This window comes from Boleophthalmus pectinirostris, unplaced genomic scaffold (genome assembly GCF_026225935.1).
Source record: "Boleophthalmus pectinirostris isolate CB_2022bp ecotype Guang Dong unplaced genomic scaffold, ASM2622593v1 HiC_scaffold_2, whole genome shotgun sequence".
NCBI lineage: Eukaryota > Metazoa > Chordata > Actinopteri > Gobiiformes > Gobiidae > Boleophthalmus > Boleophthalmus pectinirostris.
In genome coordinates, this window is record NW_026571152.1 from 30566460 (window position 1) to 30710638 (window position 144179).

Below are 144179 nucleotides of genomic sequence, written 5' to 3' on the forward strand. Positions count from 1 at the left end.
TATGAAAATATTAAACTACAGCAAACAGTGTAGAATTCTTCTTTTCTTGCAGTGCTGTTATCTTATCCGGTAAAGCCAAACCCATCTGAGCCATCTTTTAAAAGCCTTTTGTTCATCCTCCCACCATGTACTCTCACTTCACAACAGCGCAGTGGACGCTCTGTATTTTTCAGATGAGAACCCCTTCACTGGGCCAGTTCACAGGCCCCGGTCCACTCTCAGGCCATCTCCACTCAAAACATGGCCTACTCTTTCCTGAACCTGAGCAGACAGTGAGAAAATTCCACTGTGAGAACTCCATAGTGTAGTGAGAGGAACTACTTAGCACTGTGCTGCCCATTTGGAGCGGGGATAGTAGGGGCCAGTGTGACGGGGACTTAGTATTCTAGTCTGGCATCAAAGGCTGTGGTGAAAGTAGGAGACCAAGCTCTGACTCTACATTTTAACCCCTTACTGCAATTTCAGTTGATTTTCCCTAAAGAAAGCCTGACTAAATCTACCTGAAAAAACTGAAAACAATTTTTGAAACATGAAAATCCGATTTCAAATACCACCTAGATTTTTATGGAAAAAGTCGTTGGTAGGTATCAAATACATTATGTTGAACCATTATTGTCCCTCGAAAATTCACATTTAAACACATTTCTGGACATAATTTTTTGATGTTACATGTTACAAATTGAAGCATAAGTTTCATTCATCCATTCATCACAGCATTGACAAATGAGAGTGTGTGTGTATATATATATGTGGAATGTCAGACTTTTTAAGTACAGCAACCAGGCAACCCATATCACTTTCTCATCAAAATCCAAGCAGTGAAGTAAACATGTGTCATGACGTACCTGAGCATTCCCATACTGAAAATTGATCCATTCATAAACAATGACAGATGGGTGAAGTGTCTTGCCCAAGGACATCATTGTAGTATGCATGTTTTCAAATGAACATAAAAAACAGAACCAGTTTCTTCAATAAAAAAAAAAAAATCTTGATAGTATGGGACAAAGAAACATTGGCTGTGTGAATCTATGTGACATTACAGAAACAACTAATCAATCCGGACAAAAGCCATTGCATAATAATCAGTTTATTTATTATTTATTTATATATTTATCTATTAATTATTATCCAATTGCCTCATTTAAAGGTGTACTGTGTAACTTTTCTTTTCTGGTTGGGAGTCTGCAGCCTGCATGAAGGCTGTATTGTCTCCAAATGGAGAAATTTGTCATGAACATCAGAAGCAGAATGAAAATAGACTTCATCCATACAAAAAGGTACAGATCCTAATCTGTCAATAAGGAAATTCATTCTCTGCGTGCATCTCATTCTTCGGTGCTGCTGGGACGACCTTTCAGGAGCAGGAGGTGCTGCAGAGCTGCACGCAGAGACCCATCTACAGATCTGCCCAGAGGAAATCCACCAGACATAGGATGAAACATGCAAACTTTGCACAGAAAGGCCTGGACAGCTCTGGGCTCAGAATGGTGGTCATTATGCAGCTAATGCCACTAGGCCAGATTACAGATCAGATCTGTGGAGAGATAAGCCTGCTCACAGTAGGAATGCATGTTTTCAAGGTGTTTCTGAGCAACAAATATCAAACACTTAATAATTTATTGTCCAGAAGATTATTATTATTATTATTATTATTATTATTATTATTATTAGTAGTAGTAGTAGTAGTAGTAGTAGTAGAAGATCTGTTATGCAATCTCAACCAACCAGTTATAAATCATAACAAATTTCTCAACCAAAAGGGAACACAAGTAGACGTAACATATCAGAACACGTTGAAACATGATTCTTGCCTTGCCTTTTCTACATTTGTTATCCAGCATAATATGCACTTCAATTGACCTTTTGTTGAACATCATTGCACACTTGAAACAAATGAGTGTGACTGTTGTCTTCGAGGGCTGTTTGACTGGAAATAGGTTCCATATCCATATTGTAATAATAAAAAGGCATTCACTTTTCTCGACAAAGTCCCACATTCATACAGACAATGTGAGTGTTTTGCTCAAAGAATTGGTTTCTGAGACTGAATCATCAACCTTCAGATTAATGAGCAAATACTGAGCTACAGGAATAGCTTTGTCGAAATATTAGAGTCTAACATCTGCCCTAATGTATTTTGCCTTGTTAAATTTATTGCCCTCGCTCTTGGGCTGTACTCACCCCCTCTCCCTCACTACCCCAGATGCCCCGGAGCGAGCATCACTTTTACTCATAGAAACTCATATAGAACCTTTCAGCAGTTCTTTGCATTATTCATTCACTACATATTGACACCCTTGGTTCTATGCGTGTTCTACAAAAGGCACTGGATTAATGGTTGGATATCTGTTGGTACGTGCCGCTCCTACACACATGTGGCATTATGATTTATTAGAGCTGGGATCGGTGGAGCCCAGCAGCAGCTGCAGCTCAGAGAATAGGCTGTAGATTTAGCAACATGCAGCTACTGGAGGATGGAAGAGGGGAATGGGGATGAAATATATGCAACAAGCAATTTACATGTTGGCTGCGCATATGCTATGTTTAAACTGGGAATGTATAAATCCAGTCGGAAAAGCCTGCAGTGCGTTTGTATTGCTTCTGTCTATGGTCTGCGGTCTAAGATGGAGATGACAATAATTGCTAAACACTGCTGAGGTGTTGATACCCAACAGACAGAACAGGGTACTGCTTGAGGCCCCTGAGCACTAGGACTTATGAGCGACTCATGTTTTATGTTTTATGCACTGTTAAGGTAAAACTGTGCTTAATGTAACCCATGTTGTGGTTTGCTGTTAGCTTATGGACTCTGTCTGAAGAACTGTGATCCTCGTCACAATGAGTGAACTATGTGAATATGAAATATTGTGTTTTGGCAGCTCGGCGATGTGATCAGCTGTTTTTTCTGTGAGAATGGTCAGCCTGACAGACCTAACGGGTCGTTCAGACTCAGTGCTCCCTGGAAAAATGTCTTGTGTGTGAAAGTAGGAATGACCTTATAGATCCTGTGTTTGAACTTGTTGGTTTTCTGCTCCTCGTCCTAGTTCATGAGTTCATTTTACAGTGAGGGCCGATCAGTCCTTCCAGGTCTGTGATTCGGACCATGCCTCAGGAAGTAACATCGTCTGATATGTGACATGTCATCAAGACTGGTGACAGTTAAGGTTATAGACAGTCCAGCCTTCATGAAGATGGATGGCAGCTAGCAGCCAAAACATATCTACATGTCTATATATCTATAACATTTATCTATCTAAATACATCGGACTAACAAAGTTGTTCGCCTAAGTAACAAGTAACCTAAGTAACAATCAAACCGAAGACAACTAAATAAAAGTTACCAGGCTGTTAAGTGAAATGTAAACTAAAGTCTTACTACATCTTACTTTTATAATGATGTTTGATCTTTTATTATGTGATGTGATCACATACAGACAGATACAGGATATACTATAACACTATTCTTCTCCATAGCTACAAGACTATGACACTGGGTTTTTCATTTCCAAAAAGCACATCTTTACCTTTTTATTGATGATACCATGAAAATCCAACTGTGCCGTGAAGTCCCACAGTACCATAACAATTAGCCCCAACAGCTGGTAGTTTTACTGCAGTATCAATCTTTCAGTAACAGCTCATATGGGACATGTAAGCAACTTTCACAACACTGTTCACTGAATGCCAAATTGTATATTAGAGAGTTTTAGTTAGTTAGTTTTATAGCATTTTTATTCATATTTTAAAGTGATTGCTGTCAGTTACTTAAGCCATAAGATTAAAATTGTCCAATGTCTAGTCTTTGAAGTTTGTGGATATAAGTCTAGATATCTCTGAGGCTGTTTGGTGTGAACACAAAAATCAACACCTGTTTTTATAATGCTCTTTAGGAGATCCTGATTGATATTCCACATTATGGTTCCCTGGTTCAGCTCTTTAACTGCCCAATGTAAAACTAAACTTGAAAAACTGGTAAATAGGGCCATGAAGGTGATTGACAGGACATTTTTTCAAACCTCTGTGCTCGCTCAGGTCAGACGGATTGTCGGGAACCCCTCTCACCTGTTACATCGAGAATATGAAATGGTTCCATCAGGCAGGTGCTATCGAGCGCATCACTTTAAGAGTAACAGATATAAACTCTTATTTGTGCTCACTTCTGTTGCACTGTTGAACAAATCTACACAACAGGCACACTTTATATTAAATGGTGCAATCATTATTTGTGCAATAGGGCAGGTGCAATAACTATTTGTGTGATAGGGCTGGTGCAATAACTTAGTCAGTTTATGGTTGTGCAGTGTACAAATGGAAAATGGACATGAATAATGGGCACATGTATCTTGTGATTGTTGTCTGACTGTACTGTATGTGTGAGTGTAACTGTGTTTTTAAGCTGCGTGCAGTGAGCCCAAGACAAATTTCCCTTTGGGACAGTGAAGTTTATCTTATTCTGCAATACTATTTAGAACCAGCAGTGTGTGTGCGATGCCAAATATGCCTGGATTGTCTCTGCATTCCTTTGGTTTACCCATAAGCCATAGTCACACCTCTCTGTGTTTCCGTCCAGTCTCAGTGTTTGGGTCATGGCAGTTTTATGACATCTGCTTTTCTCTCACAACACCTCCACCACCCTGATAACTGCTGCACGCTCCCACCTTCTGCAGCAATCCCACACTCATATACACGTGCATGGTCAACCAGTAACTCTGCATATCTCACACCAAGTATACGCAGCATTTGCCTGGGCTGTTTATTGCTTTTTGCGTTTTTATTTGAAGGGCAAATTTTGAAAAGAGGGCGGCTCTAAATTTGTTCTTTGTGGAGAGGTTAGATATTTGTAAAACTCAAGACCCATTTATTTAGACTAACTTTTCTCAGTATGATTCACAGTTTTTTTTGCTTTTGACTGTTTTAATCTGTGCTCTGGAAAACATCTTTGATTGTCCTGAAAAGTGCTATATAAATGAAATGTGTGATTAGTATTTATTATTTATTACATATTTTAGATGCTAAAGTGAAAACCTGACCATGCACTCCTCAAGTTTTTGACCAGCCACATTGGGCATTGCTGAATTATGTGCTTGGTTTATATAAAGTGTTATAACAACAGCAATAAATAAAATTATTGAAACCAAGAAACAGTAGTGCCAATGTGATGTATGTTTGTTGTTAAGATAATAGGGTTGTTAAATGATGAAAACTAGGCTTGGTTGTTTTAGACAAAGATAAATGTTTATGGCGGAGAAACGTGGAGGGTCATATTTTCTTGCTGTAATGGCCGATATTACGCTTTTTTCTGATCTATGTTATAATGACTTTTGCTTTGTTTCATTCACGCATTTAATACACAAACCCTGAATATTTAGGCTGTGTTCTCCACCTTGTGATGCAACGTGATAATACAGGAAGAGCTCCACTGTGTTTTTAAACTCCATACACCTTCACAAGAATCATTTGGATGATTTCAGCCCTGGAGTTGCCAATCTCTACTGAACAAAAGGTAAAAGGAGCTGTTAACTTGAAAACTAATGCTTCATGAAATCACAAGGTGGAAGAGAGCATTTTAAGCTTTGGAGATGTAGACCAGTGTTTACCAAACTTTTTTATTTTTATTTTAAAAGTCACAAACCTTCACATCCCAAATCAAAAGACATTCTTTGTAAATCACAAAATAAAGGTGGATTTGACCATTATTGAACATTAATGAGGATATTTTATTGTTGACAGAGTGATTGTGTCTCTCTGAACAATTAGTATTACTCAAGTTTTAAACAATATGCAATAAAAGATATTCATAAGTCGCTTATTTGGACATTAAATGTAGCCTGTTTCTTTTTCTTTTCAACATTCAACTGAACCGGCAATACTGGAACAAAATAGTCAATAAAATAATTACAAAGAGATTTGAAATTATACAAAACATGTCTTAACATTTCAACCTCCATGCAGATCGTGACAAGTCAACCATAGAAAAAAAAATCTCTTGCGGCCCGCCTGAGAGTCACAACTCAGTCTTTGGGAAACAATGACGTAGATTAACTAATAATGCAGGATTACTCAAACATGTGTGAACGAACCAGAACAGTCAGTACAGCTAATTAAAACAATTTGAAACATGTAAGGGTCTAGATTTGAGCAATATCCCATATTTCTTGCCTTCCCCGCCAATCTCTACATTCTGTTTGAATCGTTTGAATGTAGCAGGGCCCGAAAACTGGAAATAAATCAGAAAATAACTGAAAATAAAAGCAAGCAATCAACGGTCTGAACTTGAAACGGTCCAACCATTGCCACTAATTTGTAGCATGTGTCTCTCAAACGTCTCGTCTCGAAAATTCTTGTAATATTCAGAAGAAAAACATATAACTTCTCTGCGTTATGTATTTTTTCATTTTTTACTTATAAGCCACCATGTTTGTTTTGGCCAGAAAAAGCCATGTGTTTTTCTGATCATGTAATCCACCTGTCAGTGTCGTTCCTTAAGTGCATTATATTTTCATTAACTGCTGTCATGTTTTTACTAGATATTTGCCCTGCGTGATATTGTGCAATACATGTATGAAACCTGATAACACAGGGTGTGAGTGGGAATAACAAATACATAACAAAAAAACAATGAATTCTTTCCTGATGAAACATGATTCATTGTGAACCTATCCAAACTCCAAACTAAATCCAGCTTGTCCAGACAATAGACCAGAACCATCTTGTTACAGGCAGAGCTTTTGGAAACGGGCAAACCCACTACCCAGGACCATTATTATACTGTACATACAATGCATCTTCATAAAGCTCAATGCACACAAAACAGTAACAGTGAACAAATGCCAAAGCTGACCTATTTTTCTGAATATAAAACGCATTAAGTCGAATTTTGGTGATGGTCAAAACAGTAGGAGCTGAGCCAACGACGTTAACAAATCTGTGATGCACAATCTACTACAAGAAGATTAGATACAGAGGCTCCATTTATCATTTGTGGGTAGGATTTAGATAATTAATAAGTTCCTGAGTTGCCACAGGTGCATCAGTGAGCTGCAGCCCGCACTAGAATATGTCTGTCTTTAATTCCCTTGGTAAGACAAGTTCTTATGTAACAGAGGTCCAACAGCGCTCACCACACACGGACACACTGGGTTCCCAGAAGAGGTTGTGTGAAAAACACAAAGAGGTGATGGCGAAAGAATGGCAAAGTAAAGAGCGGGGGAGAGGTGATGTTACAGGCAGCATCTTCGACCAACGGGAGCTGGATTCCCATGCACAGAGAGACAAAGAGGGGGAAACGGGCGGAGGCGTGTGAGAGTGGGGTGGGGGCAGTAAAGCGGCGGAACGCTGAGGTGAGGCACAGCTCATTCAGTGGGATCGTTGAGCTGCGGAGCTCCTCGGATTGTACAGGCAGAGGACCGCTGTGACTGTGCGCGGACCGCGGTGCAACCTGCAGCTCGCTGTGGCGCGTGAGGCCAGACAGACCCTGTGAGGGGACTACACCAAAAACTTTTTACTTCGCCGTGCTTTTGATCAAAGGTAAACTGCACTGATTTTCTATTCTCATATCAGCACTCGACATAAAAGAAATGTGTGTCTTTCACTTGATGCAAATTATAAGATATATCAATCACTTAAAATACTTAATGTTGTATGTTTTGGAAAGATAACATGACATATAAGTTTGAACAACATGAAGCATGAGTATCACCTGTAATTGCAATAGCTGGGGCACAAACAAACACCTCACTCCAGACACCTCAACAGCATCAACATCCACATCTCCTGCGTGCGTAAATTACCGAATAATTGATTCACTGCAGATAAAACGATATGATTAACCTCTCGATCCGACAACATTTCAATTATTGTGTACCACTTAAGCCTGGGGACCTGTAATGCGCGCTGGGATTGAGACTGAGGCACCGGAGAGAAAAGAAACAGAGATGCGCTGCGCCCCAACACCTGCAGGACAGTCCTAGGATGAAGTTTGAACAAGATCTTTTTTTACTACAGTGGATTTTAATGGAAAAACTGCACTTCTACTTAAAATATCTTAATCATGTTGAGTGCAAATATTTCCTTTATCTTGCACTGTACAACCTCACCCATTCTCACAACCCAGAGTGTAAATCATCAAGAATAAATACGTTCATCTTTTAATCTTTATTCTGCGGTTCCAAAACATGCAACAAGTTAAGTTCCCTCTTATTTTCAAAGTTTGTGACAGTAGAATTTCAAATGCACTTCTGTGACTGAAAAATCTCGCGTCCTTTGGCGGAGCTGTGCACAATCAGACGTTTTCTTCAGATCAAAGGTGTGCGCTGTTTCACACGAGCTCCTGGATGTGTAAAGCCCGCGGTGCGCTCACTATCGCCACCCACCTCTGGAGCCAATCACCGCGCCTCTTTCTCTACTTCATATTAACGCGCGCGCACTGCAGCCACACGCACGTACACGCATGTTTACCGACGCGCTTTTTTTTTTTTTTTTTTTTTTTTTTCCAACACCACCATCAATGTCACCATGGAAACTCAATCCAAGGCAATCTCAGTTGATCATCTTCAGGTCTTATGGAAAGCATACACATACACGTTTTGCCATTGTGCATTGTTTTGCGTGGAGGAGACCTTGGACCCCGTAAAAGGCTGAGGCGATTGTCCATGTGATAATGCGCTCGCCCCTGAACTGTGGCGTTTGCTGTTGTACATGAATGAACACATAAGCAGACATGGGAGGGGAGGCTCACACATGCTTAAAGGCTGGATGATTCATTTAACATATAAACGCATGGCCTAAATCTGTGCAGTGTGGGCGGATTTTATCAACTGTAGAGCCAAGATATTCCCAGAAGAGTTGTATTGATGCATGGGGGTCTGTCTGGGCACATTATGAACACGTTTGTTTACAAGCTCATTAGTGAGAAGAAAGGAAATTCCACATTAACTTTTTATGTTAGAAATCATGCATTTTTCACATCAGCTGTAATCAAAACCTTATTTATTTTCTTATTTAATATTGTATTGCTTTCTGTATTGATGCTTCCATGATGGATTCCACCTAGTGCCTCCGCTCAATTTCATTTCTTTACAGTGATCAGGTCAGGAATCAGAATACACTAGATGGTTCGCAAAAAACCCGGAAGTGTGAGTTTGGGCACCAGCCAATCAGTGAAGAGCCATACATTCTGTGTTGGCAACGATTCCTGAGATCGAGGATTTAAAGCCGGAACAGAGAATGTTTAGTGAATTTTATCAAGGGGAAAGACGTTATTGCCCTCTTTCCTACGGGATTTGGCGCATTACCTATGTCACGACCAAACAGCAACGATTGGTTAAATGAAAAAAGAGGGAATGAATTCTAATGCTGCGAGGTCAGATGGTTTCTACAAAGTGAAACCGGCTGATGAATGAGGCAAGGATTCTGTGTATTCAGTCAAAAAATGAGTCCTAATGATGGCCATTTTGATTTTTAAACAGTTTTTCAGTCTTTTCACATTCCCAAATCAAAATCCTTTCTCAAAAAAGAAAAACCTTCTGTACCCAAAATACATTTCCAGCTCAGCCTTTATAGATCCTCATCATAAATCATACCCAAAATCCAGAAAATAGCAAAGGAAATATACACGAAATTATGCTTATTCCTAACTCTTTAGCCTGTCTCTTTCCTCAGTCAGATGTCCAGACAAGGCCCTGTAGCTTTACCCAGAGTTCACTAACAGTCCAAACCATATTTCTCTCCTTCAACCATCTGTGAATGTGTTTAATTAGGATAGACTCCACTTTGAGCCGAGGGAAATCCAACATCCATGTTTGTGTGGCTTTGTGCTTAACAGACTGTGAGAGATGCTCCCACCGGGGGGAGGGGGAGTCAGCCAGCCCATCGTATCCGCGTACACAACGGAAAAGACAAGAACTACACTAGCTTAACCAAAATCAATACGGCGTCTAAGTGATAGCCTCTTCATTGACTGTACATTTGAGAGGAAAATTAAATTCGGACAATCAATCAAAATGGGGATGGATCAAATGGCGGCTAAGGTTTTGCAATTTCACCGGGAAAGTCATTAGAAGGTTTAAAGGGAATTACATTGACACAGAAAGATTGGTAGAGTAGTTTAAATAATGATAATTCAACAAGGAAATGGAAACTACAGTTGCTGAGATACATATAGACCAAAAACGTAACATAATTATCCCCAAAAAAGTATTCTAAATGCAAAATATTGTTTAAAAAAATGAACTGCAATAAAGAAATAACAGAATACAACACTTAAGGTAGTTAAGTTGTACCAATAATGAGACATAGAAGCTCATCATTCAAACCTTGACAGCTTAAATATCATCGTAGTATCTTAAAATAAGCCCAAATTTCCCACTAGCACAAATAAAAGTACCAAAAAACTATTGTTCTATCTGTCTGCCATAGTCAATTTGTACCAGTGCGAGATGGAGTTGTGATGTTGCACCCGCAGAGGAGTGAGAACAGTGAGAGGGGTGCTTATGGTGATGTATAGGATCAGGTCTATAAGAGGAGGCAGAATTATGGTCTCAGAATGGAGTGGGTTCGGAAGTAGACTAGGCACACAGTACATTTTTCTCGCTGGCATTTACTAGATTTCGTGCTTCAGGAGGTGGGAGCTGCTTGACAAAGAGTGGCAGTACAGTGCGGTGAACAGTTAGGTTGGAAAATAAGATTCACGGCGTTTGTAATTTGATAATTGCAGCCATTTAAAAAGCCATTTGAAAGAGATTAGTTGGAGCAAGGATTGATTGTGGGTATGGGTCTGCACAGTATACTGCAATTATTTAGGTAATGAAATGTCTTCTGAAAAAAGAAAAGAAAGAAAGAAAAAAAGAAAAGAGTTGTTAATGCAGTATAGCAGACCTCTACAAACATGTTATTATTCTGTTCTTGTTCTGATTTCAGTCTTCTCTGAATGTTTAATAGTACTCAGGAACATCAAGCTCTTCTAGTTCGGTCACTATTTTTAAGAGATTCGTTGTCAAATATGATTCATTTTGGAACATTTTTTGAGTGACCAGTAATGACTTTTGGGTTTACTGGAGTATTTTAGATTTTAGGTCAGGGGTGTCAAACTCAAATTCACACTGGGACTAAGTCGTGGGCCAAACTAAATATTTATTGAAAAATTTCAACAACATCTGCATGTTTCTCTTCTTTCGAGATATGTAATGTTAAACCTTTTCTTATTAAAATAATTAATAATAGTTTTGCTTAAACACTGAATCCAAAACAAGCATGATATAAAATAATAACAACATTTTAAATAAATAATGTCTAGTAATCTGTAGCCTGTGGGCCAGCTCTAATACATATTTGATATGATCTCGTGGACCAAATATAATTATATTGCAGGATAAATTTGGCCCCCGGGTCTGAGTTTGACATGTGTGCTTTAGATGATGACAGAATATCTTTCCAATTGCAATATAAGATGAGTGCCTTGGTGGAGGTGTACACTCTTTGATTCTGTAGTGTAGATTTGTACATTTATCAAAGCAGTTCTATTACATTCCATGATACGATCCGAGTCGAGCATTATTGTGTGCATGAAGTGAATCACAGTTCATTTATATGTGATTAAGGCCGGGGTTATAATGGGGTGTCAATGTCTCTCCAACTGTGAGTGCTTCTATTCGCCCATTCACCGCTCTCCTCCTCAGCTCTGGCCCTCCTCTGGCACTACGAGCCTCCTAGTACTTGAGTAATCCTCCTGGGAACTTGTTGATGCTGCCAAAGAGCCATCCAAACCCTCTTTTTACACTCATTCCCCACTTAGCCTTCGCGTTTTCTTTCACCTTCATATCATACCATTTGATGAAGCTTATCTCTGCATTCCTGGTGTGGATCTTCTCCCAGTTTGTGTACGCTGTTGTGTTGTGTGGGGCATGCAGGCTTGTTTCTCAGGGGCCTCTCCCATGGACCATGAGTGAACAAAGAGTTGGGCCCTCACTTCTGTATGACTGCACAGGAACAGAAACACAGGCGCTTAACCACTAGAGTGTCTGCGGTGAGGCCACTGATGTCCACTTTCACTATGGTGGTGCTGTCAAAAACATCTCAGTGAGGGAATAGGATAAACTGGTTTAAAGAAAATCATATTTATTACATGTGAATGTCATTAAAGCTGCACTATGTAACATTCTGGAAAAGGGTACACCACCTGCTTGTCTCCATATAGATAACATTGCTTTGAATCTCCCAGAATATGGCATTAAACTCCTCTATCTTGTATTTATTCACACATTCACTTTTTATTGCTCACACATACCTTGGAAAACATATATTCCTCTTAGCTGGGTCTCCTTTACTCAGATCTGACTTGTAACTTGGCCTGGTTGCTTTAGCTGATGAATCTGTGAAGACAAATAAGCTTAATGTCATACTGTGGAACATATTTCCATGGAGATGAACTGGTGGAATACCATCCTCTTGGAAAGTTACCTAAGTTTTGCCAAATTAAATACAAAATTACTTTAGCTTCTAGCCAGACTGGTGCCACCTAGTGCCTCCGCTCAATTTAATTTCCCTCCACTTGACTAGGTCAGGAATTGGAATACACTAGATGGTTTGCAAGAATGCTGGAAGTGCGAGTGTGGGCACCAGCCAATCAGCGAAGAGCCATATATTCTGTGTTGGCAATGATTCCCGAGATCGAGGATTTAAAGCCAAAACAAAGAGAATGTTTTGGTGAATTGTATCAAAGGGAAAGACGTTATTGCCCCGTTAGTGGCGCATTACATTTGTCACGACCTAATAGCAGCAACTGATTAAATAAAAAAGTACCCGCCTACCGTTGAGCGAACAAATCCTACTGCTGCAGGGTCAGACAGTTTCCACAAAGTGAAACCGACTGATGAATCAGGCCATTCAGCTTCCACACTCACTGATTTAACTTATCATTTGAAAAAGAAACTAAACAGTGAACTTAAGATGAAACGGAAGTTTCATTTGAACAACAGTTTGTAAGGAAAACAACTTAACAACTGTATGGGTATTTCCTCTGAAGGGCTTTGAGGAAAGAGTGGGAATATTCATTCATTGAGATAATGCAGGTCAGAGGTCAAGGCAAAAATTAGGCCAACCTCTCACCTAGCTTATATGGTGTAAACAAAAGATTACACGGGTTAGGTCAGCCAGCAGAGCAACCTATTGTTATATGTTGCACACATTTTGTTTGTATTTTGACAATTCTTTAAGCATTTATCAAGTGTATTTCAATTCTTTTTTTTCTTTTTTCTACCTTTTACAACATTTTAACCTGTTTTATAATATAGTATAATAGTGTTTAAGATTACAAAAGCGCTACTAGCTTTGATCTCTTACTCGCACTGTTTCCTGATCACTACAATTTCCTTATCACAGCCCCCTTGTGTGCCTATTTGTTGCCACACACATCACACACTGGCACCTGCTCCATTGGAATTCAGGTCAGAGCGAGGGAGTCAGGGACGAGCTGTGTGCCTTTGCCCGTCCACTCTGTGAACAATCCACCTATTGTACAACAAGAAAGGATTCCTAATTAAAGCATATGAAGGGAATACCTCACAAACAAATACAAGAGCTCATCTGAACAATAGCTCTGAGATGTGAGGGGACAGACTCACACTGGTGGTCCCATGGAGACTCGTACGGTTCCTGCCACAGCAACATACGGAAAAAATGTCAACACAAGAATGCAAGCATGAGAAAAAACTATGCTTATTTCCCCGGTGTGATATCAGTAGGTTGTGCTTGTGTGACACCCAAACATTCTAAAGCTGCACTGTGTAACTTTTTTGGTAGTCATCTGCATGTTTCCATGGAGATGCTATTGCTGTGCCTGAAATATTCACACAGTATGACAAGTCACTGGCCAGATTTATGAAGTAGCGACCCTGCTTACAGTAAGAATGCGATAAATACACCTGTAATTGATTCAGTTCAATGCCACATTTAATGCCACAATGAGGAACATTCTAGCGCAAAAATAACATCTCATAGTAGCAGACCCTCACTAGAAAGTTACACAGCGCACCTTTAAGAATATATGATAGGACAAATGTGGAAGGTATGGCCTAAGCTGTGGAAATATCAGTCAGGGTTTCATGCTAAAATAAGTCAGAAAAGTCAGAATAAACTCAAAATGTGTTCCCAAATCCTTAAAATAGTTGTGAAATAGTTAGTCCACTAATAAAACATCTGATTAAAGACACTTACAGTCCTATGATCCACATGAAAAAAGTCCAAATGGTAAAGTCGCTACCACTAAATCACAAAAGAATTAGGATGAACTGCTCATTTTAAACCTTCTTTTATATATTTCTGTGTTTATTTCTATGTTGCGACTAAGAAACCTTGAATTTTCTTCGGGATCCATAAAGTATTCATCTACCTAAAGCATTACGCTGAAAATCTGAAGTATTATTCAGTTAAAAGCAAGATGGCGGAAAGGACTTTTAGCCAAGGTTAATACAAATAGTAGATAGACTTAATCCTTCATAGACAATCATAGAGGTGGATTTTCATTCTCCAATTGAGTCCCTTTTGCTCCTTCGCTCCATTTGAAATTTCAGCGTCATCAGGTTTTATAATGAGAACCCGATCTTATTATTTACTTGTGCCACGTGAATACTTGAAAAATTAATTATATTCTTCATGACTCGATCTACAGCTCGTGCTTATCTCCTCGTAGCAAAGCCTTTACGATCACATAATGGTAATAATGGCAGATCATCCGCCAAGAGGATGAATAGAAAATAAAGGATTTGATGAAGCCTCGGGTTTCCATATGCTTACAAAATGAGCAGATCCGAGAAAGCGGAAGTGACTATCGGCAGCGTTCGATTGAGGTGAAAAATTCCAGTCCTTTTAAACATTGTTGACACCCTTTCGCGTCGCACCCTTTTTACTTTTCCTTTTGGCTCTTTTGTAGCCATTCCACAAATCTTCAATTAAGTGCATGATGGTTGTGTGAGGCGCTCTTTGTTTGCCCCTGGGGTGGAATAGGCCAATGTTAATGCCCCTCTTCAGTGTGTAAATAGCCTGGGCTGTGGGAGCATGGGCTGAGCTTAATCGCGGAGAGCTCCATCACTTTTGGACACTTTTGGGGGGCCACCGTAGAAGGAAACATGTGTGAGAAAGATACAATATAAGACTTAGGCATGTAGGACTTCTTATAGGTTTTTTTTTTTTTTCTCCGGAAATGCATGTTTGCTTCTCGTAGCATCCTTGAAACCCTTTCCCCTCCCTTGCCTTCTTCTTCTTCTACCTTTAGCTGATACGCCATACAGTCTAACTTTATTTATCTCACCTACTTATATAGCAGAACACGCAACAATCCCCTTCATTGCTTGTTTGTCAGGGCCCTTTTCAGAGCTAAAGGACTAGAGAAAGGGAGGGGGGAGTCCGGGGGGGCTGCAAAAACAAAACAAAAAAAAGCAGAGGAAACAATTAAAGGGCCCCCTCCTCCCCATGAACCCTGTGCTAGCGGGTTCCCAGCTCGAGATGCTGTGAACTCACTTGGAGGCCAGTAAAGTGGACCATTATTCTTGTCAGGGTGGCGTGTTCCAAGAGCAGCTCGCCTCAATGGGCCCAGAACACAGAGAGGGGTTTGTTAGTGCGTTTTGGCTCACTGCATTATGCACTGGTTAATTAGGATGTATCTATCTATCAATTTATCTTTATATCTATTTGACTTCTAGGTAGGCCTGCCACGATAACACATTTTGAAGCACGTAAATATAGAGAATAAATGATAATACTGAAACTAATTGGATTTATGCCACTGACACAAAACCCAAGAGCAGATTTAAACCACAAAAACTTTTCTAAATGTACAATATTGTTAAAAAAACACGAACTAACCGCAGAATGTAACACTTTAGTAGTTAGTGTGTATCTGTAATGAGTCACAGAAGTTATGTTTTCAGTATTTTACAGCTTAAATCTTATAGTATAGAGATAAATATTGACCCCAAAAATACTGTTCCATCTTTCATACTTTGAACGATAAGTCCATATGGTAATTTTCGTGACAGTTCTACTTCTAGGAACCATTATGTAATACAAAAATAATGTACTGCAATGTCTTTTTTTGCCGAGGGTGTTCTACAGTATGGCATTAAACTGTCAATCTATCTTGCATTTATTCAGTTCAACTCTTGTTTTTATTGCTTGAAAACAGAGGTGGGACCAAGTCTTTGTTTTGCAAGTCTCAAGTACGTCTCAAGTCTTTGACCTCAAGTCTGAATCAAGTCCCAAGTCAATTACAGTCAAGTCCAAGTTGAATCTTGAGTCACTGACCCATAAATCCAAGTCAAGTCAAAGTCGTCTGCTTTGAGCTTCAAGTCATTTCAAGTCTTTAAACCAAAGTACCAAATATAGCTTTGATTTTTGCAATTTATGTAACTTTTAAGATAGCTTGTACTTAAAAAGGATCATAGTATATTTATATTTGAGTGTTTTTAGAGTATATAAGAGTTGTAGAAATTAATTTAGTATTTTTTTTTCTTTTTTAAACGTCTTGACAAGATCAGGCCGTCACAATAGAATTCAGATTTAAAAGTGCTTCTCAAGTCTTCTCAAGTGACAGACCTCAAGTCCGAGTCAAGTCCCAAGTCATTGACCTTCAAGTCCAAGTCGAGTCCCAACTCTTAGTCCATTTTATCAAGTCAAGTCTCAAGTCCTTGAAATAGTGTCTCATGTCTGACTCAAGTCCAAGTCACCCCACCTCTGCTTGAAAATATCTTACCTGTAACTTGACCTGGTGGCAGAACCTGCTTGTACCTGGGGAGGTAAATGAGTTTAATGCCATACTGTGGGACTTTCCAGACTAAGCAATATGGTCATGGAAACAAGCAGATGACAGAACCTCCACTAGCAGTCCACTAAAACTTACATACAGTACCTTTATCTTCTATGTCTTCAGAAACATTAGATTTTTTTTGACTTGGGGAGTGTTCTTAAAAGTCAGAAACAGTGCCAGGTCAATGACTGCATGTCCAGGTTTTTCAGGAGGATGTTGAAATAAGCCAGAAGTACAAGGTTTTGGACTTTAACTTTACTGTATTGGTACATAGAAGGTTCAGTGGGTGTGTTGGTTAGTATAAAGATTAGTATAAATTCTGTTTTTTGTAGCCATTGAGAGAAAAGATCTGTGCATTGGCTTCTAAGTGGTTTGAGCTTTTGAAATGAATGTTGTGAAATAGGAAAAAGGGTGGCACTCCAGACCAGATGCCGTCAGTCTATTCAGATGTGGTTTCTTAGTGCAAATTCTTTGTGTTAATAAATATGGTTCAAATTCTGCTTTTGTAATAGTGACTTATATTCACTAAGCCTCTCACAGTGGTTGTTTAATCTTCCTATAAATCATTAATTTTATACACATTCTTCTGCTGGTATGTCCATTTATCATCAAATTGCTTTTCTAAAAATGCATGTTTGTATTCCCTTTACCCGGGAGACTACAAGTGCCACTACTATAAACAAATGTAGCCTGCTTTCAGGATGGAACAAAACCTCCTCAGGTCTCTGGAGCCAAGTTCTAGTTTTCTAAGATTTACACATCTCTGCAAATCTATGCAGTTCTGGTTATCTACTTATGCAGGCTTTATTTAGCAGATCAGTGAGGGAGGACTTTGATTGACAGTAATAATCACTGCTTTTGTGTAATTTGATTGACATAATGGAGGGAAAAGCCTTTTTGCCCACACAATTTTTATACCCAATAGTGTTGATTGTAGACTGTTGACTACAACACTAAATCTGTCCCTAATCTTCACTCTTTATCAACTACTGGCACGCATTTACCTCAAAGGTTTGTTATAATCATCTGTACTATTCACTTTGTTGCGTAGGCTCTGAATAATAATGTCTTTTTAAGGGTGCACTGAGTAACTTTTCTGGTGGAGGGTCCATAACCTGTTAAATAATACAATCTCCATGAAGCAAAATCAGGCCAGTTTACAGTTTTTTTCAAACAATAAAACACCTGTTATGCATAAATGACAGACATTTTTAATGCAGTAGTCTGGCAAAGCAGTAACACTTTCATTGAGACAAGCAGGAACATATCCTCCACCAGAAAGTTACATTAAATATTACACAAAATAGATTCTCGTGAGCTTTAAATCACATTATAATGTTGTTGCCTCATCAAAAACATAGCTGGAGTTTTGTTTTGTTTGAGTAATCTTTTATTATTGGTGTGTCTACGTCACCAAAGCTCTGTTCCACCTTGTGATGTCATGAAGCAATAGTTTTCATGTAAAGACCTACCTTTTACCTTTAGTTCAGTAGAGACTGGAAATTCCAGGCTGAAATCATCCAAATGCTTCTAGTGAAGATGTATGGAGTTTAAGGCTACATTTACATGATGACGGTCTGAACCAAAGCTGCAAAAGTGGCATTGGGTCTTCACTTTTTATTTTGCATGTAGACAAGTGTATTCAGGAAGAAATCTGCGTGCAAACGTTGAGGCAAAAGTGTGTGGAATTCGATTGGATATGCATGCCATCCGACATATTTGTTTCTGTGTACTGTATGTGAGTGACATTAATGTGTACGTGACGTGAGCAGATCTGACCAGAGTTTTGCATCTTGGGCAGTTTAGACGGAAATACTATGGCGAAGCGTATTCAGCTTTTCCACTCTGTTAGATGGTTTCAGATTTTTGTGTTTTAAGCCCCCAAAACACCATCACCATCTAAATGAAAGGCACTTCTGATAAAATATTTTGTCGTTTTTACCCGCAAGTGCTAAAAACACAAAAAAGCACTTCTCATTTTACCACATAACATCACAAGGTGGAACAGAGTGTTTTCAGTTTCAGAGAAAAACACAGGATAAATATGCATGATTTATGTGTTAAAGATGTGTGAATGAAATAAAACACAACTCCTGGTATGTTCCTGATGAGCAAACAACATTATAACAGATCAGAAAATAGCATAGTATGGGCCCTTTAAAGTAGAGGAAAAAAGATAGAAACCTAAAAGCCTAGGAATCAGTTGGAGCTTTTGTCCGATTTCACATCTTTGCTTAGACAATAATGGCAGACTTTACAAACCTCGTGCTCTTACAAATCCATTTTGACATCACTGGGGGAATCCTTTTGCTCGTCTAGCACGAGGATTACGGTAAAGCAGGATTTCAGGGACTTTGCGTTGTATGTGTCATGCCTGCGCTATGCCTGTAAGGGTTTCCCATCCTCTAAGCCAGTGAAAATGCCAACGGGATTTGTCAACGACTGAGCGCTGAACAGTAGTTTTGCCTAGAGGTTGTGATCCTGACTGTGATCGGTTGGGACTATGGGCATGCTGTCATAATTATATAATGGAAAAAAGCCTCGGCGTGGGTACATCAGATCACAATAACATTCCACAACTGCCAGGGACTAAAAAAAATATTTACATAGTTCGACACAATCTCTAATGGGTAATGACATGAAAAGAACAACAAAGAGCGGATTGGGGGAAACAGCAGTGCGCCTCGTGATGTTTTGGTGGGTGATATTCTGTAGACAGTAATAGTGCATGATGCGTTCTTACTTTGTAGTTCTTAGACTCTGACATGTGAAAAGATGTACAGTCAATGTGGGATTAGAGTCATAGAATATAATGTATTTGATGGGGGCAGTTAAAATACATATATTAAAATGCAGATTTTGTGTTGAAATATGAGTTCTTGGGTCTAGTCACTCATAGAAATCAACAGGTCTAACATTTGTGAATTTAACATTTGGATAATTCATAGCAAAACACAATGTAATCACCAACTTTGTGAAAAAAAAAAAAAGTATTATCTTGTACTGTAGTGTGCTATGCAATTCTAATAATACTCAGTATATAATAATAACACCAGCGCCTATTGACACAACTGCTTATGCTACTATTACTACTAGCAATATAGTACTACTGACACTGATATTTACAGTACTAGCTGATACTTGGCATCACAACTACTACTACTACTACTAATACTACTACTATCACCACTTCAGGAGATGCGACACTGCTGACACTTAAAGGGACAGTCCAGGATTTTGGACATAGGACCTCATTTCCGAGTTATCCAGAGTGTTGGAAACGTGCCACATTGGAGATGTTTTTGAAATATTCCATCCAGTCCTTGTTTTTGAAGAGATCGCTGGTGCTAGGCTAGTGCATGTCAATGTGCATAGTTATCCTGCCATTAAAAACAATCTTACCCACTCCACAAAACACCCAAAGCAAATCTATTATTACACCAGACTGTTGTGAATGTCTGTGTCAATAGAATAATTTTAGAAGTAAAACCAACCTTGCATTTGAAGGATTTATGTCTGAGCAGAAGCAGCGAGTTGTACTTCCTGGTAGAAAGCTTGGCAGCAATATCACCTAGCACTTACCTTACCGGCAAAGTAAAATTACGCTGCTTCTGCTGAGAAAATAGTCCCTCAACATGCTACAATTCATGCGATGCAAGGTTAGTTTTATTTCAGACATTATTCTATCAACACAGACATTCACATTGACAGTCTGGCGTTATAATAAATTTGCTTTGGGTGTTTTGTGGAGTTTTTATTGACAGGATAACTATGACCATTGACATGCACTTGCCTAGCACCAGCGACCTCTGCAAATACAAGGACTGGATGGAATATTTAAAAAAAGTTTCTCCACACGTCTCCAACACTCTGGCTCACTAGGAAATGAGGTCCTCTGTCCAAACTTCTGAACTGTCCCTTTAAGTATCATTTACTACTACCCCTACTACTACTACAACTACTACTACTACTTTCTACTCCTACCCACATTGCTACTCCTGGATTATGTGTAACTAATACTATTACGACTGCCATTAATACTACCACCAGTGATATGATTTGCTGTTCGTAATACCACCACTACTACTATTATTACAACCACCACTGCTGCGATTACTATTACCTGCTGTCCTTGCTATTACATAACTACAAGTATTTGAGTAGTTGAGCGGTGATAGTATCTTGTTCTGCCCTGTCATAACCTCAAATTCTCTCCACGCAGTACAAGTACAGACATGGTTCCATACACACACGTACTGCAAATGTCATATCAAAGTCTTTCACACTGTAATTAAGTCTTATGGAATGTGTCCGTTAAACATTTGGTGAAGTAACAGAAGAGACAAGAGGAGGAGGAGGAGGAGGAGGAGGAAGAAGAGAACAAAATGCATGCTTTAAATATCGGCCCCTTCACCCACACAAACATTCGGACTGTCAGTGAAGCAGGGCTGGCATGCTTCGGCTGTCACACTTCACATGTTTGGAGAGACTGGAGGAGAAAGCAAATTGTATACACCAATTATGCATACTGTGGAATTCTGGGAAAAGAGCGGTGCATTATTGTGAGACTGACTGACATTGCTGTGAAGTAACCTTACTATTGTTTATGTTTTAAAATTATTTCCATGGATATTTTTATCCCTCATCCATTCTCAAAAAGCCTGGTCTATGTCATCTTATGGAAATCTATAAAGCGCCACCATGTTTTTAAAGTCGTTATATCTTAAAGGTGCAGTGTGTAACTTTTTTGGTGGACTGCTTGTCTCCATGGAGAATTGGGGGTGTTATTTATTTCCCTGGAATGTTCCAATGTATGGCATAGCAGGTTACAAGTCAGATCTGTGGAGATGCAACCCCGCTCAGAGTTAAAATAAATGTTTTTCAAGATTTTATATATATTTTTGAAGAATAATACACATTTGCTTGAATAAACCCTAAATATAAATGTTTAATGCCATACTTTGGAACATTACAGGCAAAGCACAAACTAGATTCACTAGATTAGAAGTTGCACCTTTAAATACACAATTTCTACCATTTTGCATTACGAAAAATTTATAAAAATGGTGGAATTTTATTAACCAGGCTGGCGCCACCTAGTGCCTCCGCTCAATTTCATTTCTCTCCAGCGACTAGGTCAGGAATCAGAATACTCTAAACTGTTTGCAAGAACCTTGGAAGTTGTTGACCGCGCACCAGCCAATCAGTGAAGAGCTGTGAAGCCATGACGTCAAACTCAAGCGCCTGTCTGGGTCCCTTTTGTGGTACAGCATGACAGTAAAGAAAGTGGTCAAGATCGATGTAGACGAAGACAGACATTCTGTGTTGGCAGGGATTCCCGAGATCGAGGATTAAAAGCCTGAACAAAGAGAATGTTTGGTGAATTTTATCAAGGGGAAAGACGTTATTGCCCTTCTTCCTACGGAATTTGACCCTACTATCGAGTGAACGAATCCTGAGAGGTCAGACGGTTTCCACAAAGTGAAATCAACTGATGAATCAGGCTAGAATTTTACATACGTGCACATTATTTTCAGTAAGTTAATTTGCATGCAATGTTAAAGCTAGGGTGTACTTAGTTTTCAAAGCATTAACACATATATGGCACTTGTCAACCTGTACTTATTAATTTATTGAGACACAGTTCATTAAATCTGCTCAAATAAATCTTTAATTCAACATTCAACATCTCCCAACACCCACAAGCCCGCACTGTAAAACATATATTGTCTTTTCTTTTAATTGCATCTCTGTCCCTATAACAACAATCTGTGTGATAAATCTGTCAGCACTGTGGGGTGGTGTGAGGAGACTAGACTGTGGCTGTGTTTTTCCCCACAGAACCCTTTAATTAGCGAGGGAACATCCAGCCAGCTCCCCAGCCTCCTTATTGGACGATAGCGATACAATACCCTCGCCACTTTGCTTTCCGTTTGCTTTCGATCGATGGCCACACGCAGCAGCATCTCCGGTTGTATTGTATTGTAGTGTTAGCATATTTGGGGCATTGTGTGAGATTGCATGGCAGACCTATATTTGCATTGGTGATTGTGGCAGGTGAGTCCAGTCATGTATGAAATGTGATTTGCTCAGTAATCCCATTTCCAGGTCTCAGCTGCACAGACACAGATGTCAGTTTTTCATGTACCCAATACCTGGTAGTATAGCCTTTCTATACAGTGTTTACACAGCTCCACTTGATTTAATTGCTTTCATCTGACCTTGTCCTTCGATTTTCGCTGTTACATCAACATCCACGCACCGTCCAAGCCCCTTTGTCTTCATCCTGTTACTAACCACATCTTACTTTTTTTTCTGCGTTGGCCCTCGGTCATGGTAAATGGTCATGTTTTTATAGAGCGCTTTTCCACCTCAAGGCACTCAAAACGCTTTTCATCAAGAAACCTTTCACCCATTAACACACACACTCATACACCATTGTACGCAAGTGTCATGCCCAAGGACTCAACTACAGCATTCACTTGTGGGAGCTGGAATCGCACCTCTAACCTGTAGGTCAGTGGATCAGACCTGTCAACCAATTATGTTTATGTCGGGAGTGGGATTTCGGTGGGATCAGTGCTTTTGCGATTGAATTTTTGAGCTTACATCAACATCCAGGCACCATTCCAGCCTCTTTTGTTCTCCATCTTGTTATTAACCACACCTTACCTTTTTTTCTGCCCTTCCCCCCTCAACCAGTGTCACACATCTGTCTTTATATGCTGCTGTGTCAAGCCCCTCCCAACCGCCAAATCGGCAAACTATGGGCTCTCCCTGGCGTAATGGTGGTAGTTTCGACGCAGTGGTTGTAGTAGGGGGTGGGGTGGTCCTGCTTTACTGCCTGATTTAATGAGATCCTGTGGGGATTGGACAGAAGTCATCAAAAGATGCATGCTGCTGGATCGGCAGCTCAGTTAAGCGCATGTGAACGGAGAGATATGCCTTTCGTCATTGTAGATGCCCAGAAATCTGCTGCTCTTGATGTGTCTATATGCTACTGCTGTTAAGTACATATGTTGCTGAAACGTTCCTCAGCATTTGAAGTCTTTCTGACACCACAATGTTTGAGTTTATGATTTAGGAATTTTTTTACACCGGCATATTTGAATCAGCTATCAGCAGTCAATTAGAGGGATCAAGAAGAAAAAAAATACAGATTTGAGTGTGCATCATAGACTATATATCAGGGTCTCCAAAAAGAAAAAGCCAAAGAGCTACTCATTTGAAATTGAGAATATAAAGCCTTAGATGTGGAACAGTTAGATACCTATAAAATATAAACCTTTATCCTTTTATCAGTGCACAAAGTTACGCATCAGAATGATATATTAATGGTAGTTCATCAACTTTGAGTCATTCAGCACAATATGTATAATTCAGAAATCCTTTGGTGAGCTACTAGGAAGTGGCTGGAGAGCTACAGGTTGGAGACCTCTCGTATATATGAAATGAACATAGCTAACCCACTAGTCGCCACATTATAAACTGAAACTGATCATGGGGGTGCTTCTGGCTCCATTGACTCTGTTTCCAATTGATTTTACACTGAAGAATCTTCACCCCTCTCTCTGTAAGTGCTGCTGTGAGCCTCGTCATTTTGGCCTTAAAATATTCATATTAACCCGCTCTACATGATCCTGGGGTTGTTATTTCACTATCTTGTCTGTAGATAAATTCCTATTCCTAATATGGAACTATAACCACTAACGTTGTGAGCCTCATTTGACTGGAGCCGAACACTATGGGTCATGTCACACTCACTTAGTCCACTTCTTTATACAGTCTATGGCAGAAGTCTCCAACCTTTTTACTCCAGTGAGCTATCTTTACAAAATGAAAATACCAGAGAGATGCCAATTTGGCAAAGTCACAAAGAAATTGAGTAAATATAAGAGCTGCGGCGAGCCTTAGATGGGGAACAGGTAGATGCTTATAAAACATAAATGGATAATGGTTTATCGGTGCACCAAGTTAGATATCAAAATAATACAAATTTTACTTATTATGCACAATACATAGAATTCAGAAATGCCTAGCTGAGCTACTTTGAAGGGGATGGAGGTTGGAGCCTGCTAGTCTATGGTGTCCATGCTATACAGGAACATAAAATTACTTTATTGGACATAATTAAATGAACCATTGTCTCAGTACTGTGATAGTAAATACATACTCATACCAAGGACGTAGTAAACTATGATTAATATAAGCCTAAGCACTCTTTGAATCAGCATAGATTAAATTATAAATGGAATTAAAAGGTCATGAATTCACGAGAGATTTAGTTGGGAACAGTTGCATTAAGTTGGTCTGAGCATTATCAGCGGTACAGTTTGTTCCTGGTATAGATGCACACAGACAGGCTCTGCTGATGTCCAAAATAATAGGGAACTATAGTTCAGTGCCATGTCAAGAGATCCCTAGCATAATAGGCTGTTAGCACGTAATTATAGTGGAATTGGTCACATCTGAGAGCTCAGTGCAGACCACAGCACCAGCCCCGGGATTCCTCTCCTAATGACTGCCTCATTACAGCATGCAGCGTTTTGCCTAACAATTGGGATCCTTGTAAAAAAAACAGATAGTGATATGAGATTGGAAACTTCTAAGAGGGTACGGGAAAGTATTTGAGGTACAATCTGGACAAAAGAGAGGCCCTTTAGTTTAGTTTTTGTGTTTTAAATGTTGGCAAGTTTGACACTTTTAACATTTGACATGAACTGGTGCATCAGTGCAATGAACTATTTGCCCACTAACCCAAAGATTTATGGTTTGATTCTTGCCACTAGCATTGTATACTGTCTTGTATTGTAGGGAGAGACATGGATCTTGTCTGTGTGAGTTTATTTACTTGCCAGAATGTCCAGAATGTTGTATATTGAGTTTGAGTATGAAAGCACCAAATATGTCTGTACACTAATTATTAACTACATTTAATGGTTGTGTTTTGATGCTACTTTCTCAGCAAGGCAACATAATGTGACTTGGTGTTGACTGTGTTTGTGTGCGTTTACTTAGAAGTTAAATTAGCTGAAATATGACAGATTTTTTTAACAGCTTGTTTAATAGCTACAGGTAAAGATCTAAAAATAACAGCTCCCGAAGCATAGTAGAAAAAAAAAAAAAGGAAATAAACCATGAGGACAGACTATACTAATGCTAATTCAGCCACAGCGCATTACGTAAGTGGTGTGTGGGCCTCTTTGAGATCAGATTTACAGTACAGCTGGCACACGGGTGGAAACCGGGCTGAGGGCTCATGTCTCTGACCGTGGTCCTGAAATATCCTTAAGCCAATACAGCATACTTAATGACCATGTAACTCACCATTGCATAGTTATTTCAGACGCAAACACAGATCACATTTGCGGGTACCTACATGCAGATCTAGCCAGAACCCTGGGGCGGTAAATAATGTCAGTGTAGATTACACAAGAGGCCTTAGAATGGGCCTGCGCTTTGGGGTATGTGTCTTGCCAATGAAAGCAAAACATTGGAAAGAAATTGGAGTCTTTCACCTTGTTTCAACCTCAGATCTCTGTCCAACTTGTATTGCTTTTCCGTAGTTTATATAATAGATACACCAGAGTACTTAACCTTGCTACTTTCAATATTTAATCGGTCAAACGCTTCGTCTTCTGTGATCTTTTATCCATTTTAATATAACCCTCTCTCTGTGGCTTGCGACAAGGCCAGTGAGTATGCCAGCTTGTGATCTAGCTTTTAGACTACACATATGTTTTGTATCAGATGGGAAAACTATCTTGGACCCTTTTCAAAGCCACTCTTGCCGGATCCTTTATCTTGTGTTGTGCAATAGTTGAACTGTAGGTTACACTAGAGCTGGAAACCGGCCGATTTGCATGATAGTCGGTGCATCTCTGTATCACTACCCGTCACCATTCATCCTCACAAACTTTCCTGGGATAGAGAAAGAAGAGGCGCTCGGTGACAAAGCCGGCCTGTCTCCCGATGGTGGAATTTATCTCAGGCTTCCTATGCACGGCACAACCTGGACGAGTGTTTGCAGAGCGTTTCATCTGGGGGAGGGCCCTGTGCAGTTCCTAGGCAGCAGAGATGTGTGTGTGTGTGAGTGCGATTCTTCCCACTGCATGGCAAGTGGGTGCAGAGGCCCTCGGAGGCTCAGATATATCCGGAGCCTGGCCTGTGTCCAGTTTGTCTTTACCTCGGAGCATATTGTGATGCTCCAGTCATGAGAACGGGCAGTGGGCCCCTCAGCAGAGCAGTGGGAAAGGGCTTTGCTCATTTACATCTCGCTCAGGGATGTGGTGTGGAACCTATCAAGCTTGTCTACTATTGCTCGAAAATATTGATTGGCTAACATAAGGTTTTTGTGAAAATGTGTCAAGTGAAGTGTTTTTCCTATTAGTGATGGCATGGAGCTTTAAAATACGGTGTGGTTCCAGCTCCCACAGATGAATGCTGTTGTTATGTCCTTGGGCAAGACACTTAAGCCACCTCACCCTCAGTATTTGCGTACACAAGGGAATGACTGTGTGTGTCCTTGATTTAAAGCGGTATTTGATTACATTTTATTGACTATGATGCATAATTTTAAGTAGATTTATGAGCATATGTGTGGTACTAGTTTACATAGAAACACCAGCATAGAATACCTTAACTTTTTTTTTGTTTTTATCAGCATTGTTTAAGGATTATTTATTATGATAACTGTATTTGAGGTTTCAAAATGGTCTTGCCTTGCTCATTTGATCCAAAAGTTTCATCGCGCAAATGAAAGTAAAAGCTCATAATGGTGTCTGTCCATTTACTACTTGACCATCTTTAAAGAGGGTTTAGTGTTGGGTGTGTGGCACTGAGCTTCCTCTTCATCCCCTTCTTCTTCATCTCTAAGAGGCTAACTGTTGCTACGACAACCCCTGGCGCTCCGTGCTGCACCGCGGCCGCCCTCAATAGCGCCGCTCCGGGAACCTCCTCGCACTGGGAAAGCGGCATAAAATTGGGATAATCGCTGTCGATTATGGGGCACAATGGGCTGCCGCTTGTGAAAGATTCATTCATCCTGGAAAAAGGGTTCGCTGGTGGAGGCGGGAGGGGTCTTTTTGGGGCCCACTGCTCTCCCACGGTGGGCACAGGCATGACATCAGTGGCCTGAAAGGACTGGCATTCTGGACACTGCCCCTCTCCCTCTCTCTGCCCCTCTCTGCCTCACTCTCCCCAGCCCTCGCTCACTATAGCCCCCCGTACCCATAGTCCGGACCCTGCGCAGTCCTCCCCCCTCCTTTCACCCATGCCAGTTTGGATGTGGCGCTTGGCCGGCTGAACTGGGGCCACTGCCACTGTTTGCGTGCGGAACAAAGCAGCTCTGAAGAAGCGAGAGGAAGCAGAGAACTTCACATGGAGCCAGCCAAGAGGAGGGACAGCAGCCTTAGTGCTCTCCTCTCTCTCCCCTCTCCGGGTCCTCTTTTGGCTCGCAGGAACCACTCTGACCCCAGTACCCCTTCTCCTCTCATCCCCCTGCTGTAACCCCTTCTTCACCAAATCAGAGTTTTGTCTTAAAAAAGCCCCTTTTGAGTGACGTGTCAGGATTTAGCATGAGTGATTTCTCATGACACCACCTCTGCGGGCCACGGTGGCATTCCTCTGGCTTTTGTTGTGGTTGGTCATTTGTGTGCAGGAGGAAATAGCTTTCCAACGCATTTGCCTAATTGAAATAATGTGATGTAGTTGAATGAGATGTGGAGTCCCATGCTGCTGGGAGACTGAGGGAGAAATCGGCGTGACACCATCGTCACATGAATCACTGGCCTTTTGGGTTTGGTGCATTCACTACCTATAGACGAGAGCATTATTTAGGATTTAGAGTTAAGCAACCTGACCTATGTCCTCATCTGACATGTGTCATTTCTGATCCTGTTTACTACAAAGACTGAGTGATATGCAAAGTTAAAAAGGCAGGGCAAGATATTTGTATGGCACAAATTGTACACAAAGTAATTCCAAGCTATAACACTTCCCCATTGCCCTCATATGTAAATAAGTGGTCATGGTTTAATGAAACATGTCTGAAGAATTCAAAAGAATGCTCATTATGTTAAGTTAGAAGATGGGCGTGAGATTAAATCTGTTTTTTCTTCTTCTCACTCCTTTTTCAGCATTTTTTGTAATCGTTTCTGTTGATACGACCACACTTTACATAATAAGAAAGACATTAAAATCATATTACAAACAATAATAATCAAAACATAAATAATCACCAGAAAATGAACATTAAAAAAGAAGAATGCAGAATAAACCACTTTAGACCACTTTATGTTTCCAAATTACCAATCCAAAAATTAAGCGTTTTAGGAACTGGTTTGAATTTACTTCTGCCAGTGGAGTTATGTAGCGTGAAATGGATCCAGGATTTTTATTTTATTTTTTTACGACTGTGAACAGATGCCAACTGTGCAATGTGCTCACAAAGTTTACCACATGTACCCACGTTTTCAGTTCACCACCAGATTTGTCTAGCAATGAGTAATACGACACATGGGTGCTTACGTGGAGAGCTTATGTTCACTGTTTTTCTATAAATACACTTTCTATAAAATCTTCTCAAATATATAGTTTAGAGTAAGACTTAGACAGACTTTTTTGATCCACAAGGGAAATTATTTGTGCACAGTAGCTGAATATAAATGGTAATAATAAATTCTAAATAAGTACAATTAAAAATAAAATATAGAAATATAGTAAAACATGTATATCAGTGTATATAGATCAGTGCAAAGATGAAATAATGATGATAGGACATAGGGTTATCTATTACATAAGCGTGTTAAACCTGAAGACCAAATCAGACCAAGTTAGAGGTCAGATCTGTGGAGAGGTGACCCCGCTCACAGTCAAAATGCCTGTTTTTTGGGGGTATTTTTGAGCTATAAAACCACTTGTCATTGAATGTAAATGTAAGATGGGGCTGTTTAATGCCATACTGTGGAATATTTGAGGCAGAGCAATGACATATCCATGGAACAAGCAGCTGACAGATGCCCAAACCGAAAAGTTACACAGTGCACCTTAAGTAAAACTATTCATTTATTCAAAAGATTTTGAGTTAAATATGTGTTCTTAAATGAATGAATGAATGAGTTGCATTTTTGTGAGCAATCTTTTATGTCAGTGAGCATTTAAAAAAGAGTTGCTGTAACCTGAAATCACCACATAAAAATATTTGTTCCAGTAACTTATTTCACCTCAGGATGAAAGCTTCCTCAACAGTGACATAACGTGAACTGTACGGAAGCTACAGTTTACAATACATCTGCTTTCAGCCCTGTAAATCCTCTATGCTCACTGCTCCCGTAAAGCTCCACTGTACTCCCATTAGCAGCATCAGTCTCATCCCTATCGAACCGGGCCTTCTCCTGTAGGATTACATACCGCCGCACTCACAAACGGGGCTGGGATTTGACAATAACGCTGCATAACGCGCTCCCCCCTCCCTCTTCAGAATTTATTTATCTATTTGAAGGATTGCAGGACGTCTGGTGGTCAAGGGGTGGGGGCAGAGGAGGCAGGGGAGGGGGGTGGGACCTACACCAGGGCAATTCAGGTTGTTGTGGTTGGACTGGCGAGGGCTTGCACTGCTTGGATTCTTGGGAAGAGTTGGATGGTTGGCATTCTCTGGATTTAGGATATATGGTCCTGGATAGTATCTGCTGACATCTGCCATTTTTCCCTATGTTTTGAATGGATTAATTGTTTTCTCGCTAAAGATTTAGTTTTATATACCAAAGGCTGGTGCTGAGAGCGGTTCATGTTTATCGGACTTACCTCTACTGCACCAGAAATGAAGTAAGTACAGTGCAGATGTGCATTAATGAAGATGAAGAATGCCACAATGTGTAAATCTGAAATTTTATTTTAATTTATTAAACCGTTATGCTGACATTTGAACTGTAAAAGCAGCATTTATGAAGATTACTTTCTTCCAATTACCTTCCATTTTCAAAGCGAAATAATTGTAATATTGTTTTAGACTTTTATCATGGTATAAAATGAGCCTGCAAGTTTTTGTTGGATCATCACTAATTCTATTATTAAGCAATATACACAACATATATACCATTTTTCAACTGAATTCATGTAAATCTTGTATATTATAGAACAGAATTTACAATTAGATAGGTTTTATTTTGTCTTTAGTTTAGATTTCACTATACTCTTTTCATTTTTTTGCCAAGTGTTTATTTTGTTATTTGACTTCTTAATATTCCCATTATGATTTATGGTTTATAGCCTGCAGCGCGGTAAACCAGCTAATCATAAGTAATCCTATTAGACATTATTATGGGATTATGTAGTGTGAGGTTTTCCTATAACAGAATTAAGTCAAAGAAAATGAATGAATAGATTGGCCATTTCTCTAACTGTACTGAATGCATCCATCTCCTGTATATTTTCCTATATATTTTCCAGTATAAAACCTCTTTAAATACAATATGTTCTATGCTGTATTCATTTCCATCTCTATCTACGACTACATCCGTGTCTCATTCGTCTCTGCCTGGGCGAGACTTTATAACAGGAAGATCATGACAGCCCAATATCCAGCCTGCGTGATGTCCACTGTCTGCTCCATCTTCCTCCTGTGCTAAAAATAATGAACCAGAAGCTAAAAATTAATTAACACCACCATCTCTCTTACAGGGCATGGGAATACATTGTAAAAAGTGAAAAACGACGCGGAGCCTGTCTTATATTTAGCGCACGATCCCAATGCAATGCAATGCTCTGTTTTTCACACTTCACTTTGAAATTAATAAGAGACCGCTCGCCTCCATCTGTGCGCCTGGAAGCTGACCAGGTGGTCTTCCTCCTATAGCCACGCCAGAGGGGGGGAGTGGGACGGGGATGTGCGTTTGAGGTCGATCACGTGGAATTATTAGCGCCTACTCAAAAAAACACAAAAAACAACATCAAAAAACCCTCTCGCACTCTTTAGAATTTGACAAGCTTGAAACAGAACTGTGATTAATAACCGCGGTAGCTTGACTTCATCTTAGACTATAGGGGGAGTGACGAGGGCATCAAACTTCAAAAGCTTCCAGGACTTGAACTTGTGAGGGGTGAGGTCATAGTTCACGCTGGATTTATTTCAAGTGACTCTTTTTACTCCATTTCATCCCCACTGTTCCTTTCTAGTGGATGAATAATAACTAAGCAGGACACTAAAGCATCTCTATTGGCTATTGTTGCTAGAAAGTTGTCAAACTCGCTGAGATAATTTGATAGATTGTCGTAACTTGTTGATGAATTGGAGTAGCTCGGTGAAGGCTGTATGGAACACCTGCACGGTTGTGTTGTGAGTAAGTGGCATGACGCTGGCACAGCTGGTTCCCTCTGCCGATAACTGTCTCATTCACACCTCCAAATGACAACAGGAAATGCACTGTGTGACTCGTAATAGGAAGAGCTTTCTTGTGTAATTAATTAGGCAGCGTGACTGAGCTCCCCTCCGAGTGCATTTCAATTTGACTTGTGTGTCAGGAGTATGAATACAACACAATGCAAGAATTATACAAGCGGGGAAAGCATGGTGGTCTCGAATAATGGCCAATCATACCATTTCTTTCTGTAATTTTCGGTTGTGTATCTGTGATGAGTCTCATGACGTTGACGAGAAAGTGTTTAGATATGAAAATCACTTTATTGCTCTATCTCTATTATTATGGCTGTATCTTCTTCGGTTTTAACGTTTATTTTGATGCATGTGAACCTTTTTGATCACTTGCATTGTTCTTGTCTGCATGAATAAACATTTCTGATTCATTTTATTGATGCAATTACTGCATTAAAATATTGTTGTCTGGAAATCCAAGCGACTACCAGCTCAAATTTACAAAGATGACAGACAAAATAGTGAGTAAAACAACGCTAGTTTGGTTAAATGCATTGTCATTGCTTTAAAACACAACAATAAGTCAGTGTGGTATAGAACCTAGTGTCTCAAACCAGTAATTTCAAACTCAAAATGGTTTCTGGGAGTGTCCAGATGACTACCTCTCAAACCTTTTCTCCCTGGGACCAGTCCTGAGGGATTAGTCTTGTAAACTGACTGCAGAAAGATGCTGTATGTTTGATGTGTTCTTCAGACGAGTGTTCACTTTTCTATTCACCATCTTGTCATCAGCCTCCATCTGTTGGCAATAACAGTTAGCACAGACAGTGAGAGGCCGTCTTGACAGATTTTAAACTCATCTTTTTTTTTGTATGATCCCCTTCCAACTTTTTTTTACATTCTTGTTTAAACACTGTAATTTTAATGTGCCTACACTTAAAATAAAAAAATAAAATATATATATATATATATATATATATATATATATATATATATATATATATATATATATATATATAGATAGAGATATTTTTTTATCTGTCTGTGAGCTGAACTTAAAAATACCGCACAGAAAACTCTAAAAAAGCAGCTGAAACATAGGAATTTGAGGTCAGAACTCCTCAAAATAACATCACTCGTCTATTTATTCATTCACTCAAACATGCATTCAATTACAATTATTTCAGTTACAATTGAACCCTCTGAAATGCCTATAAATCTGACTTGTCTTTTTTTTTTTTCTTCCAGTGCCAACAGTATGCCTAAACAAGTGGAGGTGAGGATGCACGAGAGCCACCTGGAGCCCATCGAGGCCAGGCCCCAGTCCAAATGTGCTCTACTATGTTCCAAGATGGCCAAGAACCTTCTGCTCACACTCACAGTGCTCGGTCAGTACCCTGCATCTCCTCACTACATCCACATACGACAGAGTTAATGTTGGTCGGTTGATTTGTGGCTGAATCATACCAAATCTCAAAAAAGTAGAATCTGGAATTATGCTATCATATTCTTTCATGGTAAGAATGGTAAATAGACACGTTTTTATATAGCACTTTTTCACCTTCAAAGTCCTCAAAGCACTTTACATGAAAGAGCTACTCACCCATTCACAAGCACATTCATCATACACTAGTGTACGCAGACATTGGCAGTGAGGTGGGTTGAGTGTCTTGCCCAAGGACAGAACAACAGCATTCGTCTGTGGGACCTGGAATTGCGCCTTATTAAGTTAGTTCTGTAGCCACAACTTCCTTGGGGCATCAGACAGACCAAGTGTAAGAAAACAAAACAAATGGTAGAGATTGAAACGTAGTTTATGGGAAAATCTAGTTTATGGGAAAAAAAATCTGCCAAATAAAGAAATTACAATTTTGGACAGATGAAGTGACTGGTTTGGATTTAGAGAAAAAAAGAATTCCTTGATTTCTGTGGATATTCCTCTTTGCATATCTTCCAAAAGGAATGCACCAATATGATACTATTCAACTTTTCCACTCTGGAGCGTGGTTTCAGATTTTTTCATTTTTAAGCCTCAAAAACGCCATCATGGTCTCAACGAAATGCTCTTCCGATAAAATATTTTGTCGTTTTTACCCACAAGTGTTCTCGTGTAAACACGCCCTTATATACATATACTTTACCACTTTAGTGCCCAGTTCACCAGTTTATAGACTAAAATGGAATATCGGCTGAACCAATATCTTGGAAACTGATACTGGATCCACCAAAAATGTTATCTAAAACCAGGAATACACTCCACTGTAGCGTCCAAGTTGCAAGATGCAAAACTCTAGTCAGATCTGCTCACGTACTCTTTTTCGTCACCACATAGCGTCACCACCTAGCTGCCTGGCATCCATACCCAATCGAATTCCACACACATTTGCGTCACCGTATGCACGCAGATTTCTTCCTGAAAACGCGACGCCACTTTTGTGTCTTCAGTTCAGACCGTCATCATATAAACGAAGCCTAAGAAGCCATACGGTTCTGTAATTGCTGCACTTTATCGCAGAAAGAGCTTTAATGACCAGCAGAAAAGACTACATATTTCATTTTATATCAGACAGCGTCATTTCGTAGATAATGTTCAGACATTTTTAACATATGGTCTACTCTACAGCATCTTATCTGCCAATATATACAGTCTAATCCAGTCTGTCTACAGCAGCCTTGCTCGCATGTGTAATTGTGTGTACATCTCGCCCCAATTGGCAGTCTGAACCAGCACTATCATTGATCCACTGTTACTTGGCAAATCAGGGCTTGAATCGCAAATGAGCCAAAATGAGTCTTGGGAAAGTAGTCCAAATTGCATCCTGGGATATCGCTGAAGACTAGAGGAGAGATCAAGCCCCTTAGGACAATTTTGTTAGACATTAGTATGATTGTTAGTTGTTAATCATCTTTGTGGTATTTGGCTGTGGTTAGTGGAAGCAAAGGAAGTTCAACCATCAGGGGGGCAGAGTTGAGTTTGATCTGGCGTTTTATTGGCGAACTCTCAGAGAATGACTGCTGGGACAGAGGGAGAAGGGTTAGATCACAAAGAGGTCATTCCTTCCTTTGAGATGACGAAGGACTGAGGTTCAAAATAGATTTTAAACATGGAAGAAAAGGGACAAAAAGGGCTTCATAGGGTTACAAAGTGTGGCCTTGATCACATCTGAAAGTGTCTGTGAAGAACAAAATATATTAGAAGCAGTTTAAAAGATACACAAGCACATGGAAGTCTGACATGCAGTCTCCTCCCTGGTGCTTCAAAAGATCAGATCTTAATCCTCCTTCAGCTTTACTCTGTCACAGCAGGTTGTTTCCCTTTTATCTCCCCAACGATCCATACTCCTCCAGTGTGGAACAGACTCTCAAGAACTCTAATACTGAGAGTCTTTGCAGGAAAAACATCCCAAGATTGTGCAATTCTGGCAAATTCTTTACCACCAACTTTACAAAGACGAGTGGATCTGGAGCTGTATCCTGTCTCTCTTATTTCAGAGTGCATGATTGACAGATGGATTTGCGTCAAAAACAAACATGACTGTTTACACGTAAAAAAGGGGAAAAAACTACATATATGACTGAGAACAGAAGGACTGAACAGAATGTAGAAGAGGCTGGCTGTTCAGGCAAGCAAAATCTGGTATTTTTGAGGAAAGAAAGCTATCTATAGGAGCCAGCGTGATGAGAAATTAGCACTGCTGCCATAGCAATTAACAACTGAAAATGTTAATTGGTATGGTCAAAAGTAATCAAAATGGCACTTATGAACAGGAAGCTGAAACCTATGCATAGAATTTTAGGATTTTGCTCTAAAAATTGCAAAAAAGACTACGTAATTGCAGTTTCTGAAGTTTGTAATTTAGAACACTGAAAACTACTGAAGACTATTTTTAGCATGGTGGGAGCTTGTATATTTTTAATACTTTGTTTCTGTAATAATTGTACACTATTACATCTCTGTTCCATATTGTAGGTGTGATCTTGGGAGCTGTATCAGGGATGTTGCTCCGAGTGGCCTCTCCCATTCACCCGGACATCATCATGGTGATCGCGTTTCCTGGAGACATCCTCATGAGGATGCTCAAGATGTTGATCCTGCCCCTCATCATTTCTAGTTTAATCACAGGTAAAACAAAAGTAGTATGTATGATATCTTTTCTTATTATGTCTAGCTTTTTCTAAATTTTATAGAATTTATTGAAATGTACCAATAGAAAAAGAAATGAATGCGTAATTGAGTGACATTATGCAACCATTATGCAAATGAAAGTACTTGGTGTATTTCTTCCATTATGAGAAATGTTTTGATTGATTGCCGAAAAGGAGGTAATTTGCTTGATGGGACTTGACTGAGAGTTTTGCTTACAAGATTAGGCTAATCTGGTAATGTCATTTCAGTATAGAAAAAAAGGCCTAATTTTATTACCATCATAAAGTGGATCATTGTGGATTTCAGGTCTGGCTGGTCTGGATGCCAAATCTAGTGGTCGCCTTGGCACAAGAGCCATGGTGTACTACATGAGCACCACTATCATTGCTGCTATCCTGGGTGTCATCCTGGTGCTGGTGATCCACCCTGGAGACCCCAAGCTCAAGGAGAACCTGGGAGAGGGAACCATCAACGATGACGTGTCCAGTCTGGATGCTGCCTTCGATCTCATCAGAAACCTGTTCCCTGAAAATCTTGTGCAAGCTTGTTTCCAACAGGTAAAACATGACTGATTACAAGAAACGAAAGTGCACATGTTAAAGAAGACAGTTTGCTTTTGTTCTAGTACTGGGTTTTTGAAGACAACACCACATTCTATCGGGCAATGATATTTAATACAAATGGGAGCAGCTAAAATTGATATTGTTCAAATGCAGATTTTTGTTGCAATACAGCAAGTTTTGGGAGTTTTGGATACAGTCAGTAATAGAAATTAAAGTATGACATAATTAATAGGGAAAACTGCCTCTTGTCTCCCCTCTGGCAATATGACATTATTGAATCTGAAAAAACACGCATTTTGTTCATTTAAAACTGTAATATTGATTTAAACTAACGCAATAGTAGTAATTGGTCAGCTGTCATCTTCATCTTGGTGCTTCAAATGGAAGATAACACAGAATTGCTTAGACATACATGAATCACTCAGAGTAAGCTAATGACGATCCATTAAACCCCAATTAAAAACTCATAGAAGCTCTTTTTTTATTTATATGTCATTAATATCTTACTTCCTTACAGATCCAAACAGTCACCAAGAAGATCGAAATTGAGCCAGAGGTAATCAACGTCACCACGATGGACGGACTGGTGGCCAATGTCACCAAAGAACCTCAGTACATCATCAAAAAGTCTCTACAGTTCAAGAGTGGAATGAACGTTCTAGGTAGCCACAATCAGTTTCAGATTTCATTTTCTTGGCAAACACAGCTGTTGCAGATGTGAGCTTGCCAATTTCCCCGATAGTAAAACCTGTCATGCTTGGCTTGGCTTTGCTCATCCCACATGAGTTTCACTAATTTCATCTTATGTCCCAGGGCTGATTGGTTTCTTTATTGCATTTGGCATCTGCATGGGCAAGATGGGCGAGAGGGCCAGACTCATGATTGACTTCTTCAACATCCTCAATGAGATTGTGATGAAACTTGTCATCATGATCATGTGGTTAGTATCACAAAACCAAATCTCATTGAAGCCATTTCGGAAACCCATTCAAGTGGAAATAACTATAGGTTATTTCGATATTAGAATCATGAGTAAAGACAGCAATTTTTCCAATATTTTAAAGCGCTGTACCTGATTTTTACTGTCTTCATAGTGTGAAATACAGAGCTAGTTAATTTGAAAAGCTTTACAGTGGTCGTTCCTAGGGGTGTAACGATATCCAAATCTCTTGATACGATATCGTCACGGTACGAACCTCACGGTACGATATTTATTGCGATATCGTGGGAAAGCTCATGATATGGTGCGGAGGCTCACGATTAGGGATGTAACAATATAAAAAATTTTCTGTACGATATTTTCATGATATACATCTCACAGTACTTTTGCAATTTTTTCTGGAGGCTAACAAAACTATTAATCTGCTACTTTTTCCTCTTAAAATGCCTTGAAAAGACTTAATACAAAGAACTAAGACTTAAAAGTGCTTAGAACTGTTATTTTTTTTATGTAGTCTGCACTGAAATGGAGCAAAGGATCATGGTCTATGTAGTTCCCTTTGTCTTTTTTTTTTTAGCTATTACTGCACCATAACTCTTCATTTAATCAAAAAGATTTGTAATTCAATATATTGTGATGGTCCACGATATTATTGTGAGAACTTTGACGATATCATGATATTTCGGGTTATTGTTACATCACTAGTCAGTACTGATTCCTTGCTTCCTTAATGCATCCTGGTGTCATAACTGTGCTCCTTAATGAGTTTTTTTTTTTTTTTTTTTTTTTTTATTAAAAACAAGCATAGTAACAGTGGATGTGCTGTTTCTTGGAGCCTAAAATGCTTTCTAGACAGCAGACAGCACCAAGCAGTCTTCTTTTGGCCACGAGAGCTAAACAAACTTTGCTCAATTACTGCACATGGGAAAAAAATTGGTACTGTCACTGGTGCAAATAAATGGAATAAATGGATACAATAAAAAAAAATCTGAATAACTGTATAACTTAACTTAAAAATTGCCTTTAACCTTAAAATTATGTCATAATTTCAATATTACTTTGGTATTTTCTCTCCTGATCTGCAGTTTTTCCCCATATTGGCGATCCCTGAGTCCTGAATCTCTCTTGTAATGCACTGGATAAAATGTGCATGTATCAAAGTTAACTTGACTACTTCTTTTGCCAGGTACTCCCCATTTGGTATTGCCTGTCTGATCTGTGGTAAGATCATCTCTATTAAAGACTTGGAGGTGGTAGCCAGACAGCTGGGCATGTACATGATCACTGTCATCATTGGACTCATCATCCACGGAGCCATCTTCCTCCCCAGCATCTACTTCGTCATTGTCAGGAAAAACCCCTTCACCTTTTTCTTGGGAATTTTCCAAGCCTGGATCACTGCTCTGGGCACAGCTTCCAGGTCAACATCGGAATAATTAACATATAATGACTATGCGCATATTTAGAAGCTATAACTGTCAATCCTTTTTATGACTCTAGTGCTGGTACGCTACCTGTGACCTTCCGTTGCCTGGAGGAGAACTTGGGCATTGACAAAAGAGTCACCCGTTTCGTGCTGCCCGTGGGTGCTACCATCAACATGGACGGCACTGCTCTGTATGAAGCTGTGGCGGCCATCTTTATTGCTCAGATGAATGGAGTTCATCTGGACCCCGGTCAGATTGTAACTGTCAGGTAAGAAAACATTTTGAATCTTGGGTGTTCAAATGTTTTTATGTAAGGCTGCATGGAATAGGTCATAACTGAAATGGTCCAGTACTAAAATTCTCAGGTTCCCATGTTTACAACAACATCATACTTGCTGGGTGAAATGCTTTTCCCAAAGACACAAAGGCTGTACTCACTCACTGGTTATAGGATCCAAACTCATTAAAAATATAGTGGACATTCTGAATTCTGCAGTATAAAGCCCAAATATCCACAAGACAAGTTATGTTATACAGAAAGAAAAAGAAAAAACGAGGTGGAGTCCACACTCTAACGGTTTTTGATCGAAACATTCTTGAAAGGTTTTTATTCGTTTTGGCCTTTCGTCCACACGGAGTCGGCGTTTCGGGTGGGTGAAAATGGTGTTTTTTGAAAATGGGTTTCAGAGTGGAGAAATCTGAGAACGCCGGCATTGTGTTGTCGTGTGGACAAGCAAACCGCAGCTTTTGGAAAATGATGACGTGACCAGAAGAGAACCATGTGCAACAATCAGTAACAATGATAACAGCAACCATGGTGGACAACGTAGCTGAGTTTGTGCTGTAGACGCTCCTAAGTTTATTTGCACTGTTGTGTCAAAATCTCTTAATCTACTACATAGTATGACGTAGTTGCACTATACAGTGTTTATTTGTTGCGGAAGTGAAAGGACTTTATGCGCATGCTCTCTTTGTAGTGTTGGCTCTGGCTGTGTCCTGTTTACAGCACCACATACAGGTGTGGCATATGTATTACATCGTTTTCACTCAGTGCTCTGTTGTTGTGTGGACGTGAATATTTATTGATCCAACACGCGAGATGCAATTTTTTTCAACCTGCAAAAAAAAAAATAAAAAAATAATAAAATAAATCCAAGAGCGTTGTCATGTGGTTGTAGCCTCGATATTTCATTTGAAGCACTAGAAATCAGTTCTCAACCTCTTTTTTCCCCTGTTACCTCTACACGCTATTTTGAAGTACTGTTTGCTATATTATGACTATTTTGATGCATGAAAATACTATATAAAGCATTTGCTGTAAAGGCATATATGCCAGTAGGGATGGGACAAGATCTTGTGAGACAAAACTGCCACAAGATCGTGCACACATGAGGAAAATTATTACCTGTGACATTTTTTCCCCCATGTTTTTAGAATTGGAATAGGGAAAAAAAGCAGCACTAAGGTATGAAATAATATGAATAAAACATTGTGAAACCAAAATTGGAAACTAAAAACTAGAAACTCATATTATTTATCTTAAAATCTTGTGTTATCTCCTGAACTCGACCTTGTATCTCACCTCGTTTTGTGGAAATTATGCCTCTCCCCACCCCTATATTTGAATAAAACATAAAAAAATGGATGACCTGCTACTTGACATTTCAACAAATCTATTTCCGTTGATAAAGACGTCCCATTTCTTACATCTTGAACATATTTAGGAGAGTAAGGGCCTACTCCAGTGCGCTTGAGCCGTATGAATCATCTCAAATCAATGTCTATGACTGCAGGCTACAGCTATTTTTATGGTCAAGTGGTCACTTTGAGCTGGAGCATGGAGGGGGTGTGATTAAGTGTAGTGCCTGTAATGAATGTGACCGAGTGCTTGTGTGTCTCTGCAGTCTGACAGCTACGTTGGCCAGTGTGGGAGCGGCCAGTATCCCCAGTGCCGGTCTGGTGACTATGCTGCTGATTCTGACCGCTGTGGGGCTGCCAACTCAGGACATCAGTCTCCTCGTGGCGGTCGACTGGCTGCTGTAAGTTCACCCATTATCTCCACACTTTCTGCCCACCTTATTACAGGAGGAGACTTATGTAGACACAGATAAGTGGGTGAGGTGAGATGTGAAGTTTGTTGGATAAAAGTTTGAGTGGCAGGAAGATTAGGTCTAGATTTATTTATTTTCACTCCAATACTGATTCCTAACCTATAGCACCAGTGTAGAGACTGAGATCTAAAACTATAATAAAATCAGATACAACTGATCCCAATGTGTTATGTAGTTGTTATTTATCCCTCAGAACAGCTTTGTGTACATAAAAATTAAATAGTGTGAGACTGTCTAAGCCGACTACGACTATAATAAATAGTCCTGTTACATAATTGTGTATTGAACCTTTCTGGAAGCCGATATCAGATCCAGCAATTGTTTTCAGTATCAGCACCGATATCGGAAACTAGTATTTAGTGTCGTAGTACTCAAGACTGGTATTAGTCTTGAAACCGGCCCCAAGACTGCTTTTTTATGATCTTGGTCTCGTCTCGGACTTGAGCGCATTTGGTCTCGGTCTTGTCTTGGACTCGAGGTCTTACGGCCGGTAAATATGCAGAGACTGTTAATATCACAGCAAAACCAGTAAGATAATGTAACTGTAAATGTTATGAACTTGGATTAAAGAAGAGGTTCTCAAACTGTGAGTGGGGGTCCAAAAAGGGGGTGCAGAGTTTGCTTGGCTCATTTTAAGCCTAAATTAACATTAATCAGTTCAGATGGAAATCGATTTAGAAAAGCATTGATATATATGCACTAAAATAACTGTAAAATATAAATAAATGTAGAAAATGACAAAGATGGTCTCGATTTGGTCTCGATGGGCTGTGGTCTTAGTCTTGTGTCAGTCTTGACCTTTAGAAGTCTTGGTCTTGTCTCTGTCAGACAGGTCTTGGTCTTAATTAGTGTGGTTTTGACTACAACACTACTAGTATTGTATCGGCGCTTCCCTAGTAAAAATAAAACATAATACAAAAGAATGTGATAGATGGTCACCAAAAAACAGGTAACAAAAAGTGGTAACCTATAAATTGCAGATATTTATAGGTCACCACAAGCATTTGTATGTGAAATAACAAAAAGCATCAATCAGTACAAACAGATATATACAGCTAAATATATGGTATAGGGAAGGTATAATTAGGGTTCAGACAGTGATACTAGTGAAGAGGAAAATAGGCTGAGGTGGCTAATGTTTCTGTTGGGGAAGATATGTTCAATTGTACATCATTATGAAAAATTTAATGGAATAAGTGATATTTCTCAGGCACCCATGCCACATACATAATCTATAATACAAGATGGGCAAAGTGTCTTGCCCAATAAAAAGGAGGTATGCTAAGAGTTTAAGTATTGGTTGCAGTAAAGAAGAAGATAAAGAGGTTGAGGTGGTCTCTGATTCTGTTGCTATGGTGGATATGGGGTAATACATCAACTTTACTACTGTAAATACCCAATCTTCCAGGGATCGGTTCAGGACTTCGGTGAATGTGGTGGGAGATTCGTACGGTGCAGGCATCGTGTACCACATGTCCAAGGCCGAGCTGGAGGAGCTGGATGCACACGCAGCCAAATCGGATGACATCGAGATGATGACAAAGACCCAGTCCTACTACGACGACATGAAGAACCATCACGAAAACAATTCCAACCAGTGCGTCTTAACCGCTACCACTAGCACAACTGCACAATCTTCTGCTGCTAACAATTCTATCGTAGTAGATGAATGCAAGGTACAATTAACTCTTTCGGGCATAGAGACTTCAATGTAACATCTTTTTACCTCTGCATGCTCACTGTGCACTTCTGCTTCATGGTCTTTGCATGAAAACTTTTGGATGCATCCTCCATCTTTCAGAGACATGAGAATCGATGAACAGCTGATGCATGTATGTACTTTCATTTGGACGAATGGCAGCTTTTGTGTCTCATTAGTGTTAATAAGGTAAAGCATGAGCCTAAATTGATTGCTATTAGGAGGAATTTAGCTTCAAACACTTATGCTAAGCCAGTCCCATCAGTGTATCCTGTTGAGAACTGGCTTTTGTGGAAAAGGCAAAGCGAGATAATCCCCTTCATGACTGAGGAATTATTTAGTGGCACAGTTTCTTTTAACCTCAAATGTGCCACAACACAGATACAGACACTTCTTATTGTCATCACAATCGAAGATTAAGATTGTGTAGTATGAATAAAAATAGTGTAACCACTAATTAGCAGCTCAGATTTTCTGCATACATGTATGAAAGCACTGTTTCTGTCAGGGCTTTGCGTTTCCACACCAGCTATTTATGCACAATGTGTGAACTCACTTGTGAAATGGAAAGCTGTGAAGTACAGTAGCTTGTAATATAAAAACATAATGCTCTTTCAATCCCTATCCTTTGAATGTATTCCAGACTGTACAGGCTTGAGTGGTTCACAGACCTGCAGGCCTCTCTCACATCCCAGTAGAAATGTCTAATGATGAGCCTTTTCATTTATTAAAGGGTGAAAGGTGTCTCCTAGCAACGGAGGCAAACCTGTCACCCCAGTGACACACAGGGAAAAAGTTATATCCTCCTTTCTTCTTCTACCGTTTATTAATGGATGGCATTTCCATATAAATACGACACAAAGGCTTGTTATTCCCATTCCTAGCATGACTAATGACCTTTTCTGTTTTGCCTGTAAATAGAACATTCCTAACACCCTGCTCCCAAAGTAGACTGTAAAATGCATTCATCTAATAGTCTTAACACTGTTTATAAATTGTGTTTTTGTATTATGGATTTTTTATTTTTGTAATGTCTACATTTTGTGCATTTGTCTCCCTCATTATCCATAAGCCAACCTGTTAACTGTAATATAAATACCTTGGTGATTTATTTTATCTGCTGAGGTTGCCAAACTATAAAGAATGTATTAAGGCTTCTCTGCTTTACAATTAGTTAACACTCTATTTTTAGAACTCAGAATAAATGCTAAGGGATAAGAGAATGCCATGGCAGCTCCTGAGATGGACATTTGTTAAATGCACAAATATTCAAATATTTTTGAGTTTGGAATGTACAGCATATTTAAAGGATCCATATGATTCTATTTTCTGATCTATGTTATAATGTTGTTTCCTCATCAAAAGCATATCTGGAGTTGTGGGTTCTTTTTCTCAAACTGAAAACACTTGTTCCACCTTGTGATATCATGTGATAATATGGGATCCTTACACTTTCACTAGAATCATTTGGATAATTTCAGCCCTGGAATTGCAAACCTCTGCTGAAATAAAGGTAAAAGGCAACTGTTAACCACTATACCACATCACATCACAAGGTGGAACAAAACATTTTGAGCTTTGGAAATGTAGAAAGTCTAATAATAAAAGATTACTCATACAAGTGAATGAAACAAAACGCAGCTCCAGGTTTGTTTTTGATGAGGTAACAACATTACAACATGACTTAAAGTACACAAGAGTCAGTTTCGTGTTATATAGGATCTTTCGCTTAGCAACTGCATTGATTTTGAACTGTGTAGCGTCATCTTGCCTTAGTTGTGGATGCTAACTTCTTGCAGGTAACCTCGGCCACAAACGGCTCTGCTGCGGAGTGTACGATCGTGGAGGAGGAACCATGGAAACAGGAATAATGGCAGCACAGAAAACCCCTGCTCCTGCTGGGCTCCACCACTTTTCATAACTGGTGAAAAAAAATATGAGTGAATGAAACAAGTCACACGAACAGAACTACTACTAATTTTGTTTTTATTTTTTTATGTAGCAATGTTTACTTTATTTTGTATTAGTCCCTTTAAAGGATATTTTGTAACTGTCTTTCTGACTGATGATACTAACTGATACCTAAGGTTAGAGCACAAATATGTCATGTATAGCGGGTACTTGCACAGCAGACTTCCAGGTTAGGCAAGCAGGATAAAATGGATATACTAGATCTAGCAATACATTTCCACTTTGGCGTGTTCACGAAGGGAGAGGCGCTGGGAGCACGCCATACACTTTAAAGATAGGATTCATTTTCCATGGCAGATGAGAAGTGGGAGGCAAAGGATTAATCATGGCAAGTTGTTACAGATTGTTTGTCAAAATGTGCCACAGCTTCCAGCTTCTAACACCTTACGGTATGATTAACTGTCATAATAATGTTGTTTACACTGAAGATTGCTACTGATAATTAAAATGAAGCACAATATAGAGAAAGTATGGTAAATGTGCACTGCGTAACTTTTCCGATGGAGGGTTTGCCAGCTGTTTGTCTCATGGTGATGTCCTTGCTTTGCCTGGGATGTTCCACAGCAGGACATTAAACAATATATCTTGTATTTATTCTATTACAAGTGTTTTTATTGCAAAATCATGCATTATTACTGTGAGCAGATCCGCCTCTCCACAGATATGACCTGTAACTTTGCTTGTCACCATGAAGAAGGTTAAATGATACTGCTGAAAATTCCAGGAAAAACAAAAAAACAAAACAAAAAATACACCACATGGAGTCAAGCAGGTGACGGACCCTCTTCCAGAAAAGTTACAGTGTGCACCTTTTAGAAGTACAGCACAAACTGCGGCATGGAGCCCATTCATGTTTAATGATTTATTTTATTTTTCCAAAAGGGACAATATATTTTGTGTATATGCTAAAAAAAGAAAAGAGTAGCATGTTGTTAAAGAGCTTGGCTAATTTGATTGTATAAGGACCAAACTTTTAAAGAAAATCAGTGAACTTAAAAAGGCTTTTGCACTGCCTGCATTTTAGAAAAGCCAGCACAACTGAATCAAAATAAGCCTCAAATTTCAAATGCACCCAGTCAATTCCTGAATGAGAAATGTAATAAAATTAAATCAGAAGTCTGTGTACAGATACACGTTAGCACAACATCAGATGAGACGCAGAAGAGCTAATTTTGGCTTACTCACGGACTCACCCTCATGCACAACACGCTTCCCATGATCAGTCTTCACATTCCCACCAGGAGAGACTCAGGCTTCTACATGTTTACTCCAAACAGTGTAACGCTCTAGTGTTTACCGGCTCAGATGAGCACAAATGCCTATATATGAGCACAAATTAGTGACAGTAGTTTACAGGGAAAAATGTGACATGTGCCAAATCACTGGCAAAAACGCTCTGATCACAGCACACGGTACATTCCAACGGTTGAACGACCAACTTTTGTATGAAAAGCACAAGGAACATTTACGGAAGAGCGCCCAAACAAGTAGCACAGGGGAGACTGCAAAAGTGTTCAATCACAAATACAAGCACCACACACGGGCCCAGCGCTATAAAGCTAGCAACAAGTAATCATGGAGCTGGTTACCTATGTGTGCCACTGAAAATTCAGAGTAAATGACCAATCACAGCAACGTGAACCTACAATGAAAATGAAAAAAAAAAAGAACACGTGGCTTTAATTACATAAAATCACACATTTTGTAGCCATGATTCATTCAGTCTCACTATTTTGCTTGTGTTTACGGTCATGCCATAACATCCTACGTGTGAATTAGATCTACCTCTATAGAACGTGAACCAGCTTCAAGATACGGCAAACCCAGTGTTAGTCCTGAAGTTACCTCACTAGCTCCATAGCTTTGTAGAGCAGGCCCAGAGCTCAAGACTGTTTGACCAACCCTAGATGCTGCAGTTTTGTGCCCAGTCTAACACTCTCTCCAGGGCACAGACTTTGCCAGAATGTTGCCAACTGTCTATCAGGTAATACTCCTTTTCACTCACCACCAAATGGCTTGAACAAATCTGCAAACACACTGGACTACTGCTTTTATGTTTTTTTTTAAACCTGTGTGAGTGAATGATAGTGCGTAGTGTCCTCTCTGGCGATGTTTTTTCTTCTTTTAGCTAATGACAACCTTGCCTTGAATATTCTGACTCAGATTGCTAATTTCAGTAACTCCAGGTGACTTACATCCATAAACACACAGTTATTAAAGCCTCATATTCTGTAGCCCTTTTTGAAAATATATTGTTACATCTTAAAGCACATAAACCCCATTACTCGGATGATCAGTATGACCAGCTGCAGAGCACAGAAATGTAAAGATCTACAGGAAGGAGGCTGGCCCCAGTATCACAAAGGGGTTTTGAGTGTTGGACCACTATTTTGTTCAAATACAAGGTTTTTGGAGCATGAATAGTTATTTTTTGCACCACTATCTTAAAAGCATGATATTTTGAAGTGCCTCCTTGCACTTTGTGTATATATTGTAGGTAACTTTTTTCATTTTGGTTTCTTTTTTGGGGCAGGTAAATGGTGTGTAGACAAATTTTAGTTTCACTGCTGTGACATTTTAATGTAATCCTCTAGAGAAGATTCATCTCCAGTAAGTCCTGAATAAAGCTAGATTAGATGCAATGTATAGAGGAAAGTGTGTGATAAAATGCTTGTTTTTTATTCTTTGGTAGCTGTTAACTAGTCGTTTTACTTACCTGTCACACATCAATATATAAATATATACTTTTTTGTATCTAATGTAAGCGTTTTGAATGTTTGTTCCATGAGGATATAATCAGTGTGCATTCATTTTCATTGTACATACATAAATATATAATTGTTCTGTTCAGTGGCGTTGCAGAGTAAACTGGAGTGAAGCAAACCATGTTTGCATGATGCTATTGTCTGAACGTGTGGAGACAGAGGAAGGTTTAGGACGAGGGAGGTTTAAGGTCTTTGAGTGGAAGAACAGAGGAGGTGACCCTGGCTTAGAGCCATTTCATTCACTATTTAGACTTCCTCAGGTGATTCATCAGATCATCTCCTCGCCAATAAGCGCTGGCTTTAGTCTCAGGCAGCATTGTGCATTCACACCATTGACGCTTTGTCAGACACTGTCTCTCATAAAATCCCACTGCTTTCCTCCTCTTGCCTTTGACACAATAGAAATATGCACACAGCCTGGAGCTAAATGCTAACGCTTCAATGAAGTTTCCGAGGGAGGTAGTCTCTCCTCAGACCAGGCTGAAGGCAGCCCCCTGTGGCCCTTCTACGCCTCTTTGTAAAGCTGGAGTTGTCCTTTTGATGTTGAAGCGGAGCGTATGTTTCGGGTGAAAAAATAATAAAAAAGAAAAAAAAAATCATGAATCCTTTCCTCTGTCTATGTTATACATAAATCTGTTTCTACATATCAAAATGTGCTGTACCTTTGGTGTACATATATACAAATAAAACTAATAAATGTCAATTCATAACTAACTCTTGGCTTTTGGTCAATTTTGTCTTGTTTCTTTCACACTTAATACAATATTATAAAGAAAAGTCATACAGTAATTGACTCTTACCATCTGATATGCTGTAGTATTATTATTTTTTATGGCAGTTTGAGGGATCTGTGTTGAAAGAGAATGTGCAGGGAGGACATTCCAATCAAAGAGATATTGAGCTGATGTGATATGGAAACTGAACAGTGCAACCACATACATGAAGTTGCTGCTTAGTAAAAGATAATTCATCAAGAAAACTTTCAGCAAATGATGTTCAGAACTGGTGGCATAGGGGTTAGTCCTCTCATCTCATCCCAGGAGGCTTGTACGGTGTGATTTAAATATTGTGGTGTATTTTATGTAGCTAAGGGGTTCCAGGATATGACTCAAGATCTGAGCTTGTGGGCAGTGACAACCACTTCTTCTGTAAAGAACAGCTCAGGTTACTCAATTAGGCTAAAGAATGGGTCAAATGTAGAGAACAAATTGGAGACAGATTTAAAATGTTTTGAGTCCTGAATATAATTGCATATATATTACAATAATTATAACAGATTTGGGAAGAAGATGGACAGCTGGAAGGATGGGAACTGCCACGTTTTATGGGATAGAGTCTTATTACCAAGCCTGATTCATTCAAATGGGCCAATAGTTGTGGGAATTCATCCAGTGAAAGAAGACAGATCGAGTGAAGTCCTGGTTAAATATTGCATGGAAGAGTGCCATTTTTATCTTTCAAAATGGCCGCCTTTGTTTCCGCGCTCGACATGCTCTTGCATCACCAGCCGAGCTCCATGGCAACCCCACTTCCGCCGATGTGTACCGAGTGCATCCATTCACAAGCCCCCGTCACCCCTCCCAAAACACACAGCATTCACACCACTGTCCACTCTTTGTCCCCCAATGATCCACGACTCAACAACCTCCATTACACATTTATTTCATTGGGATCTTTACAAATCTTTTTTTTTTTTTTTTTCAGTGACAACTCTGACTCTTTAAAACCTATAAAAGCTGCCCACACTAAAACATCTGCTACTTCCTCTTAGGGTCAAATGCAAAAGCTTTACAAACAAGTCTATGGAGTATTTCATATGACACGATGTATGGTAAAATCAGTGGGGATGTTTTGTTTTTTGCATGTGTGAAAGTGATTGGCGTATAGTCGGGCGTGCGAGTATACAAGCGTCTTTCATTGAGCGGGAGGGAGAGTCCGTGGGGTGATCGCACACATAGACGGGATCAGTCTTTCTTTTGAAGCAGCCCTGGACTTTGCTCTATGTACAGCACAGGGGCCCCTCATTATCATTGGGGCCGGTTGTATCCAAAGCCAAACCGCTGTCACTCACTGCTTGAGAAATATCTTAAAGGGACAGTCCAGTGTTTTGGGAGAATGTAACTACAGTAGAAATGACAGTCAGTAGTGAGTTACCGGTTAAGAGGAGCAGAGAAGAGACTTGACACAACTTTTCATAACAGTATCTGTTGTGCTAACTTATATTCATCCTTCCGATAAGTTGTCAGTGATAGTATTATGCAACATCATGCAACTTTTGAGAAAACACTGCTACAACTGAGTCCGTGTCCTGGATTTTTTTGATGGTCTACCAATAAAAGTGCAATTTCTCATAAGTTTGGGAGCATTTTTGGCTTATAGTTGTTTGTATCTTAAAGTGTGTAAAACAGATTTTTATAATTCTCTAATTTTGACTTAATTTGGTGGGATTATAAGTGTTGTAAATTATAGTTTTACACCAATCAAAAAGCAATTTACAAAGAAAAAGTTTAAATATGTTGAAAATTACAGGAAGTAAAGAGACATACTTATTTTATCCAAAAGTTCAGCACAGTTTACTCATAAGAAACACATTTTTTTTAATACTTTAAACATGATTTCAACAAATAAAGTTGTTTTCTTAAATTTGTCACACTTTCTGCGTACACTGGCAAATTGGGAATACAAGTAAATTGTTTTGCAGAAATGTTAAACATAATGAGCACTTTAAACACTGTTTTTAGACACAGTTTTGGACACTTGCACACGGAAGAGATTTCACTTTTCCCACATTTTGGTTTTGATGGCCACATTTATATGATTGTAATTGGATTTTCAATTTACTTCAAGGACATAATACATTAATTCACTTTTAAAATGAAAATTGTGTCATTACCTCTGCTCCTCCAAGCTGGATAATCACTGCCCACTGCAATGAATAAGTTACAAACATATGCTTATATCACCCACCACCTTCAAAATAAAAGACTAGATCATTTACATAACACAAATCGATTAGGCAACAATAAAATCAAGCTAACATGCTTTCTTTGATTTGTACAGACAGATTGTACTACCTTGATCACCATTGGTTCACATTGGGAAACATAGACTTTGTTTTAAATAATACAATATTGTTATGCCATGGACTGGACATAGAAGGTGCTTGAGTTGCACAGTTTTGAACGTGATACAAACATGATTGCAATTCACTTCAACTATTGCGAAATCCAACCTCCACTGCTACTTCTAATTAAATAAGTTTACCAAAGTGACACATTCCTTGGTTTGAAAGGGATTCTCTACCAAACAAAAGCACAGCTGGCGGTTATTGCTAAGGCATCTCATTTACATTTCACTTTATATACAAAATGGGGAAAAGGGAGTTCAGAAAATGGCATAAATTAAGATATAGAGCGTTCAAATCCACAGGTCAAGTCAGGGCATATACAGCTACAAAATAGACAAAAGACGATGAAAGAATTGTTAAAAGTCATTTGTTTGGTCCCATATTAGATTTTTTTTTAAACTGTCTTAATTTTTGACCATTCCTTTTTATCACCATGGTAATAATAAACACAAATAACACACTACACATTCATAGCACATCCCTCTACTGATGCATTCAAAGCAATCCGACAATTCATGACGTTTTTTTGACATCACCACTCAAATTAGCAGTCCCATAGTGAGGCTTTCGGACCAATTTACACACTCCATCCAACTTCAGTCATTCAGTGCTGATCACCAAATGCCCCCCTCACGACGAAACAGACCCCAGCCCTGGCGTCGACTGTAAATTTCAGGCGGTCTGGTCCTTGTCTGGAGACTCCTCTAGCGTGATGACGGTGAACTCCTCCGTGTTTCCGTTCTCCTGGATCTTCTCCTTGTTCATGAGCGTGACCATCTCCTGCTCTCTCTCCTGGGCGTGTGAGCTGGAGGCGGACATGGCCGTGCCGTTGCCCTCGCCGCCTTCTTTGGTGATCATGAGAGTCTGCTTTTTCCCGCACAAGCTGTAGGGGGCAGAATGCTTGATGTTAGACTTGTTTTTGTTTCTTTTCTGATCACTATAGGACAGGAGTCTCCAACCTGTAGTTCAGAAGCTACCAGTAGCTCTCCACCCTCTTCCAAATAGCTCGCCAAGGGATTTCTGAATTAACTAATTACTACTACCTAACTTTGTGCACTAATAAATGGATAAAAGTTTATGTTTTATAAGTATATCTAGCTGTTTCCCATCTAAGGATTTCCTATGCTCAGTTTCTTGTGACCGTTAAATAGGCCAGAGGAGTTTATTTACCCGGGACAGTCCCAGTTTTGAGTCCTGTGTCCCCTGTCCCAGCAAATTTATACAAAACCAGTGATTTGTCCCAGTTTTATACACAAAATGTCCCTGGTGTCCCTATTTTTGACCAATTTCCTCTAAACCGGGACTAAATTAAGACTAAACCAGCACTACATCAAGTCTAAACCAGGACTATCACAATTTTTGACTAATCAGATCCTTGCCAACTATAAAGAGGAGCATATATTATCATTTGTTTAGCCAAAATACAGACAATGACATAGCAAAAAAAATTAAGTGTCAGAAGTCCCTCAGATTATGTTGCACACTCTTTTCACAGTTTTATTTTTACCAGCCATCTCAATCCGGGTGTTTCCCAGTTTAGAATTTTGAAAATCCGGTTGCCCTACTGCTAAAACGAGTAGCTCTTTAGCATTTTCTTTTTGTAAAGGTGGCTCACCAGAAGAAGGAGGAGTTGGATATTCTTGTTGTGTCTATGAGCAAGACTTAAGGGCCCTATATTATGTGAAATAGATTTTTAAGCCATGTAAGAATGTCGTTACCTCCTCAGAAACATAACTGGAGTTGTGTTTTGTTTCATTCACACATGCTTGCATAACTGTTTATTATCAGTCTGTCTACATCTCCAAAGCTCAAAACACTCTGGTCCACCTAGTGATGTCATGAAGCTGCAGTTTTGACATTACCAGCTACCTTCAGATTCAGTAGAGACTGGCATTTCCAGGAGTGAAATGATCAAAATAATTCTAGTGAATTTATATGGAGTATAAAAAACATAATGGAGCACTTCCTGTATCACAAGGTGGAACAATGTATTTTCTGTTTGAGAGAAGATTTATTCAGCGTAAACATGCAAGGTTTGTGTGTTAAACATGTGTAAATGAAACAAAACACAACTCCAGATATGCTTGTGATGAGGAAACAACATTAGAACATAGATCAGAAAACAGTACAAGATGAACCCTTTAAAAATATTGCTGAATGCATGCTGTAAATATTCAAAAACTGTTTGAGACGAGAAAAAGCCACTACAATTTAAAAGAAACCTACATGTTTAAAAAACCCAGATTCAGAACCAAGGTTATGGAGCGAAGCATTACTATGAAAGAAGTTAATTTATGGAAAAGTGTTGACTAAGATATAAAAGAATCAACTACAATGATGGCATCTATAAAACACATAAAATAAAATGCAATGTGTATGTATGAAAAAGGAAACTAAATTGTTGTGCATAATAGTGAAGATTTCTGTTTGCAATTGATTAAAAATTGGGCCTGAACTGAAATGTACTGATTTGAAATGTTTTAAAGTAACTATAAATGCTGATGTTTTGTCTGGAAAAGGGAAAAGAGGGCAGATATCATAAGATTACTCTTCTTTATGCTCCTTTTCTTTCATTTCTTATATATTTGATGTTGTGACACAGTTGATGTCTTTTTATACTTTATGAATGACAAAAATAAATAAATTAAATGTGCAGTTTATATAAAAGAAATACTAGTAAATGTAAAAATGCACTTTTCCCTTTTTCTCATTAAGTTTAAACATAGAGTGGCAGGTTTGTGGGTCATCTGAAGAATGACTAGATTTTTGCTTTGTGCCCTGAGCTAAATGGTCCTGCTTTTACTTAATGGATTCATCTTTTACAGACAAAATGTTTATATTTATAAATGTTTGTATTTAAAACTAATAATTTCACTGTTACATTATTTGTACACCCATTGACTTAAAGTACTTGTATCTGATTTAAATATCTTCTTTTATATTATGCAGTATATTGTAAAAGTGGGAACAGATGAGACTTAAAGACATAATTTATGAAATTTTCAAGGGATTTTGACAGTAACAGGGACACCAGGTTTTCCTCCAGTCAGCTGCAGGTAAAACATGTTCCTGACTCGTGGTTCAAAATCAGATACAGGCCGTTTAATTGCTCCAAGTAGCCACTATCCCACAGACACTAATTCACCCTTTCAAAATGTCAGCAACGGCCACTTTTGCTCTTTCCTACAATAAAATGTCAACTGACCACTTTTGCCATCTGAGGCCTGGATTTAGTGTTTACAAACTGATTTGTTGTTACCTCTGGAGGAACATAAAAAAACACAATGCCCCTCTAGACCAGTATTTACGGTATATAACAAAGAAACATGACAGCGCTGCGAGTCCTTACGTGTTCCTCTTGGCCACCACTGCACACACCAGGAGAATGGCCGCCACCGCCACAATCACGCACAGTATCACCAGCCAGTCTGTGGGAGAGGGAGCGGACGATTTATGGCCAGTACAGTGGAGCTAAAATGTGTGTTGGGGGATAGATATTTGTTTTCTTTTGTCTATTGAAGTTGTCATATTGAATACTTACTGGATGTGCTCCCATTCTCTCGTGAGTCGTGGTGGGCGCCGTCGTCCAGCACTGAGTTCGAGCGGCTTCCAGGAATAACTGAAAACAAAATAATGAAATACTTTAATTTATAATTGCATTGTTACACAGTATGCGGAGTAGAAGAGTTAGGAGAGACATTTATCTACTAATTTGATGGTTTAATTCTAATAATTTAATATTGTGCCTTCAAGCAAAATACTTCACCAACCTTGCTTCCTTTCAGACATGTGATTATGAAAAGGTTACACAAAATTGACTCTTGTGAGCTTTAAACCATGTTATAATGCGCTTACCTCCTCAAAAACATACCTGGAGTTGTGTTTTGTTTCATTCACACATATTTGAGGAATAATTTATTATGAGTCGATCTCCAAAGCTCAAAATGCTCCATTCCGCTTTGTGAAATTATTTAGTGGTAGTTTTCAAGTTAACATATACTTTTACTTATTATTCAAATGAGATGTTAAATTCCAGGGCTGAAATTATCCACATGATTCTAGTGAAGGTGTATGATGTTTAAAAGCACAGTGGAGCAATTCCTGTATTACCACATGACATCACAAGGTGGAAAAATGGTGGAGTGTTTTCCATTTGAGAGAAAAAATATTCATGAATATGCAGGATTTGTGTGTTAAACGTGTGAATGAAACAAAACACAACTCAAGGTATTTCTTCAATGAGGAAATAGCATTATAATAAAGAAAATAGCTTAATATGGGCATTTAAAGTACTTCTATGTGCATGTAGGTTCAATATACAGTGTCTATTTATACCATAAAATACTGAGCTACTGCATCCTAGTTTTTATTTTTATTTTTGTTTTTATTTAATGCTACAGTTGTTTTAAAGCAAAAGCAAGTCCGTCTCTCTGACTTTTCTAAGAGCAATAAAAAGAGGCTTCAGTTTTCAAATGCGTACTACCCAGACAAACACAAGGGGGCGTCTTCTGTCCTCCCAAAACCTGTTGCTTCTCAGTCTGTGTGAGAACAAATCACCAGCTGAATTATGCACTGTGTTTAGTTAGGGACAAACACTGGTAACTCCATAGCAACAGTATATTTACAAGAGGAAGTAGGCCTATTTGGTAACTCTCTACAGAAATGTTGGAAAGTGATTATATTATTAGTTATTTTATTTTTGCAAGTAATAGAATGTACTATTTATATCAATGTGTAGTCATTCACTGTATTGGACTGTATGGGATCGCAATGTCATTCACACTTTTGTCTTCCTTTGGATTAGTTCTTGTCCTCAAACTAAGTCACAGTTTTGTTTGTGATGATACTTTGCAGCTGATGTCGTCAACATTTCCTGAGGGTGTGAAGATAAACGTAGGCACTGCTCTGTCTAAACCTCTGTGACTCAAGTTACACTTAAATCTGAGTTTTGGTGAAACTGCAACGTGAGCTGATTTTTACTTTTAAAATATGTTGTTTTAATCTATTTGAATGTTTTCTTGACTTTTCAGTCTTAAAACTTTTTTTTGACGGTGTTTGCTACTGTGTGCATTGTGTCACCATGGTAACTCAACATGGTAAACATTTCACCATTAGAGATACATGTAGAACTCCCCAAGTGTGATGTCACTGGAAAGTATGAATAAAGTTCCTGTTTTAGATTTAGTGATACTCAAATTCAAAGCATTCAAATTGTAATTCAGTTTGAATGGCTGTAGCTGCCTGTGTGTTTTTCTGGAATTTGATCTCATAATTACTAGTAGAGCTCAGAATCACAGGGTCCCTCACGATTCAGTTTGATACACGATACACGACACAATAATATCACCATCCATCCATTTTCTTCCGCTTATCTGGGGACAAGTCAAAGGGGCAGCAGTCTAAGCAGGGACTCCCAGACTTCCCTCACCCCAAACACTTCCTCCAGCTCCTCCAGGGGAACCCCAAGGTGTTTCCAGGCCAGCTGAGAGACATAGTCCCTCCAGTGTGTCCTGGGTCTTCCCCAGAGCCTCCTTCCGGTGGGACATGCATGGAACACCTCTCAAGGGAGACGTCCAGGAGGCATCCTGAAGAGATGCCTGAGCCACTGCAACTGGCTCCTCTCGACATGGAGGAGCAGCGGCTCTACTCTGAGCAATATGATCACGATATGGCAAAATATGTGATAGTTGAAATATTGCACATGATTTTCTGTGATATTTTTCAGTTTTTAAAGAACCAAATAGTTCTATGTCAAACCACTTCTTGTGCAAATTTTTGATTGTATTTTAATTAATTGTATTTAATTGACCTTAATTAGATATCAGCTATTCTTCCTGGAGACCTGTGTAGCATGTTTTGGGTTGATGGAGGAAACTGGAGTGCCCAGATGAAACCCATCCAGACACAGGGAGAAACATGCAATCTCCACACAGAAAGGCCCGGACGACCTGGGGATTGAACAAGAAACCTTCTTGCTGTGAGGCTTAAGGCCACTCGACCACTGTGCTGCCACATCAAGTTAATATGAAATACATAAACAAGTTTCCTTTCATGAAATAAGCAACAAAATTCTCCAAAAATTGCAAAAAGATACCAGAAAATACTATTGGTGATATACTGATACAGCATCCAACAATGACGATACTGTATCACCAAATTTAGAATCACGATATATTGATATTTTGATATTTTTGCACACACTTAATTACTAGTAGATCTTACTTTCAGTGGATTCCCCTTTGGATTCGTTTTCCGTGTCTCTCTCGTCATGCTCTCCTGGCCTTGTGTTGCACTCTGGCTTGTCCGACACGAGGGCGGTGGTGAAGGACTCCGTCTCCTCCTCTGCTCCAGTAGGCTGCATCCCAGAGCCTGTTTCCGGGGTGAGAGTGATGTTCTCCACTGGAACCACATCTGGAGATTCATCTACGTCCGTTGCTGTTGTGTAGGTTTCCTTATCCTCTTCAGGACTAATCGTACGTTCTTCGCCTTCTGTCACTTTGTCCAATTGGGTTACGGTCACAGTCTCCAAGTCACTTTCCACTGAAGTTGGGATCTCTGACTCTGTGTCTGGAGGAGTTGATAATTCTCCTGCGTGGGAAGAGAATTATACACAAAATTACTTTCATTATTTTAATCTGATAAAAGTAGAGGGTTTTCTTCCATACAATTAGATGTGTCAGAGATGTTTGCTTAAATTTCTTAGTCATATAATTAGGGGAATACAGTAATGAGTCATGAAGGACACAATCTTGCACTGTCTGATTGTATTATTATAAAATTTAGTTGCAAAGGAAAGAAACCAACACCAAAAATGCTGTCGTTGTCTTGTTGATATAAGTTAATAAGCTAGGAATAATGTGCTGACAAGCTTTCCACACAGTTTTATTGAGGTCCTTTTGACAAATTTAGAAAAAAAAATGTTCTGCATTTGACCCATACTCAAAGTTGGGTGAGAGCAAAGCAGAGTCAAGGGACATGTCTTGTTTGATCTTATTGTGCACCAAGAGAAAACCCGACCAGACACGAGAAGAACATGCAAACTCCACACACTGAGGCATTATAATGGTGCACTGTGTAAACTGGAGTGTGCCAAGCAACAACCTCTCCACGAAAACAAGTAAACGGTAGATGACAGCCACCAGTAGCATAGTACTCCTTAAAGGGACAATTTGGAATTTTGGACATAGGTCCTCATTTCCTAGTTAGCCAGAGTGTTGGAGATATGTGGAGACACTTTTTTTGAAATATTCCATCCAGCCCTTGTATTTCCACTAAAAACTGTCTTACCCACTCCACAAAACACCCGAAGGAAATCGATTATTACGTCAGACTGTCGATGTAAATGTCTGCATTAATAGAATAATGTCTGAAATGAAACTAATCTTGCATCTCATGAATTGTCGCATGCTGGGGGACTATCTTTTCATATATCAGTCCGCTGTTACCAAGCTTTCTAATCAGGTAGTACAAATTGCTGCTACTGAGACATAAATCCTTCAGATGCAAGGTTTGTTTTACTTCTAAAATTATTCTATCGACACAGACGTTCACACCGACAGTCTGGCGTTATAATTGTTTTGCTGTGGGTAAGACTGTTTTTAGTGACAGGCTAACTATGGCCATTGACATGCACTAGTCTAGCACCAGCGACCTCTGCAAATACAAGGACTGGACGTAATATTTTTTTTAAAAGTGTCTCCACATGTCTCCAACACTCTGACTAACTACTCAATGAGGTCCAATGTCCAACATTTTGAATTGTCCCCTTAAATTAGATACTTTTTAAATATATGTAGCCCTATATAAGGCTTTTCAAGACACTCAAAGATGTACATTACTCACCTGCTTCACTAGGATTATCAAAATTTGAATATGCTTGTGAACAGTCCATATCCTCACCAGCTGAAATAGAGATACACATTGTAATACATGAGATCATACAGTCATTGGTGTAGATTGCATTCAGCATAAATGTTACCTGAGTCGTTGAAGCAGTAGGCGTCATACTGCTGATCTGGACTCACATTTGGGGTTAATATGAGGCCTGTCAGGTTCTTGGCACAGTTTCCATGAGACGAGTGTCTGAGGATGGCCAGTGTCTCATTATTCATCCAGCCATGTCTAAACACACAAGCAGAATATTTTTATTAGTCCCTCCACATCCCCTCATTAATTCACTTGAGTAAATGTAGTCATTAGTTGATTAACCCATCATGAGAATTTGCTTTGGTGGGCGGATGTGGTTAGTTTCCTTTTGGAAACTGGCAGTGACACAGGGTGAACCTGCTTCTCTAAATAAATAAACTGTAGTCAAATGAAAGTATTATAAATATGAGCGATGCCCACTAACTTAGCAGTGCAAAAAGATGCTGAACTGCTGGAAACAATAGAAGCCAAGGGATTCAACTCACTGTTTACAAGACATTGCAATAATCTAATAACTAATTCAGACATTGTAATTAATTTGGTCATCATTTTGTCCTGTACTATGTGTAACCCTCAGTATTGTGTCCAGCAGTGGTGGGAAAAGTATTCAGCTTTTGGAATTAATATGATTAACTGAGATTCAGGAGCAGGACCACACCCCAACAGGCCTCTCTTCCTCATCAGTGAACCACAACTCACTTCGACCACACCTCTAAAATTATTTGTAGCAGTCATTCCCATCATCCCAGTTTGTCTCAGCTAACTCGTCTAACTTGTTTGTCTTTCAGCCTTAAGACGCCTACGAGGGGGTCCTGTTCCGGCTGGGCCAAATGCAGAATGAGACGGAGCCCACACCCAGAGTCTCAACCCAGTCATCTCCGCTCCGCCTGATACATTATCAATAAACTTCTTCTTCACACTATGTCATTGTTGGCGTGGTCCTTGCTAGTGCATGTTAGTAAATGTACATACACCATAACAAAAAGGAGTCAAGTAAAAATAAAAGTATTGCATGACAAAATCTACTTTTGTTCAACAGAAACAACTGAATTGATAGTTTTTTCCTCGCTGTTTTAATTTGTATATTTTTGTTTGCTCAAACTGAGAACGCAATTAAAATAACTCCCCAGGCATTTCAGCAAGTCTCATACTTTTCAGATCAGTTCAAGATTAGAAAGTACAGATACCTGCTCTCAGATGTTGTGAAAGTAAAAGTAAAAAGTATCAACTTTAAAATGTGCTTAAGTAAAGAACAGATAGATATTAATTCATACTTAACTACAGTGCTTTACTACTTTTACTTTGCTATGCTGGTGTCAGACATGGGTGTCTTGTTGCATAGAAATAGTATAATTTATTTTATATTCTGTAATTATTTGGATAACTACTTTTATATCAACCTGAGCAATAGCGTTTAGAGGTAATAGTACTTCAACTTTATGACATCTTTGTATCTGTGTGTGAGTTTGTGTGTTTGTATCTTTGCGCTGTCACCTGCATGTCTCCATGTTTTTGTTATAGGCCTCCTGTACTTGCTCTGGACTGGCCATGGAGGCGCCCAGCTGATCACAGGCCTCCATTGCCTTCTGAAAGTTGAGCGTGTGGCGGCCCCCCCCCTCGATCAGAAACACCCCGGCATAACTGCAACTGCGAGCATTCACTGTGGAAGAGGAAAACACGCAATAGGTTATACACAACATATGACACAGGAGGAACCATAGAGTTAATCAGTAGAACCAACAGAACCCATTGAACTAACTGGCTCTTGTGATCTGGGAGCTTTTTTTTTTTCATTTTTTCATACAACTAGAAGTGACCAAACCAAATTAGTGTTGGAGTTCAAACCGTAGACTGTGGGGGCATGGGGGTGTTTCCAGCTCCATCGAAAATTGTCACCCCTCTCTCTGTAACTGCTGCAGTGAACCTCGTCATTTTGGTCTTAAAATGTTCATATTAACCCACTCTACATGAGCCTGGTGTTGTTGTCCCATTCCTAATGTGGAATTCAGCCATAAATAATGCTTCAAACTGCTAGCCTTGTGAGCTTCATTTGACTGGAGCCGATACTAGGGGTGACGTCACACTCCCTCAGTCCATTTCTTTATGCAGTTTATGGTTCAAACTCCACTTAGGTTATGTTTACACTGAAAAGAATTGCATGGAAAACAATTTGTGTCCAGACATGTCGTTTCTGTGTCCGCAAGTCTTCCCCATCCACACAGCTTTGAGCATATTTGTTTACGTTTTACAGAAATTAAACTTAAAACCGCATGGCTAATTCGCATAAAGTGAGCACTCAAAAAACAGCTCACTATTGTGCACTGATGCAGTTCAGCTTCAGATGGACTAAAGGACACGACTCTGGATTAGATGTGTTCTCTCTGTGACAGAGGGGTGTTCTACTAATGGTGAGTCTGTTCTGTGCTTCTATCGCATTGGAGATGATTCATATTACATTTTTCAGAGATTATACGTCTGCAGGTCATACGCATAGACCGTATATTTGAATGGATATTCTAGCCTCTTAGTGTTTTGGCGGTGAATTACATAGACCTACATCAGCGTATCAGCGTTTTCAGGCATCCTCACAGTGCGGGATCAGGTCTGTACTCAGATGAATTCGTGGGAGCTGGCAGCACCAGATCGTTCTGTCTCTGGAGCCATTTTCCATTGGATTAGTGTGGGCGAACACTGCATCCGCAAGGAAAATAACTTGAATACGAACTAGTGTGGATGGGGCCTTAGAGAAATTAGAGTTGTTATATGGTTAGGCAAGACACTATACAAATGTTGCCTATATATATGAATGTGATGTATGTGTGATTAATGGTGGTCAGAAGTGGCCCAAACTTTTTCTTTATTGTGAGAAAAGGGTTTGGTTAACACTTCTCTAGTTTCTTGGAAAATTGGAAAAACACATAAATTCAAACTCATTTCCATTATTTTTATTTTTTTACATAATTCAATGTCAGTTTTGATTTCCTTATTAACGTCATAAAAAAAAAAAAAAAAAAAAAAAAGACTTGGCACCAATTGGTGAGTTCAAACTGCCAAGTTCTAAGGTACAGTGAAGGTTTTGGCAGCATCTCTGGCATGGGAATTTAGTTTCCAGTTTCACATCTCTTACCAGTCCATCTATGGTCGTTGCGAGGACTAACAAATCCAGTGGTACAATCTGTTTCATTGACAGTTCCCTCACATTCTTCAATTAAACCTCTAAATAAAGAAAGCAAACTCAAACTTAATTTCACTTCAGCGTCTAACCTTAAATAGTACAGACCATTCTGGCATCTTGGGTAAACAATCCAAGAGTAGAAATGTCTTTATTTAAGCAGAAAACCAATAAAATGCAATCTCTGATACTTGCTCAGACATTAAACAGTGGCAGCGCTTCAGGGACAAACCCTGTCTCATGACTCTCCCTTAGAACTCATAAACAAACAGCTAACCCCATGACCTGTACACAGCCAGGAACACAATCAATACTTTAGCCTTTTCCTCAGACATAAGAGCAGACAGAAGTGCACTGTGTCTCGTCTTGTTTGGCTTGAAGACGTCATCTCCGAATAAACCAAACAGAGCTCACTTATAACTAAAGTACAGTTGTTATACTTTAATGCGTGGAACATTTTAAAAGAATTGCTCAATTTGGATTACCTCCAACTTCACAGCTTAAGGACAAGAGCAAATGATGAGGTCAATGAGTGTATTAGCAGTAGCTGTATGGCTTTAGCCTGGAGTCAGCATTACAGGCAAGTCCTCTGCTGACCCTCTTAAAGAACCATTAAAGTCAAACTTAGATTTTGAGAATGCAAATCACCTTCACAAAAATATGTTACCGAAATGACTTTACATGAAGGAGTATAGCAGTAGAGAAGCTGCAACTGCTAACATCTAACACAAATAAACACAGGAATAACATGTAGTAAAGATGTAATAGTTATTTAAATATTTTGGAGAGGCTGATATAATTGTAGATAAGACATTTTTTTTGCTTTTAAAATACCCTGACACGATTTTGATGTGAATTATTACCATCATAATCCCAAGAATTCAAGAAAAAAACATATTTCTTCATGTTGTCTGCACTGAAATTAATCATGGGAAATGTAGTTCCCGATGTTTATTAGCTATTGCTATTATAAAATCATGCATTTAAGCCAAGGATTTTGTAATTTGATCTATTGTGATAGCCCACGGTGTTATTGCAAGACTTTTGACGATACGATATCATGATATTTTGGTTACTGTTACATCCCTAACATGTAGATTTATTCCAGGAAGATTCTATGGCTTTAAACCATTACTGAAAGAAAAGAAAGTTACAATTGTGAAGGATTTCTTTCTGCATGCAAATCTTAAAGGTGCAGTGTGTAACTTTTCAGGTGGAGGATCAATCATCTGCGTCTCCATGGAGATACTGCCTGGAATGTTCCACAATATGATATTACTCTTGTTTATCTCTATGGAGACAGCAGGAGACACCACAGGGCCAAGTAACATGTCAGATCTGTGGAGCGAGCATTAAAGTTTTTAGGTCAATACCAACTCATGTTATTGGGTAAATGCAAGATGGATATGTTTAATGCCACAATGGGACATTATAGACAAAGCAACAACATCTCCATGGAGACAAGCAGTTCGCAGACTCTCCACCTGACAAGTTATACAGTGGACCTTTAAATCTATGTGTTTAAACCTGAACTGTGCTTGCGTCAGGTTTTGCATTTTGAGTGGAAATGATGAGATCAGTGATAGGTTTCTGTGGAAACTGATATTTACTTCAGTGCCGATAAACAGAAGTGGCAGATGTCACTTTATTCTTGTCAACAGTGGTGGTTTTCATCGTCAGCTTTGGTTAAACACATCCTCCTACAGAAACCACACATCGAACACCATGCACTTTCACATCAAACAAGGGCTTGTTTACTTATGTTGCCATGGGAACATTATCGATAAATATAAACATATGACATTGACAAACAGAGACATTCATAGATGCTAAATTCTCTGTCTCTGCCTACTTCTACAACTCCATCATGTCAAGTCGAACGCTCCATCACATACAAATAAATGGCAAAGCCAATGCTCCTATTGAAGTGGCTACATGTTTATTTAGTGTTATTTATGTCACATCTGGTAAAAGAGGATGTGTAGTGGTCATTACATGTTTACCAGAACCACACAAGATCAAAAGTCTTATCTGAAATTACTTTTAATTAGCCCTGATTCCACACAAATATATTTAATAAAGCAGAACCACATGGTCTTGATTATTCATAATTGTATTTTCAGCATTTTGTTTATTCATAATTTGTTAACAACTACAGGAAAAAAATACAGAGGACTGCAATGTTTCTAAATCTTTAAGATCAAAATTGCAAAGTGGCTGCTAGAATGAGCATCAAATGATGGTAATTATATAATTATATGACTATTGGTGACAATTATGACAAAAACATGTGTTTTTATGCATTAAATCCACAATGCCAGCATCTTGGTCAAGTTGAAGGATTGTCTTATTAATGTAAAAAGAATAACAGATGCACCCAGGGGGAAATAATAATAGAAATTCATCGTTGTATATTGTAAAATAACATTTCCAGAACTCCAGAGTTCCCACTCTATCCACTGCTAATATATAACTGCAGCTCCTTTAACAAATATCAATTCCACCAACATTTTAGGGGGTCTTGCCAAAGGGCACAACAACAGTAGACCTATGCACTGGTTGGAAATAGAATCAAACTGCCACAGGCCACCTGTACTTAAAGAGATTTTTTGATGTGATCTCTTCTATTAACAAACCTTGAACCTCGTGACAACGATCATGCAGAGACGTTCTGCAGAGGTTTGTATGATATATCTGTTCCCCTCTCATGATTGTTGCATCACATTCAGTAGGGCATTACTCCTGTACACCTCTTACATAAGCACAGACTCAATGTGGTTAGTCACAGTAAAGAAGGAAGTTAAGCAATGAAGGGAAAATATTTTGATCATAGATTGCTATGTGACATTTCAACCTTCTGTCCCTCTATGTGTAAACCAAAACACAAGGTCAAAATAACTTGATAAATACACTTAATTTATCTTTGCAAAGCTACATGTCACCAGCTATGAATGTTAAGCTCACATTTTTCACTAACTTTCTTTGGTAAACATTGAGGTTTCAGTGGCAGGAAGTGGAGCCTAGGGCTGTTGGGTAACCAGTGCGGTTGCCAGTACTTGTTCAGACTTTCTGCTTTTTACTCACACATACCCACACCTTTAGGCTGACACCTGAATGCTTCATGGCCTGTCCCTGAATGCAACACGATGGGTGGGTGAAAAACAGCAGTGGTCGTTCCAAGGCAGTGAGATCAAAGCTAGTCTAGCTCAGCATCAATAAGCACGCAGGAGCGTTGACATGTATCTGAGGCTTCTTCATTAGTATGCACAGGAAACGCCATGTCTTTATACAGCCAGCCTAGTGACTCCACAAAAGCCCTCTTTGTCACCTGAATGGAGATGAAACCTAGGAGACTGCACTGCACAGCCTGGGTGTCTGAAATGCAAGAGTATAAAGGTTTAATATGGAATTCTGCCAAGAAGTTACACCTGCTTCACATGGAAGTTCTTTTTAATAGTGAATCTGGGAATTATACCAAAACATATTTGTCCCTCAAGACAATGTGCTTAAAACAAGAAATAACCAGGACTGGCTTTAAGACATTATTATTGTTGTTTGGTACGAACCAAAATTAAACCTATATGTATGTGGAGTCAGAGATGCACTGTGTACCTTCTTCTTGTCTGCAGAGAGATCTTAATGCTTTGTTTAGAATGTCACGCATTATGGATATAAATTTATATTTCCCCAAGGAGACAAGGAAGAGAGCCCTTTCTGACAAGTGACAGGTCATATCTATGGAAAGGTGAGCCCACTAACAGCTTTACAGTATATTTTGAGCAAAAAATATAATTGTATAAATAATGAAAGATAGTTCGAGGCAAAGCAATAATATCTCCATGGAGACAAGCACTAAAAATGACATAGTGCAGCTTTAACATATATGTAACTAAACCAGGACCAAACAATATGACCTTGCCTAACTAATCAGTATTCTAAAGAGCTGAGTCAAAGTGGACTAAAACACAAATGCAGCGCTCACACAAAGAAACCACTTCATGCTGGTTACCATCAGTGATGCATGCTCCACCTCATACAGAAACACATGCTTGATTTATTTATTTAAATAATCCTCTTTTTTTTTTTTTTTAAAGTTTTGCAGTTTTCACTGCAAGCTAAGAAAAACCCCCCCCCCTTCATTTCTATGTGTTTACACCCACATACCAGTGGTCACCAGTTACCATTTAAGGAAGACCTATAAATAGAATTAGAACTATTTATTTATGCCACTAGGACACACGTGGGGCTAAAAATACATATGTACAAATCAGAAACTGTCCACAAAACCATGATAAAAAGGACACATATACTTTATCTGTAGGGCTTTATTGAGGGCTTGAGCAGCTTTGAAATAGTTTTAATCAAAGAAGCTTGTTTTTTCATAAATAAATTCAAGTCTATTGAGAATATTTGGTGCTTGTTGACCTGGTGTCTTTAAAATGCAATATCTGATAATAAAGACATGGGGTGGCATAGTTCATCGTTCACACATTTGCCTGGTAACTGCAAGATTATCAGTTTCATCTCGGTAACAAAAAAGTGGTTTCTTTTAGAGCCACTTCCTTCGAAACCTTAACAGAATTTTGGGTGTAGCTGAGCAATGGTTTCCTGGGTTGTTTTTCTGTCGCAGATTTCAAAAGCATAGCATTTGTATTTCTTATCTTTGACCTGACACAATACATAAGCAAAGGTCAGTGTAAACAGAACTTTGTCATGAGGAGAAGCCTGTGTTTGACTTGTGCTTCCAGGGCATCAGGGTGACTGGCCTTCACCTGCCACCTTAAATTGCACAAAATATGAATAAATCACAGACAAAAACATGAAAGACAGCTGATTATCGACACTTTTGTAAAATGTAAGCAGCCCTGCCTCTATAAATCACAGTAATACAACAATAATATAAGAAGACCTAAGCAATAGCCTTGTTTCTATTGTTATATGAGAACAACTGATAAATATTTCACAAATAATCCAACAGTATCCAGAAGAGAGAGCGATGATCAAACCAATTAAATCTTAAAGTATCTAGAAAATTGGTACATAGTATGACGAATATCTTCAGTTTAGAAGACATGTACGAGTGGTGGACAGTACAAGTGATTTTTGTTTCGATCTGGTACTAATATCATGGCAAGTGTAGAAATATTGATCTTTCAAACTCCTATGCTGTAATAAATCATTACGTTTTGCTTCATTCCAGCCTGAACTTTACTAAAAAACTAATATATGTGCAGTGGGGATGTAACAATAACCGAGATATCATGATATTGTATCGTCAAAAGTCTCACAATAATATCATGGGCTGTCACAATATATCGAATTACAAGTTCCTTTGCTTAAATGCATGGTTTTATAGTAGCAGGTTATAAACATCGGGAACTACATCTCCCATGATGCACTTCAGTGTAAACAACTTGAAGAGATATGTTTTTTACTTGAACTCTTGGGATTATGACGGAAATAATTCACACGAAAATCTTGTCGAGATATTTTAAAAGCAAAAAAGTTTCCTATCTACAATTATATCAATCTCTCCAAAATATCGCAATAAATATCGTACCGTGAGATGCATATCGTGGTAATATCGTACTGAGAGATTTGGATATCATTAATCCTTAATGAGCAAATAAACTAAAATAAACCAAGTTTTAAAAAATGATTTAATATTTTATTCAAAGTATCAGTATTTTTTTTTTAAATGATGCTTTTTGATATCTGACAGTCTGACAGTAAGTGACCAGAAACTTACATAATATATTTCTTCTTAGCTGCCAATACTGTATTTGTTTTTCACATGCACATGACTAAAAATATTCCCAAGCTTTTTTCCTTCTCCATTAGGAATGCAGGATCCAGGGCCAAACAGAGTGTCCATTGTAAGTGTTCACATGGCCTCTGACTACTGTAACATCCTTTTACCCATAGCACATCAGCTGCCCTTAAATCCATCCCATAATACCTCCCTCATTGACTCTAAAGGTGCGGAGTCAGCAGCAGCAGCTGTGTCTCCATAACAATGTTGGGTCAGGCCGGTGGGACAGGTGGAGCAGGAGATCACATGACCAGTCTCACAACGTTACCTGAAGGTCAGAGGAAGGACTGCCTTTGTCTGCTTCTATAGGGTAGGGGCCCCTTTCTGCAGGAGGTGTTCGAGCGGATGCCAGCGTAGCAGTAAGCATTGAGAAATTTGAATGAATATTGCGAGCTGTTCTGAAAGTTCAGCTTTTATAATACAATGTTCCCGCAGCAAAAACCCAATAAAGTTACGCATATTCTCTGGCGTATATGAAATTTCAACACCCCACCTACTCCAGAAACATCAGCCAATTTTAGGAAGCTTAACTGAATTAGGAGGTTTTTTTTGTTTGTTTTTGTAAGTTATTATTCTTGTTCATTTGCCATTTAGTAGATCACTAAAAAGTATTAAAGTGGGACAATGTGTGAAAAATCCCTCAGTCGTCCAGGTAGAATCCAGAACTGAAGAAGCAGTTTGGATGAGCTGTGAAACATATTTGACCAAATAAACTTTTGTCCAGTTCACAAATTGAATTTCTCCTCGCCAATGTGGGACAATGTTTGAAAAAAACAAACCAAAAATGAAGACCAAAGCTCTATACTGCATGGAAAACTGCATTTGAGAATTTTGGGGATTACTTTTAAATACTGAATGTCATTTTCTTACTTTAACACTGTTTCATTTAACCGTTTTTTTGGATAACGGTGGTATTTGTGGTTACAGTCCGACTAATTTTGGACTTCTTTCATATATGCTGTTAGCCAGGCTGGTGCCACCTAGTGCCTCCGCTCACTTTCATTTCTCTCTTCAGGAATCGGAATACACTAGATGGTTCACAAAAATCCTGGAAGTGTGAGTTTGGGCACCAGCCAATCAGCGAAGAGCCATACATTCTGTGTTGGCAACGATTCCCGAGATCGAGGATTTAAAGCTGGAACAAAGAGAATGTTTGGTGAATTTTATCAAGGGGAAAGACGTTATTGTCCTTCTTCCTACAGGATTTGGGAAAAGCTTAATATAACAGTTAGCCCCGTTAGTGGCACATTACATACATCACGACCAAATAGCAGCAATTGGTTAAATTACAAAAAGTACCCGCCTACTATCGAGCGAACGAATCCTAATGCTGCGAGGTCAGACGGTTTCCACAAAATGAAACTGGCTGATGAATCAAGCTCATACGCTGCTGTGTCCATTGGCAGCACACTTTACAGGATATCATGTCTTGTTGCCATTGGGAAAAGCATCTAAATGTTACAAAAACAATGTCAGGTGATAGAATTCATTTAGATTTCCAAATATTTATGGATTTGTTATTCAGGTTTCACTGGAAATTAACAGTATTACAATATACCCGACTACTTTCACCTGTGCTCCTGAGTATCTGTGCAGTATCTCACACAGTCTATATCGCACTTAAGTACATAAAAGTCTCAAACATCACTATTAACATGCTATTATGGATTTCAGTTTCTAATCCTCCCATAACAGCCCTGTGGATACAAAGGGCTAACGGTCTATCGATTTAATCTAATGACTAATACACTTGTCTGTTCCTGTGTAATGAATGTCCGGTGATATCATCCTTTTGTTCTGATTCGTGCATGTGTGAAAGCCGCACTGATGATCTGCTTTAATCCTTTTATAAAAGTTTGTGTGCTTTTCACAGTCAGAGCATGTCTCAGAACAGGTGTGTCTGCTACATGAAGATTCTCGGTTTGGGCAATGAATATTTGATGTACAAAATCAGAATAATATAACAGCAGGGATTATAAAAGTTTCATGACAAAGATTACGTTGGTTAGCGGGAGAATACATATGAATTGTAATTAAAATACTCATATGGATCAAGTCAATTTACGTATGATAAATAAAAAAAATAGAGCTATCATTACTAAAGTACAGTAATATTAAGTTACAGTATCTCTTTACTACACTAATACTAGGGATGTTGCGATATCTAAATCTCTTGGTTCGATATTATCACGATATGCATCTCACGGTACGATCTTTCTTGCGATATTTTGGAGAGGCTGGTATAATTGTAGATAGGACACGTTTCTGCTTTTAAAATACCTTGACAAGATGTTGGTGTGAATTATTTCCGCCATAATCCCAAGAATTCAAGTAAAAAACATATCTCTTCACGTTGTTTGCACTGAAATGAATCATGGGATATGTAGTTCCATATGTTTATAAGATGTTGCTACAATAAAACCATGCATTTAAGCAAAGAAACTTGTATTGTTTTGAGACTTTTGACGATATCACGATATTTCGGTTATTGTTACATCCCTAACTAATACTAACATGTAATTCGTATTTTTTTTACTGTTAATGAAGGCTACTAATACTTGATAATTCGACCTGCAGCTAAGTTAAATTAAGAGTTTCTGCACTGGCCCAAAGGTTGATGGTTTAATCCACTTTAAATACTACTGTTGTATCATAAAGCAAGACTTGACATTGTGAAGTATTGTGGTAAGGCAGTTCACAGCTACAGTTTGACAGCTACAGAAATGAGTTGATCTCATTTGAGAACATAACGGATTACATCAAGTCACATCCTTTGTGAAAGCCAGTCTACAGCAGTTGTATTTTTATTTTTTTTTATTTAGAGGTTTAAAGGACTCCTATGAGTTTTAAGCCATGTTATAATGCTGTTACCTAATCAACATGCGTGTTTTGTTCCATTAATACACGTGTGAGTAATCATTTACTATCAGTCTGTCTCAAAACACTCTGTTCCTTTTTATGACGTCATGTAGCAGTAGTTTTCTTGTCAACAGCTATATTTTATCTTTTGTTTGGCAGTTTCTGGGCTGAAATCATTTAAATAATTCTAAAGAAGGTGCATGCAGTTTAAAAACACAGTGGAGCACTTCCTGTATTACCACATGACGTCATAAGGTAGAGCAGAGTGTTTTCCCTTTGAGAGAAGAGCCTAAATATGCAGGATTTGTGCGTTAAACTGAGTCCATAATTGTTTTTGGTCAGGAAACATAATTACATAGATCAGAAAATTGGATAATATTGGCTCTTTAATTGTCGCGTGCTACAACTTTCTCCAGGCTTGGGACCAGAATGAAAGTGGGTTGCCTTTGTAGCTTCAAGTACATATTTCTACTACAATACTGATACCACTACTGGGACCAATAACCGTGTATAATTATATATCTCCTCTAGTTCCTTTCGACCACTACACTTCACTTGTGCACATGTTGCTGGATTAGTATAGTAGGAGCAGGAACATGAACACGTGCCTGGTAGAATGTCAGGTGGCATAGGCCCAGTACAGCACAAGCCCTCTTTGTAAGGGCCCAGTGTACGTCCAAGAGGCCCCCCGCTCCCTCACCTTGAAACCGGACCCCCAGGACACACAGGAGGGGTGTAGACTGCAACAAGGACCTGAATGTCAGACCACTAGCAGGAAGTATACAGCGTCCAGCCTCCATGGGTGTGTACAAGAGAAGGGAAAGGGATTACGCTAAGTCCATTCAAAATGTTTGTGTCGTTAAATGCTACTTAAAATCATTGTGTTTCTTATCTTATGTTATCTGGCAGATGATAAAATCTTTATGGTTACAATCTTGATGAACTAAACAAGAAAATTATACACATTTTTAGTGACACGGGATTGAACTGGCAACCAACTGTAGCGAAAATAAAGAAAAAGGTCAATAAGTTTAGAATAATTTATTAATAATTTAGCAAAAATGGCACAGATTTTCAGTGTTAGGTCCAACGTACATGCATGGAGAGTTAATAAATCAGTCATCTGCTTGATAATAAAGAAGAAAGGTCTAATTTGCGCTTCATATTAAAACATTAAAAGAAGCGACCGCAACTACACACCCTCTTATCACACTGTTATGCCATAAAACTAATGTGAATGACACTTCGGGAACCAATAAAAGACTAGTGTTATTATACCATTCTTACAAGCTGGCAAAAGAGAACATCATAACAGCTAACAAGACCTATAAAACCTCACGTACCTATGAGTGCAATGCTTTTATGTTTTGCTTTCCACAGTGCAAGCTCTTAAATGTGGCTGTCTGAAATCTGACTCATTTTAGGAACTTTCTGTCTTTGGGCCACACACAGATAATGGGTAAGACAGTGTGAAACTAAACATCTGAGTAAGGTTTAATCATTGATCACAGTGTCTTTCTACAAACTGACAACACTGGCCTTGTATCTAGACCAAATGACTCAACCAATCGTATCAGAAGAATGGGATTTTTAACATTTTCAGAACATTTTTTTCTTCTTTTTTCATCATTAGCCTCGCATTGCACTGCCTGCTTCGCCAAACCAATGCTGCAAATCCATGACTGAAAAAAAAAATCATTCAAAATTTTAGTGTGACCAAATGTAGACCTGTCAATGAAGTCCAGTATCAACAAAATATTGCATCCATAAGACGCTATATTTACCACCCATAGACCAGAATATATGGTCTAGTCCTGTTTATTGATTCAGATTTATGAGTGATCAATGGAAGAAGCTGCCCAAACCATAACTTCACTTTCAAAATGTTGAGCTTGAAATGGATACAGCTCCTCAGATTCCTCCGAACCAAATATTTCAGATCCCAAGACAGCACAAAAGCAAGTACATAGCACCCTTCTCCCCAGCAGTGACCAATTACTCCCAGCCATAAACAAGCCCGTCCAAACAGACAGTGGCACAAAGCTCTCCAACTCCTCCGTGCCAAGGACGCCTTCGTGGAGAAACACATGCTCAATCTCTGGGGGGTAGACACTATATATCTAACCTGTTTTTGTCATTAATGGACTCACTTTCTTCAAATGGAGGTCAAATTCAGTCATTCTAATTGTCTTTTTACACAATGCCTCGGGGTAGCTTTTTTTCCTACTCTTTTGGGAACCTGTTTGATTCTAGTCTGGGAGTAACAGTTCGCAGTGTTACGCCAGACAACAAAAGAACACAGAAATCTGCCCATTTTGGATGCTATAGACCGCACAATGGCGCTTCCTCCTCTGCCTATGTGGATGAATAAGTCTACCGCGTGCTCCAAAGCATGAGACAGCCAGTGAGTAACAGGGGCTCTACTCCTTTGTGTCTATATGAGCTGTCTGCCAGACGTCTGAGCCAGAGCGCACGCTATACCGGCATCTGCTCAAACAAGCCCCTTTTCTCTCTCATTCACTCAATCTCACTGCATATACACAATCTTACCTTGAATCTCGGCTAGGGATGAGCTTAGAAATCCAAAAAAGGTGACCCCAAGTATCAGATTCCACATCCTTGCGAAGTGTTGGATCTTGCTGGCTGGCTGGCTGGAGAGAAGTGTGTTGTAGACAGTGACAGAAGCAAAGAACAACCTGTGGGAAAGGAGTTGCCTTGGTAGCAGCTGGTTTCACTGACAGACTTTTTTATGTTTTTTATTCGAGGGCTAACTTTACTATCCTCTGCTTGTCTCTCCTTGCAATGGCACAGCGCATGGCAGCTTACAGAGGCAGACACACACACTTACACACACACACTCATCCAGAATTGCCACACCCCCACCACCCATAGCCCCACCTCACAACTGTGCTTTTTCTCCCTATATGCACACTTGAAGCACGGAGAAGAAGGTGATCTCTCTCCCTCCAACCTTCCATCTTTTCCTCTTTTTATGTTCCCCGCAGTTACCGAGAGCCCATCTGGTGCTTTTGTTTGATTTTCTATTCATCAGATTTTTTTCTTTTTCTTTTCTTTTTTTTTTTTTTGCTTAGCCCTCTCCAGCACCCTTGTCTTGTGTCTGAAAGAGTGCTTGCCTGAGAAGTGTGTCAGCGTGATCCACCGGCACCAATTCACAGAGGTCACATCCATTTCATGCCGACAACGCTTTGAGAATACAATGATAAAAAGAGTGAAAAGGCTTTTCTTGTGATTACCATTATGGAGGTGGCATAAATACAAGCTCCAGACACGTAATACGCCACATAAAAGACATAGCGCGGCTCTTTGAAGTTGGAAGAAACTAGCAAAATAGTGGAAGGTTTGGAAAAGCAGACTGGCGTACAACTTAAAGCGAAAATATGACAATTGTATAACTAAGAGTTTCTAGCATGTACCTCACAGCAGCAGAACCTTCAGCCACCTCAGCCTATCTGTTGTGGAATAAACTGAAGTAGTTAGAGAGTTAGAGCTGGAGACATTAATCATCCCAGTCTAGTGCAATCCAGTCATGCTTCTGGTGTAGGGAGTATTATACCTCTGATGAAGTACACCAATGCAACAACCTCAGTCAATCTTTTGTAGAATAAACTGAAGAAGCCAGAGAGTTTCAAGCTGGAGACGTTCATTCTCAAGACTGTGTGATAGTGTTGTCCATTCCAGTCTAATGCAATCCAGTCATGTTTCTGGTGTAGGGAGTATTATACCTCTGATGAAGTACGCCAATGTAACAACCTCAGTCTATCTGTCATAGAATAAACTGAAGTAGTCGGAGAATTGGAGCTGGAGACATTAACCCTCAAGACCGTGCGATAGTGTTGTCCATTCCAGTCTAGTGCAATCCAATTGCGCTTCTGGTGTAGGGAGTATTATACCTCTGATGAAGTAGGTCAAGGTAACAAGGATTGAGCCAGCAGCGAGTTACTGAAAACACTCAAGTCTTCTTTGAGAGTACTGCCGTTTAGTTAGAGCATTTGAACTTAAGATGCACATTTGATTTTCGGCTTCTTGGTGTGCCCTGAAAGTTTTCTACTACTTACTTGCTTACTTTCCCCAGACATTGATCAATAAGCTTTAGCACATACCGTATGTGTTTTGATTTGACTTGTCAAGCGAACAGTCTGAGTTAGAGTCAATATTATGGAGCACAAACATCGATTGAATATTCATACAAAGTTAATGCAAACAAAAGTTGTGCTTGTAACTAGGGACGCACAGATCCAGTACTGGTATTTTAATAGCACTGATATTGAAAAATTTACAGAATCAAATATCAGCTTCCACATATTGGTTCAGGTGATCCAAGTTTGGCATATAAATTGATGTAATAAGACTATTTACTGGTCACATTTGGCCCAGAAAATGTATTCATGTTTGAACTTGAAGGTGCTCTGTAGTAGCTAAGTTGGCTCCACTTAGTGCCTCTGCTCAATTTCATTTCTATCCAGAGACTAGGACAGGAATCAGCATACACTAGACTGGTTGCAAGAACCCTGGGAGTTGTAGACCACGCACCGGCCAATCAGCGAAGAGCTGTGAAGCCATGACATCAAACTCAAGCGTCTGTCTGGGTCCCTTTTGTGGTACAGCACAACAGTAAACAAAGCGGTCGAGATGGATGTAGACGAAGACATACATTTTGTGTTGGCAATGATTCCTGAGATTGAGGATTTAAAGCCGGAACAAAGAGAATGTTTGGTGAATTTTATCAAGGGGAAAGACATTGTTGCCCTTCTTCCTACAGGATTGGGGAAAAGCTTAGTATATCAGTTAGCCCCGTTAGCAGCGCATTACATAGGTCACGACCAAACAGCAGCGATTGGTTAAATAAAAAAGTACTTTCTATTAAAGTGTATTTTAGAGTCTAGTGAATGTGTGTTTTATTTATTCTTTTTGACTTTATTTACATGTGACAGAGCAGATTTTCAGAAGGTTCATTTCAGGCGACGTTTATACGACGAGGGTCTGAACAGAAGACGAGAGTTTTTGGGACATACACGGACGCAGAAGTGTGTGGAGTTGGATTGTGTACATGATGTCAGGTTTGTGTGTTCTGTGTGTTTGTGATGTAAACACGAACATGACCTGAGCACATCTGACCAGAGTTTTGCGTTTTGGGCAGTGTAGACGGAAACTCTGGAGGCTGGTTTCAGATTTTTGCATTTTTAAGTCCCAAAAACATCGTCACTGTCTTAACGAAAGGCACTTCCCATCAAATATTTTGCCGTTTTTACCCAGTGTAAAGTGTAAAGTCTGTCTCATGTAAACAGGGCCTTGTTGAGTTTTTGTATTTTCTTTCCCATTGTCCTGACAGTGAGCGTGGACACTCTGAGGGTGATTTGTGAGGACCTGCTGAAGACTCATCCTGTCCAAATAAATGTTTGTTCAAACCCAAGAGAGATTCTGAGTTTTGTTTAAAATCGAGTGAGACAAATCCCTGTTACTCAAATGGACCTGGGCTCCAGAGTGTCTCCTGCAGCTGCCGGCCTCCATGAACTTCATCTGGAGCTGGAGTCTGTGGGACATATTTGGGTCGGTTTTGTGTTCTTTTATTTTTGTTTAAAGGAAATAAATACTATTGGTTAATATCAAGTATCGGCATATATTTAAAGCTATAGTATTGAAATCGGTATCGGAACTGAAAAAGCTGGATCGGTGTATTCTACTTGTAACCCAGGTTCTATGAATTATGGTAGGACCTGGATATGTGAATGTTGAAACAGAAGCAACTCACAACAGATGTGAGCGTCACTGTAAGGCTGTTATTTCATTTCATCCATCACCTAATGCCACCTTTACCTTCAGCTCCTTCTCACATATCAGAGAAATGGCATTTGACATATGTTAACATCCATTTTGTTTTGGATTTCCACCATGACAGACTTCCAGTACTGTAGACTCCAGCAGGTGACCCGGGCTCTCACATGAGTCCCAGCCTGGATAAGAGGGCGCTTGTCCCAATGTTTGTCACATGTGATTATGTAACATCCCATATCAACAAGAGTGATAAGCAACCGGGGAACATGCAAACCTGTGTAATCTGGTGACTTCCTTAGCTACCACCATAAAGAATGTAAAAACGGCTCAAGTATGGTTACTAAGTGTGTAGTCATGGGAACTGGCTCCAAGTCGTCTGACATGACCTGGCCTTACTCAGAATAAAATTGTTGTGATAGGGATGATTCACTGCCCACTAAATTGTATTTTTAGGCGTATAGTTTTTGAAGTGCCACTTTATGAAATTTATGTTCAGTTACTTCAGATTCAATCAATCTCAAGGAACTGTACGAAGCCAGACCGTCAAAAAAGGACTCCTAAACCTGCAGATAGAGTACACACAAGTCTTCAGAACTTCCAAAATTCACTCAGCGACCACACTCGCACTGCTTAATGATGCTGGTGCTGGAGTTTAGTTGTGAAAATTCAGATTAGAGAAAGTCTTTTAGGTTTAAATGAACTGGATTTGAGCACTGAAACTGGCAAAGCCAATGAGTCTGAACGGATAATCGCCTTGAGAACTACAAAAAGAAATTAGTAGATCGTGTCCAATGTTTTTGTGATTAAGAATAAAACAGCATTAGAATTCTTAAAGGTAAAAGCTATATATGATTCGAACAAGTTTCTTACATGAATGGGGACACAAATAGGTCAAGTTCATAGCATTTAAAATCAAAATCTTACATGCAGATCCTCTAAAAGACTGAGAAACATAGAAACTGACTCAAGCTTCAATAAAAATGCCTGGTAATTACTGCAGTGTACAATTCATAACATTTCTACTTTTCCTTAGAGAGTTCTAAGAAAGTTGAGCCAAGAGTTATACAAAAATAACTGAACTTTGCTTTGCTTTGCTTCACTCCACAGTGCACGATAGGCCACACCTGAAGAGAAAACACCACTAAAACTCACAAAACCAAGGCTGTATTTGCCTTGGAAATAAATTAACACATTTTTGAATGAGTAAAAAAAAAAAAGAGGAGTTCATTGTGATTTCAGTTATTCTTTTTATTATTCGTCCATATCAACAAAGGGGATCTCTCTATGGCAACCTTAGCGCTCTTATTGTACACTGTGTTTTATAAATATCCAGACAGGAACAGTTAAACAATAGTAAGCCAGTGGAAGAGCCCATGTCTTGAACTCTCACTCACACTTCTGCTTTAGTAAAAATATAATCTAGTACAACATAAAGTTATCAAATAATAATAAAAAATAATAGGGGTGTGCAAAAATATTGAAATATCGATATATTGTATAGTTTAATGTGAAGTATACGGTGTCAGTATCATGGGCTGCTGTATTGATTGAGTATTTTTTGGTGTATTTTGCTAAATTATTTTGTTACAGTGCTACAGTTTTGTTGTTTGGTTAGTGGAAGGAATCTCGTTGACATATTTACAGTTCTGATGATTAAAATGGGCGTTTTTCATATTCACTTTGCACAAGAAGTGGTTTAACAAAAACTTTTAGTATCACAGCCATGATTTAGCTTTTATTTTTTTACTGAACCATATCGAATCGTTTTGAAATATATCGTATCGAATCGAAAGTGCACTGCAGCGAGATATGTATCGTATCATGGTCTATGTATCGAGGTATGTATCGTATCAGCGACTTCTTAATGATACCCAGCCCTAATAAATAATTACAATTGTATAACTGATCAAGTGTTTTAATTGTGTATATCACAGCAGCAGAATCATCAACCACCTCATCCTATCTGTTGTAGAATAAATGGTAGGAAGTTGGAGAGCTGAAAAGAAGAAGCAAAGCTGGAGTTTTAACGCAAAAGTTTATCTACATGCTTCTGATGTAGGAAGTATGAAGTAGGCCAAGATAACAAGGACTGACAGTGAGTGCAAATAAGTAATAATAAAACATAAAAAAAAAAAAAAAAAACTTAAACTACATAATCAAACTGTGGTGTAAAATCAAAAGCAAAAAGTATAGGTTTTAAAATTTTACACTTCACCACTCAGCGTCTGGTTTTAAAGGAAGTCATTCACGGTTAGCACGGTTTTGTGGCTTGTTATGGCTTCCTGTCATTTCTGTTGTCATGGCGATGTTTGTTTGTTTCATTGCAGCGGCAGCAACAGTGGCATGGGCAAGTAATCATACAGAGAAGACGCAGCATGAGCTAGATTGAAAAGCGTCCAAAAGCGATGGGGCAAACAACATAAACCTATGAATAAAAACAAGAGCATGGCCCAGACATTTTTCATTTTATTTTTATCTTTTTGTCAGTTTGGAGAAACCGCAGACCGGAGCAAGATCACGAGAAATGTACAACAAACTGCAAGAGGATAAAGACATTTTTAAACCTTTTTTTTTTTTTTTTGCCAAATGCCCTACCCAACACAACAAGCTTATGTATTTATGAGGGGGCGGAGAAAAGTTTTTTCAAGTCTACTCTAATTGAAAGCATGTCTCAAAATCATAGACTGTAGTGGACTAAGGGAGTGTAGTGTTACCCATAGTGTTCAGCTCCAGTCAAAGAGTTCCAGATCAGTAATACGAATATATTTACAGATAAAATAGTTAAATAAAACATCAGGATCATGTAGAGCGGTTTAATATGAACATTTTAAGACCAAAAGGAGGAGCCTGACTAAGACTGGGTATCATTAAGAAGTTGGCGATACGATATATACCTCGATACATAGGCTATGATACAATACTTATCTCGATACAGTGTGCTTTCGATTCGATACGAAATATATTTCAAATCAATTAGATACGGTTCAATAGAAATAATGGCAAAATCATGGCTGTGATACTAAAAATCTCTGTTAAACCACTTCTTGTGCAAAGTTCACAGGAAACACAAATATTTTAATCATCAAAACAGCAAATATGTCAAATGTGTTGCATAAACGAGTTTCCTTCCTCTGAACAAGCAACAAAACTGTAGCGCTGTAACAAAATCATTTTGTAAAATATACCATAAAAAAATTCTCTTGGTGATATATTGATTCAGCAGCCCACAATATCAATACTGTATCATCACATTAAACAATATGATATATCAACATTTCAATATTTTTGCATGCCCCTAAGCCTGAAAACAGCATTTATGGGGAAAGGGACAATGTTTTTTTTTTTTTCCAATATAAAGTGAACTGGAGCCAGAGTCTATGGAACCGGAACCACACCCATACTCACTTCCTGTTTGGAACATGGCTGCTAGCGGGTTAGATATGTCCATTTATATATACAGTCTATGCTTGAAATTCAGTGTTTGGCTCTAAATATCAAATGCAAAACTTCATTACTTCGTTACAATTTAGTAAAGCTATACTGTGTAACTTTTCTGGTCGGAGGTCAGCCACCTGCTTGTCTCTGTGAGGTTTTTGTTCCACAGTATCCTCATACATCTTGAATTTGAGAATTTATAGGCATTTTCATCGCTACAAAATATATACTTAAAAAAGAAAGAAGATGTATTATAACTGTGGGCAGTGCTGTCTCTCCACTGACCTAACTCGTAACTTGGCTTTGCAGCATTTCCTGTTTTTCCCCACAGAGACGGTTTAACCCATATACTGTCGAACATTCCAGGCAAAGCAAGAACATCAAGAAGACAAGCATGTGGTGAAGACTTTACTAGAAAAGTTATACAGTGAAGCTTTTCTTTGCAATTCCTGATATTAAAGGGACTGTCTGGAATTTTGGACATAGGAACACATTTCCTAGTGAGTGTTGGAGATGTGTGAAGACACTTTTCTAAATATTCCATCCAGTCCTTGTATTTGCAGAGGTCACTGGTGCTAGGCTAGTGCATGTCAATGGCCATAGTTATCCTGACACTAAAAACAGTCTTACCCACTCCACAAAACACCAGAAGCAAATCTGTTATTACTCCACTGTTGATGTGATGTTTGTGTTGAGAGAATAATGGCCTGTTTACACGAGAATGCTTGCGGGTAAAAACAACAAAATACTTTATCGGAAGTGCTTTTTGTTTAGACGGTGACGGTGTTTTTGGGGCTTAAACACTCAAAAATCTGAGACCATCTTGCAAAATGGAAAAGTTGAATAAGCTCCTCCATAGCGTTTCCATCTACACTGTCCAAGACACAAAACTCTGGTCAGACCTCCTCACGTCGTGTACACGTTTACATCACATACATACAGTACATAGAAATAAACATGTTGGGTGGCATGCATACCCAATTGAATTCCACACACTTTTGCGTCACCGTATGCACACATTTCCTCCCGAAAAGTCTTGTCTAAACGAGGAATAAAAAGTGAAGACGTGACGCCACTTTTGCGTCTTCTGTTAAGACCGTCATCATATAAACGTAGCCTAATATTTGAAATAAAACTAACCTTGCATCGCGTGAATCTTTGCATGTTGAGGGACTATTTTCTCAGCAGCTGTGGAATTTTACATTGCCAGTAAGCTTTCTATCAGTAAGTACAACTTGCTAATGCTGTTCAGACATAAATCCTTCAAATGCAAGGTTGGTTTTACTTCTAAAATTATTCTATTGACACAGACATTCACATCGATAGTCTGGCGCTATAACTGTTTTGCCTCGGGTGCACTTTGGAGTGAGTAAGACTGTGTGGCAGGCTAACTATGGCCATTGACATGCACTAGCCTAGCACCAGCGACTTCTGTAAATACAAGGACTGGATGGAATATTTAAAAAAAGTGTCTCCATACGTCTCCAACACTCCGGATCACTAGAAAATGAGATCCTATGTCCAAAATTCCGGACTGTCCCTTTAAACCTGAATCATGCTCTGAATTGAATGGCTTACAAAGTAGACACTACAAACAAACAGAGAAGACGGATGATATTTAGGCACATATAGACTTTTCTAGTGAACAAAGCGTGGCCTAGTTTCTGCCTGTGGAGAAAGTCTGGCATTAAGTGGAGAGGCCTGTTTTAATGGGTTGCCGGGTCAATGAGTAACCAGGAAGGTATGATGTAAGAATGTAATTTCAACTCAGTAAACAGTCCAGCTTGAGGGATTGCTTGCTATCTTTAACATTTCGCGTAAACCTGATCCAGCCTAAGCATTATTGTGTTGGGAACAAAATCTTAAAATGTGTAAGTGAAAAGAGGATATAGTGGTGCACCACCCATAGGCAAGGAAGTAACTCACTAAAAAAGGAACTACGGTTAGAGGGCTGGGAGGACACCACCCTACTACGCTAAGGACATGGGGTACTATCTTATCTTTACATCACAAGTCAGTAAAGATTCACATAAAGATTCAGATTCACATAAAGATATAAGACTAAAACTGATAATATTTTGTTCAAAGTGAAGTGAACAATGGGGATTAACAACAAAGTAACCGCTGTTAATTGCCCGACCAGCCAATCCATTCTACTTTTTGTTAAAAATCAATGGAAGGAACTGAAACCAGACAAAAGAATGTGAAAATCCTCTGTCTAAACTTGAGACGGACAAGCTACAGCTCTCTCCAGTCTCCTCAGGAAAATTCTCAGAACATTCAGTACAAAATATATAACTTCTTTTACCTGAAATAAGTAATAAGTTATAAGCTTGGTGCATCGATTGTTGATTCTGAGAAAATCCATGCTGTTTCTCAGTCCTTTATGTTGTTTTTTTCTATTTTCTGATGTGGAAATGGACCATGCGTTAATTCACCTGTCAATCATGCCCTCTGAAATCAGGGACACATTGTACAGCTCCAGATCGACTCAAAGTTTCTCAAAGTGTGTGGTTCTGGCTGGTCAGGTAACACTGTTTTAAGGTTATTCAGTGTCATTTTTGTCTCTTTTTTGACATTAAGGGACCACTAACAGACCAACAAATAAATTATGGTATTAAAATTCATGGTGAAAGCTTCATGGTGGATTTTTGTAGTAAAGATGAGTTGGCGAAATGGTTAGACTAACATCAGCAGTACGGTGTACTACATGACTTTGAATAGAGATAAGGTTTAGTGCACTTTTTCATCATGGACAGATCTAAGCCATTCTGGTATGTATTTATGCATTTATTGATAAAACAATTTAAATTCAAAATAGTTCCTACATTTAATTCTATGAAAGTCTTGTAAAAGAGAACTCCCCAGTAGCAACTATAGTTATAGAACCTACTGTAATATGCAGTGTTGTGCATGAACGCGTTCAAAAGAACGCGTTCATTTTTCAGTGAACTTTGAACTGAACGCAACACTTTTGTAAATCAAGAACTTGAACGTGAATTTGTTCAAATTATGTGTGATGAACGACGTACGTCACTGTTGGGGTTCAATTAAACGTCGGAATCTGTTTTCACCTGACGAGTGACGATCTGCTCGCACTTCACCTCGCGAAACCACAGCCGCGTGTCAACACGAAGGCGACTCCACCGGCAGCTGCCCAGGGAGCACGATGTGCTGATGGTAAATGCACAAATACAACAATAGATACATGCGCTCTGTGTATTTTGACGGGGATACGCGCCTATACGCTCGCGTAGACCGTCAAAAAATTGGATGGATCCTATTTTCTGATATCTACACGCACAGGACGTGCTGCTCCGCGCGCGGCTCTATAGTGGTTATGGTTAATATCTTGTCAGTGTTGGGAGTAACGCGTTATAAAAGTAATGAATTGCTTTTTGCTGTAACGCAGTTATGTTCGGCATTATAGGGAAAGAAGTGGTAATATTTTACTCGGTACAAATGTCAGTAAGCGCGTCACAATGCTTTCTTTAACCTGGATTGAAGTGGTGGGTTTTTCGTTTTTCTTCATACAAATTTGCTAAAATCACCGCAATATCAGCAGAGGTGAAACGCCGGAGGTGCACCCGCGTAGACCGTGATCCTGAGCGAAAGGACCGACGCAGAAGTCCACGCTCCACCGAGATAAACGCAGCTTACGCCCGATCGCACTCGAGGTTCTCTCAGGGGATTCCTAGATTCCAAGTTCTAGTCCAGGATTAGTCCTGGTTTGGTCCTGGTTTAGTCTTGGTTTAGTCCTGGTTTAGTCCTGGTTTAGACCTGGTTCAGTCCTGGTTCAGTCCTGGTTTAAACCTGGTTCAGTTCTGGTTTAGTCCTGGTTTAGTCCTGGTTCAGTCCTGGTTTAGACCTGGTTCAGTTCTGGTTTAGTCCTGGTTTAGATCTGGTTTAGTCCTGGTTTAGTCCTGGTTTAGTCCATATACGGCGCAAAAGTTCAGCATCTTCACAGTTATTTTGGTGAGAGTAACTCAAAAGTGCTATAATAGTTGTGTAATGTTTTACATTTTAAATACAGTAATACTGTAATGTACACAATTACTTTCAAATAACAGTAACAAGTCATAAATAACACATTACAGTTTTAAAGCCACTTGTCCAACAGTGGATCTTGTAAAGTTGTTGTAAACTAGAAGTCAGTTTGAAAAATAAATGCAGCCTTTCATTTACAGATCTCACAATCTCTCAATAAAATGAACTGAACTTTGAACTAGTTCAAAATTAAAATTGTGAACTATAAACGCGAACTGTTCACTTTGAACAAATGTGAACTGAACTTTGAACTAGTTCATGAAAAGTGTGAACTTGCACAACACTGGTAATATGTTTGAAAGATGATATGAAACCAGGGAGGGTAAGAATAAACTTTTACATATATCCACTTAGGTCATCTTAACCACATGGTCGTATGAAACATCACAGTGTGAATCAGGGCTGCCTTACAGTTTCAAATGCCTAATTTCTTGTAGTGTGACAATATGAAAACACAAAAATGAAAAGAAAATCCGTAACGGTTACGCAATGTTTTTTTGGCTTGTGCTTTTCCCTGATGGTTTTGGGATACCACATTCTGTAAATGAATCTGTTAACACTTTAAAAAAATCACACTTTAAATAGCCTCAGTAAAATACAAACACGATTTCACTCATAATGAACAAACAGTTAATACAAATATTTCAGGCTTACTACTATTTAAAGATGCATTGCGTAACTTTTATGATGGAGGGTCTGTCAAATGCCTTTCTCCTTCAAGATGTTATTGTTTTGAATGTTGCACAGTATGGTACTAAACCTTTCTATCTCCATGGAGACCAAACCAGACCAAATTACAGGTCAGATCTGTGGATAGTAGGGGTGTAACGATATCCAAGTCAATATACGATATCATACTGTGAGGTTCATACCGTGACGATATCGTAGCTTGACTTGGGGAGGTTCACGATTAGGGATGTAACAATATCCAAATCTCTCGGTACGATATTATCACGATCTCGCCGTACGATATTTATTGCGATATTTTGTGGAGGCTATTAAAACTGTTAATATGCTACTTTTTCCTCTTAAAATGCCTTGACAAGACTTAATCCAAAGAACTAAGACTTCAAAGTACTTAGAACTGTTATTTCTTCTTGTAGTCTACACTGAAATGGAGCAAGGGATCATGGTCTATGTAGTTCCCTCTGTATATTTTACCCATTGTTGCACCATAACTATTAATTTAAGAAAAGAGACTTGTAATTTGATATATTGTGATGGTCCACGATATTACTGTGAGACCTTTAATGATAAGATAGCACGATATTTCAGTTATTGGTACATCCCTAGTGGAGAGGCATCCGAGCTCACAGTCAAAATGTGTTTTTCTAGGTATTTTCAAACTATAAAACCACCTGTAATTGACTAAAGGTAAGGTAGAGCTGTTTAAGGTCATATTGTGAAACATTCCAAGCAATGGCATGTCCAAAGAAACAAGCAGGTGACGAACCCCCAAACGAAAAGTTACACAATGCACTTTTAAGTAATACTTTAACCGTAACGCTTAACTTTAACCCCTTAATTAAGCAGTTATTAAACCTGAATCATTACTAAAGAAGACATGTTGTGCTCTTGTCTGCTATTAAAGTTTAAATCGACACACTCGTCGGCCATTATGTTACATTTTGGACATTTGAAATCACAATATTGATCTAAAATGGAGTAATAAAAGAAACAGGTTCACTGACTTTCGCCTTGGAACCTTATCAGCGACTGAGAAAATAAAATGGTGAGAACACAGCAGTGGGTGTGAGAACGGAGGATGATCGAAGTGATGGCATCTTGAGTTCAGGAGAATAAAGATTGCTCATGCATGAATCACTCTAAATACAACTTGGAGTGGCAAATGGAGTGGAAAAACAATTATAATATGGTTAAAAGCTTTACAGAGGTGATTTTGCATAGTAGTGTCAGTTAATAAGCTTATAGTATGAGCATATGAATTGAGTTTTGTTCATTCTATTAAAGGCGCACTATGTAACTTTGTGGTTTGGGGTCTATCGATTGCTTGTTTCTTTGTCTTGAATGTTCCACAGTATGACATAAACAGCTCTACCTTATATTTATTCAATTAGAGGTTGTTTTATTGCTCAAAAATGCATAAAAAACGAGGGATTCTGACGGTGAGCCGGGTTCCCTTTCCACAGATCTGGCCCGTAACTTGGTCTGGTTTGGTCTCCATGACGATAGAAAGGTTTAATACCATACTGTGAAGCATTCCAAAGCAATAACATCTCCACAGAGAAAAAAAATTTGTCATACCATCCACCATAAAAGTTACACAATGGACCGTTAAGTCTTTAAGTTGTTTATTATTCTAAAGTGGTACCAACTGTTCTCATGTCATGTATTTTGGGTTCATTTCTTTAAGCCACTCTTCCCTTACAGTAAATCCTTCTAACTACAGTGAAGTGGGTTTATGCTGACTGACATTACAGAGCAAATAAAGGAGAAAAGCAGCTGGAACCAAAGTGCGAGTGATCCACAGATTAAACATCAGACTGCTGAGTCAGCCATGATGCGCTCAACACCAAACTGTTTCCATGGCGGTGTACTGGGACCGAGCTCAGAAGAGATGTGGTGAAGTCTCTGTGGTGGAAGGCCGGCCCACAGAACCACCTCTGCATTCCTAAACAATGTGCTCTCAGTGATCCACCAGACTGGAGAGTGGTGAGCTTCATACAAAGATATGGGCTACTGGTCTATGTATGAGTCAAAGGGGGAATAACATTATTGCCTATGCATGGGTCTCCGAATGGACTGTTGCCATAGTAATTACAGTTGAAAACAAAACATAATCTCTTTTGAATGATGGAAAGCGCTCAAAATGTTGTTTTGGTATGATGCGTTCATGTGATCCTCGGGATTTCCTCATATTGGAAACTCTGTATTTTGATGTCACCATTAATAAAATCACTGGCCCTGCTCATTAACTGCATTTAAAAGAGCTAAGCAGTGGGATAAGAGTTGTTTCTACTAGCTTTCTAAACATTAGGCTAGTTAACGGTACACTGATAATTACTAGTAGTAGTAAGAAGTAGTCTTAGATGTGTAGTTCTTATTACAGGGATAACTGATGGTAAACCCCTAAATGTAACCTTCTAATGAAAGAGCTCAATTGTATTAAATAAATAGAGAAATCATCTGGTTTGGTGACGTCAAGTGTGGAACTCGGGCAGAAGGTTTTGGCCCGTGTCCCTGAGTTGTTTTTCCGACTTGTGCTGCGTTCAGGTGCATTTTTCAACTCAGAAAAACGTTTTTCCGAGGTTAAGAGGACCACACGAACACAGTAATATTGTAGACTATTCATGGGTTCCAGACAAACTCCTTCCCTGTTTGAAAGACTTTGTGAGAATCTTTCCCTTTTCAAAAGATATAATATTTTTTCTATGGATTACTTAATTGCCATGACCACGGGGGGCATTTGCCATAATAAAATACTGTATGTCCCTGTGCAATGTAGCCTACACAGTTAAGGTTCTTTATCAGCTGATAATTAAAAAAGGGACAAAAAGGGTCCAAGGTTTGATTCCTGGTCCTGGTGTGGCCTTTTATGCTTTCATCCTCACGTTCTCCCTGTCTCTGGATTAATCCAAATTGAATCAAACTGAGATATCTTGATCAGCCAACCAGTCAGTAAATACCGGCCGTTTGGAGCGTTAATATTTTGAAGGAATAATTATTTTTGTGTGATTAATGGCACTGATTAAGTCAAGTCTTGTTTGTGTTAATTAAATTCAAATTCAAATCTTAATTTGTATTTGTGACTCATAAAAATGAATAATCTTAAGAGATCAATATGAGGAAAAAAAAAAGAATGTTTTTTCCACATCTCCAAACCCTTCTCTGGATGTTGGGTTATTATGTCAAATCAACTTGAGATTTCTGACCAACCTAGACCACGCAAGCTTTTACAGCAAGATGTAGGAGGTTCAGCTTGATCAGACAACTTTCTACCTTGAAAGTTGTTTCCCCATCACGAACATGCCTGAAGTGGTTTTCTGAATCATCCTTGCTTGTTTGAATCATCTTGTGGTGACTCAAATCCTTTTTTCGGTCAGGAGCACGAGCCCACGTATCTTCTCAGGCTCTGCCCACAAACCAAGTAACCAGGAAGTCCTCTGAAGTGGTCCCCATGCTCCCACCACACGGCCACTCCCTGCAAAAATGAAACTGAAACTAATCCAACTTTTTAATAGGTTGTTTTTGTCATTTTGAAACCAACAAAAGGTAACACTGTGATATAAATATGATGATGTCTTAGCAATTAATACCCCAAAGAAGTGTAATTCATGACATCATTGTCCGGTGTCTCTCAGCGATGTGTTGTATAGATTTGGGTGCAGAGCTTCAAAGGCTTTGGGCTCCAACAACAGAAGCAGAGCGGGGTTTGTGTTTGCCCATTGGAACAGCACTGGGTTGTTTCAGACAGTGTCACACGGACCTGCAGATCCCTCTGGAATGTCCACGCACACACACTGAAACCACATCTTACTATCGGAACGAGCATGGATCAAATTAGGATTCATTCCCACATATTTGATTTATGACTTAGGTTCACACGACATCACAATGCCGTAGATTCATCATAGTTTAAAATAGATCTGGATTTCTGTTCACAATTGGTAGAATTTGTTATTAATTCTCTGATTGCAGATTGTTGTTGGCCTGGTTTATGGTTTAATTTCTTGTCACAGTCATTACAGAATATGTTCAAAATCTGAAATAGCCAGTATGAGCTCAGAGGTACGGCCATGTTTGTCAAAAAGAAATTCAGAACAAACATTATGAAATGTTGTATATCTGTTAAAAGGGTGAACCCATGGATTTACTAAAATAACTGGATAGGGTCCCTCTTTTTTAATTTTAATCTTCATGATTATTTATGTTTTGATTTGTTTTTATTATGATTTTAATGTATTTCTTATTCTGTAAAGCACTTTGAATTACTTTGTGTACGAATTGTGCTATACAAATAAACTTGCCTTGCCTTGCCTTGCCTACTGCTGCTTGTAACTACCTCCAGTTGATGTAATGGCCACTCATTGGTGCGTCAGCGGAAAAAAGCCCATGAGCTGAGACAGGATTTTTCTCGTAGAGCACAATGTAATCACAAACTGCTCGTGTTCGGCTGACAGTGACCTAAAACTTTCAACTCTGGACTTACAACTTTAGATTTTGTGGCAATTTTTACCTAGTTTTAGATCATAAACTTTTTCTCAGCTCAAAATCCTCCAGTTGTCTTAAAAAACGCTTTATAATTGTTAGCTCCAGCTCTGCTCGGCTTCGCTCTAGCTCCTCTCGCTCTGACTGGTCAAAGCGATCACCTGATAGACCATGCTCCATACGTGTGCCCCCAGAAGAAAAGAGCTACTGCACATGCTCAATCGGCCCACAGCCACCGGAAGTACCTCACAGGGGCTAAAGGCAAATCTGGAATCACGCGCCATTGAGCTCGGCCCTTTGACTTGAATGGACGGCCATTTTGAAACCCCGGGGCTTGGGTGGACCTCTGGAAGATCTAAGAAGACCTAAAACTGTGCACCACTCTCTTCCATTTTATAAAGAATTTTAAATGTTTAACTCTGGGCATGATTTATGATAATTTGTGCTAAAGTAATTTGTTGTACTGTTACTGATTTGTTTGTTTCCTCTTGCTGTATTTATGAAGATGAACTGATGTCAAGATTATGCTTGGATGAAGGAATAAAGGATATGGGCATAATAAACTCCAGCTTCAGCCTACACCTTTTCAGTCAGTATATGTTAAATATGACTGTCTGTGAAATAATGTGAGAATATACCTGTGGCCGAAATAAATGAATCAATCAAGATAAGCAAAGGAGTTAAATTACATAGAACAGTTGCTACTTCTCTTCTACAAATCCCCACATTTTAAGAGAATGTAATAGAAAATATTTGAAAGAATAACAACAGCAAAGAAAATGTTCTGATAATTCCCATAATTGATGATTTTTTTTCACTGTGATGCAGTAAAACATCCAGTAGCATGTTGTATTAATATTATTATTATAGATGAATGTCTATTAACATGCTGTAATTGGAGATCAGGCACAATAAGATTTAGCTTTTGCCTACACTTGGTCACTCACTTTGTGTTTGATTTGATTGCATTCTACATACAGAATTTTTTTGCTTTATGGACATCATTCTGAATGTAATGTATGTAAACTATAATGAGTTATACATTGACCAAAATAAAAATAAATTTACTTGGAAAATAACTGGGACTATCCACATTTTTCTATCAGCACAGAGAAACAAAAGTGAACAGATTTTTGTCTTACAAGGTCAGGTCTTACAATAACAACAAACAAATATTGATAAGGTTCAGTGTTTGTGTATTTTCTATTTCATTTAAACAACAGTAAATCTCATATTGATGTACATAGACCCTTGTCCTCCTTGTGAGCTAGGCGTTTAAGACATTTTACATTTCAGTTTTTCTTCTGTCGGGTGGTGCATACAGACTGTATGCCCAGTTAGAGAACAGAAAGCAGAAGTTTAAAGCAGAGGAAATCCTGTCAACAATGTAAGAAGTTGACATAACATTCTGAGAAAAAGGGGTTGGGTTGCAACAATCCCAAATGACAGTGATCTGAGTAAATGCATGTTCCACTGTTGTCAGTTAAAACAGTGTTTATTTTAGTTCTGATGTGATAATACAGTGTTTCTCAATGTGTAGCCCTCACTCTTATATCTTAATAATATATTTTTGAGTCAAATCACAGTTTCAATTATCCTGAAAAAGGCAGAATTTTTAAAGTACCATAGCTTAAGTTCCTCCACAAAGAAGATATCCTGCCTTATTCTGCCTAGCAACCACTAAGTCTGTAGTTTAGATTTGGACAAAAATGGTCTAAATCTGATTTTTGTATTAATTTCTCAGTTAATATTTCAGCCAATTCTTTGAGACGCGTTTAAAATTTTAACTTTGAACAGAACACATTTATTTAAATCGCACAACTATTTGCAATGCCAGTGCTTGTCAAACTCCTTGTCAAACTCCTCTAACACTGCAGTACAGAAAATTATACATTCAGTCTGCAGCCTCAGTGCTGGTAAACACTGTAGCCACAAGATGGTTGGAAAAGTCACTGTCGATCTACAGCAGCAAACTCACATTACTACTACTACTACTACTACTATGACTACTACTTTCAAATATTCAATATAGATGGACTGCTGAAGGACACAGTATCAGTACGGTATAAACTCCATCCTTCAAACATGAGCAAACAAATGTACAGATTGTAGTTGTGGTTCTAAAACTGGGGGGGATAATTTATCTAGTTTAAGTAAAAAGGTCACATTTTTATCATTTGAGGAGTTAATTACTGGGTCTGTAACGTAAACTGTAGATATAAATGGACATAGCTAACCCACTGGCTGCTGTGTTCCAAATAGCAAGAATTTACGGGTGAACTTCGAGCTCCATTGACTCTAGTTCCAATTCACTTTTGAAAAAAACATTGCCCTTGTCTCTGTATCTGCTGCTGTCAGGCTTCTCATTTTGGTCTGGGTCCTGGTGTTTTTATTTCGCTATTTTGTCTGTAAATCAATTCCTAAATTCCTAAAATGAAACTAGACTCCAAATTCGCTCCTATTACTGCTAGACTCGTCACACTCCCTTAAGTCCACTTCTTTATACAGTCCAGAGCGGCACAGCTTCTCTCAGAACTCACTTTCCTTTTGCGAAACACACATATTTATCTATATCGTTCATAGTGAAAGAGGGTAGAGTTTTCAGTGTCTCAGAGAGTTTACCCTGCTGTTTTACAATCACAGGTGTATCCTATCCAACACACCCAAAATACATGAAATTGCATCATTTGAAAAAGCCACAATTGTGTGACTCAAAATGCTCCACTTTTGTCAGTCAACAGCTTCCTGCTCATTGTTGGCTGCTGCACTGGCGCATCACTGACACATTTCTGTTTTTGAAAGCACTCGGGCATCCGGCATCAAACACATCAAACGGCGTATCTCAAGGACATCCAAATATCGCCGGAACACAAGAGAGCACCCACTCCCGTCTCCATAGCAACTGCCTCAGGCCCGTCCCGCTTCACGCTGCGTGTCCATGAGCCCGACCTCCGACGGTACCCGTGGCCCCCACAATATCTCTCCAGTCAGTTCATCAAAACCTCGGTGGGAATAAACTGGATTTGCGATGTCTGGTGGCTGCCTTATCCAGCGGCTTCACATAACAAGATTTCAGGGTAGAGTCGGGGTGTTGTAAATGTCAGTCCACGTCCAGAAGAGCCAGAGAAATGTCAGGATTGTGTTTTGGTCCAGTGGTCGAGGTGATTTTTTTTCGAAGGATATAGGCCTAGTTGTGTTTGACAACCTCAGAAAGATGTTTTTTTTTCGTAAACATGTTTTATTTATAGCGATGAAACTGGCTGTTTAGACTATGAAAGTGAAAAGTAGAGGACACTAACCTCAGGGACCTCTTGGGGCTAAGAGCTTGGTTGCCATGGTTACTGTCTGGTTCCTGAGAAGAAAACTAGTAGCAAAAAAAAAAAAAAGTCTGCAAAAATTATTCAACTTTTTTTTTATTTCTGTGCAAAACTGAAATTATAGTTGATAGCTGAAGATTACGCAATTTCAGATTTTAATATTTGTCACAGGAGATTTAATCATAACTATGACCAGAACCGTACTGTGGGCAGCCTGGCATGGGCAATGGGTAACAGCAGTCCACCATAAGGAAACCCAATTTCTATATTTCGTGCCAAGATTTTGGATTAAACTGCAAGATTGTTCCTAAATGCCTGTTTTAGTTTGATGGTGGAAATCAGTGCGCTCATCCACCCAGAAACAGGGAGGAGATGCAAACTCCATACAAAAAAGGCAGCACCAGTCCAGGAATCTCAATCTGGACCATTTTGCTGTGAGGTAAAAGCGATCTCATCAAGTATATATTTTTTTTCTATTTCCATGAATCATGCAGGTGATGTTCCAACTTCAGAAAGTCCCACGTTGCGGTTAGAATTTGGTTATCTCTAGGTCTGTGTATTAAAATATTTCCTTCCTTCCTGTCAGATTTTCACACTTGTGCGTTTATGTTCCTGACACATCACGCGCCCACACACTGATATTAATTTACACATTTAGACTCTCAAGGTCCATTCTGTTCATTCTAACCTTCCGACACCTGACCTCTTACCCTCTCACAAAACAACTGGGTACATATAACAACAATAATAAAGTTTCCATGTGCGCTCGGCTGGCTGTGTTAAAGGGCAGCGTACTTTTATGTGAATGTACCTTGCGTCTCCGTGGTAACAGGTCCGTTAGTGAGTACAGCTGAGGTCCGTCTGTAATCCACCCTCGCCTTCTGTGTCTGCTACTTTCATTATAGGGCCCTTCTCAGCACAGAGTACACACATCTTTATTTGATACCAGAGCAACCAGAATGAAATGTGCCGGAAAAATAGGCGACGAGGCGAGCAGATGAGTGAGACGTAAAATAGAGGGAAAATAAGTTGTGGGTTTGTAATAACACTGTGTGCAGCTAACCCCGCACAAACATTACACCGAAAGACATTATCATAAAAACACAATTTATTCCTGCGTCTCCATGTTCAGAGATGTGGGTGACAAGTGCGTTTCCAAACAACTAAGCTAAAAGCACGATGGTGATGATGGTGCAAGATTGCGGATTGATAAAAATCTTGAGACATGAGTAAAAAATAAGTGACTATAATATTGCCCACTCACTGCTTCGTTTTAGATACTCTAGGGTCAAAATTCAAGTATGATTTTGATGTTTGATATATTATATGTTTGTTTTTGATACCACATGATTAAAAAAACACTACTTTTTTCAGATAAACGCATGTAATAATTCAGCACAAAAATGACGGTAGCTTCTTGAATATTACCACGTGGTCTTATACAAGTTCAAAACATTTTCTAATTTGTATGTAACAGTATAAATACAAAAATATACCAGTTTTAGTATCAGCTAGTATCTGGGCATATATAATTAAATCATTACTTATATTGCATGTGTTAGAAGTGTTTGTAAAGTGTGTGTAAACAGTTTGTAAAGTGTGTGTAAAGCATGTGTGAAATATAAAGTGTGTAGTGTGTGTAAAGTGGCTGTAAAGTGTTTGTAAACCGTGTGTACAGCGTGTGTAAAGTGTGTGTACAGTGTGTGTGAAGTGGCTGTAAAGTGTTTGTAAAGCATGTGTAAAGTGTGTGTGTGTGTAAAGTGTGTGTGTAAACAGTTTGTAAAGTGTGTGTAAAGTGTGTGTATAAAGTGTGTAAACGTGTGTTTGTAAACCGTGTGTACAGCGTGTGTAAAGTGTGTGTAAAGTGTTTGTAAACCGTGTGTAAAGTGTGTGTACAGTGAGTGTGAAGTGGCTGTAAAGTGTTTGTAAAGCATGTGTAAATTGTGTGTTCATTGTGTGGCTGTAAAGTGTAAAGTGTGTGTACTCCCTGCTTATTAAGTAATATAATAAGTAATACAAGTGTATTAAGTAATGTAAGTATATTACTTATTATATTACTTATAGAATGTATTATTACCATGTATAATTTTGCTCTTTGTTATTCTAAGATACTGTGATGTGTGGGAAACTGTGACCAAATTCTAATGTCAATAAAGTGTGTCTAAGTGTGAGATACTGCAGGCCTACAAAGGAACAAATTAATAATTTGAAAAGTAAACATTATAAAACAAACTGTGTTACTAGCCTACAAAACAGCAGGTGACCTTTATGTCACAGCCGTCTCCTATAAAACACTGTGATAATGCAGAGATGTGTTGGTTAAGCTCCAGCATTGTTCCTTGTACATGAACCAACATCTGTTCTGCCCGGGCTTACAGCAGCTCCACATCTGCCAGCAGAGACTGACCTGCATACTCAGTCTAGCAAAATATCCTATTAAGATTTTATGAAATGATTATGCAACACATTTAGACTAATTAAACTGTCAAGCTCGAAAATCTGCATTGTATGATTTTGATGGAATTAATGATGCATTGTGTAATATTTCTGGTGGAGGGTCGGCCGTCTGCATTTCTCCATGGAGATTAGGGGTGTGCAAAAATATTGATATATCGTTTCATGTGCTGATACAGTGTCGATATTGGGGGCTTGTCAAAGTGCTACAGTTTTGTTGATTCTTTAGACAAAAGAAACTCGTTCATGCAGCACATTTGAGATTTCCTCTGTTTTTATGATTAAAAAGGGTATGTTTCATATGATCTTTCACAAGAAGTGGTTTAAAAAAGACCTAGTATGACAGCCATGATTTAGCCATTATTTTTTATTGAATTGTATCAAATCGATTTGAAATATACCATATTGAATCAAAAGCTCATTGTATCGAGATATGTATCGCATCGTGGCCTGTGTATCGAGGTATGTATCATACAGGCATCTACTTAATGATACCCAGTCTTAATGGAGAGGTTATTACTTTGTGTAAATATGTCACAGTATGGCATTAAAACTTTCTATCATCATCATGAAGACCAAGCCAGGCCAAGTTACTGGTCAGATCTGTGGAGAGGCGACCCCGGCGCTCACACTCAGAATGGCTGTTTTTCTAGATATTTTTGAGCAATAAAATCACCTGTAACTGAATAAATGTAAGGTAGACCAGTTTAATGTCACAGTGTGAACCAATTGAAGCAGGTGACCAAACCAGTACCAAAAAGTTACATAGTGCACCTTAAAAAAAACAAAACAAAAACACATTAACAGTAAGGTTGGACAATGTTTTATTGGCATGTAAATGAAATCACTGGAACTGAAATATTTCTGGGATGTTACGTTGTTATTAAAGAACCAAATGTGATTGATTTAATGTCGTCTGCACTTAAATGTTCTGATCTCAGTAATAAATACACTGGACAAAGATAACATACAGTTTTGTAAGTGCATCAAAGGTGCACCGCGCAACATTTCTGGTGGAGGGTCTGCTACCTACTTATCTCCATGGAAACATTATTGCTTTGTCTAGAATGTTCCACAGTATAAATTAAACCTATCTATCAGGAGGGAGACAAACAGCAGTACACTACATTATATTCACAGTAGGAATGATTGTATTTTTGAGCAACAGACACACCCAGAATAAATAAATCCTAGATAGACGTGTTTAATGTCATACCATGGAACATCCCGGGCAGAGCAATAACATCACCATGGAGACAAGCAGGTAGCGGACCCTCTACCAGAAAAGTTGCGCAGTGTACCTTTAACAGTTTAAGGACTATATATACACACCAGAATGCTTTACAGCCTATCAGTAATATTTGGCACCTTGGCCTGAATGTTGTTTTTACACCAACTTGCTGCCTCCATGACAGAGGCTGATAACTGTACAGAAAGCAACGTAAGTACATCTTATAAATAACTACCCCAGGGCATTCACGGGAACTGGCTATTTATACGTTGAACTTTTGACACAACTTTCTATGTATTGTGATACCCAAAAAATGATAGTCACATGTTAAAAATGTTTTGAATCCTTTTATAAACTGGTTTCCGCTGACAAAAACTTAAAAAAAGCACCCTAAATAACATTTTTTGGTAGTTATTGAAGATTGTATAGGAAACTTGCCTTTCAAATGTCAACCAGAACAAAATCGCCTTTCCCTATAGTGTTTTTATTTCTGTTAATATAATCATTTAATGTAGCCAGGTCCCTAATGGAAACATAACTATCCATGGGTTTCAGAGTGATGGAGAAATTAGTGCTGTTGCCATAGCGATTAACAAACACAATATCTTTTGAATGGAGAAAAAGTCCCCAAAAAACATACTCCTATAACAGGAAGCTGAAACCCATGAATAGACATACTTTCTGAGTGAGCTTGTACTAGATAGGCCATGTTAGGAAGTTTTCAATTCCCTGTCAGGATTTTTCCGTTTACGCGAGTGCCATGCGTTGCGGTTGCTCCAGGTTGGCTCTGAACTTATCAAGAAAGCGCGAGGCCAATTCATCATCGACCAGCCGTCCGTCGCTGGACAGTGTAACGGTCATGAGCTGCCGTGTCTGGATGCTCTGCTGGTCCTCGCTCAGATGCAGTTCCTTCCTGGATGTGCCCACCGCGAGGATACAGGCCTGAGGGGGGTTTATCACCGCGCTGAAGCCGCTGATGCCGAACATGCCCAGGTTCGATATGCTGCAGGAGGGAGGAGGGAGAAAGAGAGAGTTTGTGTTGACACCTGGCAGCTGATGTCAATCAAGAGTCCCTGGAGGTGTGATGTTAACTGTAGGAACTCCTCTATCTTTTGTTGAAAACTGAACATCTTAACAGGACCATGAACGCTCGTATTGATAACAGGATTCTGAAAATGTGTTGTTTAAATCCATTTTGTAGTGTAATTGTACATATTTTCGTGCCTAATCATTTTGGTATGGGATGTTCGGTTCAGTGCAGGGCTGTGCATGAGTGAATTTGTCCAATTTGTGTGTGTTTACATTCTGTCACTACATGTGCAGCTAAATGGAAGGTTCAGCTCTTTAATATTCATGAGGGAACTCGTCCCTGATTGAGGTGGCAGTGCTTCCTGCAGTGCTTTATAGTTAGGGTGGCTACCTTCACAACTGCCCCCCGCATTGACTACGTGTCCCTTTGAACCACGTGAAACCTTGCAAACCCCCCCAGATTGAGTAACACTTCATGCTGGAACTGTTAGTGTTGCACTTTACTTTTTGAAGTTTTGTTTACTGTTTAGAAGGAATTAGTATTACCAAGCAGCACTTTCCATTAATTTTATTTTCCCATTTGTAAAATGTTAAAACAAATTGTTGGTTTAATAAACACACAAATAAACAACAAGCAAATGTTTTTGTATTTTGTTCCCATACTGTATCGAATATGAACCAAACTGTGACCTCAAAACTGAGGTGGTTTTTGTGTACCATTACACCGCTACCATTTTTTTTTTTTTTTTTGTATTCATCTCAAAACATTTTTGACCATGTTTGCTAATGTGTCCATTGTGTCACCATGCTAAAAGATAAAAATTCCAACATAGAGATACATGTAAAGCCACGTCATGTTGGGAGCAACATGACGTCAAAGCAAAAATGACCAGTAGTCTAATAATATTCATTAACTGGACAAAAGTATTAGACTGACATATCTATCTGAAGGTAGAGCCCACCCCCAATCTGACCAAAACTGAAGAAGCTGCTTGGCTGAGTGGCGAAATGTCTTCACTTTAAAACTTTTGTCCAGTTTTTCTTTTGTTATTTATCACAGCTTGACGTTTGATGGATTACACAGGCAATATTCTTTTATATCTGCCTAACTCTAAACCAATATCCTGGTAATAGTACCCATATATTTTTTGTGTAAATCCTCATAATGGACAGTTTTGGTTCTGTAGCACCCGTACCATGAACGACATAATGCTTTAACACCAGAGGAAGTGCTGGCTGGTGAATACTATAACGTTGTTTAGTGTACCCTGGAAACACTCCACAGACGACTTGAAGATAAGTGTATATGAGGTGAGCGAGTCTGACCCTGGAGCCCAAGTCTGCTGTTCACCTTAATGAGAATCCTAACCCGGGGGACTGACGAATGAATAGATCAGGAGTGCGTATATGTTCCCTTGAGCGCAAAGAGGCGCATTTCCATAAGAAATCATCGCCTCTGCCTGACACAGAAACCCCATTCAAGTCCAAATGATGCTATTAATTCTAATGAGTTGAAACGCCTGCCTTCCACTTTTCCAACTGATGGCACTGTAACTGATAGTCTGTGTCTCACTCGGGCTGGAATAAAATGCAGAATAAGGCAAAATGAAATCATAAAAGTGGATATTTATTCCAAGTGGCTATTTGTTTCTTGGTAATGGTTATGCAAAACGCAGCAGACAAAGATGGAAAGATTTACCTGAATGAACCTCCCTGGTATTCTTCAGGTAGGAGCTTGCCGTCTCTGGCCTTCTGAGCCAAGGTCTATAGAAAGAAATGAAATGAGAAATGAAACTTTAGCTTAACAGTTTACTAATTGTAAAAAGACAAGAACAAAAATAAAAACATGTCATCATCAACATAAAGAGTTATAAGTGTAGAAAATTTAGCTTTTAGTGATATATACACTCTGGTCACTCTTAGGGACGGGCATGATTAGTTGATTAATAAGAATTCCGTCGATCACGTTCATTTTAAAACGACAAACTGAATGTAGGTTACTGTGTGTAGCATAGCATAAGGAGATGGGGCTGTGACAGCGCAAACACTGGAGTTGCGGCCTCACAATCCCATGTTTCGGCTCTGGCACACCTCCTGTATCACTGAGGTCACTGTACCACTCAGTGAGTGTGTTTACATGCACATCAGTGTCTCAGGTATGAGCGGGTTTTTTGAGTACTCCGGTTTCGTCATGGTGCATGTATCACAATATAGTTACTGCAACAAGAGGTTGAGTGCGCATGCGTCCAAAAGTCAAACACTTGTCTTTTCACCACAACAGTATTCAAAATAAATAAATCAACATAAAGTGAGTGAAAAAGAGCTGAGCTAAGAGCAGCACTTTTAGTTTATGCAAATTAGCCATGTGGTTTTAAGTTTTGTTTCTGATAAATGTAAACAAATGTGTCAAAGCTGCATTAAACACATTATAATCTCAAACGGGAGATGTAGCTCTATAGTGGTTATGGTTTATATGTTGTAAAGTTGAGTTTATTTATGCAGATTAGTAATAGTAATAATAATGCTGATAATTTGAATATAAAAACATTAATAATTAATCGAAAATCGATTGTTAATTCTCCAGACGATCGACCCTAGACACTATATATTAAGATAGATTACTACTACATCATTTACATATTTCATACAGTTCGTGGTTAAGCATACATTTTGTAGGAAAAGTAATTTGAAAAGGCAATTGTCTATTGTTTGTTGAATAAGGAACAAAAGCAAAGTTATAAATCAGATGTGCCAGTTGGACTGAGAAGTAACAACAATAACAACAATCACCACAACAATTAACAACCCTGTGCGGTTTAAAAAAAATATTTATTAATGTGCCATATAGAAACTGCCTGTGGTGTTTATGTCTAGACTAGGGGTGTTCAGACTTTTTTGATCAAGGGCCGCATATCAAAACACAGATCAAGGTGATGTCCGATCAAGGGCCAAAACAGTGATTCATTTAAATATGTGCATTTACAATTGGTAATAAAGAGTCACCGGCCTTTTGAAAACATTTAGTTAAAAGTACTACTTATGAGCCAATTCACCCGCACTGATAAAACACTGATGAAGTTTATTAGACAGATGATTAATTCGATTTTTTTCACACAAATTTGATTAGGTAATCTATATAAAGGACAATGGTTTTTTGACTTTATAACTACCTATCAGAAACCAACTTGAAACCTCATCAAGCAGCATCCAGCTCAACACAAAGCAACGAGATAAATGGAAACCAGTGGAGTGTGCACTGTCAGAATGAGGGAAGGGAATAGCCAACACCCAGTTGCGAAGTAGAGCACTTTGAGACATGTTATCAGAGGCAGCTTTGGTGAATCCATAAACAAGAGCACGACAAGCTGCATCAGTCGTTCGGTAATGGCAGAGTCTGGTAGTGGAAAAATATGAGTAACCAGTAACCATGGAAGTCAGAAAACAAAACCCATATTTAGGCTTGGAATCTGCAAGAACTAAAATAATCTTATAGTCATGTTCTGCCAATCTAAATATGCTGAAAAAGGTTATCACAAAAATTTTACCATTGCAGAGAAGCCAAGAGTGAGTCAGAGTGAATGACAATGCGATGCTGTCAGATGGCGCTCAGCATTTGGGAAAGGAAAAACAGACTGATGCGCTATTATTATGAAATGGAGTCAAGTGACCTTTTAACTCATCCATATTGCATGTTCATTTTAACTCCAGGCCAATTAAAACTTGCATGAAGAATTAGATCATTGCAGGTATGCCAAAATGGAATAATAGATTTTCCCTAGTACACATACATGTATAATGTGTAATATTTTGGTCAAAAAAGGTAATACAAAAAACAATTAACTCCTTAAAGGTGCTATATTATGCAAAACTAAATTATGATCTTTAAGGCATGTTAGAATGCTGTTATCTCATTAAAACATACCTGGAGTTGTGTTTTGTTTCATCCACACATGTTTGAATAAAACCATGACACAATACATATCTCAATACAATGAGCTTTCTATTTGAGACAATTTGATACGATTCGATACGATATATTTCACATCAATTAGATATGGTTCGATAAAAAATAAAGGTTAAATCGTGGCTGTGATACTATTAGTCTTTGTTAAATCAATTCTTATGCAAAGGTCATATGAAACACACCCATTTTAATCATCAAAACAGTAAAAATGTGTCACATAAACAAGTTTCCTTCCTCTAAACAAGCAACAAAACTGTAGCACAGTTATGAAATAATTTTGTAAAATATACCAAAAAATATTCTTGGTGATATAGCTCCGTACAATATAGCAGCCCACGATCATGATACTATATCGTCACAGTAAATGATACGATCTATCTATATTTCAATATTTCGGCACACCACTAGTTTACATCTCCTCAGCTAAAAGTGCTCCGTTCCCCCTTGTGATGTCATGTAGTGGTATTTTTCAATTAAGCACCTACCTTTTACCTTTAGTTCAGTAGAGCTTGGAAATTCTCAGACTGAAATGATCAAAAATGATTCTAATGAAGGTGTATGGAGCAAAAAAAAAAAAAGCACAATGAAGCACTTCCTATCTAAGGTGAAACAGTGTTTTCATCTTGAGAGAAGAAGTCAGCCTAAATATGTAAGATTTGTGTGTTAAACGTGGAAATGAAGCAAAACACAATTCCAGGTATGTTTTTTGATGAGGAAACAACATTAGACAGTAGTGTAACATGGACTACCGTCTACTGTATAAAGAGTGTTTTTAATCTCATTGTGGTAATGGAAGAGGTATTTAGTATTTAGTCTATTCATTTGTCTCAAAATACAGTTTGATTTGAAATTCTAGCATCGTGACAACACCGACGCATATAAAAACAAGCGAAAACAGTCCAAATACATATTAATTTGTATTAAAAGCCAAAGCAAAGAAATGTGCCTTAAGAGCAGATTTAAATGACTCCAGAGAGCTCTGATATTCGGGGTAAACTGTTCCACTGTTATAGCACTATTAGCTTAATGATACTCAGCATATTAAAACAAATAACACAACAAATTACAATTCTATTCTCATTCACTCCGAGGCCAGAAATGAGACACGAGATGCTAATTATGCAATCTACTGTACCCTATAGACCGTGCGCTTTGGAATGTTCAGGCCATTACATTTGGAGTTCATGTGTGTGATAACCGCTTGTCCCCAGCTGCTGTGTGTGTGCAGGATAAAGAGACAACCATGGCTGCTTTCTGCTCCATATGTGGCCACTAACAGCTGAGACCAACAAAGCCAAAAACACAGGCCAGCATATCCAACCAGTTCTCTACAGGAGCCAGGACATGTCTAATGTGGTATGCTCTGCGGGTTTGCAAACAACAACAAACACATAGTATGTACCTTAAACCCAAATGCAAAAGGTCACATAGGGCACCATTACGGTTGTGTCTGTAATAGGTTTGTTGAATGAGCTAGTTTACAAGTTAACATTTTGATTTATTGTACAACTTGTTAAATAAATGAAATACATGTCAGTAGTGGGTGACATCATAAATTCACTTCGATATCAACCAACACCAGTGCAGTCTAGAATCAGCATTTCCAGTGTTATGTAGCTGTTATTTATCACTTGAAAAACTACAGAACAACTCTGTATAAATAATGAGACTTTCTGGGTCAACTACAACCAGTAAACAGTGTTATTACATCTATTTATATGTCCAGTCAGGATATCGGCTGAACCATTATCTGGAAGCGAAAATATGATCCAGAAAATTATTCATTATCTGCACCAACATGTGATATGTGTGTTATGAAAATTATGTATCTCTTGAAAATAATTAATGATCCATTTGCGAAGCCTGGTGAATTGATGAAATACAGAAAAAGGTTTATTCTTTGTTACAGCAGACAGGGCAGGGCCTAGGCCCGACAGTTTCTCCCCAGTCTCTTCCCTGAGTCTCCTTTCCAGAGTCCCCCCCAACATATCAAAGTAGCATGAGTTGATCAACTTTTACACCTGAAGACAGGTAAAACAACACCTGTATTATATCAATGCATCCCTATTAGCAACGCCTAGCATCATTTATCACAATTTAACAGTACAACTTCTGAAGAGGGCCAAATGACATCTGAGCTTTTACCATAATGATTCATAATTGTTCAGGTTTGCAAACAATAGCAAACATGTAATATGTAACTCAAGACATTGCACACAGCAAAAAAAGTATCTGTTTTACCAGTGAGATCTTTTTTTGCCTAACTAAACATGACTTACTAAAATAGCAATGCTTGTTATATTGTAATGTGGCAGTTTGAAAAATGAAATTCACACTTTTTTTTTTTTAGCATATAATGTAATAAATAGTAATTTTACTGAGACCTTATAACCACAGTTTGTTATGTGTAGTCATTACTGTCTGCAGAAAACCTGCCTGCTGTGAGCTGAGACTGTTTACCTTGGCATTATCTGAAATCTCCTGGACACCTTTACTAGCAGCATCTTTAATGATAGGAGTGATGAGGCCTCGCTCTGTCGCCACGGCGATAGAGATGTGCACTGTGTCGAGTGCGTGTGGTCCGTCCCCCGCCCACGTCACATTCACTTCAGGCATTTCCTAATGGAGAAAACAACATTAAGACAGCTTTAGTTCTGTTAAGTGCTCATTTCTCTTGATGTGTTTAAGAGTCTTTGATGAAACTAAACAAAACTCTGCCTGTCTTTATGTTTACTGAACTTGACAAAGTTTATATCACATAAGACATTAACACTTCTCTCGAACTGTAAAACTTAAAAGCACATTTATGCTGTGCATTCCTCATGTAATTCACTTGCCTCACTATAACGCACGCAAGAACATCTGATCTGACATTGTCCACTTAGTATGGGATTTCTACTGATAAGTCTATGGTATATAGCAGCTACTGTCATGTTTATTATACATTTTTATTTTTTGATCACAACGACCCATCTTAAGTGTTTTGAAGTAATGTAATGTAATGTTTTATTTGAATATACATTACAATGCTATTACTATTAATTAATGAATACTGTGTGCAGCGTCCACAAACATTTAGTACATCAATGTTTGGGGTACACAACAGGTCTCAACGGGACTTGACCAGGAACCATTGGTGCACAATAGAACAGATGTTATCCGATGAATAAGGTTTACTATTTTATATGAAACACAAACACATTTCACAGATTCACAAATAAAGGAGGATTGTGTGAAAATTAATTAAATTTGACTTACTTTGAGTGTAACAGCCGCTGCCTTGATAATGAAGTCATTAACAGACACTTTTATTTGTTCTGGAGAGACAAAAAGCATTAATGAGAACATCTGTTGGTCTAATTTATTTCACCACATTGCAGATTTTTTAAACAAGCAGACATGACATGAACAATCTACCAAACCACCCAATGGGCACTTGTCACTTGCCAGTGCTTGCTGTACTACACTGGTGGGACAGTGAGCCTGGGCCTGGCATGGCTGCCAACTCCAGGCCACAGAGCTGTACCAGACTGTTATGAGTGCCGTGAGCAGGATGATTAATGAGCTAACCGTGAAATCTCTGTGCCCCGGAACAAAGAGGCTCCACAAAAACAACCGCCACAATCCCCAAGAACACACACGCGCTAATAGGTCTGGAATGAGCCGACCCGTCCTCATGGCACAGACATTTAATGTTTGTTTAATAGATGTGCATGTTTGAGACCGGCTGACTAGGTGATAAGAGGCTGATAATGAACAACCGTCAAATAAGATTTAAAAGAGGGCACATTTTCAGAAGGAAAAACTTTAATAAAGGTCAACATTCTCTCCTATCTTAATTGATGGTATTATTGATGGTACTATCTTAATTAATGGTCTACTGTGGATCATTCAAAGCAGCAACATCTCCTTGCCAAAAGTAAAATGTTACATAGGGCACCATACGACTTGGTGGCTTGTCTTTGTTAGTATACAAGTTAACACTTTATTTGCAGAAATTCACTTAGCGATACCTAGAATTATTTAACAGTACAATTTCTGAGTAAAGTTGAGGGCCAAAAAACATTTGAGGTAAAACCATAATAACTGTCCTGTGTTTTAAAATAACCGTTGTGACATCAAGATACCCTTCCTGTTTCTGGTTTATCCCATCAAACCACACACGCAAACTATTGTGAGAAGTGTGGTTAGAAACAGTATCTAAGGAAGTAAAGAGGCAAAGTGTGTTTGTATAAGTAACACTATCGCACTCAAGATACACAAGAGCCCAGTCACGTTTTCAGTCAGATGTCCAAGTTGCACACGAGCTTTTCACAGAGGTTCTGCCTTCTCCATCCATCACACAACATGCCTGCTTCTTAAGGTTCGAGTCGGGTAATTCATTGCACACACTGGTAACTGTGATGAAATGATTACCCACAACAGTACACTGTGTTCAAACCACTACACGGTTAAACAAGGCAGTCAGGGCATAGCTCGAGAATATGGGCACCGAACAAGTCCTGTCATTCATAGTTTTACAGTTTTAGAAAATTATGAATGATGATAGTTCGTAGTTTGTTATTTTATTTGATTTGAAGAGGTTTCTGAAGACTTAAAATGCTATTCATCAGTGGTGGTACGGGTTTTGGAAGCTTGTTCATTGAGGCTGCAATCATGAAATCGACAAATTGTGAGTAAAAAAAAAACACATATTTTGATAATTATTGTTACGTGGACTATACAGACTACTACTATGACTATACATTACATACATTAATACATTTTTATAACAAAGACAGATACATTATTAAAATAAAAATAACAAACATTTTATTATTATATGATTTTCCATAATAATACTTTATTTGTATAATACGTAGAAGTCTTCAGCCACTATATCGCAACTTTTGTTTGGGTAATAAGGTATTTCGAAAGGCCTCGATGTACAAGAGAATTTATCGTTTGACTAAGTGGACAGCCCATAGGTCAGATATGCCAGTTGCTGCTATCAAATCTTTTCTCTGTACATTGTTGCATGTCTAATTTGCACTACTAAATTACAATGGAAACAAGTGCAATCAGAGATAGCAACCTGGTCCCCATGAGGCATCGGTGGGGGCAGTTCATCGCCACAGAAGCAGCTTATGAGGAGCCCAGCCCATATTACATGATCGTTGTATCCACAATGCAATGTGTTTGAATTTATTTATTTGAATTAATTTATTTGGAGGATAAGCCCCTTGAGATGTCTTGCCATCTCATTTTCGAGGGGGTCCTCATAAATACAACAAATGCAATGCAATGTGTCTAGCTGTACAGTGCCCATGAACATTTGTGTGATTTTGGTCACACATGACCAAAATCACACAATCGCTGTTTACTAGCGTGTAACAAAAATGTAATTTTTCATGACTTCCGTATATGTTACTTCTGTGACTATAGATTAGTGTGTTGTGTATCACCAGAAAAAGAAGAAATTATTTTCACTCCAATTAGAATTTTAACGGCATACACTTAAAGAGAAAGGAACTGCTATAATTAGTGATTATCTAGAAAACTATTAATATTTTACTATACAAATGCATAGAATTATAAATAGATACTAATTTTTCTGAGATTTTGAGACCACTCCCGTTGCTCTAGCTCGATCCTTCACGGAGTTATGACCAAAAACGCATATTTGACCTTGGTTACCTTGACCAGTTTCAACTTGTAACATCCGGTGCACCCCGGTTATGTGTGTGCCAACTTGTGTGATGATTGGGTGAATATTTTAGCTGCAGATGGTTCAGAAATTGCCGAAATTGCCTATCCTTTATAATGGCATGACCTTTCAATTGACCAGTGTGACCTCAAATGACCTCAGATCATCATCAAACTTTTTTTGCGGCATCAGGCACGGGGGCTTGACCCACGTACCAAATTTGGTGACAATCAGTCCATAAATTGCGGAATTATCGTGGGTGGACAGACACACACACACACAGACACACAGGGTGAATACAAAACCTGGTCAACCCTTCGGGGACCAGGTAATTACAATGTTTTAAACTCATGTGAACGTTCATAATTATGATAAATAAAGACTACAATAAGTAAGGTTATTCTCTACATATAATCACATGATGGCACCTTTGTATGCCATTGTGCGTGCTGTGGTCTGTGTGCCTTGGTGTGTGTGTGTGTGTGTGTGTGTGTGTGTGTGGTGCTGGTGAGGAAATTGTATTTGCATAGTTATTTTTTACCTTTGGCTAAATCTTTGCGCAGTTGCATGACAGCGGCCACGTCACAGTCCACGGTGGCGTACGCATGGGGGATGGTGGTCTTCGACTGCGTTAGCCTCTGAGCGATCACACGACGCACATTTGTGGCTGGGATTTCTGTGAAAGTGCCCTGAAGAAGAGAAGATTAAACTGTTACAAATATAGTATTGAAAAAAAAATATGTTTAAATCTGCAAATGATAAAATATAAAATAATTAAACAAGTTCAGCAGGCGATAATTATTAAATCTGTCACATATAGAGTTGACATTGGAGGGCCTTTGGTAATTTTATATTGCAAGTTTTCAGACTGTGGACTTGTTTTGTGCAGTAATGTGAGAGCCCCATGGCACATTTTTTTGGATCCTCGAGATCTTTTCTTAACAAAACCGGATTTAACCAAGATGAGAAATGTCTACTTTGTATCCTGTGTGCAGAGTATGGGAACATAATATTCTACAGTCTCTTAACAGCTTTCCAAACAAAGAGCTACAGATCTCGTGGAGTAATCTCACAGTGTTAAACAAAACTATCGTTGGTAAAGTGAGATAAGGTGTGGCAGTTCACCGGTGCTGCGGGCTTCCCTGGCACAGACAGAGGAGGGACGTTGGGTCGGCTGCCGGGGGGAGGAGGAGCCGCAGCTGGAGCTCGGGCGGGGGCGGGAGCGGGGGCTGCGGGACTTGGAACTGAGGGCGGAGGAGCAGCCACAGGTGGAATAAGTTTGGCACCAGGAGAAGCCTTCAAGAGATTTAGAGCATCTCTGAAAATAGAGAGAGAAAAAACACAAACAATATTAAACACAACAGAATTAAATGGGCTTGTTCAAAGTAAATGCCTACTTAACAGTGTGTTAAATTGCCTTTTGACTATAAATATTTTGTATATTGCTGGATGAGTTCAGTGATTACAACACTTTCTTTAAAACTATACTTGTGTGTTTTAGCACTTTCTTAATTTTGACTGCACTGAATACATTGCTACATCAAAACAATGCATTATGTTGATGATACGACATTATATTGTCAAAACTGCGACATTGCTACAGTTTTTCATTATTCACTTAGAGAGAAAAATAACAATATTAAAGACAACAGAATTAAACAAAAAAATCATGGGCTAGTTAAAGTAAATGCATAATAAACTGCATGTTAATTGACTGTTGACTATAAATATTTGGTATATTGCTGAATTAAAACAAATACAAAACAAATAAATGTGTTTTTTTAGCAATTTCGTAATTTTGCCTGCACTGACACAGACAAACTGCTTATTTCCCTCCATTTCTACATCCAAACAATGCATAATGTTGATAATATGACATTATATTGTCAAAACTGCGACATCTCTATAGTGTTTCATAACCAAATTAAAGACAACAGAATTAAACAAAAATTTCATGGGCTAGTTCAAAGTAAATGCACACTAAACTCCATGTTAATTGGCTGTTGACTATAAATATTTGGTATATTGCTGAATTACAACACTTTCTTTAAAAATATACTTACAACAAATAACAAACAAATGTATGTCTTAGTAATTTAGTAATTTTGGCTTCAATCAAATGGACAAATTACTTATTTCCCCCCAGTGCTACATGAAAACAATGCATAATGTTGATAATACAACATTATATTGTCAAAACTGCGACATTGCAACAGTTTTTCATAACAATATTAAAAAGACAACAGAATTAAATAAACAATCATGAGATAACTCAAAGTAAATGCACACTAAACTACATGCTGATTGGCTCTTGACTATAAATATTTGGTATACTGCTGAATTACAACACATTTTAAAAATATACTTATGACAAGTAACAAATACATGTGTTGTTGTTGTTGTTTTTTTTTAGCAATTTCTTAATTTTGGCTGCACAGAAATAGACAAATTGCTTATTTCCCCACATTGCTACATCAAAAAAATACATAATGTTGATCATATGATGTTATATTGTAAAGATTACAACATCTCTCTATTTATTATTGCATTACAAACATGATTTAAGATTTGGAGGTAACTTTGGTTCATCCATCCACTGAAACCATGTCAGCTCTCTCGCTCCTGGGAACACGCAAACCCTCCGGGGCTGGTGTCAGGTGTCAATGAGGGCGCGTAACAACTTAGTTCACACTTTCACCTTATTATTCTCAAACAGGTATTGACCGCCTGGGGTGACATATTGACTTTCCTCTTACCAACATAATAAAAGTGACAGGCAAGACATTAAAAGCTTTAGGAGATTTTTTTGGCAGGCTTATGATAAAATATAAAAGTGTACTCATTTGTTTGAACGTTGCATGATATGGGGTGCCAGGGGAAGGTATCAGATGCGGTTGTGTGAAAGTTGCTAGTTTCAGTTGACTGCACTCAATTCAGCTGTCGTGTCCTGACCAGCTGCCCCTGTCCCTGCTCCTGCCTCTGCTCCTGCTCCTGCTCCTGCCCCTGCTGTGTGAAACAGTCCAGGTGCTGTACATTTCCTCTCATTATTGTACTAGTATGTATTTGTGGTCGAACAACTGGCCCACTTGGAAATCCCCGTTAGTAAACCTGACACTTCCTCAACAACTGTCACTAAATACATTGTGGTCTACGGCATTCTGCATGTGGGGCTTCACTTTAAATGTACAATATATGTGAAAGTTTTAATAATCAGTAAAGAAAAACGAAATAAACATGTTGCCACGGAGTATATTTGTCAAATAACTCGCTAAATTAGTTGAGTGTTGGCCCTTTGTTACTCTGTGGTTACTAGGAAACAGTTATGGAAACCAGACTGCTGTAACATCTGCAGCCCATGTCCAGCCAATTATTAGTCAAAAAACAGTACGACTAGAAGACACTAGACAATCAGTTAATATAATATAATGTTTTAGTGAAATTTGTAGTTAAACCCCTCATATGAACTTTAAAACATCTGTATTTTGCAAAGTCGTCGGCATCAGGGCTTAATCCTTGTTAAATACTGAAATGATCATATCCTAGTTTTATTGCGGCTTTAGTTTATCCTGGCGTGAACACTATTTTATGATATGCTTCATCTATCTGTGACGGTGTGTTTTTCTAAACCTGTGTCAGTTCTGATTCAGTATTTTGCTTTTTTCACGATTATACCAAGACAGGTCCACTCTGAATTTGATTGCCTTTTTTAAAATATGAAAATCTTGTCATTTGCTTTTGCTTTTTGCTTTTCTCATTGCCCATTAAAGCGTAGTGAAGGCCAAGCCAAAGGAAGTGACAAGAATCCTAACGAGCAGAAACTGCAGTCATCACATGCACATGGGTGTGTGCTAAACCAGCCACACTTTACAAAGGCAGCCATTAATAAAGTGGCTTGTGCTGCCACCTAGGACCCACTGTGGCACTTCAAGATGAATAAACATGAGCTTTGCCATTAGAGAAATAGATTAACACGCCTTGCTTTACATCTTGTTCAGTGAGGCTGCAGTTAATGAGGATGCCCAATGGTGAAGAGTTTTGAAAAGAAAAGATAAAATAATTTAATACACGGACTGAAATGATAATATAATCTGAAACTATGCTTTAATAGATTATAACTTTAATTTAGGTAAATGTCAGCTCTCCTGGTTACAGTAGCAGTGGCATCATAGTACAATTAGTAGAGGTTTTCAAAATTTTGAATACTTTTTGTCCCATTGCATTTTTGCTGTTGACAATGAAGCTGTTTCGAGCGCTTCCTGTGGGTTACGTAACACGCCATGATCTCATCCATAGGTTGCGTGACCCATGTTATTCATGCCCAATAAAGACAGGCCCCACTGAAAAGAGCAGAGGGAGGGGTCCGTCCCCTGCTCCACTGTAGCCCACAACAAAAGGAAGGAAACCAAGTCTAATCTGGTCTTTTCTCAAGTAGCTCAACCTATGTGAAACCATTAGGAGCTTTAGTTTACAATGCAGAGTAATATTATCTAGACAGGCTATCAAAAAAATAAACTTAGAAGACTGTTTGAGCGTACATACATGTTTGAAAACATATTGAGAACAGCAGTGTATAGCACTTTGAAAAATATGTTATTCACTAATGGGTAGGGATGCAACAATAACTGAAATATTGTGATATTGTATCATCAAAGAATATTGTGTATCGAATTATAAGTCTCTTTGCTTAAATTAAGAGTTATGGTGCAGCAATAGCTAAAAAAAGACAGAGGGAACTACACAGATCATGATCCTTTGCTCCATTTCAGTGTAGACTACAAAACGAAATAACAGTTCTAAGCACTTTGAAATCTTAGCTTTTTGGATTAAGTCTTGTCAAGGCATTTTAAGAGGAAAAAATAGCGTATTGACAGTTTTAGCTGTTTAGCCTCCACAAAATATCACAATAAATATCGTACTGTGAGATGTATATTGTAAAAATATCGCAAAGATTTGGATATTGTTACATCCCTAATCGTGAGCCTCCCCATCATATCGTGAGCTTTCCCACGATATCGCAATAAATATCTAAGTATTACACAATACCTAAGCATTGTGAGTTTCATACATCATGACATTACACCCCTACTAATGAATGAGAATAACCTAAAATTAACAAAAATATACTGAGTTGTGCAGAAAAGTCCAAGAGTCCAATTTCCCCATAACACTTTAATCCTAGACCATCCATGCCCTTTGAGCAAGAATTCCACTTAAATTTAATTGAAGTCATTGTCCACCACAGACAAGAGATGTTAAATTGCATTACCTTCTCTTTTGTTTCAGAGCTCATGCAGTAATTGTGGTACGAGTGGTTACAGAATATAACACTTAAAAAAAAAAAAAGATTAAATTAAAGATTTAAGTAAAAAGGGGCACTTCATAAGCCACATTGAGTATCTCTCCCTTCTCCCTGCGGTACAAGGTCTGTTACTATGGACACCAGTGGGTCCTGGAGACTGGGTTGCCATGGAGACTGAAGTTGCCTAATGAGATTCCCCAGCAGGGTGTGAGCTGGGTAACGAGAGCATTCAATCAGCTCTCTCCTGACAGCAGGTAGCTCTGTGAGTGTGTGCGCAGCTAACAGCTTCTTTAGTGTGAACTCATGATATAACAAGATTAAAGTGTCTAACCGCTAACTCACTCTTTCACTTACCCAAACCCTTCTGCCATTTCTGTGCCTGTATGTGCCTATCATCACAGACACACCGCCGCGGCAGCTCCGTGTGTGCGTGTGTGTGTATGTGTATGTGCTCACATGCTAACAGGTGCCTCCTGTAGATAGGCTAATGTACTGTTTGTGTAAACAAATTATAGAGGACTGCAGAGGACGATTCATTATAATCAAGAGCCCGTCCCACACAGCATTTTATGTATAATGTGTTCATTTTGATTTTCTGGCACATAAATCATTAATTAAATTGAGTTGTGGGTGTTAATTCTGTTCCTCATAATCTGGAGCAAAGCCACTTCTCTAATTGACAGTGGCTTTTAAATAATGAATCACAATACATCACTAATACATGGTAATAAGTATTTCTCTACAGGTTAACTTTTGACATTTCATAAATAATTGATTGAGATTTCAATTATTCATTTATAAATATAATTATAATCATATAATAGTGTAATTCAGAAATACACACACAAAACAAAAAAACCCAAAACTCGATCATTAATTAACATAGCAACCTCTCTGTAGAAGCAATTTTTTTTCTTTTTTTTTTAAAGTAACTAAAGTTTGAAGGGTTGACATACTGTATATCTGTTTTTTACATTGCTGTAGTTTTCTTGCACTTTTGTCTCTTTAATATTCTGTATTTGTGTAAAGCACATGGTTGTTTTTAAAGCATCTATATATAAATCTACACTGATCCCTGAAACAAACACATCTAATGGAGCAGAGCAAAGCGCTGAGTGACATTTTCAGATTTTATAAACACGCACTGTAATAGCTCTAACGTCTGTACATTACTACCTGATGCAACATAAACAGAGATGATTTGCTTTGATTTGGAGCTCATGTCACACTGTGTTCTTTAGGGTAGGATCATAACAGCCTGGAGGTAGCCACACAGCATGATACAAGAAAAGACATCACTGACATCACCACCACAAGGGCTTTAAACCACCAGGGGTTAACTACACTCAGTGCAGGTCCGCTGTGGTAGGCAAGCAAGCTGTGTGAAGTACTATGTCAATCCTATGTCTCATGTTGTTTTTATCAATGATATTCCCATGATTCATTGACATTCTGTATGGAGACAAACATAAACACGTGTGTGTGCGTGAGAGTGAGTGTGAGTGTAGAGCCTTACTCCTTGGTAATGAGTCCTCTTGGTCCAGTGGCTGTGGCCAGTTTTGGGTCGAGCCCATGGGAGTCCAGGATGTGTCTTGCTGCCGGACTGAGACGCAAGCTACAGAAACCAACACAATACATTTGAAATTATGACAGTGTAGTAGGGATGTATCAATAACTGAAATACTGTGATACTGTATCGTCAAAAGTCTCACAATAGTATCGTGGGCTGTCACAATATATCAAATTACAAAATCCTTTGTTAAATGCATAGTTTTACAGTAGCAAAATCTTATAAACATATGGAACTACATCTCCCATGATTCATTTCAGTACAGACAATATGAAGAGATATGTTTTTTACTTAAATTCTTGGGATGATGATGGAAATAATTCACACCAACATCTTGTCAAGGTATTTTAAAATCAGAAAAGTGTTATATGAGCCCCTTCAAAATATTGCAATAAATATTGTAGCATGAGATGCATATCGTGATAATATCATACAGAAAGATTTGGATATTGTTACCTTCTTACAGTCTAGTAATTGTGAATGCATCCCAAACGGGCAAAACATTATCAGAAATATCAGATATACTACTAAGGTCCTATATTACGCAAATTTGATTCTTGTGAGATTTAAGCCATGTTATAATGTTACCTCGTCAAAAACATACCTAACATAAGAGTTGTGTTTTTTTTTCATTCACACATGTTTGAGTAACCCTTTATTATTTGTCTGTCTCCATCTCTAAAGTACAAAATACTCTGTTCCACCTTGTGATGTCATGTAGTGGCAGTTTTCAAGTTAAGTTTTGTCTTGCGTTCAGTAGAGATTCCAGGGCTGAAATTATCCAAATGAATCTAGTGAAGGTGATTGTAGTGAGTTTAAAAACACAGTGGAGCACTTCCTGTATTGCCACATGACATCACAAGGTGGAACAGAGTGTTTTCCTTTTGAGAGCCTAAATATACAGGGTTTGTGTGTTTAACATGTGAATGAAACGAAACACAACTCCAGGTTTGTGATGAGGAAACAACTTTAAAACAGACCAGAAAATAGTGTAATATGGATTCTCTAATGTCCAGACAGAAAAACAGTATCTTTCTTCTGCTGAACTGATCTTACACCAAAAATGACAAAAAAAAAGAGACTTTGTATGTTTTTGTTTGTTGAGATTGACATATAACGATGCACATTCTGTGGCTGTCACCTTTAATTGTTTCTGACGTGATGCATGTCGTGTTTACCACAGGGCACGCGATCAATGTAAATGTCAGAGCGTGTATTGACGTGCTGCTCAGGCTCATTCCCTGTGTGTGTGAAATCTTCCATAACTCAGGCCTGATGCTCTACCTCAAGTGTCAGGAGGATGAAGCCACGGCAGAAACCTCAAGAAGTCTGGACTCAGCACTAAATATTTACATAACAAACAGGTCATACATGTTGTTACGGAATCCTCTTCACCTTTGCATTTATTGTGTCAATAAAGGTGTATATCTGACATGGCAAAATGTGATGCTGTTGCGTTCCAAATAGAAGTGAGCACGGGGGAAGCTAAGGCTGCTCGATTATGGAAAAAAAAACATTATCACGATTATTTTAGTCAATATTGAAATCACGATTATTCAAACGATTATTTTTTTGTTACACAATGCATTTATTCAGTATTTGTCTCTCAAAAAAAACAGTGTTAGTGATAATTTATGCAAAACTTTCAAATTGAAAATAAATATAGCCTACAAATATGTACCACCTTAGAGCAGTTTTGCGATGTATAAAACATAAAATTAATAAAATACACTTTGAACATGTAATAAGGTATAGACAAATATAAATGTATCCTAAATAAATAAATATATCCAGCTGTTCTATATACATAAAAAAAAAAAATAAAATAAAAAATAAATAAATATACTGTATTTTTCAGACTATAAGTTGCACTTTTTTTCATGGGTTGGGTGGTCCTGCGACTTTTACTCAGGTGCGACTTATAAATTAAAATTTTCAGACTGACAGCCACGAGAGGGCGCTCCAAGCTCATGTGTCAGTAGCTAGTACTCCTATTACGCCTGTACCACTGTCACTTCACACTCCATTGTGCATGCCTCCTGTAGAAATAGCCGCTGTCTCGCTGCAAATAGTGAAATATTCAGTTGAAAATGGTAATCGAGCAGAAAGAAAGTTTGGAGTGAGCGAGAAACTTGTGACTGACTGGCGGAAAGGGGGGATGGAGAATGCAGCTTCATGGCAACCAGGAGGGTGCGCCATGCAAATTTCCTGGAAGTCACTGGGTGGATCGACAAAGCCTGGACTTCAATGACAATCGAAACCATCCTGTCGGGATTCGGACAGGCTGGAATAATTCGACCTGGAATTGATGCCGAGTCTGACGACCGCTCTGTTTACCTCATGGACCTATGGTTTATCTCCGGAGGTCGTGCAGAAGTGACACTGAGACCTGAGATCGTGAGTTTGGTAAACTTATGTTATGTTATGTTTATGCTATAATTATCTGAATAACTGTTAATATGTTAAATTAACCTGTTGTTCTCTATTCTGTTGTTGTTACTGTAACTTGCCTTTCAAGATGAAATGTTGGTTCCTGGTCTCTGATTTTACAAAATACATTTCCCCAAAAAGTGCATCTTATTTTTTGGCTGGCTGCATTTTTTGGCTGGTGCGACTTATACTCTGGAGCGACTTATAGTCTGGAAAATACAGCACTTATTTATATAAAAAATATGCCAAAATAAACTTTGCTAAGCTTTAAATTGTTTCAACTCGATTATATGAGTTTGGAAATAGTTTGACACACAAATCAAAATTGCGATCAAAATTCAATTATTTGCACAGCATTAGGGGAAGTTTCTGGCTCCAATGACTTTATGTTGAAAAATTGTCACACATCTCTCTCTAACTGTTGCTTTGCTTTTAAAATGATCATATTAACTCGCTCTACATGATCCTGATGTTTTTATTTTGCTATTTTGTACATGAATAAATTCCTATTCCTAATATGAAACTCAGCTCCAAATTCGCTCCCTTAGTCCACTTCTTTGTACAGTACATGGTTGTAGTACGAAGCCGACAAAAATCTATCTGTAAAATTTTGAATATCATGCTTATATTATAATTAGCTAACAGCATAATTTATTTTCCTACATACTGTCAATCATATTTAATTGTCAAAGTTCTTTAGCATGTAGCCTGTGTATTCATTTTGACATGTTTTATGGTACATTATTTTTGCTATCTGGCAGCCATTAGTCTTTGGGTCAATGGTGCATTTCATGGTCCAATTTTTTTCACTGAACAGACTGCAGTTGTACATCCATCTGCCAACCTGCTGTCAATACTTAAAGATTTTAAAAAGTACATTCCACTAAATATTAGATGAAAGAAAAACAATACAATTATTATGATGAACACACATTAGCACAGTAGATGTAGTTGTAACTTACGGTCCAGACGTGTGTTTTGGAGTGGGGGGTTGTGTTGGTGCGGTTGCCGTGGTTTCTGGGGCAGGGGCAGCTTCAGATGGCGCAGCAGCTTCAGGAGGGGGCATCTCCACCTGCTTCCAGTCCTGACCCTCCTCCACCATGAGGGCGATGAGAGTGCCCAGTCTCACGCCCCGACTGCCCTCCTCCATCTGAGAGAAACAAGGCACCAACATGATTTAGGATGTAACTTAAAACACTTAAAAGGTACTATAATATGCTATAGTACGCTTCTGATCTCCAATATAATGTTGTTTCCTCATCAAAAACATACCAGGAGTTCTGTTTTGCTTCGTTCACACACACACGTTTAACACACAAACCCTGCATATTTAGGGTGACTTCTTCTCTCAAACAGATAAACGCTTTGTTCCACCTAGTAATGTCAAGTGGTACTACAGAAATCGCTCCACTGTGTTTTTAAACTCCACCTTCACTAGAATTATGTAGATAGTCTCTACCAAAAGGTAAAAGGTGGCATTTTTATTTTTTCTATTTTGTCTGTAAATCAATTCCTATTCCTAATACTACTGTAGGGGTGTACATGTATTTGTGCCAAACCGGGAAGTTCGGTTCGGTGCAGGGCTGTGTATGAGTGAGTTTGCACAATTTGTGTATGTATATGTTCTTTAATATTCACAAGGAACCCGTCCATGATTGGGATGGCAGTGTTTCCAGTAGTGCTTTATAGTTAGACCAGCCGCCTTGACAACAATTGTCCCTTGTCTTGACTACATCCCTCCGAACCACTTGAATCCTTGCAGACTTACGGTCATCATGCCCTGGTCTTCACTTTCGCCTTTCATCGGCATGTAATGACAAGTTGTTTTTTTTTCGGCCAAAAATATGAAGATTGAGTACAAGTTAATGCTGGAACTGTTAGTGTTGCATTTTACTTTTTGAAAAGTTTTGTTTACTGTTTACAAGGAATACATAAAAAAATAAAATAAATAATAAAAAAAAATCATACATTTGTTGCTTATTTGAGAATATTTTATTTAACTTATTAGTAATATCAAACAGCACTTTGCATTTATTTTATTTTCCCGTTTGTATAATGTTAAAACAAATTGTTGGTTTAATAAACACACAAAAAATCAAAAAAATAAGCAAATGGTGTTGCATTTTGTTCCCTGTACAAAAAATGAACCGAACCGTGACCTCAAAACTGAGGTACGTACCAAACCGTGACTTTTGTGTAAAGTTACACCTGTACCTAATACGAAACTCTGCTCCAAATTTGCCTCTATAACTGCTTCATTTAATTTTTTTTCAATTGACTGGAGCTGTACACTATGGATGACAACACGTTTCCTTGGTTCACTTCTTTATACTGTCTATGCTTCAACAACACAAAGACATGAGTAGGGACAAAACTGCTATTTGCTACAGGTACTTTCTTTATAGCCTCTCTTGCCATTACATTTTATGACGCTGTTCAACCTGTAGTACCACAATGCTCTTACAGTCCACATTTTTCAAACACTAAAAAGGCTCTATTAATCTTACGGGACCCTAAACCCATTCAATTTCCATCACTTCATTACAAACCCTATTGCTCTGGTCCCTGACAAACCAGGCAGAAGCACAACTGTGAAGGTAGAGGGCTCCTGGAGTACGCTGGATGTATTTTCATGCTGTTGATAGCTGTCAGCCATTGATTCACTATCTTGTTACTTTGGAAAGCCAAATCCACTGCCAGTGCTCCCTTCTCCCAGAGCAAGGTGTTGTTCCTCACTCTGTATTGATCAGAGTAAATGAAAGGCCAGTCTCCGTGCACTGGGACGGTTTGCTTAATTTCATCTCTTGTGAAAAAGGGATCGACACAGAACTACTTCTCAAAAAGGTCTTGGCTAGACGAGAAATTTGAAAATGAGAAACAAATCACAAGAGAAGATAGAAGGTGGAGCAACAGCAAAAATCAATGCATTTATAACCGCTGGCATTTAGTTCCACAATATATTTAAACAAGTGTGTACTTTTGGTCCAGGCCGTAATTAAATATTAAATTGGCAATTATAAGTTTTAGTGTTGTTAAAGGTGAAAAATGTATTTCAAATCCCAATTGTATCTGGCATTTTCAACAAATCACATCACTGAATTGTTCTACTATATTACCACAATGTCTGGAAAATAAATTATTACAGAGATTAACATACAAAAAAACAGATCATGGTAATTATATTCACACAAGACCTAAGCCCCATGAAACAGTAAACTAAGCACCACCCCCTCAATAAAAAATAAGCACAGATATGAACTGGATTGGAAACAAGAGTGAGATTAGAACACCTGTGCTCACCAGTGGAAAGACCCAGATTTACTGAGTTATTATTAGAGCCACTTGAAATAACAGAACTATGAGCAAGTAACATACAGTAGGTTTGTCAAAATTATCAAAAATCTGATACTAATCAATACTAGAACTAGTATTAATACTAAAAAAGTCACATTCTATCAGAATTTAAACACTTGGATGTGATACAGACTTAACATGAATGTTCCAGACCTTATTACAGTAAAAGGTGTGAGGCTCAGTCACATCTACATCAAATGCAACATAAGTTTGAGCTCTCCTGCTTTAGAATGAACTTTAACTTATTTTCTTCCATGGGGCCACATGAGAAACAGAAAATATTGTGGAGGGCCGGGCCAAAATGCTTAACTCAATTCTGCATAATATTAATGGTATTTTTTAATTAAAAAATGCAGCAAATAGCATTTGACAAGCTGGTAAGACTGGTAAGAGTTTATGTTATGACTAAGCAGTGATATAAAAGAATGAGAACTTTGCACATTAATTGAGATGCGTGAATTGGAGGAGAGGGAGCAGCCCAAGACTATAATGAAAAATCCCACACATTGTCTTACTTGCAAATAGTGAGATTTACTTGGATAAACCGTACAATGTTTCAGCACTAGGTCGTTTACCGGATGAAGGCCTAGTGTTGAAACATTGCATGGTTTGTCCTAATACATCTCACAATTAGCAAGTAAGAAGGTGTGCGGGATTTTTCTCCATGACTAAGCAATGAAAAGGAGAGATTGCCCTTCAAAAAAAAATTAAAACACCTCTAAAATAAAAGCAATGTAGCTTTAGTCCCTAAGATTAGATCGTAAGATTATAAAATATGTTTATTTTGTAATTTCAAATTAGATTAAATGGGCCACTCAGTATGTGGCCTGGGAGCTTTACAATGCCCAGGTCTGACATAGACTATACGCCCATGGACCACTATAGACCCTACCTGGACGACTGAGGGATTACACACATATAACACCGGATGGTAAGAAGAATGATGTAATGTTGAAAGTCTGTTGCCTAGATAGTGTTTTTTTTTTTTTTCCTCCTCATTGCGTTCAAAGTCAGTACTGAATATCAAGTCCATTCCTTTGTAATGAAGCAGTATTGAGTGTCAAATTTTAGTCATGACAGCATTAACCTATAGCTGCACGCTTACAGCTATAATTCTAGTGCCTCTCGTTCATTCCCTGCTTGTCTGCGAAGAGGTGATGAATGAGAGTTGAAATAATACTTAATTAGAATTACAGCAGCATTATGAGAAAAGCAACTCTGATGTAATGTGATGTACTGTTAAGCAATACAGCTAATGTAAAAGGAGCAATGCAAAGTCTCATTAATAAACTCTCCTGGAAATATAGACCTGCTGCTTTGGCATTTAAAGGACTAGACCTTTACGAAAATAAGAGTTTACTTTTTATCTTTATGGTGATAAATATTAATATGGCATATAGAGAAGCGTATTTATCAGTGTTATTTAAGACCCCTCAGCTTCAAAAATGGTAATCACGCGCAAATTACTAGACTCATTCCATATGCCATATTTTACTAGAGATATGCAAATAACTTGTTTATTTACACTTGTAGAGATGTTCTAAAGTTGGGCATGACTAGAATGCACAGTAGATGAATACCTTTGAGAGATGAGCTCAACACTGCCATCAAATGGTCATGGGACAAAATCGAAGAACTGGACTGCATTAATCCTAAATGTGTGCTCAAGTAAAAATAAAAGGTTAACACCACGGGCTGCAGTAACATAATAATAACAATAATTTTATTTAGTAGTCAAACAGTCATTTCTATTCTACAGGGACTTTCTAAATAGAGAAGATCTACAAATAAAATGCATCTAAACTTGTTACAATTTCTTTTTGGACATTTAATTTAAAAGACTTCAAAGATGCCTCCTCAAAAACACAGCTGGAGTTGTGTTTTTTTTTTTTCATTCTCACACATTTGAGTAATTCTGCATTATAATCTGTCTGCATCTCCAAAGCTCAAAATGCTCTGTTCCACCTTGTGATGTCATGTACTGATAGTTTTCATGCAATCTTTAACCTTTAGTTCAGCAGAGATTGTCAATTCCAGGGCTCAGATCAAAATGACCAAATGATTCAGGGGAAGGTGTATGGAGTTTAAAAAACACAGTGGAGCACTTTCTGTTTTACCACTTTCTGTTTTACCACATGGCAGAAGTGCCATGTGTGTTATCTGTTTGCAGTGGTGTAGTGGTGATTTTTTAAGTGGGGGGTACGTGATTCATGACATCATGAATCCCTCCCACCTACCCCATATAGATGTTGGTTTATTAACAAAAATCTTACTTTCAGTACAAACATAAAAGGCGCAAATAAGATTTTATGTTTTTTTTACTCAAAATGATGCCATAAACCCATTCATAATCACCTACAGAACATAAATCTGTTCTGTGCCCAGGACTGAACCAGGATGAAACCAGGAGTAAACCAGTTCTAAACCAGGACTAAACCAAGACTGAACCAGGACTAAAACAGGATTGAACCAGGTCTAAACCAGGTCTAATCTTGGACTTGAGAGAGAGAGAGTGAGAACCTGTTTTAGTCTTGTTTTAGTCCTGGTTTAGTCCTATTTTTAGTTCTGGTTCAAGTTCTGGTTCAAGTCCTGGTTCAAGTCCTGGTTCAAGTCCTGGTTCAAGTCCTGGTTCAAGTCCTGGTTCAAGTCCTGGTTCAAGTCCTGTTTTAGACTTGCGGTTCAGTCCTGGTCCCCTCATGTCTCAGGTCACTATAGAACAGTCCTGCAGATATCATGAGCCTATGCAGCTTGTTTTCACCATTGTCAGTAGCTCCAGTTTGACATTTAAGTTCTAGCTATTTTATATTTGTAATTTTTTTTATATCTCACATCGGGAGAAGTCAGTGGACGGTGTACTCCTGCGTACCACGCCCACTACACCCCTTTCTGTTTAAGAGAACTCAGCCTAAATATTCTGGCTTTGTGTCAAACATGTGTAAATGAAACATGTGTAGTAATATCGGCCTTTTAAAACAACTGCTGCAGCATTCTCCCTGATACTCTAATATGTTTTACATCCATGGACATAATAAGGACTGCCCTGATTGTAGGCTGACAGTGGTGAGGTTCTGTTCTACATGAATGAGCCGGCGTTTAAGAATGAACATGTGCAGTGAACTGTGATAGATATTCCCACATTCATACACAGTTTTCTGATGATATAAATAGACAGGAGCCATGCCTGCCAGACCCACACATTTAATAGTTTTATTGCATCAGTGGAAACAGACTGATGTGGTGAAAATGCCTCTTAAGGGACCCCGCTAAACGCTAATGATACAACAAAGGCTTTTAATACATTTCAAGTGAATTGTTGACAGTGTTAAGGTACTTATGAAGAGCTCTTTGGGATCACTTACACTGAATGTGCTTTTCAGTACTGGCATTTGCGGCTGCATTCACATTAGTAGTGGTTATCCTTGATGTGTAGATAAAACATTTAATATTTGGAGGGCAAAAGATCACGGACAGGCAGTAAACAGCGAAGGGCAGTTAAATGTGCAGCTCTGACTAGCCCAGAAATGCTGTATGCTTTCAAGAGATTCTAAAAATATTTGTAAAAGATGTGTTTTTGTCTCAGTTTGGAAAGTTGGCTTAGTTAAAAGGTTATATGTACTCAAACCAGATTTAAAAACAATCATCCGAAAATAAAGGAGCATACCAGGTGTAGTTGTGATTGTTTTTAAATCTGGTTGGAGCTGAGACATTTGCTGAATCAGATATTGGCTTCCTGGTTGAGTTCATAAATTGACGTGATAAAACTATTTCTGGTCGTAGTTGGACCTGAAAGTCTCACAATGAACTTTTATTTTGAGTAGTTCTGTAGTTACTTGAAGGAATATAAAGATACTACCGACATAGCTACAAAATATATTCAAGCAGTTTGTTATTTTTGCTTTAAATACAGTAAAAGCTATTTTCTGTATTGGTTGATTATCAGTTACCAGTCACAGTACAGGGCATCCCCAGGTTTGACTGCTCCAAATGTAAGACTTTTTAAAGCCCTTTTTAAGACCACTTAAATGAAAATTAAGACCAACATCGCACCCATTATGCAGGCGACAAACACCAGATCCAATTTTAATAATGACCAACCAATTACTGTACTATATCTAGAATCTAAGAGCCACTGTGGATTAAACCTACACTTCCCCATGATCCATCCAACATCTTCCCCCACTCAACTGATGACACCAAAGTATACTCCAAATTAGACGTTCATTCACTTTACATGATTTTACGTTAAATATAGGCTAATGAAATAAAGACCTTTGTGAAAAAAATGAGACTTGGACAACATAACTTAAGACTTTTTCAGACCTTCATTTAGGAACATGAAATTTAAGACCTTTTTAAGACTTTTAAGACCCCACGGCTACCCTGCAGTAGGGATGTAACAATATCCAAATCTCTCGGTACAATATTATCACGATATGCATCTCACATCTACGATATTTATTGTGATATTTTGGAGAGGCTAATATAATTGTAGATGGAACACTTTTTTTGCCTTTAAAATACCTTGACAAGATTTTGGTGTGAATTATTTCCGTCATAATCCCAAGAATTCAAGTAAAAAACATATCTCTTCGTGTTGTCTATACTGAAATGAATCATGGGATATGTAGTTTCTGATGTTCATAAACTATTGCTACTATAAAATCATGCATTTAAGCAAAAAAAAAAACAACTTGAAATTTGATATATTGTGAGAGCCCATATATTATTGAGAGACTTTTAACTATACGATACCATGATATTTCGGTTATTGTTACATTCCTAAGTCACATCAGTATCAAAAATCGGTATCAGAACTGAAAAAGATGGAACGGTGCATCCCTAATCCTGAGTAGTTTCATGTGTTCATAAACTGTTGCTACTATAAAACCATGCATTTAAGCAAAGGAACTTGTAATTCGATATAGATTGTGAGAGCCCATGATGTTGTTGGATATATTTTGTGAGACTTTTCACGAAACGATATCACGATACTTCGGTTATTGTTACATCCCTAGGTCATAGTAGTATCTAAAAATTGGTATGGAATGGTGCATCCCTAATCCTGAGGACATATTACATACTCGATAGTTCTTTTTGTTTGTTTGTCACAGGATTTGGCAACACAAAACACAAAGCTCATTCTCCTTGTGACTTTGGCTTGAGAGCAAAACACTGTTCATTTGTTCATATTCACTCATTACAGGATGATGCAAAGTAATTATAATTAAAAACAACATTTGTTTCAGCTCGTTAACATGTCATCAGGGAAGACACTATGAAAAATTAAACATACTACAAATTCCCATACAAGCTCACATCCATTAGAAAGACAGATGGCTGTTAAAATCAACAGCAGAGGTGAAGAAGGAAGGTGAACTCAAAAAGATTAATGTCTTTGTTATTTCCAGTTTAGTTTCACTCACATACCATTCCACCACGCTCCGAAGTGTTTAAAAAATATATGTTCTTCATTCTTTTGTGGGTTCAGTTTCGTCCACGCTCAACCAACCAATGAAAAGACCTGTTTATGAATGCCTTGCTTGCACTTTCCTATATGGGGTTTGATTGATTACATCTAGGGCAGATTTTCAGATTGGCGCCCACAGGGTCATGGCAGAGCACAGCGGTAAGGCTATGATGAGATACAGTAATCTGCTCTTTGGGGTCTCAACCCCCCAAGTCAACATCTCAATATAGGCACAATCCATACGCACTGCCCGCCCAACACCCCGAGAGCGGTGCTTTCAAATTGGAGGAGGGCCATTGTGGCAGTTGACCCCCATAAATAATGTCTACAGAGCGCGGTATATGCCCGTTTTGCCGTAGGCCCTCCACAAGCAAGTAATTATCTCAAAATTAAAAACATGTTTGGGAAGGTGTGCTACGCTTTGATAAGCTAATGAACTTTGACCCCGAGAGTGTGGACGCTGTATTAGTCAGAACGCCGTCCTCGAGCCAGCTAAATGTTGTTTTTTCTTAATAACTCTGCTTTCCATGAATAAGAAGGGGAGAGCGCTCAGGGGGCTTATCTAATACAGACCATCTTTCTTTGCCAAGCTCCAGCCGCAGAAGACCCTACCCCCAGTTCTTGGGCGGTTGTCATGGAAACTGCCTCGTGCTCGTAGTAGCCAAGACCAGTATGGAGTAAGGGAATGTAAACGAGAGGAATGGGATGGAAATTAGATAAGTAACAGCACAAAACCAGACAAATAACTGATGATTTTTATGAATAGATTCTTTGAAATATATTTTTGGTCAATTAAATACAGCAACAATATATCAAACATTGACGCTTGATGTCTGCAAGAAACATTCATACTGCTACTGTGCTCTTGGGCATGACACTAAATGATAACTAATATTAATATTACTAAGCTGTAGCTTTAATTCAGGCTTAATTTAAAATAACATGGTTTTCTATAGTGCCAGCGAGCTCAGACCTGTACTCAAAGCTGAACATCTGTTGGTTTATCGTCTTCCTATTGGCCACAAGTATTAAGTTTTTTCTAAGGTGAATTTAGCACATTTTTGATAGATTGTTTTACATAACCCTTATATTTGTAATTGGAAACCATGGCCCTATCTTTATTTTTCATATCTTTATTTATTCATTTCAAATCAAATCAAACTTCATTTATAGAGCGTTATCAAAGTGCTAATTTCAAGCAAATAATTATCATAAGTAGTAAGTATACATATATCCAGTACATTTAACATACATTATATATATATTGAAATTCATTTAAGATAAAAAAAAAAAAATGCAACACAAAGCTCTAATTGCAAGCAAATAATTATCATACTTAGTAAGCATACATATATCCGGTACACTTAACATACGTTTTACATATATTTTTAATTAATTTAAGATCCAAAAGGAGTTGGAAGAAGAAAACTTATTATTAAATTCCACTCCTATCTTCCATTAAAAGTTAAATGCTTTGTTTAATCTTCCTTTTCAGTCTTACAATTTCAGATATTTTTAGATACAGTATTATATTGTCATTACCAACTTCATTTCCCGGCCCATTACTGACCGGAATATTTGACAAATTCCAGTCATTAAGTTTTAAAATTATTTGCTGCTAAACACATGACAAGAACAAATCCCAGCTGCCACAAATGTGAGTAAATAATGCACCATTCCTCAGGCTTTACATGGTGGATGAGAATTTCCCTGAGATCAATAAACAATGATGAAAGAATGTTATTGCTTTCCTTTCGGTACTTGAACGTGCAGACCAAATGAGAGGTAACGGATGGTGGTTTCTTTGACAGGCCATTAAAAATTCAAAGCACAAACAGAACAATGGGGGATGGAGTGTGAGGACTGGAATCACTGCTGGACACTGCTGTCACATTACACAGGGAGGAGATGAAACAGGCAGAGCCAATTAGCGCAGGGAATGGGACAGCCCGCGTTACACAATCAAGGAGCAAGGAGTCTAAAGGCAGAACTTATGGAAATGTGGCTTGTGTATGGTTTATTTTTACAGCTGTTTTTGTGGGCATGATTGTGAACATAATTCTCTAAAATAAAACAAAAACAATTGAATAAAAATGAATAATGGAAGTGTGTTAATATGAACAGTAGGATAAAATATATGGTATTACGAGCTGTATTTAAGATTTTAATCAGGAATGCACCGATACAATAATATTGGTATCAAATATCAGCAGATCCTGAAAAAATTGCTGGAACGGATATTGGCTTCCAAATATCGGTTCAGCGAATATCCTGGTTGGATATTTACACTGATGGAAGTTATTCTGTAGCCAGGCTGGCGCCACCTAGTGCCTCTGCTCAATCTCCTTCCTCTCCAGCGACTATAGGTCAGAGATCGGAATACACTAGACCAGGCGTGTCAAACTCATTTTGTTCCGGGGGCCGTATCCAACCTACTTTGATCCCAAAGGGGCCGGATCAGAAAACTCATGTCATAAACCCCAAAAATAACAATAATTTCAAATATTTGTGCAGAGAAACACAAATCTATTACAGAAATCTTTTTAATTGATGAATTCTTTCTTATTGTAATATTATAATATTATGAACAACCTGGAACTTTAAGAAAAATTCAATTTCAACACAATTGTTTTAACATGAACTTGTGTGTAAATAGGAATAAGTCGAAAATCCTGCACTTGGCTCCACTTTTCTCATGTTGGACATTTTTCTGATGAGGGTGTCACGGTCAACAGTCAAAACGATCGTCCTTTAAGAGCGTTTGGAAAGAGACAAGTCTTCATTTGTGCTGCTCTGGTGGGAGGGGCCACGCACAGAGACACTGGAGACGCTGCTGTGATAAACACCACAGAAAATTAACAAGATTTTAATAGAAAATATAATTAAAATATTTTAGTAGAAAATCACCCAAGGGCCACATTAAAGGTCTTGGAGGGCCGGATCTGGCCCCCGGGCCTTATGTTTGACACCTGTGCACTAGACCATGGGTCTCCAGCCTTTTTCCTCCAGTGAGCAACCTTTACAAATTTAAAATTCCAGAGAGCTACTAATTTTAGCAATCCAAGAAATAAAGTATACATACGAGCCATGGCAAGGGACAGTTACAAGCTACTTATAGAGCTACCGGTAGCTCCCGAGCTACAGGTTGGAGACCCCTGCAGTAGACGGTTTGCAAGAATCCCAGAAGTTGAAGACCATGCACCGGCCAATCAGCGAAGAGCTGTGAAGCCATGATGTCAAACTCAAGTGCCTGTCTGGGTCCCTTTTGTGGTACAGCACAACAGTAAACAAAGAGGTCGAGATGGATGTAGATGAAGCCGATTGACGATCGAGGATTTAAAGCCGGAACAAAGAGTATATTTGGTGACTTTTCTCAAGGGGAAAGATGTTATTGCACTTCTTCCTACGGGATTTGGCGCATTACATACGTCACAACCAAATAGCAGCGATTGGTTAAATAAAAAAGTACCCGCCTCCCGTCGAGCAAACAAAAATCCTAATGCTGCGAGGTCAGACAGTTTCCACGAAGTGAAACCGGCTGATGAATCAGGCTAGTTGTTCTGTAGTTACTTGCGGAAAAAAAAAAAATAACAGCTCCATAACACATTTCAGAACAGTTTTGTCTTATGATAATCTTCTTTTAAATAAATAAATGCTGTTCGTCTCTGTTCTGGCAGCAGTTGCTATAGATACATACTTAAAGTTATAGTAGTGGAATCAGTATCGGAATTGAAAAAGCTGGATCGATGTACTCCTATTTTCAATAATTAAATATTACCATAAACCCCACATCAAGTAAGTATAACGTAATGAAGCAAAAATTGCTTTAATTTAGTACTGTTTACAAAAAAAAATAAAATAAAATCATCTTTATAAATGGAGTTTCTGCTGTGGGAGAGCAATTACTAAATGAAGTTGTTTGAGGGAACAGAGGAAACAGCAGCAGTTTATTTGAAATCGACTACAAAAGGTACTATTCTGTGCATGTTTTACTGCGTGTCATTAAATGAACCTTTGTAAATCATTTTCATGACCACGTGAATCATTGAATAACCACCACCACCATGTGTACACAATAATAAAGGAAGAGATATCCCTACCATAAGCACAAAACAAACATGGCCCTTGTTTGTTCACTCACCAATATCTTCGCCAGTACGCCGTCGTCATTGGATTCCATGGTAACCACCGCTTTATCTGTTTCTATTTCACAAAGGGCATCGCCTGCTGCTACTGCTTCACCTGCAAAAGTAGAAAACACACACACACAAACTCAATATATTAGATCCACCAGGGTTTCTTGAACTTGTCTGGCACTGAACAAATTTAACGTCATTTAGGGACAAAACGAAAACTTAGGAAGCTTTTGACTCGAGCCTTGTTTATCAAATGCCTAATCAAGATTTCATGGGAAAGAATGTGCGATATGGAAATGTAGCGTATCTGATAGGAGCTTGGATCTCTGCCTACTTCTAACCCACAGATTCCCAAAGGTCCAACACAGGAGAGACAGAATATATTACCTCTTTCTCACAGGATGGCAATTAGCATGTGCTGGCTTATTTCATCTGGTCTTATTTTAGTTTTAAGCTTGGGTAGTTTGAGCAACCTTTGACTGGAGCGCTGCATTGACGAAAGGATGTTATTAACCACAAATACAAAGAAAGAGTGTCCATGTCAGCTTCAAAGGTCATTTGTAACGGAAATGCGTGTTCCAGATCAATACTGTCTTGTAACAAATTCAAATATTTCAAATCATTTTCCTCAAGGATCAATAAAGACTAACAGGCGAATGACACTTTTGGGCATTTTCTGTAGAGCTGCAAAAATGAACTGGAATAAGTGTGACCAGTTGAGTGTTAAAATAATGAGAACCATCATTTGATAATTAGAATTTCATTATCGGACCAATTTCTTCCCCCTCTGCCGTTGTATTCATAAACACTGTAACACACTCAACACCTCAGCCTGTCACAATAAATAATATATTGACTTATTCAATATATTAATTTTTGGGGGCTAATTTTTATCCTGGGTACATTTTCTTTGTACTAATGAGAATTGTATTAATTTTTAAAATAATTCTGCTTTATGGTTTGGTTTCGATATTATTGTTTATCATCGATATTCACTGTAACATGCCACTTTATAGTACCAGTCACTGTCACAACAGCTGTAATTAACCCACTTGCATCAATATTTATTTTTGTTTTTTGTTCTTCTGCCCATACTGTATATTTTGTTTTGTATGGATTTCAACAGCGACCGCCTCAGCCGCGGTTCCTGAAGTGAATTTCCCATAGAAGTTCAGGAAATAATTAATATCAAAAGTTTGCAACCTTTCTCAGGGCTAATCAGCTATGTGGTAACTAATGGCCACAAGACCTATAATTTGATTTAAAACTTGTTTCTGAAACTTTATAAACCACAAAGCTATTAAAGCACGTAAATGTTTTTGGACTTAAAATTGCCTCATGTAGTTGGTTAGACCCTTAGTATTTAATTTTTTTCAAAAAGTCTAAGGGAAAAATAAATGGAACTTTTCTGGTCACTGTTGAGCTCCATAATGTAGTTTATTTTTCACCTTATTTTAATGCATGGCCTTATTTTTATTTTATATTGTTTGTTTTATTTTGCACCATAATAAAGCAAGTTCCTAGCTTGTGAATTTTGCCCGCTAGGAATAAAATTTACTCTGATTATGATCATTGTTTTCTGGACTATATAGACTATAAAACACATACTGAATGATGTTTTATTAGAAGTAAAAAGTTATTATTACATCAAAATGACTATTTTATGAGTACACTTTACTCATAAATATATTTAGATTCCTACAGTCTATTATTCAGTTTTAAAATGTCAATGTACAAGGGAATTATTTGTTTGGCTAGTTGACTAAAAAAATCCCTGACAGGTCAAATACTTATAATAATTGTTATTTGCAGCCATAATTTCCTGGCAAACACTACACCACACATTATATATTTTTTTAATTGAATGCATTGTGTAGCATCTGAAGAAGTACCTGGGCAGAAGAAGAGGACTGCTTTAAATGAAAAGAGTGGAAAAGGTTACAGGAGGATGTAACAGAATGTGCAGGGGTGAGGGGAGTATTGATGTTGGAGACCCCAGAGAATATGGAGTAGCGGAGTCCAGATTGGATTTGTATGAGGCATTAACACGGGACGACCCCAGGGGTTAGCCGCCCTGTGTACTATTGAACATTAAATAGATGCCCCCACAAGCCACTGTAACAGGCGTTATGTGGCTATGTGGTGGATATTGTACTTAAAAATAAAGGAAAGCAGAGTAACAGTCAATGGACATGCATTACGGAGATGGTTTACTATATTATATTAAAGTAAGGATGCCAATAAAAATGTAAAAAATATCATTTATTATCGTCAACTCTTCTAATTTACTCATTCTGGTGTAGCTGCTTATTATAAAAGTATATGAAAGCTGTTGAGTTAATAACTATCTAAGAGTAAATATTGGTTAATTCTGCTATTTAATTTCTTGCTGTTCATGTATTTTAATGATGCTATGTATATTTAAAAATAGTTTATATGGATTATCCTGCTTTAGTGTTATTATATCTGCATAAATTTGTTTAAAATAATATCATTTATTGTCTGTATTTTCTTGAACAATCTATCGTACATCAAAATGTGTTATCCTGACAGGTCTAAGTAGAGTATAACCACAAATATTTGCTATAAAATCATATGTTTTCATCCAAAAAATAACCAACAGAATCGCCCAAAACTGTGAAAATTAGATGCTTTAGTCAAAAACCGATTAAGCTAAAAGAAAACACCACTGGGGTTAGAAGAAACTTGTTTACATGAGTGAGTGAGCAATGTTTGATTCATCCATTCATCTTCGCGGTGGTGTTTTCACTGACACAGCGGCACATGGCAACACGGCACAGCGGCCAATCAGAATCCCACTTGCTGCCTCATGATAAATGAGAGTGTGGTAGAGGAGCCTGGCTGAGCGGAGTTGCTAAGCAGTGATGAACAGTGACAGTGGCGGTTTCTTTGAGCCAATTAGCACCAAGGGGCCAGTGGGTGCTCCCGGCTCCAAGCCCTCTGCCCTACACAGCCAACTGATGTCATCCAGGGAACTATTACTGCCCCTGCTGAAGCTGCTGCTGCGCGTTTAAGGCATAAACATAGCTAAAGGAAACAATTCACCAGCACGTGTAAGGTTATAGACCGTATATATCGTTTTATGACTGGAATATTTGATAGAATATAATGTCTGTATAAAGACCAACTCTGAACAAATTTAGTCTCTAGACCATATTTGAGATTTTGGTATAAATAAAATACATTTAAAAAAAAGGTGCAATGTGTTATGTTATGTTAATCATTTAATTTTACAGGAATACAAGTGAAGTACACACTAGGTAAACTTAAACACACAGGTGAACGGAGTTTGCAAGGTACAAATCAAGTGCCATCTTAATAGCTGACAAGAGACATTTTAAGTAATAACACTGTGAATTGTACCTTCTTTCTTCAGCCATTTGACTATGTTTCCCTCCTCCATCGTTGGGGACAGCGCGGGCATCTGCACCTTGAGTGGGGCGACCCCTGCAGGTTGGAAAGACAAATACAAGCGTTAACAACAACAAACAGTTCACTTTATTTGCCAATCTCTCTTCAAATATACAAATACACATTATACTGCTGCCATTTTCCCCATAACAGAAACTGTATGAATTAAATAATGAGAAAGGGAGCCGGGTTATCTGAGGACAAAAGAAAGACGTTGTGAAATTTTTATACAGCACCACGTTTTTGGCAGTACACTCCGAACCAAGATGCATAAGAAATTAAACTTTGCAGGAGGAGCAGAAACAGAACCAATGAATGAGCCACCGTGGCAAGTCGGTTACGTAACTGATGTTGCCAGCACCAGAGTTTACAGAGGCGCTGGAGCTAGTACTGTCCCTGAAGGCAACATCACACAAGCAGCTGTAGCTTCTCAGGAGGTCACAGGTCACCAGGAAAATGGGCTCAGAGCCAGTAGAGACAGACAACTTATATCTCTAGCAATTACAGATTTGATTGTCATTGTTTACTGAAAAATAAGACAAGTCTAGATGATTTAAATATTATCCCAAATCATATTATACAGTTAAAGAGCCTACAAAAGCCACCTGCTTCTCGTGGGAGCTCAGAATTCACTGCAAATACTAAAATCCAGCCGTCACTCCCTTTCAGCATGATCAAGACTGACCAATAGGAGGAGTGGGTGGATAAAAAGGTGTGTGTTTGAGCGCAGAATTGCATAAATCACAAAAAGGCACCGAATTCTGGGTATTATTTTAGTTTACTTTAGGTCATGAAGTGGACAGAGGTCGTGCCAAAACATTAATCTGAGTTCTTGGTGCTGCAGTGTGTTGCTGCCATCTGCTGGACACTATCAAAAATGGTTCAAAGTCCCCATTACTCAGTTAAGTAATGCATCACACAATAAAGAAATGCGGTTTACGCTTATATAATATTGCAAACTAGACAAACTATCCTGTGGTATGGAAGAAATTGTGAGAGTTCTCCCATAGATTGATGAGCAAAATGGCAAAAACACACACTATGACACTCCTGTAGATGTAGCAGTGAAGCCAGGGCTATTACTGTTTATTTCCTTTTACATTTATGGTCCTAAATGATATATGACACCAATTTCCCCACTGAGGAAACATTAATAGCTTTGTCAACATTTAGAAAAGCTTGTAATGGCCTAAAGGTGACAATCTGACAAATCTGGTCTCAGAAACGTCTTTGGATGACCCATGTCTGCTTCTGTCGTTGCATATTTCATCACGATTGACCAAAACTATGAGTTGTTGTTTATAAATATCACACACCATCGCACAGATCAAATTATCAAGATGCATCATGATACAAGATCACGAAGAGTGACAGCCAGCCTGCAAAGACACACAGCACTGCTTTTAAAACCCCCAATGACAAGACTTACCAAGACAATAGGCGGACTGAAATAAATGTCTTGCGCGTTCCTGCCATGACTGCAAACCCCAGACACATTTATTAAACTGGTTTAATTTTAGCCCAAATAATATCCCCTGACGACCCAGGCGCAAGGAGGCCGCCATGTTGTCGTCCTCCGCCGGTGTGAGGTGCCCACGCACGTGCCTGACGCATAAGAGGATTATCTACACATGATTATTCACAGATCAGAGGATTTTGTCTCTAAATGTCTGAAAATTAAACCAGCAAAAATCTGCTTCAAAATAATAGTTTCAGTGCATGACAGGGCGTGATTGTCAGGTTGTTCAAGCAAAAACAGAAATGTGGACAGTACTAGAAAGGGTCCTCAAGTCGCATCTGCAGTCGGATCTTTGCCTCCCTCTACTGGACGGAAAATAAAACTACATACAAGTTATTGAAATCTCGTATTTGTTGATGTTTTTTTTTTCTTTTTTTTTCTTCTTCTTTTTTTTTTAAATGTGTGCATAAATTTGAACTGTTCCAAATTCTAATTTAGCTTGAATTTACAAACTATATCTCTAAAAAATGACCACAGACCACTTCAGTTCTAAATATTGTTCTTTAGATTATAATAAATTCATATTGTCTGTGTGTTATGAATGAAATGATGGTATTATGTTTACACGCGTATATGTGTATATATATGTTTTTTTTTTTTTTTAAAAAAAAAAAATTCACAGCTGCAGTATTTATTTGTGGATGAGTTGTTTGTGTGCGTTTGACAAAATGTTGGTAGTTTGGACACAATATTAACATTAGATCTACTTTTCAATATTTAATTTCTATCACACTATGATAGGATTGACCTTGTAAAAATTTGAATATTACATGTTCTCTTCATATCTTACGTTGTTACTGTTGAAAGAGAAGGAGGGGGTGTGCGTGCATGTGTGTTTTGTCACATGAACATGCAGTGTAACAATGACTGGCTCATTTTATAATGACCTTCAAAGTACTAATGGAAATAATTGTCCAAAAAGTTACTGGCAATAACTAACTAAGATTGTCAGCAGGAAACTGGCAACGACAAAATGTTTTTGTGTCAGAATAGCTTTAAAAATACTTCCTTTTGCCCTTCTGAACGTATATGCTGTAGAGATTTTGATACAGGGCATATTTTCCTTCGTTCTAATTAAAAATGGCTTTAAAATTATACATAAACATACAATTTATTAAACCAAAGTAGCCATAAAAGTAGTATGTTTTATCATTTATTTTTTACCGTGTCTTGAGCCAGATGCCAGTGTATTTCAAAATCATTGTGTTGTAATATTTTAAACTTGCAAGCTCACAAACATATGAATCTGAACAATGGTGCATTAAACCTTGAAATGATTCTAGCTTCAGTTCTGCCAAACACAATCTGATCAAATTACCTCCTCTTTTTTCATAACAAAGGTCCCTTCATGACATGTTCAACGCAGCCATAGCGTGAACAATAATATCACTTGTGTACGAACTAAGCCGACACCTGCAGCTGCTCTGTAGACATGGGGTAGACCGACGTCTTGACAATGTGGAGTAAATTCATCGTCATTCTTCCCAAACAGACAGATAGCTCGACTGGTGCCAACCATTTTTCCCACTAACTGGAACTGCCGACTTACTGGTAGAACAGGTTTAATGATACCTTTCCAAATTTAATTATCAGCTCTTTCTCGCGCTGCATTTTATCGAAGAATCTTTTAACCAAATAAAGAGTGAGGAAGAAACCTAACTTGTGCATGGGGTTTTTGAAATCAGTTGGTACATTGGCAAGCTGGTAGCAAACTGTGTAAAGGGTGAGTTTACATCAGTGTATCAAACCAGTTCTTATCTTTGTGAGGGGATTAGTGGTGTCGATTTGCCTAACTGTTAGTTTCCATCACACACGGGTGGTCATGTCCCGGCCGCTCCTGTTTGCGCTAATCAGACACGAACACAGACCCATTATGTGCTGATGCATTAATGAAAATGAAGCTTTGCCTTGTTGCTTTTCATATCCGAGCACGCTGTGTAGCCTTCTTATGCTGGGTTTGTGTGTTCAACTGATAAACAAAAAACAAACCTGTTAAACTACATAAAACTGTTTCAATACAATTTTCCGAATGATTCAGTAATTAAGGTACACTTTATTGATGAGTATATAAATGTGTGATCTGCATTTGACCCGTTTTCAGTGGAGCTGGGGCAACCTGTGACCTACTTACTGCCTATGCGGAAGACTTTGCTCCATAATTCATTTTGAAAAATAAATAAATAAATAAACTGTTCACTATTTGCCAGGGAATGTGTCCGCAACCTAGCCTGATTTATCAGCAGGTTTCACTTCGTGGAAACCGTCTGAAATCGCAGCATTAGAATTCGTTCGTTCGTCATGACGTATGTAATGTGCCGCTTACAGGGCTAACTGGTATATTAAGCTTTTCCCAAATCCTGTAGGAAGAAGGGTAATAACGTCTTTCCCCTTGATAAAATTCACCAAACATTCTCTTTGTTCTGGCTTTAAATCCTCGATCTCGGGAATCGTTGCCAACACAGAATGTATGGCTCTTCGCTGATTGGCTGGTGCCCAGACTTGCACTTCTGGGGTTCTTGCAAACCGTGTATTCTGTTCCGATTTCTGACCTAATCCCTGGAGAGAAATGAAATTGAGCAGAGGCACTAGGTGGCACCAGTCTGGCTAACCACAGCCTGCCTTATCATTTAAATGATGTCTTATTTTTAGTCAATGACAAGGTGAGTGAGTTCAAAATAGAACAAAACAAATCCTTCTCTGGAATTCTGACCTGCACTCCATCTTCATTTTAAACTATTGGCTCTATTGGCACAATGCAGTGGGAACTCTAAACTGAACTGAAGTAAAGTTCAAGAAAAGTTACACAGTGCATGTTTAAAGCGTGGTATGGTTCATTGCATGATTGTATCTGATAGCTGTTGAGTATGTAGGCATAACAATCATCTGAGTGGAAAATGACTGACACACTTTAAGTGAAATTGCACTGGCCACTTGTTTTATAAATTAGAACAATATACTAATGTACACCAATCAGTGTCTATTATTCTCCTGCAATCAGATACAATCTCTGCATTTAATCAGTGTTTTTTTTTTTTTTTTTTTTTTTTTTTTTTTTTTAATCAGTGTGAGTAATTGAAGGCCCCTTTTAATCACAGCTCAGCCCAGAGACAGGTTCTGCTTTTATGCACACTGATGGTACTCCCAAATGTTATAAGTATTCAACATCATTAAGTATTCTCTATATTTATTATATTTCAGTAGCATAAGATACATTTTATTTTTTAAAACTGCAGAGGATCATCCTGTTCCAGCATGTCTACTTCTCAAACTAGGACTATCTTTGCCCACATGAATGCACTGGTGCCCCAATATAATAGGTCATGAGTTCATCACCGGCTGCATTGTCCTTGTTTGCACTTCTCAAACAGTGTTGATTTTACTCAGTGTAAACTGTCACTTGGTAAACCTGTTTGGAATGAGACTTTAATTACACAGTGTAAAAATGTTGTAGGGGATATGACAAAGCATTTTGCAAGTTATATAATATTTAAAAAAGGTAATCGAGTCTATTGTTAGTATTGATCTAAAGTAATTGAAGAAGATTTCAAGAAGATTTTGACACATTATTTTGCTTTTATTTGATCATAGTTTATATTTTACTTCGATTAATCATTGTTTTATGTTATACCACAACACCAAAACAAATTACTAGTTGTGAGTTTTGTCATAGAGATGGTCAGGCTCATATTTTTTTGTGGACACAGCACTATAGAGACATTTTTCTGAACAATGCAAAAATGGTCAAATGGCACCTGCATATCATAGTTTGGCAATAATTGTTCCTCATCCACATTCCTCAGTGAGTTGATAACCACGGACTACCAGTAATGTAACTGCAAACATACTTGACTTGTTAAACAGCTTAGGTGCTGTTTCGGCCAGTGTGGAGTTTATGGTATTCCATGGAAAATAATTAACTATGAAAGTCCCAGCAAAAGCCCAAACGAGTCTACGCAGAAAGGACAATGAAATCAAGCGGGATCAGTGGATATTTACAAAAAACTTTATTATTTCACACATCAAAACTATTTACATTTGGTATTTCTATTTTACAGTCAGAACACGCAACAACAAAGAGATCTGCAATTTAAATAAGTTTTACTTGTCATATTTGGGGGTTTTGCAGGTTTTGTGGTCGTAAAAAGTATCACAAAACTTCCAATTCTTTGTCTATTCACTCAGATAAGAGGTTGGTGGTTCAGTTTCAGATTTGGCAAGTTGATATTTATCCTTAGGCAAGACACTTCAACCAACTTAACTGTGTGATTGTTAACTGTTAGAGAGAGAATGGGTGCATATTCCTTAGAAAGGCATGCATCCAAGTCTTTAAATATTGATAGAGAGCAGTTGCCATGTGATTGGATTAAATACATTGGATATGATGATGTGTGGCAGTTATCAGCACACTTCACAGCATAGACACTTTACAGCGAGTACATTCAAGTCTAATGCACTCTCCTCTGGGAAGCATCTTAAAAGAAACACACACACACTGTTTTGATAATGACAAAAGCGTCTCTTGTAAACAGGTTTACAGACTCTTCAGGGTGCATTATGAGGATTTTTCAGTGCAATGTCACATCACAAATAACATTCAAAGAGGAGTAACATTAAAGCAAACGCGTGTAAACAGTTTAAAGTACGCATTATCAAAACAAGCTTAAAACTCTAAAAAACACAACACGATATAAATTACACTCTGAAACAGTCACTTTTCCACTTCTCTCCATCCTCTTGCGTTACGCCCAAACTTGTAAACCAAACGTCGTCCGTCAACTCGCTCCAGGATTTCCCTTTTGTAGTAGTATCTGAAAGACATACACATATTCATTTATTAAAGGTGCACTTTGGAACTTCTATTGTGGAGGGTGGAGATGTTATTTCTCTGCATGGAAGGTTCCACAATATGGCTTTAAACTTATTTACCTTATGTATTCAATTACAGGTGTTTTATAGTTCAAAAATACCTTGAAAAACATAGATTTCTAACAGGGCTAAGAGAGTATCGTTCTTCTGCCACTTTAAATGGGTGTGTTTTTTCTCTTTGTGATTGTTTTCCTGTTTGGTGTGGGCCAATAGTCATGTATTGGCAGCTGGAAAGTGGAGGTGGGTGTCGTTTAAAACCCCTGTGGGCCATCTCAAGGTTCCCGGGCAGTCTTGAAACTTGTCGGCCGCTGCGTGGGTGAAACTGGGGCACGCTGAGGCCAGGCTGTTGATTACTCACCACGGAGCCACGCTAGCCCGCCTAACTTTCTTAACAAACTTTTTAACAAACTCTTTAACCAACTCCCTCACCCCTGGACACGTCGATTCCCAATTTACACTGAAACAGCTTTTGGATTATTAAACTAATTATTAAACTAAACTCTGCTGTCCATAGTTCTCTGGTGATCCTAAATACCTGCTGTGCCAGTCAGTCGAGTCCTTAGGGAAAGCTACAAATTCTTACTATTTGCAGTCTTGCTTCTCCATAGATCTGACCAGTAACGTGTATCTGCATACTGTATAACATTCTAGCTAAAGGGAATTACGTTACATCTCCATGGAGCCAAGCAGGTGGCGAATCCATCCACCAGAAACGTTACACAGTGAATCAAAAGGACTTATATTTTCTACCACTTAGTCCAGCTGTTATGCGTGCTATGTCTGCAGAATTAAGATAGATAGAAAGATAATATAGAGAAATTAAAGCTCACCACAATGAGATTTGAATAGGCTTAATAGTTTGGATGACTTTGGGCAATGCAGTGATCATATAAGTCTACACCATTTGACAATATAATACAGCTATATCTTTACAAAGGGTTTTCTATATTTATAAGAGAGGAGAGGTCAAAAGGGTCTACACATCCAGCCTTACCTCATAGCCCGACTTAATTTCTCATAAGTCATGTTGCTGTTGTTCTTCTTTTTGCCCCAGAGCTGAGCTACTGCTTCAGACTTGAGGAACCTGAAGACCCCCTGCGTGCGGTCCTCCCACTTTATAAGGCCCGGGTTACGCTCCGGGTGAATGAGGATGTCCCGAATGAACTCCCAAAGATGAATGCCTCTTGGGTCTGTGAAGAGGTTAAAGGGACATATGTCAAATTGAGTAAAGGTTCCACAGTATCGATTAAACCTGTTTATTGCGAGTTAACAGGTTACAGATGTGTGCAGACTCGCCTCTATTCAGAAGGAAGTATTGTATTTTTTGAACAATAGAAAAGATGTAATAAAGAAATGCTTGACAGATACACCAGAAAAGTTGTGCAATCCACGTTTAACTAACTCAGAGTTGTCAGAAAATTGCTGTTTTCTTGTAAATCCTTTCTCCGCCCACATCTCTATACTTTAAATTCATACTCTGGGTTATATATGTATGGTTCAAGAATGTCACATAGCAATATTTCTACAAAATTTACCACTTGGTATAGTAAATCCTGAAGTTGTGAGCAAAATTGCACAAATTTTGAATCAATATTACAGTTTGCAATGAATAAAATGAAAAATAAAGGTCAATGTATATTAAATCTTTCTTGAAAACTCATTTGTTTGCACTGGCTTTTAACACAAGCTGAACATGAGCCATTTTATTGTTTTATTGTGTTTTGTATGTATTAAATTGCACTTTATATTGTCTTTGAGCAGCTGCAGTTGTTCGACTTGACTTGAATTATGGTTTCATACGAAATACCATGGAAAACGATTAATATGTCATCTAAAATATGATACGTTGCAACATCAAAAACACATATGACCTTTGATACTCACTTTGCCTCTTGGTTTGGCAGGGGCGACTACATCTTTTAAGTTCTGTTAAAAGTGAAAGTGTTACCTCAAGTCAGTTGATGATGAATAAAGCTAATAAAATGTAATGATTCAGTGCCTGAGTCACGTCTCACCTGGGCTGGTGGGCGTGTGGGAAGGTACAGGTGGGATGGGGTGCAAAGAAGTTTCACATGTTTCTATCAAACAGATAAACAGACAAGCAGTTAATACTACGTGGGATTTCAGTATCGATAGAGAGACCTTTTTATGTTTTAATGTGCGTACCTGCGGGGGGATAGATGGGATTGATAAACGAGTATGTGTCAGCTGTAAATTAGAAAAACAGGTTAGTTATTCAAACATTCAAACAGTGCTCTGTATGTGTAATGATCCTTGCCTTCTTGTTTGATATCAAGTGCTCCTATGTCCGTTTGATTTTGGCCTGTGGAAAAATACAGAACAAAAATGATTCCAAAATCTAACAGATTTATTAGTCTCTTTACTATTCAAAAACTTGCCTGCAATTAAGTTTTGTTTCATGCAAACTTTCAAGCATTAAAGGCCCATATTACCCTATTTTTTGATGTATGTTATAATGTTGTTTCTTCATCACAAACATACCTGGAGTTGTGTTTTGTTTCGTTTAGTTGAGCTCTTCTCTGAATCAGAAAACACTGCTCTACATTGTGATGTCATGTGGTAATATAAGAAGTGCTCCACTGTGTTTTTAAACTCCATACACCTTCAGCAGAATCATTTGGATGATTTTGAACCCTAGATTTGCCTGTCTTTACTGAACAGAAGTTAAAAGGTAGCTGGTTACTTGAAAACTACCGCTTCATGACATCACAAGGTGGAATAGAGCATTTTGATATTTGGAGATGTAGACAATCTAATAAACCAGATTTACCCAAACATGTGTGAACAAAACACAACTCCAAGTATGTTTTTGAGGAGGTAACAACATTATAAACATAAACAGCTTTTTGTGTCATATAGGACTTTTAAATTTGTTTTTATTGGAGCAGCCATTGTTTTTAGCTGTATTCAAACTTGACTTTCTGTTCTTCAGCTCCTACACTTTTTGGATTATACCAATGACACCCTTTTGTTAGTCATTTATGTAGCAATATGCAGTAACAATGTGTTCATTGAATCTTTGAGACATAGTTTGACTGAATGAATGCCGTGTCATGTTGCACATTATACTTATGAAAATGTCTGGAAACTTTTGGCATTAGGTTATTTTTCTTTTTTTCCCCCTTCATCTCCTTGGGAGTTTTTGTACCCCTTAAAACTCAAATCATTCAGTCAGCCTTAATTACCAGCAGTGGATAAGCCAGCTCTAAGCTAGAGTCTTAGCTTCCAACTCCCTGTGTGCTTTGTTACAAGAGCTGTTTTCTCCAAGTGCAAACAACAGATCCATCATCTCTGCTGCTTACAGTGGAGTTTTGGCCCTCTACAGCGGCGCGACCCCTGACCGGCTCGCCAACTCCTCCTAAGCAACACTTCATCAAGACAATTCTTTTGGAATCTCTCTTCTACCCGAGAAAAATCCTCTTTCTTCACCTCTACTGCAGCTAATACCTCAGCCAGCTCCTCACTTTGTACTTTGTTCTGTTTTATTTTTTCCACATTTCATTTAACTAACTAAAACTACCTTTTTATATAGAGAAAGTATTTGCAACATTCTCTATTTTGCTTAGGTATTGGATTTGATGTCTGATGGCTCCCACTTCTGGCCATGACTATTATGAGTAAGACTATAACAGAGGTTAAAATGTGAAGACTAAAGCCCTTTTTCTCAGTATTGCCTGACAAGTTCTGAGTAAGGAGTGTAAATCTTTGTTAATGATCCCATTATATTCCTATTGAACACAGTCTTGCTACTATAACAAATGACAATAGTATTTCGTCATTAAATTACGAATATTCTTTAGCTTTTCTATTCAGTATAGTTTTATTCAAGTATAGTGCAGTCAAATAAGGTCAGCATTTCTTTAAGCCACCAAAACTGTAGTACTGTGAAAAAGCCATCAGAAAGTTGGAGTATTTAAGCATTTGTGCATGAAACCAAAACTAATCAGGGCATATCTTTATGTTAAAAAAATTTCAGTTTAAAAGCCAAAAAAGTCCAGAATAGAATAAAATGTCTTTAAAACACACCGTTCCACCTGAGCGCTGAGAGGCTGTGGTAGAGGATGGGTCCCACGCTGCCGGCTGCTAAGAGGAAATCCTGGTAGCTGAGGCTGCAGAGCTGATGACCGTCCATGTCAAAGTTCTGCAGGGGGAAGGAGGAGGCGTCGATCTGGTGCACGTCCATGATCTGCTGCAGCCAGTCCCACACCTGGAACTTACTCCAGAACTGAGGCTGGGATTCATGTGGCAACAGCTGACCAGAGTATCCAAATATTACTGTGTGGACTGAAATCAGAGTGAACAGACTCCATGAACTTTGAGAAAAATAAACCGATTTGCACAGACTTTCACTGAAACTATATGCCAGAGGTTACATCAGATTCAACCACTGCATAAAGTTGCAAGTGCCAAACATAAACTGTATATTTTTCTTGGGGAAAGCTATTATCTTTTCTCTTATTATTTAAACATGTAATTGCTGCTAACTATAATCGCAAAAATGGAAATTAATGTTTACAGCAAGAATGCTTTTGATTTTTCATGCTATAACTTCCGTGATAAATTGTATAACATTAACAAAGTTCGATTAAGAAAGGTGAAATGGGTTAATCATAATTCCAGCTGTAATTAAGCCATTTGCATATTTATTTTCTGATTGACTAGTTTCATATTTCTGTTACAGATCTCAGGTCACAGGAGGTGAACAACGCTCATTAATTACTTATTTGTCATTGTGCATTCATGACACAGCTTGATTGTTCAATAGAGCGCGATCAGGATCTCCCTCTGGATCTTTATATACTATTTTTCCCATAGCGTTTATGTATTTATTTATTTATATTTCACTGAAGACTCAATAAATATTTAAATGTTTGAATAATGCATAAATGAAGTATGTCTTTATGTCCTATGCGTACATGAACCCGTAATGAGAAACGTACTGTCGGGGTAGAGGTTGGAGGGGTCCCAGGAGGGGGGCAGGTGGCTCTCCAGGGGGCTGCTGGACATTATGCTCATTGTGTTGTTTGAACTCTGATGTTTCATAGCCCAGAAGCTGTAAGGCAAGGAATACACCACCACTGAATACATTAGCAAACACAAAACGCATATTTTCTAGGCTTTACAATGATTTTAGTGTGGCAGGTTAAAGCTAAAACTGGTTAGTGAAAAAAAAAAAAAAAACCAAAAAATAAATAAATAAATTCATGGATATGTAAATAACAAATCATTATTTTTGCAACAGTCCTTTTTGTCAGTGTTTTTAACACAGG

The 144179-nt window shown here is 38.4% G+C and overlaps 4 protein-coding genes across 4 annotated transcripts in view; 1 reads left to right on the plus strand and 3 right to left on the minus strand.

Moving 5' to 3' along the window:
* Nucleotides 1-7515: 7515 nt before the first annotated feature.
* On the plus strand, nt 7516-44929 carry slc1a2b (solute carrier family 1 member 2b). Its single transcript, XM_020934955.2, has 11 exons — nt 7516-7530; nt 33420-33559; nt 36142-36294; nt 36625-36875; nt 37399-37543; nt 37695-37821; nt 39008-39241; nt 39322-39516; nt 41153-41287; nt 42768-43035; nt 44858-44929. Exons 2-11 carry the CDS (start codon nt 33430-33432, stop codon nt 44927-44929), a joined length of 1710 nt encoding a protein of 569 aa, XP_020790614.1. The 5' UTR covers nt 7516-7530; nt 33420-33429.
* A 4510-nt stretch (nt 44930-49439) lies between these two features.
* Nucleotides 49440-73546, minus strand: cd44b (CD44 molecule (Indian blood group) b). The gene is made up of 8 exons (XM_020934972.2): nt 73241-73546; nt 60342-60507; nt 58900-59042; nt 58764-58823; nt 57144-57509; nt 54463-54540; nt 54271-54349; nt 49440-51804 (listed from the first exon to the last, which is right to left on the minus strand). Exons 1-8 carry the CDS (start codon nt 73305-73307, stop codon nt 51594-51596), a joined length of 1170 nt encoding a protein of 389 aa, XP_020790631.2. The 5' UTR covers nt 73308-73546; the 3' UTR covers nt 49440-51593.
* Nucleotides 73547-95712: 22166 nt separating this feature from the next.
* On the minus strand, nt 95713-134086 carry pdhx (pyruvate dehydrogenase complex component X). The gene is made up of 11 exons (XM_020934919.2): nt 133933-134086; nt 132456-132539; nt 129077-129177; nt 117077-117264; nt 113631-113729; nt 107941-108133; nt 107357-107504; nt 104388-104446; nt 103590-103748; nt 98865-98929; nt 95713-97139 (listed from the first exon to the last, which is right to left on the minus strand). The coding sequence occupies exons 1-11, from the start codon at nt 134066-134068 to the stop codon at nt 96884-96886; spliced, it is 1488 nt and encodes a 495-aa protein (XP_020790578.1). The 5' UTR covers nt 134069-134086; the 3' UTR covers nt 95713-96883.
* A 3923-nt stretch (nt 134087-138009) lies between these two features.
* Nucleotides 138010-144179, minus strand: part of ehf (ets homologous factor) — a 10048-nt gene continuing 3878 nt past the window's right edge. The window contains exons 2-9 of the mRNA XM_020935116.2: nt 143850-143962; nt 142936-143193; nt 141167-141211; nt 141055-141096; nt 140904-140966; nt 140773-140814; nt 139883-140078; nt 138010-138830 (exon numbers count right to left, since the gene is read on the minus strand). Of these exons, the coding sequence (XP_020790775.2) occupies nt 138731-138830; nt 139883-140078; nt 140773-140814; nt 140904-140966; nt 141055-141096; nt 141167-141211; nt 142936-143193; nt 143850-143952 (849 nt within the window). The 5' untranslated portion in view covers nt 143953-143962 and the 3' untranslated portion in view covers nt 138010-138730. The remainder of the gene's footprint in view (nt 138831-139882; nt 140079-140772; nt 140815-140903; nt 140967-141054; nt 141097-141166; nt 141212-142935; nt 143194-143849; nt 143963-144179) is intronic.

Excerpts from the sequence above, each read along its gene's own strand:
- cd44b (XM_020934972.2), bottom strand. The coding sequence starts at position 73,307 with ATGTGGAATCTGATACTTGGGGTCACCTTTTTTGGATTTCTAAGCTCA. Across the intron at positions 58,824-58,899 it reads CTACTGCTTCAACGACTCAG|CTGGTGAGGATATGGACTGT; the intron begins GTAACATTTATG and ends TCTCTATTTCAG. Across the intron at positions 51,805-54,270 it reads GTGGTGGCCAAGAGGAACAC|CTTGTGCGGGAAAAAGCAGA; the intron begins GTAAGGACTCGC and ends TGCCCCCTACAG.
- pdhx (XM_020934919.2), bottom strand. The coding sequence starts at position 134,068 with ATGGCGGCCTCCTTGCGCCTGGGTCGTCAGGGGATATTATTTGGGCTA. Across the intron at positions 132,540-133,932 it reads TCAGTCCGCCTATTGTCTTG|GGGTCGCCCCACTCAAGGTG; the intron begins GTAAGTCTTGTC and ends TCCAACCTGCAG. Across the intron at positions 98,930-103,589 it reads AGATTTCAGATAATGCCAAG|ACCTTGGCTCAGAAGGCCAG; the intron begins GTAAACAGTCTC and ends TTCTTTCTATAG.
- slc1a2b (XM_020934955.2), top strand. The coding sequence starts at position 33,430 with ATGCCTAAACAAGTGGAGGTGAGGATGCACGAGAGCCACCTGGAGCCC. Across the intron at positions 37,822-39,007 it reads CTTGTCATCATGATCATGTG|GTACTCCCCATTTGGTATTG; the intron begins GTTAGTATCACA and ends TTCTTTTGCCAG. Across the intron at positions 41,288-42,767 it reads GTGGCGGTCGACTGGCTGCT|GGATCGGTTCAGGACTTCGG; the intron begins GTAAGTTCACCC and ends CCAATCTTCCAG.